Source organism: Camellia sinensis, chromosome 10 (assembly GCF_055761805.1).
Source record: "Camellia sinensis isolate YWXY chromosome 10, ASM5576180v1, whole genome shotgun sequence".
NCBI classification, from domain to species: domain Eukaryota; kingdom Viridiplantae; phylum Streptophyta; class Magnoliopsida; order Ericales; family Theaceae; genus Camellia; species Camellia sinensis.
The window spans coordinates 94,357,914-94,502,092 of record NC_138970.1 but is presented as its reverse complement, the minus strand read 5'-3'; the positions used below and the strand labels follow the sequence as shown (position 1 = coordinate 94,502,092).

General features: G+C 38.7%; 2 protein-coding genes and 1 long non-coding RNA gene across 15 annotated transcripts; all 3 read left to right on the top strand.

Annotated features, from left to right (window-relative positions):
* Window positions 1-59,946: 59,946 nt before the first annotated feature.
* Window positions 59,947-68,011, top strand: LOC114278506 (uncharacterized). Its single transcript, XM_082891861.1, has 4 exons — window positions 59,947-60,097; window positions 62,047-62,141; window positions 65,034-65,308; window positions 66,932-68,011. Exons 1-4 carry the CDS (start codon window positions 60,068-60,070, stop codon window positions 67,747-67,749), a joined length of 1,218 nt encoding a protein of 405 aa, XP_082747987.1. The 5' UTR covers window positions 59,947-60,067; the 3' UTR covers window positions 67,750-68,011.
* A 3,752-nt stretch (window positions 68,012-71,763) lies between these two features.
* On the top strand, window positions 71,764-78,452 carry LOC114278507 (uncharacterized). Of its 13 annotated transcripts, none has more exons than XR_014342350.1 (9): window positions 71,764-71,990; window positions 73,352-73,429; window positions 73,843-74,117; window positions 75,531-75,656; window positions 76,319-76,429; window positions 76,648-76,756; window positions 76,943-77,164; window positions 77,327-77,410; window positions 77,927-78,452. It is a non-coding gene; the product is annotated as an uncharacterized LOC114278507 (long non-coding RNA). The 13 variants fall into 13 exon arrangements; XR_014342342.1 differs by having other exon boundaries at window positions 76,912-77,164; XR_014342351.1 differs by lacking the exon at window positions 76,319-76,429 and having other exon boundaries at window positions 77,026-77,164.
* A 9,621-nt stretch (window positions 78,453-88,073) lies between these two features.
* LOC114278809 (uncharacterized) lies at window positions 88,074-98,315 on the top strand. Its single transcript, XM_082890254.1, has 2 exons — window positions 88,074-88,275; window positions 97,278-98,315. The coding sequence occupies exons 1-2, from the start codon at window positions 88,074-88,076 to the stop codon at window positions 98,057-98,059; spliced, it is 984 nt and encodes a 327-aa protein (XP_082746380.1). The 3' UTR covers window positions 98,060-98,315.
* Window positions 98,316-144,179: the final 45,864 nt, after the last annotated feature.

The window sequence follows — 144,179 nt, the reverse complement described above, 5'->3', positions numbered from 1 at the left end:
TCCCTCCTGTCATAGAGTGAACTCAAAGAGGGAGATATAGATGCTTCAAGGTTCATCAAAACGTCATGAATTGACATATGGCGATCCTTGACACAATGGACTCGGCATAACGTTCGGCCGAACCCAAGCAATATAACTCATTTTCTTTATATGTGTTGGTTCATTTTAAGCCAAATTCATTAGTCTTTGCTATCCTTTAATCCATTAAGTCCAAGATGATTATTACGTCCACTAAGTGAGAAACATGTCAAATGGGAGGTGATTCTCAACATGAAAAAAAAAGACTACGCCATTGACGATGAACCTCCGTAGAGATTAAGCCATTAAGCATAGATCTCTAGTTCATGTTTTGAATAACCGTCAACCGATTGAAACAACTCTCAAATGAAAGAAATGAATGGTAAGTTTATTATTAAAATGAGGTTCTTAAACATGGAAATTAGACAAAGAAAGGCTAAGAACAATATTCAACAAGCTATGTATGCAAACTTATGAGACAACAATCAAGCTAATCAAAGCATGAACTAATTAAACAACCTAGGACTGCCCTAAAATAGCCTTTAATAGATGAGAAATAATGGTTCAAAGTGCATGAAAATAGCCTAAAAAGCTAAACAACAAAGAAGGAAAACAAGGCTAGTAAGCAAGAACAAGGAGGGATGGCTAACCCCTCCACTTTTGAAACCTCCAAGCATGATTTTTAGCCTCTTTAAAACTCTGAAAAATAATTTAGAAAGCATAGGAAAAGAGTGTAAAAGCAAGGGTTTGAGCTATAGGTGAAGGTGTAAGAAAGAGTGTTAACTCTCTCTGCCCTTTTGGTAGCTCTCCAAAACCAAACTTAGACACTTGAAGGGAGATCATAACAATACAAAACTACAAGAACTAGATAATAAATAACTGAAATGAAAGCAAGAGAGGAAATAGCAAGCTTATACCTCTTGACAAAGGTAGCTCTTTGTTTGTGAACCAAACTAAGTCCAACACACTCATAAGCTTGAATTGTGATGCTCAAGCCTCAACCAAGGTTCCTAGGCTAAGGAGTGAAGGTGTATATGGTGTATGAATATAGGTTCAAGGTGGTAGGCTTGCTCAAAGGGTTGTTTACACAAGAAGAAGGAGCTCTCAAGAAGGTTTAGAGGCTTTTTAGAAATTCTTCAACCCTCAAACAGAGATACAACTTCGTTTTTATAGAATTTGAGCAAGAGGGGTCATAAATATCTTCAAAAATGGACAGCTGGTGGGCTCCCGCCCAGGACAGCGTTTCTCGCTACTAAGGCATGGCCGACCATCAATAGCTATGGCCGGCCCTCAATGAGGCACTGTGATAACCCTGTTTTGTATTATGCTAATTCATCTTAATTATGATTGTGATTATGCATTTGATATGATTTTGTGTGCCATTTGTGTGAATATATGTGGTTTTGAATTTCTATCTGTTCACCGTAGGAAAATCTGTTTGATTATCTACTTCGGAATTTAAATTGAAGGCCTTATCGGGCGCAGAAGCAAAAATTGAATATGCCATTGTGATTAGTGTAATTTTTAGAGCCTACGGTGAAATTTAATTGAAAATTGACTCGGATCAAAATAATTAGATTCAGAATGATTAATTAAGTGCCATTAATTGGTTATAATCAAATTTGATTAAGTAAGGCTATAAAAGGGCCATTATACACTCAATTCCTCACTTTTTATTCAACTTGGCTGAGATTACTCTAAGGAGAGAGAGAGAGAGAGAGAGAGAGAGAGTCGGCTAGAGAGGGAGAATGGAGAAACAATTGGAGATTTGAGCATGAAGCTTGGAAATCTTGAAGATTAACTCAAGAATTGGCTAGAATTTGGGTGTTTGGAGCTCCTACGTGAGTAAATTCATGGATTTTAGTTTGTAACTTTGTGAATTCAAAGTTGAATGATGATCAAGAACAAGAATTGTGTTATAAGTGATGAATTTGAAGCTAATATGTATATGCATGTATAGAATTACCATGATTTGGCATAATCAAGCATGTATTAAGTTGAACATGGGGATATGAGCATTAAAGCATACATACAAGTATAGTTTTGTTGATTTTCATGTTTTTGAGCATCATTGGTGCTATTAGAAAGGGAATTGAAGTCAAAAATTGGCATGCATGTTTGATTGTTGGAAATATGAAGCTTACATGAGGTTTGAAAGCATGAGTTTTGATTACACAGAGAAAATGTTGGATAATTTGAGAATTTGATGATGATTTTGAACAATTTGGTGTCATACTCTTTCATTCTCATGTAGTGGGATGTATTTGCATGTTTTGAACCAAAATCATGAGCTTTGGAACCTTTGAATGTCGAATTTGAGCTCAAGAACAATTTTGGAAAACCCAGAATTCTTGAAGTCTGCTCGAGCGGGGGAACCGCCGCTCAAGCGTAAAATACGAGCTCCCAGAATATTTTGCAGACATTGATGTCCGCTCGAGTGGAGATGTTCACGCTCGAGCAGGGAGCTATGTGGAGTGACTTTCAGCTCGAGCGTCCAACTTCACGCTCGAGCGTAAAAATGAGGCAACCAGTACTTTTGCAGACCTAATGGGTTCGCTCGAGTGGGGAAGTCTATGCTGGAGCGGGGACCTCTGTTTCAGAAAATTTGTAAAGGTGTTCTGTGTTTCATTTTCCGTTCTCTTTCACTTCTAAGCACTCTTAGGCATGCATTGAGCATTATGAATGAATTAAAAGAATAAGAAAGAAGCCTAAGAGGGATGTATGAATTAAGAACGGATTGGGTTGTTTGTGACTCATATGTCTTATGTAATGTGTAGGGTCGAGCTCAAGGGTGAATCCACCGGCAGAACACTGTGAATAATATCTTAATAAGGATATTTTGAAATTTGTTATTTGTCCAATTACTTGTTCCCCTATAAGTTTCATAAGTTTGTTAATTTGAATTGTGGACAAATGTTTACTATGCCATATGGTTAGGCCTAATGCCGTTCGCTATGAATGGTTGGGCCTAAGGCCGTTCGCTATGAATGAATGGGCCGAAGGCCGTCTGACATGAATGATAGTCTGACTCGAATGATAGTCTGACATGAATGATAGTCTGACTCGAATGATAGTCTGACATTAATGGATGGGCCAGAGGCCGTTGGATATGAATGAATGGGCCAATGAATGGGCCGCAGGTTGTATGACATGAATGAATGGGCCAGAGGCCATATGATGTGAATGAATGGGCCAGAGGTCGTATGATATAAATGATTGGGCCAAAGGCTGTCGGACAAGAATGAATTGGGCCAATGGCCGTCGGACATGAATGAATTGGGCCCGAGGCCGTTTGATGTGTTTGGAATCGCAGTCGCTTGACCTATATATATATGCTTGATAGAAATATGAATTGGGCCTAAGGTCGTTTGATGTATATTGTTCTAAGTACCGTTCGTGTAACTTCTTTATTTGATATTATTCATTGGGCTTTCGCTCACGCTCATTCATGTGTCTGTAGGTGAGCCAAGGGAGGTCCAAACCTAGTCTCAGTGAAGTTTGTGTGGAACAACTAAGGTTTTAAAGAGTCAGCCCTTATGTCTCACGCACGAGACTCGTCTTCGCCCTTTTGCTATTTTGTTATATTTGTCATGTTGGCGAGGACTTTGGATTACGGTTGTACATAGTTTTGATTGGCTGACCTAGACTTGAATGATCCTGTATGTACAAAACTTTGTGTTAGTACATATTTTGATGTGAGTTATTAACATGTATATGTATGGATTGTTATGACGTGCCATATAAGCACAGCTCTATGGACAAAAGTTTGAAATTGTTTCTGTTTGCCCTCCCTTAACTCTGTTAAAATATATCTGGTTTGGTTCAAGGCCGTAGGTAATCTCATGATTATTGGCTGGTTATGTCCTTAACCCATGGAGGCAGGTTCGGGTCATGACAAGCACAGCCGGGCCTCAACGTGTTCCCCTGTTTTTCTGCTCCAGACTCAACATAGGGTGGCACAATGTGTAAAAATGGATTTCTAGGGTATCATTAGTGGGAATATAGAAGATTTAGGATTGCTTTAGAGCTTAAACATAGCCCCCTTGTTGAGATCTCGAACTACGCACAACACCATTTTTATCATCGAGTGTACCGGGAAAAAGCTCGAGCCTTGCGGGCGGTCAAAATTAGGGTGTCTACAGTTGCCCCTCTTTGGCAGAGCTCGAAGTCATAAAGTGACATGAGTGAATGTCAAAGCCCAGAGATGACCCATTTTGATGAGGCCGCAAGGCTTGGGCAAGAAATCAAGACATAAATGCACAGATCGAACTTGAGGGCAAAGCGTAAACAAAATGCAGCAAATAACTTATGATCATGCAATGAAACAATGCGATGAAACATTCGAATGCAAATAAAGCAATGAAACAACGCTACAATCTAAACAAGAATACAACGTTTAAACAAACCATAAATCAAAGCAAAATAAACCCTTCGATGTCTCACATGGAAAGAAGTGAATAAACAGACATGTCTCGCATGGAAAGGACAAAGAAAGCACAAACCAAACTACGTCTCATGCAGAAAGGATATAAGAAAATGCAGACCTAACTACGCCTTGTGTAGGAAGTGTGAAGGGCGACGTAACCATCGAGCACACCCGAGGTTTTCAACCAAGATCCTATCGCGTCTCACACGAGACGAGGAAGGGTGGTGCGGACAAACAGGCGCACCTGCTGTTTTTAATCGAAGCAAACAATCCTAACGTGTCTCATGCAATAGGAGGAAAGGTGGTGTGAACACCGAGCGCACCCGCTGTTTTTAACCGAGGGTATAATCCTCACGTGTCGCACGCGAGAGAAGGAAATGTGGTATAAACAAAGAGGTGCACCTGTTGTTTTTAACCAAGGGTACAATCCCCACGCGTCGCACATGAGAAGAGGAAAGGTGATGTGAACAAACATGCACACCTGTTGTTTTTAACCAAGGGTACAATCCTCACGCGTTGTATGCGAGAGGAGGAAAGGTGGTGTGAACAAATAGGCGCGCCTATTGTTTTTAACCGAGAATACAATCCTCACACGTCACACGCGAGAGGAGGAAAGGTTGTGTGAGCACCGGGACACGCCCAATGTTTTTAATTGAGGTAAATAATCCTAACGTGTTGTACGCGATAGGAGGAAAGGTGGTGTGAACACCAAGACACGCCCAATGTTTTTAACCAAGGTAAACAATCCTAACACGTCGCACGCGAGAGAAGGAAAGGTGGATCGATAAAAGAACAAACAAATTTTCAAAATTTGGTAAAACGAAACTAACTCCCCCCAGGAAGGCCTCGGAAAACACAGTCCATGGAGATAATTCAAATCAAGACACAACGCATAAATGTGAATTAGAAGCAAACATAAATTCTACGCAGAGACACGTAAGACCAAAACAATCAACGCAAAGTAGTAAAGTGAAAGCCAATTTTGCCAATGCAATAGGCTTTACTTTGAACACAACGCACCATGTTTCAAATTGGTTGTAAAATAGATGATGATTTTACTGTGGCACGAATGATTTTATTTGGAACTCCTCTGAATGAACTGTACATACAACAAACGTGCACTCACAGAATAATAGAACGGATTACAATTCAGGCAGAACAATTTGTAAGCGAACAGAATTGTTTAAACTAATTAAAAGTCTTAAACAAAACAAATCACATTATAAGTTTAAACTATGAGTTAAATAAATAAGTTTAAACAAATTAAATCAAGAATCAAATAAATCAAATTATGCATTTACATAATAAAACAAAATAGAATAGAATGAACAAAATTCCTCTCTTTTCCTTTCCAAAATTCTTCTTTTTACATTTTACCCGCTCATTTGTTTTCTTCTTTTCTCATTTTCCTTTGTTCCTTTGTTTTTTTGTTTTCTTTTCTTTTCTCTCTTTTTCAACTCTTTTTCTTCACTTTTTTTATGTTTTCATTTTTTTTATAGATTAAAGCACCATAATACAAGAAATAAAGTAAAGTAAAAAAAACAAAACTGAGTTTACACTAAGAGCCGGCTGGGCCTCGATGAAGCACGGCCGGGCGTCAAGACAGCCGGCCGGGCTTCGATACGGCAGGGGCAAAATCGGGAAAGCTGCGCGATATGTTTGTTTAAAACAAACTCAAACCTTATTTTTGCACACAACCAAGGTCGAAACTCTTCTCCTTCTCTCTCTAGGCTTCTCCTCTCTCGAGATTCTCCCTCCCCTTGAGTTACCTAATAATCCTTGCAATTTTTCCATTGAAACCCTTTCCCTCCTTTACACTTTGAACTGAACAAATCTTAATTTGGTGAAGTTTTGAGGTTTCTCTTTGGTTTCCCTCACATTTGCCTGCAGTTTTGAGGTTTCTCTCTCTTATGGCTTGGATTTTGGGGCTTTTATGCATTTTCACTCGTCATTTCACATTTCTTCACTATTCTTTGCTTTCTCTCTGTGGCTAGTGATGAGGTTCCTATCCTAGACCCTACCATCGGTATTAGCGCCGTCTTAGGTGCAAATATGGAGGCCGAGGATGCTCCCACATTGCCTTCCCTCATTGATAAGCCATTTGATGCGGCCACCTACCGACCACGCACACATGCTTCGTCCCCAGGTGGTATTTTGAGATTTGAGGGCCTCATCCCTGGGATAGATGAGGGCATCCTAATGCGAGATCCCACGGAGCATTTGTCCGCCGATGCCTCCACGGTAAGCAACCTTCCTTTGTTTTGTACATATGTTGAAATCTCACAAGCAAACCACTAGTTAACGCTACATACGCTCCCTATTTACAGGTGATAGCTAGGAGGATTGGTAGCTACGGATCCATATTCAGCCCCCGGCGCTGGTATGAGAGGCGTCCCATAGAGGTCCATGCACTGGTTGATGCCGCCAATTTTGGGCCCTTCTATTCAATGCTCATACAGATGAAGGCTGAGTCATTGCTCTATGGGGCCCTAGTAGAGAAATGGTGGGACACTACAGACTGTAGACACCCCATTTTTGACCGACCTTAAGACTTAAACATCATCGTTTGAGCGCTCAATGATTGTGCATGTTTGTGCTCGTTTCGAGTTTCCAGAGTCTTTGGCTAAGTGCCTTGCCTCCAGGCCTCTGAACTCTTTGTGTTTTGGCTCGGTTTGTGGACCAAGTCTGGTGCCTTGTCTTGCCTCTTTTTTGGTTTGGTTTTGAACCTAACCTTGTTTTCCCTTGCCTAAAGGGAGAGAGAGGTCTTGGAGACCACTTTTTGTGGTCGTAGACCACTTTTCCCTCTTGGAGACTAGTTTTCGATTTCCGAAGTCTTCGACCGCGCGCCTTGTCTCGGGACCACTTAACGTTCTCCTCTTAGCTTGGTTTTCGAACCATGCCTTGTTGCCTTTTTCTAGAGGGACACTGAGGTCTGGGAGACCACTTTTCCCTCGTGGACCACTTTTGGTGCCCGTAAACTAGTTTTCGAGGCTTTCGGCTGCGCGCCTTGTCCTCCGGACTCTTGTCTTGCATGCTTTTTGGTTTGTTTTTGGCAAAAACCTTATTTTCCTTGCTTGGAGGGTGGAATAAGGGTTGGAGACCAGTTTCTCTCCCTGAAAATCAATTTTCTTCTCCGCTAGCCAGTTTTCTTCCCTGTAGACCACTTTTGGTGGTCTACAAGTGGTTTGCAGCTAGAAAAAGTGGTCTCCCACCATGCCACCACCTTGCTTTTTGTGTGTAGACCACCCCTCCCCATGGCCGACCACTTTTCTTTCTGGGAGACCACTTTCACTGGTCGGTCGACCAGTGTAAGTAAGTGGTCGGCAGTTTTCCTGCACCTTTCTGAAGATCTTTTCTTGCCAACTATGACAGCTGGAAGGCACAGAAACCATCCTTCATACACGTGTATGGGGGGATGGCTAGGAGCAATTAGCTTCCTTAACAAGCTTGTTGCTTGTTCTTCTGTATAAGGAACACCCTCTCTCCCTTCTCCAGGTTTAGAAAATTGCATTGAGATATAGATACACTCTTATCTCTATATTTCTCTCTTTGTCTCTTCTTTGTGCTTAAAAGTGTAGTTTCTTCATACTTTTTCACACAAACACATAGTGAAACACCATCCTTTTGTTGCTGAGGCACTTTGAGGCTAGTTTTGGAGTTTTTGGATTGGTTTTAGCTCAAAAAGGTTGCTGGAGTTGCAGCTTTGAAGTGGTTCTACAAGGGTGAGCTTCTAACCCTTTAAACCTTTGTTTTTTATTAAGCTTTTGGCCCTACTTGCATGCTGATTTAGGCCTAACTTTCTACTGCAAAAAGTTCTGATTTCACATGCTTGAAATGTTTGTTTAAGGCCTTGTTGGTGTTGGGGGTGGTCTACCCCCTCTTGTGCCTTGTTTGGCCTTGTTTTTGTGCCATCCTTTTAAGCTATTGGGACCACCTCCTTTGGCCTTCTCACCACTGAAACTCAGAGGAATTTCAGTGGTGGAAAGGGTGTTTTGAGGTCCCAAATAGGAGGGGGTCATCCCCTCTCCTTGTATCTTGAATGCTTGCCTTATTAGCCTCATGTTTGAGCATGGTTTTTTAGCTTGTGTTGGCTCCATATCATCATATTTTTGGTGTTATTTTGACATGGCATACCTCTATTTTAGCTTGGTTGAGTCACCCTTTGCATGCTTTGTACACTTGTAATGTAATCTTGCATGCTAGCCTAACATGCATCATGCTTTTGGACCATCATTCTAGCATATTTTGGCTCAACTCCAAGAAGATTTTGTTCATGTTTTACCATGCTTAAGCTTTGATTTATGTTGTTTTGGCCATGCATGCCTTGCTTTGTATAGCTATAATGCATTCTAGCTCACTAGCTTTGAGTTTCCAAGCCACTAGCATGCATTGCTTGGGCTATTTGCATGATTTGGCATCATTTAGTATGTGATTTCAGAGCATGTTTCATTGCCATGTCTTCACATCTTTCACTCATTCAATGCTTTGGAGGGTTGGTATTTTATGCCTTAAATATGAGCCATTGTGCATGCCATCTTGCCTAGGCTTTTGGGCCACCATTTCAGTGTGTTTTGGGTGTTGTTTCGTCATGATACAACTTTATTTTTGGTTGTTTAGAGCATCCCTCATTTGCTTATTACATTTGTAGTGTAAGTCCTCTTTGCTAGGCTTGCATGCCTCATGAGTGAGCTTGTTATTCTTGCATGTGTTGACTTGGTCTTAGCCCATTTTTGGTGTTATTTTGCCATGCCATAACTCTAATTTTTGTTGGTGGAGTCACCTCATGCTTGGTTTTGGTAGATGCAGTGTAATCCTCCATATTAGCCTTGCATATTCCATGCTTCATGCCCTCATGTTAGCTTGTTTTGGCTCTGATCCATGCATGTTTTAGCATCATTTTGACATGCTCTAGGACTGGTTTGGGTTGCATTGGCCATATGCTTCATGTATTGCATAGCTATAGTGCAAGTGTCTATGCTAGTTTCAAGCTTTGAGTCTCCTAGCATGCTTCATTTGTAACATGTGCATGATTTGGCATCATTTTACATGTTATTTCAGAGCATATAGCATCGCCATGTTCCCATTTCTTTCACCCTTTGAGTGCCTCTAAGGGTCATGCCATTGCCACCTTGTTTGTGGCCTGGCTTGTATGCATGCATGTCTAGACCTTTGAGCTCCCCTCTTGGCATGTTTTGGTCTTTGTTTTGACCTAATGGAGCTCTATTTGTGGTTGGTTCCTTCATTTATGCCATGTGTTGCATGCCCCTTGTGTAATCTCCTTTGGTGGCCTTGTGCCTTAGGCCTCCTAGCATGACATACTTGGGTTGTTTGAATGGTTTGGCATCATTTCATACATGTTTTTAGAGCTTGTAATGTTGTCACACTTCCATATTTGTCACTCCTTGCTCAAGTTTGAGAGTTGTGCTTTTATGCTTAGTTGATGGGCCCTCACATAAGTATGTGTTCTAGGCCCTTTTGTGCCTTAGTTTTGATGCATTTTGGCCACTGTTTTCGGCACGATTGAGGTTTGTCCATATTCGGTTTAAGTCCATTGAGCATGTTTGTTTGCATGTTATTCGCATGTTGTTACATTCCATGTTGTTTGCATGTGCATGCATTGCATAGTGTGTGCATGCCTTGCATTGTGTTTGGAATTTTGTGCATGCCATCCTAGCATTGGTAGAATAGCATGTTGTATGCTTGTGCATTCATTTGCATTGAATTGTGCAATCTTGGCATCTCGGCCATCGTGCATTGCGATGCTCGGTTGGTGGCCTGAGAGTCGAGAACCGCACTCCTTTGAGATCATGAAATAATAGGGAGGGTAATTGTGCACACATATTTTGCAAATACATTGCCATGCCCTTTCTTGTTCTCTGTTGCAGTAAACTGGAGAAGTGCAGCAAAAACTGGTCGATAGACCAGTAAAAGTGGTTGGCCCGACCACTTTTTCTGGTTTGCAGCAAAGGCAAGTGGTCGGCAAGTGGTTGGCAACACCACCAAGTGGTCGGCCATGCTCCTGGAGGTTCCCATGGTGGAGCAAAAGCTATCTGGAGCTTTGTACAGTGTTCTGAGAACAATTGAAAACAGAGGCAAGTTGGGGCATCGCGATTGATTTCCGAACGAGGCGACCGAACATGCATGCGCTTCTCGCTCCAAGGCCCCTTCTATTTTCTTTACTTAGTTGCTTTGCTTAAGCTAGCTAATGCTTTGGTTTTGTACTTATGTAGTAAATGCCCTTAGCTATTCAATTTGTGTTGTGATAACTAGTTAGTTAACTTGTTAGTTAATTAGCTTCGTTTTGTAATAATTAGTTAACTATAGGATTAGTTAATTAGCTTTGTTTTGTAATAATTAGTTTAATTAGCTTAGATTAGCTAGTTAGCTTATTATTTGGACCCTTCGTCGAGAGGGCGAATTTTGTAATAAGCGTGCGTGTGTGTGATGCATATCTTCCAACCCCATTTCTTTCTCCCTTTTATTTACCAGCTTTTGATGGTTAGTTTTAGGGCATGTTTCAATTAGCATACTTATGCTTCGCACATTTGCATCATTCATCTGCCTTGCATGCACTGGGCTCGGCGCATCATACAAACTGCATTGTATTTCAATTCCAATTCCAATTTGAATACATGTATCAAGTTGCATTCACATGACATCTTAGAATAAGTCGAGCCTATCTTAGTTGCATTTTGCATGTGTTGCATTAGGCATCTTAACATAGCTAGGATCATGCATTGATTACTAACTAGCTTCTTTTTTGGCTCAGAGTACTAGGTAAGCTTTTACGCTTTAGCATCCTTGCATGCGTGCAAGTGTTGCCATGTTTAACATGCTTGCCATGAGGCTATGTGCTTAACTGATATAACTGCATGAATGCCCATGGATGAAGGTTGGATTTCTTGAATTGGAACAATTCATCAAATGCGAGTTTTAAAGCCCACTTGAAGTGGCAAATCACCGTGTTTTCTAAGCCCACTTGAGGGTGGCAAAATCCGCGTCTTAGCCTACTTGCGAGTAGCAACTTCAAACAATTTCCAAACAAACAAAAATGAGATGTTTTGTTCCAATTTGAGTGATTTAGTCTATAATTGTATACTGTGCGCATCACATAGTAAATTAGGCTAATAAACCGGAATAAGAGCACATGTGTTTTTAAAAACAACATATCATGTTAGTAAAGGTCGATCCTTTGATCAGGTGAGGGGGGGTTCTCATTGCATGACCTTTCCCTCTCGTACCCAAGTTCCCAAGCCAAGGCAACTTTGGTGATAATAGACACGTGGCCTTAGGCACGAGTCAGGGTTTCCTAAATTTCCCAAAATAAAATATTTAGGTGGCGACTCTGAAATTTGGCAAAACAATCCATGTTTGGCACTTTTTGATTAAAATCGATTTTCCAAAACAATTTGCTGGATTTGAACTCTTTGGTGATTTATCAGTCCTGCATTGCACTTTGTGAGATTAGATTCAGAACCGTGACACGAGTCCGAACTATAGTAGCTAGAACAACGATTCGCGCCCTCACACGCGGAGCGGAGTTCGGGCTGGTCTACCCGTTCTACTTCTTGTCGATTGGAGAGCTGACCCTGACTCCATTCAATTTCTCGATGCTCACTGGCCTATGAGTCGAGATTGGCGGCCCGATCCCATGTGATCCTGATATAACGCAGTGGAGAGCTGGATATCGTCAGCTTCTTGGGGCAATCCCAACATCACCAGTTACGGGATGGTGAGGTGTAGTTGGTTTTATGATCATTTCTCTAATTCTTAGCTAGCTACTCTAGATGAGGACACCCAATACACCCGCGACTTCCTTATGTATCACCTCGATACTACCCTGTTTGCGAACAGGGAAAATACCGTGGGGTTATATCTTCTAGGGGCACTGGTACACCTACCCCAGGTGACAGAGTACGACTGGGGTGGCGCCGGCCTGGCCACCTTATACTGCTATTTGAGCTCTATATCCTGTGCGCAAGGCGGATTAACTTGGTAGCTACTTGAGAGTTTGGGAGGTACACCTCATATTTACTTTTTTTGTGCATCTTTACATTCTATCCAATTCTGCATTTCTTGCTCATCTTGGCTTTGCATTTCCTACTTATCTGCTCATTTACTTCATCCATCTTCTATTGCTTACAGTTCTGGGTTTACACATATTTCACCTCTCTAGCTCTGGTCCCGGTGAGACTGATTGAGTTATCAGTACCCCGCTCCCGGTATTACAACTCCCGATTTGAGTGGCGCTGTCGTCGCGTAGACTGAGAATTCCCTTACTTTCGTCGTTTCTTTGACATCATCATTGCGGATCAGGTAACAAAACACTAGTCTTTACATTTCCATACTACTGTTTCCATACTGCTATTATTCTCGTACTGTACTATGTCATCCTGTAATATTTCCATACTGCACTGTTTCCATACTACTTAGATCCTTGACATCTGACATCTTCTTCCACGGGTTGACTGGCATCCCTGGGCGAGTATTTCTTAGGCAGCGAGGGCAACCTATGTTGCTGCATAGTACGCCTCTACCATGAAGATTCTGTTTGAGGGCCCCTTCGGTCAAGCTTATTAGCTAGAGGAGAGGTTCATTCGCCAGACATGAGGGATTGCTGACCCTGACGTTCCATATCCTCCTTCTCCTCCTGGTGGGAGAGGATGGTAATCGATATCATGAGCTCGGTGACTTCACCACTTTCTTGCAGACTCGAGTGATGATGTCTCTTACCCCGGGCGTGGCCCGTGTTGTTCCAGAAGTTATTACTGTTGATGCTACCATCGGAAGAGTTCTTGCTATAGTTCCTATTCCTGGGTTTTTTGTGATTCCTACAGAGGTCATATTCATGCGGCCAGACGGGGTGATTGAGCAGATCCCTCTTGAGTACATTGAGGAGAAGGATCGCAGATTGGCGCTTGCTTCCGCCAATGAGCAGGTACACACTTCTTCCTATTTCTTCCCATTGTGTTACTTTATGTTTTCATTGCCCTCTATTATTTTTGTTCACTATTCTCAAATGCTTTTCCTTTTGCAGGTACCTAGGGCATATGCTGACGATCTCCTCCAGACGATTGACCGATTGCTTCTGATGGTGCAGAGGAGACAAACTGCTCTGGCCACTCATGGAATTGAGGTATGCTTTTGCCCCTAGTTTATAGTCATGACAGTCTTGCTTATAACTTTATTGGCCTCTTCTGATATCTATACTTTCTCTTTTCAGCTTGAGCCAGCACCAGTTGCACCTGCAAGACCTCCTCTAGCTAGTAGACGGAGACAGGGCCCAGTGAGGGGCAGAGGAGGAGTTGATCGGGGAAGAGGCAGAGTGAGGTAGTGCTCACCTCCCGAGGAGTCCTTTGAGGAGTATACAACTTCTGAAGAGGAGGAGGAGGTGGTTGACATGCAGTCCAGCAGCCCTAGTCATGACAGTGATGGACCTCCTCCGCAGCCGTGGAGGAAGAGAGTGAGGATGGGTTGCTGATGATGATGATGATTTTCTGTTTTTGTTTTTGTTTTTGTTTTTTGCTTTGTAGTTAAAGACTAGCTTTAAATAGACCCTTTTGTTGTTTTGTTTTTTGTTTGAAGGATTTTTTTTTGTTTTGCTGCTTTGTAAAACAATGATTGAGGTTGGACCCGTTAGTTTATAAAAGACAAGTTTTTGAATGATCTCCTTGCACAAGATATGATGAATGGCGTAGCCTTTGCATGGTAACTTCGCACAAGACTTAAAAACAATGAATATCTGCTCTTGTATTCATTTTTGAATCGGATAACAACCCACAACCGGACAAAATATAAAATACAACTCATAACAGGAAAACAAACTGAAAACAACTTGAAAATACTAAAAAACATTTGGTACAAACAAAACATGACTCAAAACACAGTCGCGGTACGCCAGGACAAATAGACACGGCTGGGCTTCACTGAGGCACGACTGGGCCTAAAAATAAGGTCGGTCAGTGCTATCTAGCTGTTATGTACTGCTCTTTCCCAATCTCTATAAATGGTGCTCCTATTCTGTTTTTCTAGCAGAATAGCAAGTCTTTGATATTTTGCTCTCAAGATAGAGACACTGTGCAACAATAGGCTCCGAGACTGAATAGCCACTTTGGATGGCTCGGAAAAGGTGAACTTTCGTGGTTTTGGCCTAAATGTCCTTTTTCCTCTGAGCCGCACTTCTCTTTGTTTTCCATTCCTCCATGCCACTGTTCGATGTTGGAACCCAATCACACATGTGTTTCACTTTGGATCGTAGGAGATGTGTCCAACACTCAAGGAATTTCGAGCTTTAATGGAGTCCTCGCACAACGAAAAAATCATGCTACAGCCCCGTTTTGGCCATGCCCGAGCTTTGGGACGAATGTGTGGGCTAACATTATATGAGGCTCGATCTTTGGCACATGATGGGGAGTTAGACATCCCTGGCTTAGTTCATCGATTTTCCGCTATTAGAGACAGGCATGACCCTCTTTGGTGAGGCCGCCGGCAACATGCTCTCTGTTTATGCCTTCTTGCACAATTCCTCCTTGCCACTAGTTTTGGTGGAGCTAGCATCCGGTTGATCGAAGTGGCCTAATGTTTCAAAGAGGGTAAGAGTTGCATGGATTTGGCACTGGCTGAAACCTTAATGGGTTTGGATGCCTTTCATCGGCGAGAGACTACCTGCTTTGCAGGGAGTCCGTTACTTTTCCATGTATTATTTTCCACACTTCTAATTTATGATTCTCACATCACTCAACACTCATTCTTTGTTTTTCTCTCATAACCTCTTCCTTACTTTTCTCTCATCGTACACCTCTCTATTCTTTAATCTCTCTTATTTTTCATCCCTTCCCAGGTATGGTTGATGGATAAACTGCAAGTAGTGGACCCTTGCCCTGAGTATTCAGCCCAAGCTTACTTCTTTCACCAACGGCTGATGGATTTCCCCTCGGAGGGTTTATAGTGTGATTGGATGTGCAGCAAATCTACAACTGACATAACTTGGCATTGCCCCCGCCTTAATTTGTCTGAGATGAGCTACAGCATGTCCTGACAGTCGGGTGTAGAGTTAATTAGCCTTACACATTGCATATTCTATTTTCCTTTCCAGTTCAGATGCCAGTTCGGGCATGATCAGATACATCCAGATGAGGGAGTGGAATTGTAGACACCCCAATTTTGACCGCTCGTAAGACTTAGGCGCTTTATTCTAAACACCCAATGATGAAAGTTACACTGTGCAATCTTTTGAATTCTCAGCGAAGAAATTTGGATTCAAGCTCTAATCCCAAACCTTGCACCCCATTTTGGCCAAACTATTTTAAATCAAAACCCTCTTTCAAAATATTTGTCCAAATGCTTCTACGATATTCCCAGGCTCGCATTTCATTTAAAACTGCACTTGTCGGTAAATCGAGTAAGGACGAAGTGGAAATAAATGAAAGGGAGGTGAACTCTTTGAAAACAAAAATATCTTTAAAACATCTTGGTTAAAGGTTTGGAGTTGAAGAAAATTGAAGGAAAGGGAAGAAAACTAGTTAGGGAGAAGTTGGGTATAAAACCGTTAAGAGAAAATTGAGTAGCCTTCACGAAAATAAGCATATCTTTTAGCACACTTTGAATTTAGATGTGTGGCCACTCCATTGGAAAGATGATTTACGGGGCTTCATTTTAGCCTCAAGAATCACCTAAAATCGAGTCCGGATGAGGGAGATATGGCTGTTTGAAGTTAGGCATAAATCCGATAAGGTCAAAACTAAGAAACCTTCACTAAAATAGGCATATCTATTATCACACTTCTAATTTAGATGTGAGGCCACCTCCATTGGAAAAAGGACTTCCGGGGCTTCATTTTAGACTCAAGAATCACGTGAAACGGAGTCCAGATGATGGAGATATGCCTGTTTGAAGTCGGGCCTGAATGCAGATTCTGAAGTCCGATCAGACCTCACTGAGGTCATGCCGCCCCTTTTGACTTTTCAAAGTTGTCCAAATGTGCTGATATTTTGAGCAGCAGTAGCTCAAGGCCTATAAATACAAGGCTCAAAGTGATGTTTTAGGAGAGACAAAAAAAACACTATCAAGAGTTAAGAAAACAATATCAAGTTAGAAATATCGTATATGAAAGAGAATTAGCAAGTTAGAAATATCAACAAAGAGAAATATCCAAGTGTTAGGCAATATCTAAGAGTTGAAACCATCTTTGTTCTTCCTTGTTCTTCCATCCATCCATACCATACAAGAGCTTGAACTTGGATCTTGATTTGAGAATTGAAAATCATACTCAAACTTGAGGGTGCTTTGGAATCAAGTTTGATTTACAACAAGAACACTTCTCTACAAGAGGTAAAGCTTCCTTACTTTCATTTTAATCTTTGTTCATCTCTTTCTTGTGTTTTCATATTATTTTGGTACTATTTTGGGACTATTTTGAGGGCTGAGACTTGTGATTAAAAGCTACCCAAAGGTGGAGGGGTTAATCACCCTTCTTTGAACCTTATTCCAAGCTTGAATCCTTGTGTTTCCCACTTGTTTTCGCTAATTTTTCCCACTGTTTTGGGGCTGTTTTTCAACATCTAAACTACGAGATTTGAAGTTGTAAAAGTAGAGGGGTTAGCCACCCTTCCTTCTACTTGTTTACTAACTTGATCCTATTTAATTTTGCTCGCTTCCTATAGCTTAATTTCAACACTATTGTATGCTATTTAAGAGGCTGTTTAATTTATTTCAATGATTTATGTTTTAAATATCAAGTTTGTTTGTACTAACCAATTAATCAACTTTGCATAATCATCTCTGCAACCTCCCTCTATTCTTTGCTTATTTCGATTAAAAAGTTGTGAAAAATTAAGATTGTGGTTCAAGTATTACAAAGGAACTCTTCCATGCTTAATGCTTTAATCTCTTTGGAGGTTCATTACCAAAGGTATAAAACGCTCTATGCTTAATGGTTTAATCTCTTTAGAGATTCACTACCAAAGGAATAAAATGTTTTATGCTTAGGAGGTTCATTACCAAAGGTATAAAACGTTCTATGCTTAATAGTTTAATCTCTTTGGAGATTCACTACCAAAGGCATAAAACGTTTCATGCTTAGGAGATTCATTACCAAAAGTATACAACGTTCTATGCTTACTGATTTAATCTCTTAGGGGATTTACTACCAAAGGCATGAAACGTTCTATACTTAACGGTTTAAATTCTTTGGAGGTTCACTACCCCAAATGTATACATGTTCTTATACTAAAGCACAATCTTTTCTTTTTCATTTCTCTTTATTCATCAGCGTGTTTACTTTTAAGGAACCAATTGACCCTTGGAAATCACTATGGAAAGTGTCATGATCACTTATTATCAAGTTTAGATTTCAAGTCATTATCACTCAAGTTTGGATTTTTCTAAGTCATTATCACTATTTTGAGTTTGACTAGTCCTTGTTGCACATTTTGAGTTTGACTTGGAATCCCTTATTGCTTATAAATAAGTTTGACTCTTCTTTTGTAATTTCCCCCGAAGAAAATAATATTTGTTTCTCATGTTAAGTTGAGGCTTGTTTCTCTTTATTTCATTTTGAACTTAGTAGACGTAAATATCACTTTTGCACAAACAGGAGAAAAGACAAAGAAATGGAATGGTAATAAAAAAGGCTAATAAAATTGGTTAAAATTGGATTACAACCGACATAAAGAACCAATATGATTAATTGAATTCGGTCGGGCGTTACACCGAGTTTATTGTGTCAAGGCTTGTCTTACATCAATTCATGATAATTTGATGAACCTTGAAGCGTCTCTACTTCCCTTCTTGAATTCACTTCATGATAGGAGGGTGGGGTGGTTGTTTATTCATTGCATTTATTGATCATTGCCCAAATTGTATCTGAGAACATCAAGCAATCAACTTGCTAATTGATGGTTTTGGAGATGATTCCAACCCTCTCTTGAGTATTTTTATGATAGAGAAGGGTAAAAAAAAAAAAAAAAAGACAAACATGGCTAGGAATACCTTGTCTGCACTATTTCACCTCAGGAACAAAAAAACAGATTTCCACAAGAAAACAAAGTATTGGATTTATTTAGGGCTCGACTGAGTTGCGTTTTGGGGTCGGCAAGGCTCCAATAAATTGCAAAACAATACACTTTTGGTCGAAAGCAGTAACTAGGGGTGAAACAAAACAAATCCCAACAAGGCAGACAGAATAATTCCTGAGGAGCATCGAGCAATCATTGCACATTATTATTGTAATAAATTAGATAGCCCCTTTCATTTATTAGTCATTCGGCTTTGTAATAATTATTTATTCGGACATTTGGACATTCGAACCCTCCTTCACGAGGACAAATATGTAATAAGTTGTATGTCTTCCAACCCCCATTCTTTCTCCCTTTTATTTCACTACTTATGATGGTTAGATTAGGGATATCATGTTTAATTAGCATTTTCCATGATTTGCATCTATTCGTTTACATGCATAAAAGTTTGACTCATCATATTATTCAAATGTCAAATTCAAACTCCTTACTTGCATACATGCGCTATCACAGGCCTTGAATTGACTCACATGCCATACTAGTAGCCAAACCTTAATTGCACGTTGCATGTGTTGCATTAGTCATTAAATTAGGATCATGCATTTTTTTTTTCTAACTATTTGCTTTCTTTTTGGACTCGCCTTCGGACATTAAGGTAAGCATTTTTGCTTTAGCATATTGCATAAGTGTGAATACTGTCATATCAAACATACTACCATGAGGCTAATTACTTATTTCATATACTTGTTTGAATGCCAGTGGATGAAGGCTAATCACTTGAATTGGGATACTTTGATTCATGTATATATGAGATCACCATTTGAAGTGATACATATTCAAAACACTTTTGTTCAAAACAAACATGAAATCAAACATTCTAACTTTTCGTGAAATTAGTCTATACTTGTATGTTACATATAGAACAAGAGCATATACTGTACATAAAAACCACATCATGATTAGTAGAGGTCGGTCTTTGATCGGATGAGTGGGGTGTTCAATTATTGACCTTCCCTCTCATACCTAAGTTCCCGAACTAAGACACTTTGGTAACGACGAACTAATGGCCTTTCGTATGAGTCATGGGTTTGCTAAATTTCCCAAAATAAATATTTAGGTGGTGACTCTAATATCTGGCAAAGCAATCCATTTTTGGCATTTGATTTAAACATCAATTTTCCAAAAGAAATTGCCGGATTTGGACTCTTTTTGTGTTTTCACTGTTTCACATTGCACTTGTGAAATCAGAATCAGAACCAACACAAGTGGAGTTCGAACTGTAAAGGCTATTCATTCTTCTGAAAGGGAGCGCGAAAAGCCGAGCTACAGTTTCTGGCGACTCTGCTAGGGTTTTAGAGAACTTGACTCAAACTTCATGATGTGAAATTTTATCTACATAAATATGTTCTTTGCATTGCATTTGTATTTGTGCGCCTAAGTCCCTGTGTTTGCCATCTGTTGTTCCTGGACGGTTTGTTGAAGGCTTGCCTACAAAGCTTCCCAAAAGGCTGACCGGTCATGGGCTCTGTCAAGTTGGGAACACAACCCTTGGATCTGGATTACCGCTGTACTGCTTGATCCTCCTTTCACTTCTCAGTGTTAGGTGTGAGAGGTATATTAGGTAGTCTTGCTGAGGTACCCTTTGTGACTATTTGACCTAATGCATATAGTACGCTCTAGTGCCTATTCAAATTAGGACAGGATGCTACCCGTACAGGATATTATGAAACCACTTACTTGAAATAGTGCAACCTAGATCATGTCAAAATCTAGGACAGGGTAACCCTATCCCTTCATAGGGGTGTTTTGGTTATTGTTATGTAGTATGTGCTTTTACAGTGAAATATACAGGGTGGTTCATAGCAGTGGTACAAATGAGCAATCAGCCTGAGAACAAAGTTTAGTAGGGATCACAGTTAAGCTGCGTGTTGTGATTAATTGAGAATTGGGGCCAAAGTGCTGTCCATTTTTTTAAAATCTGTTTCTTTCTTTCTTTTTGCTAGGTAGTTTTTCATCATAGCTTCAGAAAGACTCGATATCCCCCGAGTTTTTTGGACTCGTTCTCGTAGGCTTTGTAAAATGCAAAATCTTGTTGATGGTTAGCCAGTGTTAGTTTCTCTCCTGCCGGTTACTCGACGAAGAAGGAATAGACAGTCAGCATCAGTACCAATCACTCAGCAAACTCCTGTTCACTCACCAGCATCTAATTCATCCAGTCCAACAATGGCATAGAACCCAGCACAAAACACAGAAGAAGTTGCTGCCATGATGGCAGCAGTCCAAAGGACCATGGATACGGTCAACCAACGGATGGCCACACAGGATGAAGTCATCGCTGATCTGCGACGCCCATCTGGGGCATCTGCATCCACTGTACATCCGGTCCCGGTTGCCCAACCAAATCCTGATCTCCCTCCACCACTGGAAACTCCTCAGGTCCCAGATCCTCAGGAGATGTTTCCAACAGCTTTAGCTTACAGACCTCCGGTACAACCTCCTACGGGAACCATTCCCTTCGATATGAATGAAGTTGATCCAGCCATGATCAAAATTGCTAGGCTTGAGAAAGCCTTGAAGAAATCCCAGGGTTTCAATTCAATTCCCGACATTGAGGGCGGGTACACTGAGGCTTTAGTCAGGTTGCCAGAAAAATTCAAAATGCCTCATATTGATAGATGTGATGGGAGCGGGGATCCGATTGTGCATGTCCGCCTATTTTCAGATGTGTTAAGGCCCATGGGTTTATCTAGGGAAAAAAAAATCTCATTATTTGGGAGGACCCTGTCAGATGTAGTGACCATCTGGTACGCCAAACTGGAGGACTCAACGAAGCAGAATTAGGAAGAACTGTCTGAGGGGTTTGTTAACCAATACTCATACAATACTCAGATAGAAGTAACAATCAGTGAGCTGGAAGCAACCACTCAGAACCCCAAAGAACCCTTCATTGACTTTGTGGCAAGATGGAGGGCAAAGGCAGCCATAATGACGAGCAGACCTTTTGAAAGAGAACAAGTCAGGTTAGTGGTCCAAAACCTCGAGCCAAACATGTTGTAAAGAATGATAGTGGCACCATTGTCCACATTTGCTTCCTTCGGGGTTCAAATTGAGAGCGCCTTCAAAAAGGGCATCATCCACAGAACAAGTGAACCTACAAAAAAGTCATTTACTCAGAGTACCAATGCTAGTACTAGCACTATTCCGCAACCTGCAGATGTCAATACCATTGCTACATCATTGGCCAAGATGGTCGATCCCTTTGCTGCTGCCACAAACTCACAAACCGCACAAAATAGTCAACCTTGGAACCGAAGACCTTTTACCCCCCTCCATAGAGTCCAACCCGAGCCCTCAAGGTGTTGATGGACAAGGGGCATCTCAAGCCTCTTGATCCTCGCCCTCTCCCAGACCCACTTCCTGCTAGACACAACCCAACCCAATATTGTACTTTCCACCAACAACATGGCCATCATACAGATTCATGCTATCGTCTACGTCATGAGATTCAGAATCTCATTGACAACAAAGTCATCGCCCCTCCTAAACCAAATGTGACAACCAACCCACTTCCTACACATAACCAAGTTCCTCTCCCCAGAAACATTAACCACATCCAAGCACTACTACCTACCTTCAACCCAAGCATATATATTACCTCGTCCCACCTACCGAAATCGGAGGTGGTTATTCCAAAAGGCACAGATATGTGCATGTTGGATCTAGCCCTACAAATCCAATCCAAAAAGGTTATGGCAGGAACAGAGAAATAGGAGAGTGCATTAAAAACAAGGTTATCTGATACCTGTGTCATAGAAAAAGGGGCTTCGCTTACAGAGGAGTATGACCCTAGTTTATACATTGTGGCCATTGATCAACCAAAACAAGTGGTCCTATTGTCGGATGTTCTCAGTGTCAATGCTATCGGGAAAGGCCAATTAGGGCAAATCAGAACGATTGTCCTGAACAAGGCCTAAATGACTTGGCCGAACTGGAAGAGGATCTAGTTCAGATAGAAGAAGACCTAGCCAACCTTTACTTCTTTGAAGAAGAGGAAACAAGCAGTGTCCAGATAGGCTGGTTAGATTCAAATCAGCCGGAAACAAACAACGGTTGGTTTGGTGATGAAGAGCTAGATGAGGTGGAAGAGACAAAAGGGGTCAGGGAGGAAAAAGCCAAGACCACATCCATTACTAGTGCAGAACAAGTGCTGGAACAATTCCAGCAGGAGAGAATGGAAGAAATTCAAAAGAAGATGGCCTTGCCAGAAACCAAAACCATAGTTGGAAAGGAAAGGTATGTTGCTGAGAGGCGTGATGTGAACATGCTCCAAGTAGAGTCTGATAAAAGCCTGGCCATGACGGCAGGGGAGTGGTGGCAAGATAATGATCTGAGTCATGTATACACGGACGAAGGGTAGAAATCCAATACCCCCGACGATACGTGGTATACAGACGAAGTCAATCACATGACCCGGAGTGGTCGATACTTCAAACCTGTGGCTATTGATCAACCAGAATCCTCTAACAAAGAGGTTGATAACACCAGAGAGAAGGACTATGAAGACAACCTGGTTTTGAAACAGCTCAAGAAGATTCAGGCAGATATCTCAATCTGGGGATTGATAATGGCTTCCCGGGAGCATAGGCAAGCATTGCTAGAGGCAATGAATCGCACCAAACTGCCTATCGACACTACCGCTGATCAACTGGTGTCATTAGTCACATCCGGCGATGCTATGCCAGTGATATCTTTCATGGATAAAGAGCTGCCACCTGAGGGTGCCAACCACAACCGGCCCTTGTATGTAACTCTGGAGAGCCGAAAGAAGTGGATTCCGGTAGTGTTAGTAGATACTGGATCGACGATTAATGTGTGTTCGGCACGGACTGCTTATGCCATAGGTTTGAGGCCTGTTGACTTCACACTGTAGACGTCCCCGAACGCCCCGGGGGAAACGAGTCCCCCGTTCCGTTCGATATTGGGCTCACTACAGTTCGGACTCTCAATTTGTCACGGTTCTAAATCTGAACCAAATAGTCCAAATCCGGCAAATCGTTTTGAGAAAACTGATTTTGAAAGTAGTGCCAAACATGGACTGCTTTGCCAGATACAGAGTCGCCACCTAAATATTTTATTTTGGGGAAATTTAAGAAATCCGGCAAATCGTTTTGAGAAAACAGATTTTAAAAGAAGTGCCAAACATGGACTGCTTTGCCAGATACAGAGTCGCTGCCTAAATGTTTTATTTTGGGGAAATTTAGGAAACCCTGACTCGTTTGCCTAAGGCCACGTGTCCGTCATCACCAAAGTTGCCTCGGCTCGGGAACTTAGGTACGATTGGGGAAGGTCACTTCGTGAGCACCCCCGCTCGCCCGATCAAAGATCGGCCTCTACTAACCATGATATCTATTTTTGAAAACATTATGCGTTCTTATTCCGGTTATTAGCCTAGATTTACTATGTGATGCGCACAGCATTCAAGTATAGACTGGATCACCTAAATTGGAACAAAACATTTCATGTTTGCTTGTTTGAAAAATGGTTTGATGGTGCTACTCGCAAGTAGGCTAAGACGTGGATTTGCCACCCTCAGGTGGGCTTAGAAAACATGATTTTGCCACTATCTAGTGGGCTTAAAACACACAGTGAATGAATTGTTCCAATCCAAATAACCCAACCTTCACCCACAGGAATTCAGGCAGTTATATCACATAAGCAATTAGCCCCATGGTATGCATGCTATCATGGCAGTCACTCACACGCATGGAAGGATGCTAAAGGATAAAACTTACCGAGTACTCCAAGCCAAAACAGAAGCTGATTAGAAATCCATGCATGATCCTAACTATACAGAAGTGCCTAATGCAACACATGCAAAAATGCAACTATAACAGGCTCGGCTATTCTAAACATGGCATATGAAATGCTACAGCTAATATGTATTCAACTTGGAATTGAAAATACAATGCAGTTAGTATGATGCGCCGAGCCCGGTGCATGCAAAACAGATGAATGAATGCAAACATGCTATCATACTGTATGCTAATTGAAATATGCCCTAATCTAACCATCATAAGCTGGTAAATAAAAGGGAGAAAGACGTGGGGTTGGAAGACATACATCACACACACGCACACTTATTACAGTTGTGCCCTCGCTCGAAGGGTCCAAATAAATAATATACAGTCCCAAATAATTACAGTCCAAATATGTACAAAACCCTAATTAATTAACAAATTAAATTAGGAAAGCAATAAATTGGCATGCAAGCCAGGGACTGCCTCAAATCTACTCCGGATGATGAATGATGCATGCTCGGGTTGCCTTGTGCGGAGAATCCCTCGCGATGCCCCGGTTTGCCTCTGTTTGCAATTGTTCTTGGAATGCGTGCCAAGCTCCGGAAGGCTGCTGATTTCTGATTTGCCGCAACAGAGAGCAACAAAGGGGCATGGCAAAGTATTTTCACATATGTATGCATGACTACCCTTCAGGGAGTGTAGTCCTCGATCCTCGTGCCACCAATCACGCATCTCGATGCATGATGGCCGAGGAGTCGAATTGCATGACTCAATATGGAATGAATGCACATGAAAACACAACAAGGCCTAGACTCCATCATGGATAATCCGGAGTGTCGGCGACCAGGAATTGAGATACATTCCGTCACTCGGAGTACGAAACGTACCTCGTTTCCCGTGCTCGGGCTAACTCCTATCCCAAACACAATGCAATATGCATGACATGCATGAATGCAACTAATATACAACCTAGCATGCACAATGCTATGAAATAGCATACACGATGCACGAGGTAACATGGCATACACAATGCGCTAACATACAACCTAGCATACACAATGCTATGAAATGAAATGGCATACACAATGCACAATGGACTTACACCAACATGAGTGGACCTCAGCCACACTCACATCGGTAGCCATTAGATGAAAATGAGACACTCGAGATGCGTGCACGCATGCACGCAAACCGAGGACCGATCCTAAGGCACAAATGCCACTCTAACAAGGCATGGAACATGGTATGCAAACATGCAAGTTTCAGCACTGAAATGTGATGCAAAATGATCCCGAAACATGGAAACATGGCACCCGATGCATGGAATGGCCCCGAAACACAAAACTAGGCATACGCATTGGCCTATAGCTATACAAAACATGCATTATTTGATCATGAAGCATGAAGACAGATACAAGACAGTCCCAAAACATGCATATTTCCAGTTTATAACAAGTCCCAAAAACGAATGCAAATAGGGATAATCTACCATGCAAGAAAAGGCCTAAAATAGAGATTAAACACAAAGGGACAGCAGCTGGCCCCAAAAAAAGAAGATCCCTTCAACAAAGTTGAAGAGGAGCTCAAAATAATGTACTTTACAGTTTATGACCAAATCCAAAACAGTGCACAAGTAAGCTTAAAACACTATGCAAAAATAGGCCTAAAAGAAGGTTTAAACACAAAGAGTAAAAAGGGAGCCTCAAACAGCAAAATACCCTTGATCAAACATGAAGAGGGGGTCAAAATATGACTCTTTACAGTTCGGGTCGGAGCCCAAAAATACAAGCACAAGGAGCTAGAAAAATATGCAAAAATAAGGCCAAAAGAGGGATAAAGAGGCAAGTGACAAAAGGAACCCTCAAACAGTGAAGATCCCTTCAACAATGTTGAATAAGGGCTCAAAATAAGCCACTTTACAGTTTATAACCAAGCTCGAAACAATTTAAAAATGAGCCTAAAATACTATGCAAGAAAGAGGCATACAAGAGAGGTAAAGAAGCAAGTGTAAAAAGGAAGCCTCAAACAGGGAGAGGCCCTTAAAAAAACATGAAAAGGAGCTCAAAATAATGCTATTTTCAGTTAGGGTCGGAGCCCAAATATGCAAGCAAGAGGAGCTAATATATTGAGCAAAAATAGGGCCAAAGAGAGGGACAGAAAACGTACCCTTGAAGACCAATGCTTCAACAACTCTTGGCTTGAAAAAAGGTGCTCCTTGCCTCTGGAAAACCAGCTCCAAGTGTTGGAAAGGATGGTGGGGAGGTGGTGCTATGTGGTGGTGTAGAAAGGGGCCAAAAAAAACAAAAGGGTTTTGATGCTTGGAATATAGAGAGAGAGAAATTAAATGTAGGAGGCTTAAACAAAAAAATTTTCTAACCGAAAATGCAGCTGGAGCTTCTGGTTTTATAGAGGGAGGAATGGAGGAAAAGGGGGGGAAAATGGGGGGGAAAATCAATTCAAATTTCCCTCAAAAAATAGGCCTAAAAGAAAGATAAAGAGGCAAGTGGTAGCTTCTGGCCTCAAACCAAAGAGAGCCATTTAGCAAAGTTGAAGAGGGACTCAAAAAAAGACACTTTACAGTTTACATCAAGCCACGAAACAGCTCATAAATAAGCCTAAAATACCATGTAAAAATAGGCCTAAAAGAGAGTTAAAGAGGCAAGTGATAGTAGGAGACCTCAAACAGCAAAAGGTCCTTAATCAAACATGAAAAGGAGCTCAAAATATGACTATTTACAGTTTGGGTCGGAGCCCAAAAATTCTTGCAAGAAAGGCTTAGATATAGGGCAAGATAGGAACAAAAAAGAGGAAAAGAAGCTTACCCTTGAAGACCAATGGACCAACAGCTCTTGGTCTGAGAAATGGTGCTCCTAAGCTATGAAAAACAGCTCCAAGTCATTGGAATGGATGGTGGTGGGGTGTATACCAAAAACCAGAGCAAACGGAGGTGGTTAAGCGGTCTCGAACCGAGGCACACGGCCGACGGTTCCGAAAACCAGGAACCGGGCTCCGAAACAAGAAAAACTGCCTACGACCACGAAACGTAACCTACGGCCACTGAGAGATGATCTACGAAATCTCTCCCTCCCTTCGGGAAGAGAAGATGGAGAAAACGGGACCTGGTTCACAAACCGAGGCAAAGCACAAAAGAGTCCGGAAGTCCGGAGGCAAGGCTCACAGCCAAGACTCCGCGACCTCTGAACGAGCACAATATGCAACATCACCGAGCGCTCAATCGGTGATGTCTGAGTCTTAAGGTCGGTCAAAAATGGGGTGTCTACAGTTGCCCCTCTTTGACAAAACTCGAAAGTCGTAAGTGACGGGAGTGAATGTCAAAGCCCAGAGACGACCCATTTTTGACAAGGCCGAAGACTTATACAAACATACTAGATAACAAAGAAATGTGCCCGCAGGCGGGGGGCAAGATGCAAAATGATATGCAGGAAGATTTTGATAATTGGACTTATACGCTACGCGAAGCCGGTTTGAAAATTGGACTTATACGCTATGCGAAGCCGGTTTGATAATTGGACTTATACGCTACGCGAAGCCGGTTTTGAAAGTTGGACTTATACGCTACGCGAAGCCTGGTTTGATAATTGAGGATTCATGCAATGCACTGTAATGTAGTGGCTAAAATGCAATGTAATAGCTAAGAGGTAAAGGTACCTTACAGGGGCAATTGGCAATGACTTACCTCATGCTGCTGGGGATCTTTCGCTTCTCCTTGGTTGAACCGCAGGTACTACTTTTCTCCCTGACTATGGTCGCAGTTTTCCCTATTCTCCAACAGGGTGACAGACTAGGTTGGTTCAGTATCCAGAATTGAGGCGTATACACATACTATCTCAATCTATGGGGCTGCCGAGGATATACCCCTGGGTATTTAAACCAGACTTTAGTCTCGGAAATCCCGAACCTTTGTGTTCTAGGCATGAGCCATTCGAACTCTAGTTTCCACCGTTTCAGTTGGTCTCCTAGGAACTCACTACTAACACAGGCAGGTGGCTATACCAGACCATCGAAAGTTGTTCGGGCACGACAAACACCAAAGGAATTGCACCTTTAGAGGATTTAAGGTCTCCTAGACCGGGGAGTGCACAAGACAGTGCGAATAAAGATGCAGGATTTAAGGTCTCCTTAGACCGGAGGATTTAAGGTCTCCTAGACCAGACAGTAAAATAGATACGATGTAATAGATGTGGTGCAATAGATGCAAAAGGTGAACACACGCCAACCACGCTAGACTCGTGAGTGGAGGAAGAACAAAGAAAATCAAATCAGGAGCGCGTTCCACGCACCCTAAGATAAATTCCAAACACGCTGAAATCGTGTGAGGGAAAAGAACACTCTAACCACGCTGAAATCGTGAGAAGAGGTCCGAAAACAATTGCTCAAGTGCGCACACAACGCAACTAAAGATAAAATCCAAACACGCTGAAATCGTGTGAGGAACGGGACACTCAAACCACGCTGAAATCGTGAGAGGAGGTCCAAACACAAACCGCCCAGCGCGTCTACAACGCAACCTGGGATAAATTCTAAACACGCTGAAATCGTGTAAGGAAGGGGACACTCAAACCACGCTGAAATCGTGAGAAGAGGTCCGAAAAACCGCTCAAGTGCGCACACAACGCAACCTGAGATAAAATCCAAACACGCTGAAATCATGTGAGGAAGGGGACACTCAAACCATGCTGAAATCGTGAGAAGAGGTCCGAAAACAACCGCCCAGGTGCATACACAACGCAACTTGAGATGAATTCCAAACACGCTGAAAACGCGTAAGGAATGGAACACTCAAACCACGCTAAAATCGTGAGAGAAGGTCCAAACAACAACCACCCAGGTGCGCACACAACGCAACCTGTGATAAATTCCAAACACGCTAAAATCGCGTAAGGAACGGGACACTCAAACCACGCTGAAATCGTGAGAGGAGGCCCAAACAACAACCGCCCAGGTGCGCGTACAACGCAACCTGAGATAAATTCCAAACACGCTGAAATCGGGTTAGGAACGGGACACTCAAACCACGCTGAAATCATGAGAGGAGGCCCAAACAAGAACCGCCCAGGTGCGCGCACAACGCAACCTGAGATAAAATCCAAACACGCTGAAATCGTGTGAGGAAGGGGACACTCAAACCACACTGAAATCGTGAGAAGAGGCCCAAACAACAACCACCCAGGTGCGCGCACAACGCAACCTGAGATAAAATCCAAACACGCTGAAATCGTGTGAGGAAGGGGACACTCAAACCACGCTGAAATCATGAGAAGAGGTCCGAAAACAACCGCCCAGGTGCATACACAACGCAACCTGACATGGATTCCAAACACGCTGAAAACGCGTAAGGAATGGAACACTCAAACCACGCTGAAATCGTGAGAGGAGGTCCAAACAACAACCGCCCAGTTGTGCACACAACGCAACCTGAGAAAGTCCCGGAGGACAACGATTCTAAACGTAGCACGGCGCAAAAGGATATAAGATAACACAAGATGCAAATAAACGCAACAAGTGCGATGATACAATACATGTTACAAGCAATGTAGAGCATGATGTTTAGGGAATGCAATGAATAGACAAAGCGGCACTCTAGAAAGCACCTTATGGAGTGAGTGGCGGTAAACCGCTTTACTCTGACGGGGAACGGTACTCAGGGAGAGCACTTCTGATCGCCATTCTGGCTTGAAACAGTGAAACAGTCAACACAGTATTCTGTTCAACTTGAACACACAGCTCGTATCGGCATACTTCTCATTCTGAACACGCAGCTCATAACACAGTATTCGGTTTACTCGGCACACAGCTCAGTCTGAACAGACAGTCCGATCTGAAAAGACGGGATGTAAAAACGGAACCTGTAGAAGTTGAAACAAACTCGGATGCTCCAAATTTTCCCTCTTTTCTTTTGCTTTGCAGTCTGGAACCCATATAGCTTCAGATAGGTCCTGGTTTTACTGTTCTCACATGACCTGGGTAGAACCCTGTGCTTTTTTTTTTTTTTTTTTTTTTGAAAGAACAAAATCTTGTTTTGCACAAATGTAGAGAACAACACGGCACTCCTAAGCACAAAACGATTCATTTTGAAATTGAGAAATAATTCTTAACCGGGTATTGAGCTTACAACTAACCACAGCCAAAAAGACTGAACAACGAAAAACAAAAGGTAAACAACCTAAACACATCGAGACACACTCGGAATGACTCAAAGCAAGAATTGAGACAAACAAAACAAAAGACACGACACACAGACGTGTTACCAAGACGAGAGACCTCTCAGTTCGCGAGGAGCCAGTTTCTCTGGGTATTGTTTCCCACCTTTTCTTATTTGTGATTCTCACATCACTCGGCCCTCAGGCTCGGCTTTTCTCACAAAACCCTTTTCCTCACTTTTTCTCTCAGCGCACATCTCTCTATTCTTTAATCTCTCATTTTTTATCCCTCCCCTAGGTGGTTGATGGATGAAAAGAAGTTGCGGGCTCTTGCCCCTAGCATTCTGCTAGATTCTCTTTCTTCTACGCACAGCTAGTGAATTCCTCCCACAGAGGAATTGTGCTACAACTGGGTGTGTAGCAAATCTGCAGCTGACATCGGCTATCGATGCTCTGCCGGGGAGTTTGGATGTGGTTAGATCTGCCCAGATGAGGGAGTGGGATATCTTGATCCATGCCAGTTCGTGCTTCGCACTCGGCTTGATACCTCATTGCTTGGAGGATGAGAGAGCTTTCAGCTCCTTTGTTGACAGTTTCAACTGTGCCCTTTTCTGGCAGGGAGAGTGCCCTTCTTGGCCAGTATGGTGCCCTTTCTGGCAAATGCACTGACAACGGGGGGGGAAAGACAGGAAGCCTGACTCAACTGTGCCCCTAGTTCATTATTTTGACCATTTTTTATTTTTTGACGTTCTGCTAAAACAATTTTGACCAACATGAGAGTTAGATTAACACACTTGTTCGATTTTTGATTTGAAATCATGCAAGTCAGGTTATGAGCACTGAAAATTTACCTTTTTTGGGTCCAAGAAATGGTCTAGTTTGGGAAAATGAAATAATTTTTGAGAAATTAGTCAACCTCAGTAAAAATTTTCAAAAACTATTTTTGCAAACGGCCACTGCTCAACGAGCACGGAACCTACTCTTGAGATACACGACCTCATATCCGAAGGAAAATTGCCCCTTGCCTGAAGGACACTGCATGGCAACGGAAAGTTGCCCCTTGTTTGAATGACGCCGCAGCATACTGAATGGCAACAGAAAGTTACCCCCTGTTTGGATGATGTCGCAGCGCATTGTAATCAGTCCTCAGAGTGACGATCATAACCGAACCCTCGGATACAAAGAAGGCAAAGATGATCAAAACCATTACATGGACACGGTTGATTTGGATTGTTTTACGGCTGGACTTCAGAATGAAGTTGCCTACGTATCCCAAAGATGGGAATCAAGCCTTACGTAGTTCGGGGGTTAAGGTACACTCGGGTATTAACCTCTCCTTTTGCGCTCTAACTTTTGCCAAGGCCGTCCTTCCGGGTTTTCAACCTTGCGAGCTTTGTTTTTCTTTTCATTTTTTTTCTTTTTCTCTTTTTTTTTTTGTTCTTTGCATTTTTTTTTTTTTTTGTTCTTTTTGTTCTTTTTCTTGCTCTAACTTTTGCCTGGGTCGCCCTTCCGAGTTTCCGGCCCAGCGAGCCTCTCAAGGGTAAAAGTGTAGCTTGGTCCATGTCAAATGGTTCTGAGATCTCGAATCCGTCTGAATCCAAGAGAGTGGCTGTTGTTCGCTGACGATGTAGGAGTCCATCCAACGGGGGCTGAATTTGCCCCTAGTGTTGTGGATAGGAACTTGGTTGTCCTTCAGCAATGTCTTCTTCTTTCCTCCCTTCTAGGGTTTGGCATTCTTGTCGATCTTCGTTGATTTGTGGAACGATCCGTCTTCGGCTCTTCGAGCACAATCTGGCATTTTTCGCCCCTAGTTTGAGTGGTGCTTCTGATCTAGCTTTGCAAGCTTCTTTTGACGACATCTGATCTTCTTGATCTGACTTCCCTGCCGCTAATTCATGGGCTGCTTCGACTCTGGCCACTCAGGCCTCACATTGTAGTTGACCGTTGAACGTTCTGAATTCAAGTTCAAGGTTTTGAAAGCAGAGGGGTCGAGTCTCGAGGCTGAGAGCGATCCTAAGCTGCACAATCTCAAGAGCGATTCCACACAGGTCTTCGCAGGATCGCGCAAAATATTTTTTGAAATCTTTTAAGAAAGCGACCAGTCGCTCGCGCTGAAGACAGTGTAGAACCAATCTGGATCAAGCTAGGATCCTTCCCAGTACTCACACTAACAAGCATAATCTCAATCATTAAGGGCTTAGCATGCCTCTCTTTCTCTCAATTTGATCAAAGTTTTGCAAATCCCGAGGAATTCCTTCCTCTTTGTTTTCATCACAATGTTCAAAAGGTTTTGAAAAACTTAGGTCAATGCAATGATCTTCAAAGCACAGAAAAGCAGGTGAAAAGCACTGTCGTTTCATTCAAAACTTCTGGCACAACTGGCACAAGGCAGAAGCGAACACAAGAATGTGAAAATCACTGCTGTTCATTCAAATCTGTTGGCATTACTGGCTCCAAGACAGAAACAGACTCAAAAGAAAGCAAAACGACAAACACAAAATGAAACAGTGATGCCCGAGGTAACACCCCTGGAATCACCTGACTCTAACAAAACAAGACTGACTCGGTACAACAAGACAGACCCAACTAACTTAGTAAGAAAAGACTGACTCTGTACAAAACAACAAGACTGACCCAATACCCAAGTCAGACAGTACAAATTAACAACATTCGCAAATGTGCTCAAAACAGTGCATGCCATTCCTACGTCTGGAGTTAATCGAGCGCCACCCGCAGCTGGTTCATCCCCCGATCACATCACATTATCCCCCAAGTTCACCGATCTAGTGCCGATAGACTTTGCAGGACCTGACGCGAAGATGACCTTTTTGTCAATCAGATCTTGTATTTCATGGTGAAGACGAAGATACATGTCAGTGTCATGGCCGGCTTATTGATGAAAGACACAGTACTTCACCGAGTTGTGGGAGAGAGGAAGTTTATTCAGTAATGGCCACGGCTCCAGGGGCTTCAGATGCCCCTTTTCGATCAGGACCCTCAGGGCCGTTAACAGAGACATGTCCAATGGGGTGAACACACTCTAGCCCCGAGGTGGGTATTTGGCAGGTTGTGAGCTGGTTGTGTTGGATGTACCGGCGAAAGGGTCGGTAGGTGCTGACTTTTGATGATCTCTTCCGAGTGTAGGATTGGAGCTGAAAGGGGTGTTTCTGGTACAACATCTCTTGTCTCGGCTTGCCCCTTGATTCAAACTGCCTCCAACTTGAGTGGCAAAAGTATCATCCACAGTTTTTGTAACCACTGTAAGCACTTGCTGTTTGTTTAGTCCTTCGGCCTTCAAAGCCTCAACAGCCCATTGAAGGTGTTCATGGGGATCCATGTCCGCCCCTATCTTGTTCTTTCCATTCGCCTCCACTTTGCCAAGGGATTGGCATTCCTCAAATACAGCCCGTTCCAAGACTGGGGAGCCTTTTGACATGAACTCCCTGGTATGTGATGTGGTTGATGACGGAGCCGATGTCCCGGAGGCCAAATCTGTCACAGTTCTCTGAAGATCTTCGATCATTCTCTGCAGCTCAGAAGTAGTGGGTTCACGGGTTTGAGATGATTGGGGTCCAGGTGCATCCATCATGCATAAGTCTATGCTTTCTGGAATGAACACCTCATGCTTGGGTAGATGGGCTGGGGTGATGTATATGCTGGGGTCGAAGGTGGATGGTAGTGTATGGATGAGGTTGAGGTGGGAAGGTGACGAGTCAGTACTATCTTGAGGTCCTTTGGATGGAGCTAGGGTCTCTTCATCAATAAGATCCTGAATCTTATGACAGAGGCGGATGCAACGGTTCGTATCATGACCATGTTGTTGATGATAGGCACAGTATTTAGCTGGGTCATATCTTGGTGGAAGAGGATTTGGAAGGGGTTGGGGTTCTAGGAGTTCTAGGTGCCCTTCTTCTTGCAGCTTTTTCAAAGCTTGGGAGAGACTCATGTAAAGAGGATGGAATTTTCGGGCTTGGGGCCAAGTTGAAGTGGTTGGTTTTTGGTCATTGAGGAAAGTGGTGATAGCGTCTACTTTTGAGCATTTCGCAGCTGCGCTACCATCAGTAGTAGCATTGGAACCGCGAGCAACATTCCTCTTCGAAGGCTCATTATCTTCTGCAAAGATCCCTTGTCTGATGGCATCCTCGATTTGAACCCCCATTTCATGAAGGGCTGGAAAGGTAAACAGAGGTAAAACGACCATCTTTTGCAGCAACTTGCCATGCAGATTCCGAACAATCATCCTGATCTGATCTTTGTCGGAAGGCCTTGTAGTCATCATTGAGGCCTTTGCTCTCCATCTTGTCACGAACTCTGAGAAACCCTCCTTTGGCTCTTGGCGGGTGACTTCGAGATCACGAGTCGTGACCTCGATCTGTGTGTTGTAGGAGTATTGAGCAATAAAGGCCTCAGCCAACCCTTCCCAGTTCTGTTTCACAGAGTTCTCCAATTTTGCATACCAGATTGCGGCTATCCCAGACAAGGTTCGGCCGAATAGTGACAATTTCTGGGCTGTGGTCAAACCCATTGGCCTCAAGATATCAGAAAACAGTTGGAGGTGCACCATTGGGTCTTCAGAGCCATCAAATCGATCGATATGCGGCATTTTGAACCGCTCTGGCAAGGTCACCACTGAGTCGGTATAACCATCCTCTATATCAGGAATAGAGCGGGCCCCCTGAGACTTTTTGAACAATTTCTCAAGCTTGCTCACTTTCAATGCTGTGGGGTCCGTCTCAAACTCAAAGGGGGAGTCTGGCAGGTTGGTGGGTGTTTTAGACAGCTGGGGTAGCACCGGGGGCGGAGCTAGCCCACCTGGAATGTCCGTATCATCCTAGACGTGGGTTGCCTCCCCGAGTATGGGAACTCTTGGTGGAGGAGGAGCCTGGTGTGAAGTAAATACTCCAGTTTGTTGCTCTAACCTGGCAATTGTCTCTGCCCGTTGGGCTATGACCACGGCCTGTTGCTTGGTGAATTCCGCTTGACGGACAGCATCTTGCTGCATGGCTTTCATACTATCCTGGAGTTAGCGCACCATCTCTTCCAGATCTGACATATTGTCCTGATCTAACTGAGCAACTGGTATACCTGTGTCTATAGTAGGCTCCGAAATCTCAACTTAGCTGCTCAAAGACCACTGAGCTGGTAGTTGCTGTACTGGTGGTCTGTGCCTGACCGACCTTTTCACCCTGCCTCTGGTAAAGGAACACTGATTGCCTTTGAACTGAATCTCTGACCCGACAAAGTCTATCAACACAAGTTCGGTGTACCCAGGGGATATTGGAGCCCTCTGAAGCTATGGTTCCCAAACTACCTAGTAAAAGAGAAAACATGCAGCATCTCAGCCTGATTTCACGATAACCCATATGAGCAGAGTTGAATGATTGTGCCTCCTACAGAATTCTGCCCAAAATTCTGCCCGTAAACTGATACCCTCAGGTGAACTGAATCCCAAAGTACTGAACTGGTGCCCGCAAGCCTGATGCCCAAACTTGTAGACTGATACATGCATTCCTATAGAGACGGACTCTAAAAGCACATAGCAGACAAGTGAGAGCCAAAACACCCCTATGTTGGGGTAGGGTTTCCCTATCCTATTTTGTCAGGAGCTAGGGTTTCACTACGCACGCAGCGGTTTCAAACAACCTACGATCGGGTAAGCAACCTGTCCTAGCTTAGAATGGTCACTACGGATTCCGAATATGCACTAGGTCGAATGGTCAAAAGGGTGCCCCGGTAAAACCGGAGTTTCTGTTCCCATACTGGCAGAGCCCACAACCGGTCAGCCTTATGGTCATGCCTTGACAAGACAAGCCTCCGGCAAACCGTTCAGGAATAGCAGATGGCAAACACAGTGTCCTAGGTGCACCAATGCAAATGCAATGCAAAGAAACACATAAGTGTAATCAAAACAAGATATCATGAGTTCGAGTCAAGTTCTCTAAATCCCCAGTGGAGTCGCCAGAAACTGTAGACGTCCCCGAACGCCCCGGGGGGAACGAGTCCCCCGTTCCGTTCGATATTAGGCTCACTACAGTTCGGACTCTCAATTTGTCACGGTTCTAAATCTGAACCAAAGAGTCCAAATCCGGCAAATCATTTTGAGAAAACTGATTTTGAAAGTAGTGCCAAACATAGACTGTTTTGCCAGATACAGAGTCGCCACCTAAATATTTTATTTTGGGGAAATTTAGAAAATCCGGCAAATCGTTTTGAGAAAACAGATTTTAAAAGAAGTGCCAAACATGGACTGCTTTGCCAGATACAGAGTCGCCACCTAAATGTTTTATTTTGGGAAAATTTAGGAAACCCTAACTCGTTTGCCTAAGGCCATGTGTCCGTCATCACCAAAGTTGCCTCGGCTCGGGAACTTAGGTATGATTGGGGAAGGTCACTTCGTGAGCACCCCCGCTTGCCCGATCAGAGATCGGCCTCTACTAACCATGATATCTATTTTTGAAAACATTATGCGTTCTTATTCCGGTTATTAGCCTAGATTTACTATGTGATGCGCACAGCATTCAAGTATAGACTGGATCACCTGAATTGGAACAAAACATTTCATGTTTGTTTGTTTGAAAAATGGTTTGATGGTGCTACTGGCAAGTAGGCTAAGACGTGGATTTGCCACCCTTAGGTGGGCTTAGAAAACATGATTTTGCCACTATCTAGTGGGCTTAAAACACACAGTGAATGAATTGTTCCAATCCAAATAACCCAACCTTCACCCACAGGCATTCAGGCAGTTATATCACATAAGCAATTAGCCTCATGGTAAACATGCTATCATGGCAGTCACTCACACGCATGGAAGGATGCTAAAGCATAAAACTTACCGAGTACTCCAAGCCAAAACAAAAGCTGATTAGAAATCCATGCATGATCCTAACTATACAGAAGTGCCTAATGCAACACATGCAAAAATGCAACTATAACAGGCTCGGCTATTCTAAACATGGCATATGAAATGCTACAGCTAACATGTATTCAACTTGGAATTGAAAATACAATGCAGTTAGTATGATGCGCCGAGCCCGGTGCATGCAAAACAGATGAATGAATGCAAACATGCTATCATACTGTATGCTAATTGAAATATGCCCTAATCTAACCATCATAAGCTGGTAAATAAAAGGGAGAAAGACGTGGGGTTGGAAGACATACATCACACACACGCACACTTATTACAGTTGTGCCCTCGCTCGGAGGGTCCGAATAAATAATATACAGTCCCAAATAATTACAGTCCAAATATGTACAAAACCCTAATTAATTACCAAATTAAATTATAAAAGCAATAAATTGGAATGCAAGACAGGGACTGCCTCAAATCTGCTCCGGATGATGAATGATGCATGCTCGAGTTGCCTTGTGCGGAGAATCCCTCGCGATGCCCCGGTTTGCCTCTGTTTGCAATTTTTCTTGGAATGCGTGCCAAGCTCCGGAAGGCTGCTGATTTCTGATTTGCTGCAACAGAGAGCAACAAAGGGGCATGGCAAAGTATTTTCACATATGTATGCATGACTACTCTTTAGGGAGTGTAGTCCTCGATCCTCGTGCCACCAATCACGCATCTCGATACATGATGGCCGGGGAGTCGAATTGCATGACTCAATATGGAATGAATGCACATGAAAACACAACAGGGCCTAGACTCCATCATGGATAACCCGGAGTGTCGGCGATCAGGAATTGAGATACGTTCCGTCACTCGGAGTACGAAACGTACCTCGTTTCCCGTGCTCGGGCTAACTCCTATCCCAAACACAATGCAATATGCATGACATGCATGAATGCAACTAATATAAAACCTAGCATGCACAATGCTATGAAATGGCATACACGATGCACGAGGTAACATGGCATACACAATGCGCTAACATACAACCTAGCATACATAATGCTATGAAATGAAATGGCATACACAATGCACAATGGACTTACACCAACATGAGTGGACCTCAGCCACACTCACATCGGTAGCCATTAGATGAAAATGAGACACTCGAGATGCGTGCACGCATGCACGCAAATCGAGAACCGATCCTAAGGCACAAATGCCACTCTAACAAGGCATGGAATATGGTATGCAAACATGCAAGTTTCAGCACTGAAATGTGATGGAAAATGATCCCGAAACATGGAAACATGGCACCCGATGCATGGAATGGCCCCAAAATACAAAACTAGGCATACGCATTGGCCTATAGCTATACAAAACATGCATTATTTGATCATGAAGCATGTATATAGATGCAAGAAAGTCCCAAAACATGCATATTTCCAGTTTATAACAAGTCCCAAAAACGAATGCAAATAGGGCTAATCTATCATGCAAGAAAAGGCCTAAAATAGAGATTAAACACAAAGGGACAGCAGCTGGCCCCAAAAAAAGAAGATCCCTTCAACAAAGTTGAATAGAGGCTCAAAATAATGCACTTTACAGTTTATGACCAAGTCCAAAACAGTGCACAAGTAAGCTTAAAACAGTATGCAAAAATAGGCCTAAAAGAAGGTTTAAACACAAAGAGTAAAAAGGGAGCCTCAAACAGCAAAGGATCCTTGATCAAACATGAAGAGGGGGTCAAAATATGACTCTTTACAGTTCGGGTCGGAGCCCAAAAATACAAGCACAAGGAGCTAAAAAAACATGCAAAAATAAAGCCAAAAGAGGGATAAAGAGGCAAGTGACAAAAAGAAGCCTCAAACAGTGAAGAGCCCTTCAACAATATTTAATAAGGGCTCAAAATAAGCCATTTTACAGTTTATAACTAAGCTCGAAACAATTTAAAAATGAGCCTAAAATACTATGCAAGAAAGAGGCATACAAGAGAGGTAAAGAAGCAAGTGTAAAAAGGAAGCCTCAAACAGGGAGAGGCCCTTAAACAAACATGAAAAGGAGCTCAAAATAATGCTATTTTCAGTTAGGGTCGGAGCCCAAATATGCAAGCAAGAGGAGCTAATATATTGAGCAAAAATAGGGCTAAAGAGAGGGATAGAAGACTTACCCTTGAAGACCAATGCTTCAACAACTCTTGGCTTGAGAAAATGTGCTCCTTGCCTCTGGAAAACCAGCTCCAAGTGTTGGAAATGATGGTGGGGAGGTGGTGCTATGTGGTGGTGTAGAAAGGGGCCAAAAAAAACAAAAGGGTTTTGATGCTTGGAATATAGAGAGAGAGAAATTAAATGTAGGAGGCTTAAACAAAATTCTTTTCTAACCCAAAATGCAACTGGAGCTTCTGGTTTTATAGAGGGAGGAATGGAGGAAAAGGGGGGGGAAATGGGGGGGAAAATCAATTCAAATTTCCCCCAAAAAATAGGCCTAAAAGAGAGATAAAGAGGCAAGTAGTAGCTGCTGGCCTCAAACCAAAGAGAGCCCTTCAACAAAGTTGAAGAGGGGCTCAAAAAAAGACACTTTACAGTTTACATCAAGCCACGAAACAGCTCACAAATAAGCCTAAAATACCATGCAAAAATAGGCCTAAAAGAGAGTTAAAGAGGCAAGTGATAGTAGGAGACCTCAAACAGCAAAAGGTCCTTAATCAAACATGAAAAGAAGCTCAAAATATGACTATTTACAGTTTGGGTTGGAGCCCAAAAATGCTTTCAAGCAAGGCTTAGATATAGAGCAAGATAGGAACAAAAAAGAGGAAAAGAAGCTTACCCTTGAAGACCAATGGACCAGCCGCTCTTGGTCTGAGAAATGGTGCTCCTAAGCTCTGAAAAACAGCTCCAAGTCATTGGAATGGATGGTGGTGGGGTGTATACCAAAAACCAGAGCAAACGGAGGTGGTTAAACGGTCCCGAACCGAGGCACACGGCCGACGGTTCCGAAAACCGGGAACCGGGCTTCGAAACGGGAAAAACGGCCTACGACCACGAAACGTAGCCTACAGCCACTGAGAGATGATCTACGAGACCTCTCCCTCCCTTCGGGAAGAGAAGATGGAGAAAATGGGACCTGGTTCGCAAACCGAGGCAAAGCACAAAAGAGTCCAGAAGTCCGGAGGCAAGGCTTACGGCCGAGACTCCGCGACCTCTGAACGAGCACAATATGCAACATCACCGAGCGCTCAATCGGTGACGTCTGAGTCTTAAGGTCGGTCAAAAATGGGGTGTCTACACACACCCACAACTCAAGCCGTCCGAGCTTATGACAATACAAGCTGGGATGTCATGGGAACATTCAAGAGCCATATCCTGATCGGCTTGTCCGAACATGAGGTAGAATTCCATGTAATGGACGTTCCGGCTACCTTCAGTCCTAAAAATGGTCCAAGTTGTAAAAGGGTAAAATTTTGACAAAAATCAACTTTTATTAGAACTTTTCAAAACAATTTTCAGAAATGATCACCACTTGACACGCATAGAATCGATTATCAAGATGTACAATCCCGAATCAAAAGATCATAACTGCCCCTAACTGCATATCATTGTTGCTCTGTATTGTAACTAGCTTTTCTTCCCGAAATGAAGACCACAACCAAATTAATAGATGATGAATAAAGATGAACTGATCAGGAAAACGGATAGGACAGTCGAGTTGGAGATAGTTACAGCCGAACTTCAGGATGAAGTTGCCTACGTATCCCAAAATTGGGAATCAGGCCTTACATAGTTCGTCTAAGGTTCACTCGAGTATTAACTCTCTCCTTTTGCACTCTAACTTTTGCTAAAGTCGCCTTTTAGGGTTTTCAACCTTGCGAGCTCAGTTTTTCTTTGTTTCTAATTTTTCATACTCTAACTTTTGCCTAGGTCGCCCTTTCAGGTTTTCAGCCTAATGAGCTTCTCAAGGGTAGTATTTCTTCAACTTGTCCATATTAATTGGTTGTGAAAATTCCAGGCCATCCAGGTCCATGAGAATAACTGCCCCTTCTCACTAGATTGACTTGATGATGTAAGGACCAGTCCAGTTGGGTCTGAACTTGCCCCTAGGGTCGTGGATGGGGGCTCGGTTTTCCTTTAGTACCATGTCTCCTTCCTTGAGATTCCGAGACTTAACTTTCTTGTTAAAATCCCTAGCAATTCGGCGTTGGTAGCCTTGGATGTGATACAGAGCCTTCAGCCTTCTCTCATCAAACAACATTAACTCCTCGAACCTATTTCGTTGCCAGTCTGCCTTCGCTATCTGATACTCAGCCATAACTCGTAGTGACGGTACTATAATTTCAATTGGAAAAATAGCCTCCATCCCATAGATGAGAGAATAGGGGGTCGCCCATGTAGATGTTCGGATTGAGGTTTTGTAGCCCCATAGTACAAATGGTAGTTTATCTAGCCAGTCCCAGTAACTTTCCACTATCTTCTGCAGAATTTTCTTGATATTTTTTCTCGCAGCCTCGATGGCTCCATTGGTTTACAGCCTGTAGGTTGATGACTTATGGAGAGCCACACTATATTTCTAAAGTAAGTCTATCACCTCTTTCTTGAAGTGCAACCCATTATCGGAGATAATCTCATTCGGAACCCCATACCGGCAGATGATATTGTTCTTGATGAACTTAGCTACATGCGACGCTTTTAGCACGGCATAGGATTGAGCTTCCACCCACTTCGTGAAGTAGTCGATCGCTACCAAGATGAATTCATGTTCGTTTGACCCCTTTGGCGTAACTGTGCCGATAACATCTATCCCCTAAATAGAGAATGGCCATGGTGAAGTCATGTTGTAGAGCTTCGGCAGTGAAATGTTCATGCAATTGGCATGAATCTGGCACTTGTGGCATTGCCACACAAAACCAATACAATCCTCTTCCATGGTTGACCAGTAGTAGTCTTGCCTAAGGATTTTTCGGGTGAGCATCACACCGTTCATGTGTGCCCTGCACTCTCCTCCGTGAATGGCCTCCATAAGGCCCTTTGATTCCTCTTCCCTAACACACAGTTTATGCATTCCCAAATGGCCTCTTTTGTACAACTTGCCCCCGCAGATGGTAAATTGAATAGCCAAATGCCGTATTCCCCTTTTGTCCTTGGCATTTGCTCCTGGTGGATACGCCTCCTTTTCTAGGAAATTCCAAATATCATAGTACGAGGGGTTCTTATCTGAAGCCTCATCTATCATGGCAATGGTTTCATAGGTCGGCGTGTACTTTTGTTCAATAATGATCGGACGCATCCTGACTCCCAATGGAATGTCTATCATAGAAGATAGAGTTGCCAGTGCATCAGTGAGTCAGTTATTCTCTCCTAGCAGATGGGTAAACGTTAGCTTTTCAAACCTTGGAATTAGCATATCCAAGACCTGATGGTAAACCTTCATTTTCTCCTCTTTCACGCGCCAATCTCCGTTGGCTTGAGACACAACCAAGTTCAAATCCCCGATGACGTCCAACCTTTTTGCTCTTAGTTCTAGGGGGGCTTTTAAACCAGCAATACACGCCCCATACTCTGCTTCATTGTTCGATACTTTGAATCGGAGTTTGAAGGCTAAAGGTATATGGGAGTCATCGGGTGCTATCAGCAACACACCTATCCCATAACCGTACTGATTGGACGCTCCATCAAAGTACATCGTTCAAGTTTTCTCCTCTATTTGTAGAATATCTTCAATTGGAAAAAAGTACTCCACTGCTTCATCCCCCTCTATTGGGTGATCTGCCAGGAATTTCGCTACAGCTCTTCCTTTAACCGATTTGCGTGTAACATATTTAAGATCAAATTCAGAGAGAAAAAGCAACCAACGGGCTAGCCTATCCGTAAGCACTGCTTTCTCAAAGAGATATTTAATGGGATCTAATCTGGAAACCAGGATTACAAAGTGAGCTAACAAGTAGTGCCTCAACTTTCGAGTAGCCCATATCAAGGCTAGACAAGCTTTCTCGATGAGAGTGTAACGGGTTTCGTAATCTAGCATTTTCTTGCTCAAGTAGTAAACAACTTTCTCCACCTTGACCTCCGACTCCTGAGCTAACATACACCCCATGGTTGAATTCGTGATTGACAGGTACAAAATCAACAATTTTGCTGATTCTGGCGGTGATGACACATGCAGATTCTGCAGGTACTACTTAACCTGTTCAAAAACGAACTGACAGCAATCATCCCATTGAAATTTCTTTCCTTTCTTCAGGAGACCAAATAGCAGTTCACAAGTCAAGGTTAGTTTTGAAATAAACTGCCTTATGAATTGCACTTTACCCAGAAAGCCGTGCACTTCCTTTTCAGTTCTTGGTGGTGGCATTTCTAAGATGGCCTTGATTTTGGAAGGATCTACCTCAATTCCTCTCTGTGTGATCAGAAATCCTAGCATTTTTCCTGTTGTTACGCTAAAGGTACATTTTTACGGGTTCAACCTCAATCTATACTCTCTGATACATTGAAAGAATTCCTCCAAGGTAGTATAGTGACCTTCTTAATCTTTGGACTTGACAATCATATCGTCTACATACACCTCAACCTCTTTGTGGATCATGTCGTGCAGAATAGTGGTTGCAGCCCTTTGATAAGTAGCTCTAGCATTCTTCAACCCAAATGGCATGACTCGAAAGCAGTAGGTGCCCCATGGAGTAGTGAAAGCGGTCTTCTCCCTATCCTCGAGTGCCATCAAAATCTGGTTATACCCGAAAAACCCATCCATGAACGAGAGCAATGCATGGCCCGCGGTGAAGTTTACTATCTCGTCAATATGCGGCAGTGGAAAATCATCCTTCGGACTAGCCTTATTCAAATCCCTAAAGTCGACACAGACCCTTATTCTGCCATCTTTCTTTGGAACTGGAACAATATTGGCCAACCACGTCGGATACTCAAATACAAGTAAGAACCCTGCCTTGATCTGTTTGGTAACTTCTTCCTTGATTGTCAAAGCCCAATCTAGGCGAACACTACGTAACTTTTGCTTAACTGGTTGGGCCTCAGGGTTAAGAAGGATCCGGGGCTGTACAATCTCAGGATCGATTCCAAGCATGTCTTTGTAGGACCACGCGAAAACATCTTTAAAATTTTTTAATAAAGCAATTAAATGCTCGCATTCCTTCGAAAACAACGTGGACCCGATATGGACCAAGCGAGGATCTTCCTCAGTACCCACGTTAATTGATACGATTTCATCTGTACAGGGCTTAACACGCCTCTCCTCCTCATGATCAATCATATTTTTCAAAACCCGAGGAATTTCTTCTTCTTCGTTTATGTCAAAATTTTGAAAATTAAGATCAGTACAGCAAACCAAAGGCACAGAGAAGTAGGAAAAGTCCACAGCATTCCCATTCAAAAAGTCTGGATCTTCGGCTACAGTAGACTCAAAAGAAAAGCTAAAAGGCAACCTGGACAGGACTTTGGTATCTGGGTTATCACTCCCAGAAGTACCAGACTCAAAGGAACTCGAATTTGACTCCGACTCCATACTTAGTGGAATCAGATCCAGACTCACTATCCGATCCAGAACTGTTGATGACACCTTGCTCAAACTTCCAGATCAGGTGTGGAGCCTCAAATGCATCGAAGATAAAATTGGAGAAATCCGTTGTTGGGTTATCCCCGATCATTGAAATAGTAAAACTATCCCCCAAGTTGGTGGTCTCAGCTCTAGCAGTAGAACTTATCAGTAGGTTAGCCAGTGTTTTTCCCAACAGTTCTTCCTCTTCAATGTCCAGGCTTCCAGACTTGTCGTGATCCATACTAGGGCTCAGGTTTGCTTGTTCATCCTCCTCTTCCAGCAACTGGCGTTCGAAGAAGATCTCGAACCCCGAATACCTTGTTTTTGTTTCCTCATCATACCAGGGCTCTGGAAATCCACAAAAGGGGAAGTCTTTCCCTTGGCGGGCAAAACGTCCGTTCAAGGTGCCTTGTATTGGTTTGTGGACTAATTCATACTGCTTCCTAGTCCTCTTTGCTTTCAATCTTTCTCTCAACTTCTGCCCTTTTCCTTGCCAATCTGCAGTGGTAGGTTTGTATCCCAGCTCGAAAGCGTAGGGGTTGTGACCGATCTCCTTGGCGACAGTGCCCCCTTGCCAACCACTTCGGCCTAGTCCTGATCCGGCTATATGCCCCCAGTTTGTTCATCATGTAGATGGATTGCGCACTTACGTAGTTCCCATCACCCTCCGCCATGATGGATTGGACCAACCGGGCTTTTTCTAGAGAGAAGCTAGAAAAGAACACGTCCTCCTCCCCATATATGATTTCCAATAATGGTGCAATGGTTCCCTGGAGAGGATGGATCGTAGAATTACTGTACACAGTGGCAATCCCGCCTTTAAAGGGATACTTCACTAACTGATGGATTGTTGATGATACAACCCTCATCTGATATAGCCAAAGCCTTCCCAATAGTAGATTAAAAGTGGCCGGAATGTCCATGACATGGAATTCCACCTCATGTTCGGACGGGCCGATTAGGATCTGACTCTTGAACGTTCCCATAACATCCTGGCTTGTGTTCTCATAAACCCGAATGGCCTGAGTCATAGGTGTAAAGTCAACCGGCCTCAAACCAATGGCATAGGCAGTCCTCACTGGGCATACATTGATCGCCGATCCAGTATCTACTAACACCATCGGAATCCACTTTTTCTGACTTTCCAAGGTTACGTATAAGGGTTGGTTGTGGTTGGCACCCTCAGGTGGTAACTTCTTATTTGTAAAAGATATCACCGGCGTAACATCCCCGAGTGTAACCAACGATACCAATTGATCAGCAGTGGTGTCGATAGGTAGTTTGGTCCAATTCATTGCCTCTAACAGTGCTTGCCTATGCTCCCGAGAAACCATTATCAGCCCCCAGATTGATATGTCCGCCTAAATCTTCTTGAGCTATTTCAAGTCCAGGTTTTCTTCAATATCCTTCCAGAGGTCTCTAGCTGATCTAATGCTGCAAGTTTGAAGTACCGACCACTCTGGGTCATATGATTGATCTCGTCAGTATACTAGGTGTCATTTGGGGTATCAGCTTTCTAACCTTCGTCAGTGTACACATGACTTAGGTCGCTGTCTTCCCACCACTCTCATGTAGCCATGGTCGGGCTAGTATCAGGTTCTATCTAGAGCATGTTAACATCACGCACCCCATTATCATACCATTCTTCCTCTACCACAGTCTTAGGTTCTAAATACCGATATTTTCTGAGCTTCCTCAACATTCTTTTCCGGTCAATAGGCTCCCATTCAACCTTTTTGGTAGTTTGGGCATCACCTACCATTGTCTCGGGTTCTTCTTTATCTTTTCCTTTTCCTTACTCTAGAGCTATCTTCGTTTGGATCTCTTCTATCCTTTTCCTTTGAAATTGTTCCAGTGCATGTTCTTTCTCAGTCAGAGGCGCAGCCTACGCCTTGCCACTAGCAACAATTTCCTCTTCCTCCCCAGTCTCCCCTATCTGTTCCTCCACATCTGACTCTTCCTCACTCAACCATCCATTGCTTGTTTCTGGCTGGCTCAGGTCCCACCATCCCACCTAAACACTACTTGTGTCCTCCTCTTTGAAGGAGTACAAATCCTCCAAATTCTCCTCCAAATTAGCCAAATCATCTTCTAAGTCAGCCAAGTCATTCAGGCCTTGTTCAGGCCGATCATTCTAATGTTGCCCTAACTAGCCTTCCCTGATAGCATTAATGCTGAGAAAGTCCGGCAGTATAACTGTTGGCTTCGGCTAATCGATGGCCATAATGTATAAACTGGGATCGTACTTCTCTGCGAGCGAGACCCCATTCTCTATGACACGGGTATCAGACAACCCTGTCTTCAGTGCACTCTCTTCTTTCTCCATTTCTACTACCACGAGCCTGGATTGGGTTTGTGGTGTTAGATACATCATACACATGTCTATGCCTTCTAGAATAATTACCTCTGGTTTTGGTAGATAGGGTGAAGTAATGTATGTGTTAGGGTTGAAGGTGGACGGTAGTGTATGGATGTGGTTAATGTTTCTAGGTGGGGGAATTTGGTTATGTACAGGAAGTGGGTTGGTTGTTACGTTTGGTTTGGAAGATGGGGCGATGACTTTTTTGTCAATGAGATCCTAGATCTCATGACACTGATTGTAATACTTTTTTAAGTCATTGATTGTAATATTTTCTTTTTCTTTTTTTTCTTTTTTTTTTTTTTAAGGAAGTGTACAAGTTGAATTATGTTGAAAATTTATAAAATTTTAAACTGCCAAACCGATTCGCATCCATCCGCCAAACTGCCACTTCGCTTAATCCACATCCGCCGGATTGGCGGACGGATGCGGATTGATTTTCTTCAATCCGCCAATTTGGCGGACGAATGGCAGATTGGAGGTTTCGTGGCCGCAACCGACCCCCGCCCACCCCTAGTGTGCATGGTAAATTCAGCATACATGAAAAAGAAGAGGATCAATTACTCCTCTTTTTTTCTTTTAACTCCAATGGTTAAAGATAAATTATGCTGTCCACCCCAAAGGTTTGGCTTCAATGCAATTTCTACCCTATGGTATTAATAATTACACTGACTTCCTCTATTTGGGAAATCATGTAATAGAGTTCCTCATGTTACTAACTGAACATTGATGATAAAAATGAAATATGACGACATCATATTTTGAAATTTCAAAATGCCTACTTTACCCTTGATATAAGTTATAACTAGCCCAAATGGTGACATGTGTCACTCTAAGCCAGATCATCTATTACCACCACTTCTCTCTCTATATATACATTAATTGGACACAGCAACCCCATTACCATTGTCAAAGGTGGAGGGCTTGGGATTCATTATGGCTCATATTATGGTAGATCTATAAAAAATCAAAGCAAGAGATAAAACATGGAGGGAAAGAGGCTGTTAGAGAAATATGGGTCTTGGACCTGTTGGTGAAAATGAATCATCAAAGATGATTTCGTTCAGGTTTCATTTGGATGATTATGTTGAGGGTTGTGATGATTATGTTGAAATTGTTACCCATCTTACCCAAACCTGGTCAAATTGTTACCCATCTTACCCAAACCTATATCAGTTTAATAGAGAGAATGAGTGAGACAAAAAGAAGGGTTTGGAAAAGAAAAAAAAAATACTGGAGTCCCCATCCAATAATGAACTTAGTCATGATTATGCAAATATTAAATTCAAGAGAATATTGCATGATATTGATCAAACGCTAATTATCAAAAAAGACTCCTAACTAAATAATGATTTCTTTTCATATTGCTTTTTCAGTGCATCAATCTATGAAATTCCACTCCAGCATTACAACGTAATGCAAGCCTAGTCAATCGTTCCCAACAAAAGTTCATTCCTTCTACCTTATTCTCCACAAATTAACTTCAAAATTCAAGATAATTATAATCTGTTACGGTCACAAACACTAGAACCATCCAACCTTATTGAACTATAAACCCACAATCTTTCTTGGCCCTAAAACTACTAAAAATTCAAGTGTAGACAGCATCATCCAAGTTTCCTAAACATAACAACATTGCAATTGTACTTTTTACTTTTCAATGGGTTCACATATGCAGTATATTTCCTCAAACCATACTTTATATTAAAATAAAAATAAATTTTTTCCTTCTGTCCAGTGGGTTCACGTGACACCCAGGGGTCACTATAAAGCATCGCCATGTCTGAAGTCTTCCCCATGAACATGAACACCCATGTTTTTCCCAATTCATAATTCTACTCAGCATGAAAGAATTCTCTAAAAAAGACAAAGCTTTTAGCAAAGAATTCCCAACACAAGCAATCATATTGAGTTTGTTCATCTACACTTGGCTCCAAAAACAATAAACAAACTACAATTTCAAAATTAATTGAATCCAATGATATCAAAATTTCAAACACTCAAGCTAACCTGAAATTGAGACTGAACCAAATAAGCCCGGAGCTTTTTTGCTGATGGATCACCCGGTTTACTACCCGCGGAGAGCGACAGAGACTTAATGATCGGCAAAAACACACCACCAGCTCTTGCGGTGGTGCTTGGCATTGCCTGATCAATAAGAGCTTCACTGACAGTCAACCCATATGACAAACCCAACATACTCTTCCCCAACCACTTCACAAAATACGCAGCAATCCTATCCCCCAACCCAGTCTTCACAAACCCACAAGCGAAGAAAAATGAAATCACAATCAACCAAATCACCTCATTCGTGAAAGCACTAAACGCAGAAAAGTAGAAACAAAAATTAAATCAAACGTATTTACCACTTAAATCAAAAATTCACAGAACAAAAATTAACAAACACATTGAGTAGGATTAGAGGGGAAAAGCTATCAAACCACTTAAATCAAACATATTTACCACATCAAACCCATAAAACCCTAGAAATTAAACCACTTAAACCAAACCCATTTTAGAAATCAACATGAAATTAGACATGGTAAATCATGTAAAACCCTAGAGAAAGAGTGAGAAAGGGGAAAACAGAGGAAGGGAGAGAGAGAGACAAAGAGAGAGAGAGACAGAGACAGACAGAGACGAAGACATAGAGACAGAGAGCGAGCGAGCGAGAAAGACGGAGACAGAGAGCGAGCGAAAGTGAGAGAGAGAAAGAGAGAGCAAGAGAGAGAAGGGAGAAGGATAAAGAACCTGCTCGTATTGCGGCGGTGGCGGTGGTGATTTGCGGCGGTAGTGATGTGCGACGAACGTCAGTAACAGTGGTTCTCCGTCTGAGAGAGAGAGACAGAGGAAAGGGTATGGGCCCCTAAATCTAGGCGCGTATCTCTTCAAAAAAAAAAAATAAACAAATAAATAAATTCTGGTCGCGTAAAATATTTTTCCACATTTTAGCGACTAAAACATTTTTTAGACCTCGTATGGGAATATGCTTTTTTAGTAATTTTTTGGCTAAAATGTGATGTAAAAAAAATTAATATGTTTGGGATGACTTTTTGGCTTTTTACGAAAAGATGTACAAAAAGTAGAGAAAAAATGGAATCTTAGACTTTTTGGTATGTGTTGTTGGCTTTTGATTTTTTTAGTAACTTTTTAAATTTTTGGCTAAAAGAGGCACTTGCCAAACAAGGCCAAGCCATAAGTTCATTATTTAGCGACTAATTATTATTTTGTCGGAAAAAATTGAGTATACCGCGACTAAATATTTTTTAGTCGCCAAAACTGCATATTTGCCAACCAAATTCTTAGTCGCCAAAGAGTAACAGTGCAAATATGGCTATTATTTGGCCACAAAATTTATTTTAGTCCGTAAAAATTAGTATATTATGACTAAAATAAAATTTAGTAGCTAAAAAACTAGAGTAATAGCGACGAATAATTTTTTTAGTCGCCTATTGTGGAAAATTTACCGTCTAATGTTTTTTTTAGTTGCCAATATATAATATACGCCGACTAAAATAATTTAGTAGCAAAAACCTGAACCAACGGCGACCAAAATAATTTTTAATCGCCAAAAATTGAACTTTTGGCGACTAAATCTCTTTTAGTCGCCAAATTTGGTCGCCAAAAGGGTAAATTGTTGTAGTGGAGATTGTTAGTGAGGGGATTAAAAAAATTGTGTTTGCTTGTGATATATTTTAGTAAGGGAATTAACTATATGAAATACCATAAATACCTTTCGGTGTTTGTGATATATTTTAATATTAAAAATTATATTTTATAAATTATATTATGTTCATATATATAACATGACGTAAACCCTCCCCCTTCCCCCTCTCCCACACACACAAACACACACCATGGGAAAATAGTTTTTTTCTAAGTTAATTCCCTTCCTAATTTTCAAACCCAACCCTTAAAGGCCTTTGCTAATCCCTTCTTCTAAGGCGCATGCTAGTCCCAATAGACTACCACTCCCAAGCTCCACTTTTCAAACAAATATGATTTTAGCACTCCTAATTCACTAATAATCCAATCCCAAACTGCTACCTCTTAAAACAAACAGAGCCTTAGAAGCTTGTTGGGAATGTGTTATTTTTTCCTTTTTGCCCTTATTGAAATTGGTAGATTACACTGACCCCTCTTATAACGGTTCCGGTTTAGACCCAACCCTTTACATGTTCTTAGATCCGGGAATCTGTACCTTTAATTTTTGTTTATACCCCTATCCTCTTGTTGTTAGTTGAGTTTGGTTGTTAGACTTGTTGGTTGTGTTTGAAACGGGTTGAGAGTTAGTTTTTCAATAGAGTTGTTGTCTATTTCACTTCTTGTTTGCTCGGGCGATATTTTGGTCGCTCAAGCAGTCTTTGAGATCTCTCAGTATTTTTGCAGGTCTGAAAAACTTTTGAAAATAGGGTGATCTTCGCTCAAGCGGTCTTTTGCAGGTCTGAACTTCTAGGAGGAGGTCATTGGACGTTGGAGCGGTGTTTTGGTCACTCAAGCGGTGTCACCTATTGTGTCTGACGCTTGAGCGGTCTGTGCATATATCGGATCGGAAAAAAGGGATTTTTGTCACTATTTCACTTCTTCTCTCTCTATAAAACAATCCTAACCCTAATTCTCTCTCTCTCTCTCTCTCTCTCTCTAGTTTTTTTCAAAATACCTCAAATACTCCTTAATCCATTGATTTCTCCACCATAGTTCCTTGGAGAAAAAGGTAGAGCTCGTTGAAAGTTTCGTTTTAATCGAAGAAGATCTTGTTTTTGGCTCTGTCAAACTTCTATCCTTGCTCTTTTCCTCTTCTACTCTTAAGGTTGAGATTTCTTCAACTTTTGGTATGATTCTTAACTTAATTAATTTCTCTTTGAAAATGTTTAGGGTTTGATTTTGAAATGTAAAAAAGGGGGTTTTTCAAATAAATTCTTAAGAAATGTTGTGGGAATATATATATTGTTGGGTTGTGTTGAAATATTAGAATTTCCTTCATTAAATGTGATTTTGAAAGTAAATGAGGTTTTGTTTGAAAAACCATTGATGTTTGATTTATGAAAGAAAGGGAAAAGATGTTGGGTTTGAAAAGATAAGAAGTATGTAAATGTTGATGATGAGAGTGGAGTTTGATATATATTGTCGCTCCCATTTTGAAATTTATCAGATTATATTTATTGCGAAAAATTATATGTTGAGTAGAAATATCTATTTTAGGCTATCAGTAGAAGATAGCTTTGATTGTCGTATAAATTGCATGAAGATTAGGTTAATTGAAACTAATTACTCATATATCTTACATTGAGCATTGTTTCATACTTAAATATTGAAATTGTATTATTTTGAGAAAAATATGTGTATACCTTGGTGAATCTGGTTAAGGAGTGTGGTTGTGGCTTATTATGTTAGCATGTGTGTCCTCGGCGAGTTTGACTTGTATCTTACCGAGTCCATTGAGTTGGCCATTTTATTTACGCAATTGCACAACCTACTTTGGTTAGTAGGGTTATGGAGGCACAATAGCATGATCACGAGGTAGAGACTATCTGGAGAAAGATCTCTAATGGGAAAGTAGAGAAAGGTTTGAGTGTTCATTCGAACTTGAGTGTGAGATATTTAGATTGCCTTTCTGTGCCAAAGTTTTATAGAAATGAGGTACTCTGAGAGTTCCATCATTCACGTCCTGCAGTAAACCTGGGAGGCACGAAGATGTACCACGATCATTGTCGCTAGTTTTGGTGGAAGGGGATGAATAGAGATATGGCTTTGTTTATTTTGAGGTGCCTTGCTTGTCAACAAATGAACGTCAAGCACTAACGACCAGCGGACTTGTTACAATCCTTACCTGTAGCTGAATGGAAATGGGAGCATGTCCCGATAGATTTTGTTGTAAGTCTTTCGAGGACTCAATGGGGGTAATAATGTCGTATGGATAGTTGTCGACCGATTAACCAAGCCTGTGCACTTCATAGTGTGACTTAGTGTGACTCCATAGTGTTTCGATCGATATATTAGAGACATAGTGTGACTTCACGGGGTCCCCATGACTATTATTTTAGATAGGGACCCGTGTTTCACGGCTCAGTTGTGGTAGAGCCTATAGAGTGCTTTGGGCACTACGTTGACTTTTAGTACAATCTATCATCCTCAGACTGACGGGCATTCTGAGCGCACTGTTGAAACTCTTCGAGCTTGCGTTCTCGATTTTAAGAGATCGTGGGAGAGGCATTTGCCTGTAGTAAAGTTTGCCTATAATAATAGCTTTTAGGCGAGTATTAGAATGGCAATTTTTTAGGCCCTGTATGACTGATCGTGTAGATCATCGATGTGTTGGGCCAATGTGCGTGACATACTTGTGTTATGTTCGGAATTAGTCCGAAAACAACGAAGAAGGTTGCACTCATCCGTAAGAGGTTGGTTTCGGCTTAGAGTCATCAGAAGAGCTACACTTACCAGAGAAGGAGACCCTTGTGTTTTGAGGTAGAGGATCATGTGTTTCTTAAAATCTTGCCAATGTGGGGTTTGATGAGATTTGAAAAGAGTGGAAAGTTATCTCCAAGATTCATTGGGCCTTTTGAGATTCTAAAGCGAATCGGGGAGGTAGCTTATCGTTTAGCCTTACCGTTCCAACTTTTTAGGGTTCATGACATGTTTCATATCTGTATGCTTCGAAAGTACGAGTCTAATCCTTCGCATGTGTTAGATTGGACCAATTTAGAGATAGACGAGGATATCTCGTATAAGGAAAGACCAGTTCAGGTGTTAGATACTCGAGATCAAGTCTTGAAAGGCAAGACTAGTCCATCGATTAAGGTGTTGTGGCGACACTATAGGGTCGAGGAAACGACTTAAGAGCGTTAGGCTGACGTCCAAGAGAAATATCTAGCCTTGTTTGTTAATGTTTGACCCTTTTGTACTTGTTGTAATATGGGAGTATTTTGGAGATCAATATGTGTTGAGTTAAAATGTTATGTCTTTTATACTGCGGAGCATGAACTATTGTTGTTATCGACGGATTGTTTTTGTTATCGTTATCCTGGTATTCAACCTTCTCCTCATTCATTCTGTCCACTGGTTTTACAGATAACCACCATTATTTTTCGTTGTTTATTCATCGTATCACACTATTGCTAGTCTATATGGATGAGATTTTTTTTTTTTTTGGCAATGATTTAGCTCAAATTTCAACTCTTATTAAGCATATGCGCTCTGTTTTCTCTATGAAAGAGTTATGAAATATTTCTTACTTCTGTCTTAACATAAGTATGCTTTATAAATTTTTGGTAAAAACTGTGAATCTTACTCTTCTCCCATGGCTACCAATTCTTCACCTCCTTTTGAGATACTCATTCCCTTTTCTCAACCATCTCTCTATTACAGCCTAGTTGGAGCTTTGTAATACCTTATCATAACTAGGATTGATTATTAATATTTTTTTTAGGCAATTGTGAGTTTTAACAGTGTGAAAGTTGTAATCTTAATGCAAAAATCATATGCACACATAAAGATATGAGATTTATTCCAAAAGTAAAATTTATGTCCACAGTCATTGATGTTATATTATGATAAAAAAGATTTATAAACGAGATAAAAAGATAGTTGTCCACCATATATAAGTAATATTAGGATCGACACTATCCAACATGTATTAAAACAAAGATAAATGAGGAGCACAGTCTCATAATATTATAACTATATATATTTTTGGTTAATTAATAATGTTCAGTAGTTATCAGGTTCACATTATCTGACATGTATTAACACAATGATAAATGAGTAGCACAAATCATTTGTCATCTTTTGTCTCATATCTATTGTATATTGGTTATATCATCGAAATCAATTATTAAAAAGTATAGGTTAAATATTGAAATATAAAGTGAGTCATAAATGAGAAACTAAAATTGAAACACAAAGATTAAGAAATTTTGGTAGTAAAAAATTAAGCCACTTATTAATAATTGAAAATTGTGTGGAAACTAGGCAAACTTTCAGCAACAAATTGTTGGGCACTTTACAGGGCCAAGTTGGGTCATGCGAAATGGTGCCCAAACTCATCTGTGAGCTAAGTTCAATGGATTTCTTTTAACATGCCGAATCTAGCCAACTTAGTACTAAAAACATATAAAACCTCATCCAACGGGTTTACCCAAACAGGCTAATGAGCCGGCTCGCATCCTAAGCGCAATGAGCCGATATTCAGGCTTTTGAACTTTTATTTTTTTTTCTTTATTTTTTATATTTTTGTTGGGCTTGCAGGCCAAGCTTCAACACCTTAGCCTAGGTTTAACCAAAATCTTATTAGGAAGGGCAAAAGTTCAATAGGATTGAGGTCAAGTCGTAAGCCTTTAGAATAAATAATGACCTTTTTGCAGCAATGAGGTTTACTTAAATTACAAATTATCCCCTGTGATTTTAGAAATTACATTATGCTCCCTAAGGTTTCTAATTTATAACAAATAGGTCATTTTATTAATAAATCATTAAGTTAATTAACAGCTTTTAATAATGTTAAAATTTTATTTCAATTAATAATTCAGATAATTTTATTATTGTATAGGTGAACAGTTAGAAATTTCTTTTCAATTAATTCTGTTAAATAAAAAATTATGACAGGGAGGTATTTGTAATTTTTCAAACCACAAGGAGCAATTCGTATTTTAAGTAAAATTCAGGGGGTGTATTTGTAATTTAAATCTGTAATTATTTTTATAGTGGATTTCCTTTAGGATTAGGATTAACTATTTTGTGGGACTTATTGCTTCAAAGGGTCTTGAAATGAAGCAACCATACATATTTTGTTGAGATTTTTATATCATATCCTATCAGTACACATGGAGACACCAAAAACACGAGAAAATATCATTTCGCCCCTCATATGTTTATGTATTTTTTAATTTGATCCCCAAATTTCGATTAATATCAATTTTATACCCAAACTTCTGAAATTTTGATCAAATTGGCCATTGCCGTCATATTCCGTCTACAATTGGATAGAATGTGCTGACGTAGAGGGCAAATTGATTTTTAAGGTATAGTCTGGAGGGCAAATTGATTTTTAATTTGAGCGACAAATTGATTTTTAATTTATAGTTTGGGGTAAAATAAAATTTCAAATGAATTTTGGTGCCACGTCAGCACATTTTGTCCAACAGTCCCGCTAGGTAACTCGAATAACTTGTGGCTCGAATGGCTCGAGGTGCCAAAACAACGTCATTTCTTTTTTTTTTTTCTTCTTCTTTCCCTACTTATTTTCTTCTTCTTTCCCTACTTTTCTATCTGTTTTCTCTCTGAAATAAAAAGAACAATGAGAAAAGAAGGAGATGAGGAAGAAGAGAAAAAGATAAAAGATGGAGGAAGAGAGAAGAAGGATGGGGATTAGAGAGAGAGAGAGAGAAGATGACGGAACAAAGAGAGAGAGAGAACGCCAGAATTCCCACCCACCGGCGTCGCCATCACCGTCACAAACTGTAACACCCCAAACTTTCACATGTCATCGATATTGTCCGCTTTGGGCCATGCCCGCACAGATTTGTTCTTCCCAAGGGGCCACGCCCGTACGGATTTGTTTTTTCCAGTGGGTCACCCATCCCAGAACTACTCCAGCCTAAGTATGCTTAATCGAGAGTTATACTAGGGATTTCACCACCCGAGAAAAGGCCTCGATATTATATAAGGGTTCAAATTTTTACTTTTATAGCCTAGGAATTCTCTCTCCATTCCCGATGTGGGACACCAGGACCTTGTGCAGTAGCCTGCCAGCTCACAAGCCCGCTCACATGCACCAAAAGACATTAGGGGCCCACACTCGGTACTCCGGAGAGTCGGCTCTAATACCATTTGTAACACCCCAACCCTTCACATGTCATTGATATTGTCTGCTTTGGGCCACGCCTGCACGGATTTGTTCTTCCTAGTGGGTCACCAATCTTAGAACTACTCTAGCCTAAACACGCTTAACTGGGAAGTTGTACTAGGGATTTCACCACCTGGGAAAAGGCCTCGATACTATATAAGGGTTCAGATTTTTATTTTCATAACCTAAGAACTCCCCCTCCATTCCCGATATAAGACACCGGGACCTTACACAAACCCTCCACCCACTAGCGCAGCCATCACTGTCCCTCATCACCATCACTATTGCAAACATCTCCACCCACCGACACTGCCATCACCGTCGTCCATTGCGACCCTTCTCTGTGTGTATACACAGATCTGTGTATACACACATAGACTTGTATATATCTCTCTCTCTGTTCCCCCTCTCTTCTTTTCTTTTTCTTTCTTCCTCCATCTTTTCTCTGTTCCTCATCTCTTTCTTTTCTTGCCTCTCTATTTTAAAGAGAAAATAGAGGGAAAAAATGCCGAAAACGCAAAACGACGTCGTTTTGGCATTCGGGCCACTCGAGCCTCTGAAATTTTGAGCTATGAAGCAATTTTCTTTCGTCTAATTATAGACAAAATGTGACAGCAGGGGCCAAATTGATCAAAATTTTGAAAATTTTATGTGAAAATTGATATTAAACGAAATTTGAGGGTCAAATTGAAAAATAAATGAAAATTTAGGGAGCAAAATGATATTACCTCTAAAAAACACACTAAAAAACACATTTTTGCATTTTCTCTTTCTTTTAACAATTTTTAATATTTAGTTAAAATATCATTGGGTGCAGAAAGCCAAATTTCATTAACTCGCACAGTGAAAATTCACTGAGACACAATGCAATTTCATCGTGCAATGAAAAATTTCACTGTGTATTTTATTATGTTTGTATTTCACTGTGTGACTTTGAATTTACATATTTTTTAACAAAGAAATGAATGAGAGAGAATAGATAAAGACAAAAACAAGAATAAGAGAATAAAGAAAGAAAAAGATAAAGAGAACCAATACAAATCTGGACCATAGAAACAGACGAAGAAGCAATAAGGTGGCGTTGGTGGTTGAATGTTTGAAATGAAGGTGGTAGAGATTATACGTGAACAATGTCGTAAGGCAGTAGTAGTTGTAAGAGGTCATTGAAGTCAAGTGAAGGTGACGGTGCATAAACAATCTGATGAAGAAATCGGTGATAATGACAACGGTGGTTGTGATTTGCCAATGGTAGTGTTGTTCAAAATCTAAGATGACATGTGAGAGTGAGAGTGTGTGTGTGAGAGAGAGAGAGAGAGACGGGTAAGCGAACTTTTTGTGTACTAGAACTCTAACAATAACTTATAGAGTGGTTATTCATAATTTTCAGTAATAATATCATCATCTCCATGCATATGTATAGAAAATTTAACTTCATTAATATGTTAATAAAATTTTGGAAAGATTATTTCTACTTTACTCTTTGTTCAAAATAATTTATTATTTTACCTTTTTTGTAGGGAAATATAGATAAATGAAAATGGAAAAATTTATTTTAAATTAGTAGAAAATTTGCAGTTAGTTGCACTAGAAACACAACTCACTTAATCTCCACTAATTTACAAGTATTTATATGATATTTTCTCATTTATTTATTTTTATATATTTATTTTTATTGGACTTTTGTCCCACAAATAAGGGTGAGCACAAGTTGATTTGGGTTGGTTTTGTGAAAAATTCATAAACAAATTTAATTTTGACATATTGAGAATTTTTCAATCCGACACCAACTTATTCTTAAAATTGACAAGTTAGTTGAATATTTTGACTATTTTAAACCAATAGTTTGAGTAAGTTGGACAAGTAGAAATACAAAATAAATAAATAAAAAGTCACTTAATATACAACCTTGTTTTTTTCATTTTTGTTTTTGTGTTTTCTTTTAAAAATTATGATTTATTCTAAATATTGACCCAAAAAAAAACTCACAAATTAATCGAATATATGATATTATTCAAAATTATATTTTACAAAGTAATAAGCAAAATAATCAAATTAAGAAAAATTATACAATGAAAATGATAGGTGCCACCCGACTATTGGTATTAGAATTTTAAAAAGCTCAGTATAAAATAATTTTGCATTTATGTAAGTGGGTTACAGGTAAATTGATAAATTTTAAGTTTTGTTTGGTAAGATGGTTGAAACTAAAAAGATAAAAATAAATTAAAAAGTTAATAAGATAAAATGTCACATTCAGATTATAATTATTTCATTTTTTTTTTACAAAACTATAAAAAAAAATTCAAAAGTTCATTTCAAACGAAACTTTTTTAACTATGCTAAAATAGTAAAAAAAAACTAACAAATCAGGTTAAAAAAATTCTTCCCAAGTGCAAGCTTAATCAATTTGCCAACGTTTATTCACACCAGTCTCAACAAATTTTGAGTCAAATTATAACTAAAAAGCTACTTTTCTATTTTAGCTAGTATTTTTGGTATATACACAGTATATTAGACTCTTTATTTTAAAATTAAATTTTGAAAAATATTTATTTTGTATTGTTAAAAAGTAGACAAAGTAGTATACGAGAAGTTAATTTTATATTGTTATATATGTGCAATTTTATATTTAAAAAAAATAAATTTGTGCCCAACAATAGTTGTCTGGCCAGACATCCAAAGTACATAGGATATATCTATGTAATTTTATATTCCTAAAAAAAAATAGAAAAAAAATGTGCAACAACCGGTCGTCTGACAGGATGTAACGTCACCCTTAAGAATAAATAATAAAACATTGTATAATCTGTAAACAGTATTTCGCTATATGCAACGATGTCCTGTAGCAAAATTAATCAAAAATTAGTTTAAAATAATTTGTTAAGACTAATGCAATAATAATTTTATAATTTATTAACTATATTTAACCCAAATACAGTGGAACAGTGGAACCTCGGATCAACCTGAATCCGATGCGTGGCATTGGTTTGGGGCTCCGATCCGAACAAGGTTTGGTTTGGTGCCTCTAAACCCCAAACCCCCAGCTTCAGTTCCGAGAGATACACACATCTCATGGCTTTTCTTTTCCAGAAATTTCAAGAGGTACTCTCTCTTTCTCTCTCTCTCTCTCTATATATATGAATGCTTTACAAATTTATTGTTAATTTGATTTGATTATTGGTTGCAATTGATTGAAATTGATTGAAATTGCTTCCAATTCATTTTTCTTTCTCTTTCTGTTTGGTTGAACTGCTCATTTTACATTCAAAACTAGTTTAAGTGGCGAACCCACACATAACTATGAACATCCAAATTAAGGGTTTATGATATTTACCGACCCCCCAATTTGTTTGCGACAAGAATTGGACTTTGGGCCTGGCAAATGAACGAATGTACTTACGAATTTGCTACTTTTATTTGCGTACAAAAATATTTCTGCGGAGCTTTTTAAGCTAATTCTCAATTTTTTTAAACCCAAGTACAATAGAAAGAGTGACTAGTTATTGAAGCATTACATCAAAGTTTCAAACAACTTGTAAGTATTTGTGAGTAAGATTTGCGACAAGGGGTTGCCACTGTCGTCCCCTCCAACCCTTAACTGCTGACTCCCACCTTTCCATACCACCCCTCATCCTTCATTCACCCTCCCCTGCCACCCCCAATCCTCTTCCACTCTCCCTGCAACCCCTATCCTCTACCATCACTCATCCATCCTCCCTTGCGATCCCCACCCCCATTCCATCCTCAACCAACACTGAATCGATCATCAAACCACTACATTCACCATTGTAGCCATCCTACAAACAACCACAAGTTTTAACAGATAAAAAATTGATCAACAAACCATTCCAGAGAGACACAACCCCTAGCACAACAACGCAGCAATCCCTCAATCGTAGCAACCAATACACCTCCACCTAACAACATTGCAAACCATCGCTGGCCTCACCCCTCTTTTCGTTCTTTGTTTTCTTCCATCATAACACATCTCATTATTTTTAGGGTTGGGGATTAGGTTTAGGTTTGGGTTTGGGTTTGGGTTTGAGTTATTAAGGTTAAAATTGGTATTTTTGAAATTTTTGATGATGATGCCATCAAAATTCGTTAGTTGATTGTGGGTTAATAGGGGCTATTGTAATGAGATTTGGAACCTTAAAGAGCAGAATGTAATTTTCAAAATGTGAGGGAATCAATTCTATATTTCATAAACCTGGGTGGATATATTTACCGAAAATTTTCTAAGTTTATGGTAAAAAATGAAGATTTTTACTTGCTTTTGAAAAATAAAATTGGTTTAACCTTTGGCTAGGTTTTTAACGTGATATGTTTTGCACCAAAAGATTCTAAAGAGAAGGAGTTTATATATTTTAATCGCACATGCACCTTTTTATTAAAGGTTCTTTTGTGGAAGCAGACCACACTATCCACTTGGTTTGTTAACTTGAATCAATTGTCTTCATTACATTCAAGGGGGTTTTACTCATTGGTGGTTTTTTCGAAGAATCCATATTTAAGATGATACATAAATAGTGGAGCAGCTTGAGCTTCCATACTTTAATTTGTCACTACCTCTTATTCACTTCCTGCCACTGTCAACTAACCTTACTCATTGTTGCACCTTTATCTCCAATGTTATTTATTTATTTATTTATTTTTTAATATAAATTTATGGTTACATGTGGGACAAAGAGTTATATAGAGTATGCTCAATACAACTGCTTTAGATGTCTTCGTGTCAAGATTTTGAATACTTGTGTTATATTTAGGCATGTTTTGGGAGTTTTCCTACCAACTAACAGATTTCACCTCCTTATTCCAAATATGTATTTACAATATCAATGATCCCATTGGGTTGGCCACAAAATTACAACATTGCATCTGCATCCAATTTGGGATAATTTATCTTGTTACAGTACTGCAGAATTTGTTAGTTGATAGATTCCCCCATATATTAAATATAGCCCCCCTACTTTAGTCCTAAACATTGCTGCTCTTCAATCTTTCCATCATCTTCTTAATAAGGTTTTTCTGTTTCTTCATTTTGCTATCAGGCTGTGAGAATTCTTGCAAAAAGTCCCATATTTGCTAGAAATCCAAGGCACATTCAATTTGAGGCTGATATAAATTGCCTCTTTCTTTACACCAGGTTCATATCATTTGGTTATTAAGTTAACCATTGTTCATGTTACTCTTGTCCCGAGCCTGCTTTTGCCTTTCACAACACCTGTTTTGTGCTTTAAAGTTATGAATGGATTAATGCTTGATTGATCTGAGTTTTGTGGCCTTGAAAAAGAAGAAATTTTAACAATTGTTAATGTATTGTAAATGGTGTCATGTACTCTGGAAAGGTCATAATAAGAGGCAAATTCATCTTGAATTCCTGAAGTATCTATTATCGACAATAATCTTATGGTATTTCAATTTGAGCAATATATAATTTTTGTTTCTACCTAGAAATCTAGTAGTAAGGCTTTGAATTTGTAATTAGGGTATGCATTCTATTTTGTAAATTCTTAACATAATGCCTTTCAAGATAAAAATCTACCCAATGGGACAATATTAACTTATTAAATGCTTAATAAACTTGGCTTAAATGACAAAAAGATCTTGACTAGTAGGAGTTAAGAGATCTAGTTGACCTTGAACAACTTTTGGTTTACATCATTATTATTTTTTCCCTTATTCAACTTGGAGGAAGTAGTTTGACTTCTAGTGATGATTTGAAACTTTCGGGATTCAAATTGTGAATCAAAGTGGCATTGTATCGAATCGCAAATAAAATCGAATTGTGAATTGTAAAGGTTCGGTCACTTTTTTTTTTTTTGATTATATAGAAAAATATATCTATACACTTACTTAGGGATTAAATATATCTCATAATATGAAATATTTAGACTCAAACTCCTTAAAATGTTGTTTTGAATAATGATCAAGTAGTCTAATAGATAAGAAGTTGACACATGTTCCAATATAAGATCTCCACCTTACCTTTTTCCTTTTAAATATTTGTTATCAACCATTCTCACTAGATGCCTTTAAAAGATTCCTTTTATAACTGTAAACACTTGGATAAAGTTGATTATCAAAACCTAGAATATTATATAGAGAGAAGATTCTATTTTTTTTTCCTTTTTCGTTCAAGGTTTGAGTCTTTGAGAGTAAATAGGGAGGGAGAAAGTCAAAGGATAGCATATAGTAATCGTAGAGACCTTAGAAAAATTGTGTGAACTCTTTTTCAAAAATAAAAAAGCAAAAAAGAAGTCAAAAATTGATTTCAGCGAATCAAAAGTGAATCGATCGATTCACCGATTCACTCACGGTTCATAACTATTTGTGATTTATGCAACATGTTCGTATCAATTACTAACTGAATTGAATTGAATCGAATTGTACGATTCGAATTGCGAACCGTATGATTCCAATAATAGAATAGCAATACTTGGCATAAGTAGTGTTATTAAAGGCAATAGGTGCACCAAGGTGCCAAAGTCTCGTGGGGCCTAGGCTCAAGGCGCAAGCCGAGAAGCAGGCTCCATTGAAGTGAGGCGCACCTTGTATGGAAAAATAAAAATAAAAAATTAATATAAGTAAATAATAATATAAACATAATGAAATGTTAAACATTTAGTGTTCTTCGGAGATTAGGAATTAGTGTAATTTTTCTTTTATCATTGATTTGGGATTGAATGCCCAATGTATTGGCATCTATAATAAGAGTAAGGATCTTCTGTAGCTGCACCATATTAAATCAATGGCCATATTTTAAAAAAAAATTAATTAAAGCAATACTAAAAAAAATCCCTAAGACAAAAGCCTTGGACCTTATTGTGCCTTGGACCAGTTAGGCGCCTTATCGAAGTCGACTAGCCTGGAACACTACAAGGCTCAAACCTTGGACCTGGATGAGACTTAGGTCTAGGTGCGCCTTTAATAACACTAGGCATATGCGTACAAGTATTTATGATTGTCTACGTTACACGGACTCTTTGAAATTTGAGAGGCACCTGTGTCGACACGACACTATACAACGCGAGTACGGGTGCGGGATATGGCCGGGATATGGCTCTTTACAAGTAGATACGACTCTATTTTGCCCTAAATGCAGAAAGAACGAAAGAGAGAGCAAGGAGAGAACCTATCGCTGGCTTCGATCCTCTGTTCGACGACTTCAACAAGTGTGGCCCCTCCAATCCTGTCTCGTTGGCTTTAACTTCTCCTTCGACTTCGACAAGCATGGCCCCTTCGACTTCGACAAGCACCACTATAGACGATCTTTGTCTCCGTCTCTCTCTCTCTCTCTATATATATATATGTATGTTGATCTTTGTTTTCTCTCTCTTCTCTTTGTCGATCGCTGTTCTCTTCTCTGTTCTCTCGTCTCCTCTCTATGTCGGTGAATATCAATCTCTTTTCTGTCTCTCTCAAAGAAATTCAATTAAATCATATATAATAGAAAAAATCTAATAAAATCTATAAAACAAATCATCCATTTTTTATTTTTTATTTATCTTAACATAATTTGTTATTCTTTATTTGTTATATATATATTTTTATTTATAATATATATATATATATATCAATTAAAAATGAAACAAATTAAAAATATTATTAATAAAAATAATACATAAGATAAAAAAATAATAAATATATTTAAAAATTAACTATTTAACTCATCTTCATATAAGAAATATATTTAAAAAATAACTATTTAACGTATCCCCGTACCTGTATTCAAATTTGGATCCATATCCACGTATCATTAATTTTTAGTTTTGAAGTATCCGACCCTTAGATACACACCCTCACCCGAGTCCATGTAACATAGATGATTGTTGAGCTTTGATGAGGTAATTCACTTTCATAGTGTTGGAAGATTGAGACAAACATCATGATTAATATTCTGCATGTCATGTATTGATGCTCTAATCTACCATGTGCTTTCACGTGAACACGATGCAGCCTTTGTTGCCATATAGTTGCCTTCTTTTCTTTTTGTCATGCTAGACTTAATTCCTTATGAAAAACCTTGCATATCCAGCTATAATCGTTTAGGAAGGAATGCTGATGAATCAGATGCAGAGGCAATCATTGATATGGCTGGTAAGGCCTCCCTTGCTGATCAACAGAAACAGGTTCAAGAAAACATTCATTCTCAAATTAAAACCTTCTGTGCATCAACGGATGAAATTCTTCTTCCTGATTCAAAGAGCATAAATGAATCATCTGAATCAACTTCACAAAGGAATACTGCTGTGACCCGTAGTGGCCTTGGCCTTGCTGTTGGAAGGATGAGCCCACAAAATAAAAGTCCTGGTGAGTATTTATCTGCATCTTTATTTCAAACTGTCAGAAATTTGTTTTTATCAACTCCGGGACATTTTAAATTTCACTTTATTAGTGTTTGGAATTACTACAGCTTTTTACTGTATTTGAGCTAACACTGAGTTTGCTTAAATTTACCCACTTCCTGATTTGTAAAATTTATCTTAGAATATTTATTGTTATCTTATAGAACGAATAGATAGTTTACTGAAACCATCTAAGACATTGTTTTTTTTTTTTTTATTTCTTATTTTTCTTTCGTAGTTTTGTGTTATTGATTTAAATTGAATTTATTTGGCATCTGGAAAAAAAAAAAGTGAGTGAACTGCGAATAAATTGGTTCCTTTAAGTGCTCCTTGCCGAAACTATATGGCGGCAGGTCTTGAAAAATCATCTTATTATGGGCAATTTAGGTAGTACACAATGCATAATAACATAGTTATTATGAACAATAACTATGGTCTTGTTGCATAAGCAACTTGACATGGAAGAGCTTGACAGGTCTAGGTATGTGAATCCTAGTAGTCAACTATGGCAAAACTATGAGATCATTCTTAGAAATCTAAGCTTGTTGACAAAAGATCTTGACTTGTGCTTGATGCCTTATCCCATCTCACTTCCCCATTACCATTGACATTTGGCACTATCAAAAGCAAGGCCTCCAATCTGGCTTTCACCTCTGCTGTTCCCAGCAATACTATAACAATCACATCTCTCAGATAACATCTCTTTCCTTGTGTTTTCACTATATCAATCATGACTATATTCAGGGGAAAAAAGAAGAAAAAAGAAAAGAAAAAGAAAAAGAGAACAAGTTAGTGACTGTGAAAAATGATTAGAGGTATGTGGGAACTAGGAAAGAAGGATAGTGGTATCAAAGAGCCTCATAAGGCGACTCAGAACTCATTTTTTCATTTGATGTGACCCCTTATGTGTTTGTGTGTGTATGTGTGCGTGTGCATCTGAAATAAATAGTTGGGATGTTAGCATTGTACGATCTTACAAACTTTATTTTTTAATGAGCATTTAGTCATCTTTTATGCATATCTTGGTTGTTTTATTATATGCGAATTTCTTTATATTGTGGTTTAGTCATTTCGATATGATATACAGAACCACAGATTCTTTACCAAATAATGATACTGACGTTGTTCTGTCCTTTTATGTGACATGTTATTGATGATTAACCATCCAAATGAAATTATTGTTATATTGTTTTTTCCTTTAATGAGGTTTCCAGGACCTCTTGGAGCATTGAAGTTATTAAGATCTATTGATGATCAACCAATGCTTTGTCCACCCACCCCCCCTCAACACACACACACACACACACACACTAAAACTGTCTGACAAAATTTTATCTGTGGTTTAAACGTTCTAGTACTAAAATAACTATATTGCCTCTCTGAATTTATCTTGATTGCATTCAATGGAAATAGTAGAAGATTACATAATTATATCTGTTTTTGTGCCTGTATCAAATTTTAATCACTGTAGTCTGTACCTAGCTTGGTCATCTGGTGAATTTATACCTATATTATTTGGTGTGGAACTCCCAATAATTTTGAGTAACTTTTAATGCTGGAATCTGATTATCATGAATTTTCAGCACAGCTGTTCCTGATACAAAACCGTTAAAACCTGCTGAGTTGTCTCAGAGTCTGAAGAATCTCATAGGCTACGCTCTTGAGCTCAAACCATCTCAAATTCCGCATAAGGACACTGGCCAAGGTTTATTCATAGATGGTCAAGACGATGTTGGTACTGTAATAGCATTCTACCCTGGAATAATTTACTCTCCAGCTTACTACCGTTATATTCCTGGATATCCAAGAGTCGATACACACAACCCGTACTTGATCACAAGGTACGACGGAACTGTTATCAATGCACAGCCTTGGGGTGTTGGGGGTGAAATCCGTGAAGTGTGGGACCTCTCGAGTGTTATTAAATCTAGGCCAAATGTGAAAGATGATGCTAATAATAAAGGTTCTGACCAAATTTGGAAGATGCTCAATAAACCTTTGCAAGCCGCACGAGTGGCCAGTAGTGGCGATGTGTTGGAGCGGAGAAACCCACTAGCTTTTGCCCATTTTGCGAACCACTCTGCAAAAGAGATGGTCCCAAATGTAATGGTTTGCCCTTATGATTTTCCGTTAACTGAGAAGGATATGAGAACCTATATACCAAACATAAAGTTTGGAAGTGGAGAGGAAGCGAAGATGAAGAGGTTTGGAAGTTTTTGGTTTAAATCTTGGGGATCTAGCAACGGTGAATCAGATATTCTGGTTCTTAAGGCTCTTGTCCTTGTGGCCACCAGGCCACTTTGTGATGAAGAGGTGCTCTTGAACTGCCGGTTAAGCAACTCAAAGCGGCGACAATCCTGGTATACTCCAGTAGATGAGGAAGAGGATTGGAGAAGGTGGAGCTGAATTAGAGAATTGGATATTGAAGCAACTTCTTCTTGTTCTTCTTTTATTTTTATTTTGAATTCAGGTTTACAACCATATGCCATTGTGGCATTACATGATCATTTCTTTAGTAGCTGTCTCACTTGAGTTTCTTTGTTCCTTGGACATTTTCCTCTCTTTTTGGATGTCATTATAAAGCTTTTTCAAAGCTGCAATTTTACCTTTTTGATTGTAACCTAACAATGAAGTGAACTATGCTGAAATCATGTTGACGTTCTTCCTCTTTCTCTCTCTCTCTCTCTCTCTCTCTCTCACACACACACACACACACACACACACACACACACACACACACACACACGGCATGGTGAAAATATTATCAGGCCAAATTTATAAGTGGAAGCATGTTCTGAATCATGGTTGCTTGTAATTTGAAGCATATTTCTTAGAAGTAAACTCTAAGTAATATATTTATCGCATATATTGGTTGATTTTAAAAGGCTGAGTGTTATGATCCTACATCCCTTAACAGTTGGTTTGATCATGTGAATATAAGCTCTTAGGTATTCTCTCCTTGCAAGCTAGTTTTCAAGGATTAATTCTACTTATGGATTTTTATTATTTGGTACAAAATTTGGCTACCATGTCGAGTATAGGATCATATGAGTTACTGTTTAATGATTCAAGCCTCAGAGGGGGCAACTTATATGCTAACAGAGAGGGTGAACTATAGGCTAGATGATGACACTAGTATTGTAACAGTACCAACACACTTTTTACAAGTACATAAGCTAAATCTAAGCGTAAACTTCTGTGTATGGTGAGGTATGGGGAGCTTGAGTTCCAACACATCTTGGTGAGACTTTGAAGATGACTTTTTGTCTTGAAACACCATACAAAGTGAGTACTAAACTTTTTCAGTGGTTAGATTTATGATTTTGATTACAATATTCTTTTTTCTAGTTATATTAGTGAAAAAAATATTTAATAAAATATTTAAATGTAAAAAGTAAAAAAGGTAAAATTAAAAATTTAACCACTTCAGTTGCTTATATCAATCAATCAATTATATAAATCAGTCAACTTGATTGAATTTAGTACATTATCAAATAACCTTTAATTTTTAATATTCAGTTTTATCAAATATCACCTAAGCCAAGTTTGATATGTAGAAAATATTCAGTATTCGAAGAGTGTCACTTGGGATGGTTTAAGGAAAAGCAAATCAAGCAAGATTTCCTAGGGGGGTTTAACCACGTTAAAATGGGCTAATATCCATTTTTTTTTTATTAGTCCATCATAATAACAATGTAAAAGTGTTTAAAATTGAATGGAACAAGAGAATCATTAGGATTTGATAGAGCTTTTATCCGTATTTAGGCCCGTTTGAAGAGGCTTCAAATAGTTACAAAAATTATTATAAGTTGTTAAAATATTTTTTTACACATTTATTTATTTATAAAATGTCAAAAAATCAACTCCAAAAAAACCCCCTAGATTTAAACACCATAATAAAATGCTGCCCATAAATGATTTTTTAACTAAACTTTCTTATCAATAGAGACAAGGACAATGAATTTCACATATATTTATTAACATATATTTATGATTTTTGTGTTAGTAATAAGAAAATTTGATTAAAAAAAAAAAAAAAACTTGGGTAAATTATACCGCTAGTCTTGGTATTTTAACCCTTATGTCATGTTAGTCACTGTAATTTGAATTGGTTCAATTTTAATCATGAATTTTTGATTGTCTCAAATTGGTCTAATTAATTTCAATTGTATGTATTTTTATTTATTATTATTATTTTTTAATGAAAAAAGCACACATGAGTAGGTGTCATGCTTTTAGAAATAAAATTATAAATTTAATTAATTTAGTGACTCAATTTGAATTATCAATTGAACTAAATTGATATAAAATCTAAAATTAAAAACTAAAATGATACAAACATCAAAATATAAAAACTACGGGTATAATTTGTCTAAAAATCTTTTATGTATAAATATTACCCAAGTTCACAATACTTGAATAAAAAGGATATACTACCTATGAAGAACACCGCAAACCAAAATTCAAAAATCTCCACATCTAAAACTATTATAAACCCTTCTTCCAAAAAAAAAAAAACAAAAAAAAAGCAAAAAAATTATGAACCCTACAATATCAATGCTTACTAAATCCAAATCATTAACAAAGCTAAGAAACACCCTCTCTCTCTCTCTCTCTCTCTCGCTCTCTCTAATATCTTCCAACTTTAGAGTAAGGATCGACTCCACCAAAAATTTGATCCGTTGCATCCATTGCAAAACTTTCACCCCATGAGACTCCCTGATTTTGGCCATGACTTTGAGGTTCATAGTTCAAAGGGTCATCAAGAGCACGAACCATTGAACTTTGATGATTCATATTATGATCATAACAATAACTTCCATAGTTATTATCATGATAGCCAGTCCATGCCCAATTTTGAGGAGGCTCATAATAGTTTCCACCATAATTTTGAGGAGGCTCATTTTGAGGAGGCTCATAATAGTTTCCACCATAATTTTGAGGAGGCTCATTTTGAGGAGGCTCATAATAGTTTCCACCATAATTTTGAGGAGGCTCATAATAGTTTACACGATAATTTTGAGGAGGCTCATAATAGTTTACACAAGGCATTTCACGATCATACCCTCCACAATGTGGAACCTCCTCTTCCATTCTTTGCCAATTTTGGTACACACTTTCAGGCTCTTGACCATGGTAAAACGGACGATGACACGACGGTCCAGACCTATCGGAGTCATAAATTGGAGGATACTGAGAAGAAGACTCTGAAAATCCATCATCAATGGCTGTTCCTTTTTCTTTCTCATCGCTTGTGTATCTTTGAGGGAAGCTCGGTTCGTGATCATCTTCATCATCATCATCAGATGAGTTGGCTTGGATGCCAAAGCTATGTGTTCTTTCAGTATTGGTATTGGGGTTTGCATGAACACCATTGTTTCTATGGTTTGTACGAACACCATGGTTGTGGTTGTTTCTTGGATTTGCATGATCAATGCCATCGTAGTGGTTGATATCATCGGCTCGGAAATCTGTTTGGTCCCCAATGCTATGCCTTATCGAGTCGTTTTGACCACTAGCATTTCGGTGTTTTGGTTTTCTTGATGATCTCCCTGAAAGAGGTTTTGACAAATCAAAAAGTGATTGTTACATTGCAAAGTTTCAGCATAATAAAGAGAAAAGAAAAGAAAAGAAAAGAGAAGAAAGAATTATATTGTTAACAGCTCTGCTTGGTTGGATTTTCATATATATTTTTTTTTTCGTTTTTGGTTTTGTTGTGTTTTTAGAAACAAAAACCAAGAAAAGTTTGCAAACATTCATCAAAGTTCGTAAACATCGAGTGTTTTCATTCCGTGCAAAAATAATTTTGGAAATTACAGAAAAAAACTTTTTTAGTGTTTCTTAAAAAGTGGATTGTTTGCAGAAATTATTTTTGAAAACAATTCTTGGAAATAATTCATGAAACATATTTCTTGTGCTTTCTGAAAAATGAAAATAAAAAATACAAAGAAACAAAAATACAACCAAACAAAACAATACAATAAAATGAGGAGATTGAAAATAAGAACAAAACAAAAGCTAGTGATTAAAAAAACTATGTAGTCCAAGTGTATAATCTTGTACATAGTTGCAAATAAACACTGCAAATTAAATAAGGAGAGAGCAAATATATATAAAGAACCTTTTGATCTCAAACCATAGTGCATTGGCTTAGAAAAATCAGACCCCATTTATCTCTCACGAGTTGGATTTAAACAACTCTCATTGACAGACAATATTAGGGCAATTAAGGCCTATTTATAGATGTCCTGTTTGATAAAGAATGTGAGAATTCTAAATAGAAAGATATTATGTTGACAGAAAATCATTGTATTTTTGGAAATTAATTCCATTAAAAATAAAATAAAATCAGAAGGTTGATTTGAATTTTGACTTTTTGTTTCAATGACTATTGAGAATTTGAGAAAGGCAACAAAAAATGAAGAAACTTGCCTAAAAACTGTTTTATACTGTTTTAAAAAAGAGGCAATAAAATCATATGAGGCGGTGGAAATTTCCCTCCCAAAATTCCCTCTTTTTTTTTTATTTTTTATTTTTTATTTCCAGGATAGGTAAATGCCCTCATCAATTTGCACGATTTTCACTCTTGCACAGGATTCTCTCACAATTCGTAGTTCTCTCCCCCTCACAATCGCACACCCGCATAGGTTTGTTCCCTTTTTGCTTTGCATCTCATTTCCCCTACTTCTGTCTCTCAATTTCTGTTTCGAATCTATGTTTGTCTATTTTCACTTCTTCTACTACTGTCTCTATCTACTCGTTCTGTAACTGCTGTTTGTGTCAAGAAAATTGAAAAGTGTTCTGGGTTATTGTTATTTATTGTAAAGATTGAGACCCTCTTGGTTCTTTTCTCTCATACGGCTCTCATCGTCTGAAGAACATTTTAAAGAGGCCCGATTGGGCATGTAAGTACAATACCCTTTCCATATCAGTTTTATTTGGGTATAGTTTTGTCTTACTTGATTACTGTTGTTGGCTACAATATGCTGAAAGTTACAGAGATGTTGAATATAAGACTGACGTTTTTTTTTTTTCTAGAACTAGAAATTTTATACACTGAGTAAAACAGAATCGTAGTGCTATTTGAGTTTGTAGATGTCAGAGAGGGGTATACCCTTTTGTATATCCTCGTGGTTTTTTCATGAATAGAATCATAGTGCTGTTGGTGTCAGATAGGGGGTAGAACAGTTTTAATTTTTTTGGTACACTTTTGTGGATAAAATCAGTGTTGTTGCATTGGATGGGAGGAGTTCTAGGAGTTCTAGAATCATAGTGCTATATGATTTCTCACCTTAAAAAGTCCTTCACTATGTAGAATTTGATGAATAACATGTTACAAGATTTGAGAATGATAATAGTCTTATTCATTGCTATATCCAATCTCGGTTTTGAACTATATAAATAATGTAAATATTCATGAAGTGCTTATGAATTTTAAGTTTGAAGGTGAAAATCCAAAAACTTGGCCATGTGAGATTACGAGTCCCTCTAGTTAGTAACGTATAAGGCCAGAATTTTACTCAAATTGTGCTGAAGTAAGGTCCAAGGAAGACACAAATCCTGGTTGTGTGAATGTTATTGTGTTGGGTGATTTTGATGATGAAACTCGATTTGGGATATAAATTTCAAGGAATGGTGTAGGGCGTTATAAATTGGGAATAAGATTTGGAAATGCGAGAGGTTTGTTTAATCCTTGTCTACGTAGTTAAACGAGGTTTATAATTAAATAAATCATCTAGAAAACTTTCCCCCTTTCTCTTTCTCTATCTTCCCATGTTTAAGTAGGCAAAGCATATAGAGTAGTAAAATTGAAACAAAGGTATGGGAAGATTGTAACTGTCTTGGCATCTTATTATTAAAAATATTATTTTTGTTATCTCTGCACATGATTTAATTTTGTCTCACATCATCACTTGTTGGGTTAAGGGTTGTTAATGTTCTAGTTCTCAACCTTTGCTTTTCACTTATATCTTCTAGTTATTATTATTTTTTCCTTTGTTAACTGTAGTCTCCTACTTGATTGGAGAGCCAACTATGCTAAAATCCACTGAAGATGCTGACCAAGGTTTTTCTCATTTAAGGAGAGGTAATCTAGCTTAACATGGATACTAGTTATCATTTATTACTTTTTTGTTTTTACTCCTTAAGCTTCTATGTTTCAAAGTCTAGATGCCATTACTCATGGAGGGATGTAGAGGTTTCGAATGCATTATTTTGTGTACTTTCCAGAGATTGTCTCATCTGTGTAATTCCCATATAGTCTATATGTTTTTATTCCTTTGTACTTATTCTTGGTGGTTGGCAGCTGAGGCTTAGTAGCTTGACAACGCTTTGAACATGTTAAATGTTTTCAAGAGCATGAATTTGTGATTGTGATCTCTACAGTGAATCCTTTTTTATATTGTTGACATAGCATTTTGTCTTTATGATTAGTTTCTCTTAATCCAGTATAGTGTTATGTTACAAGCTTTGACCTCCATTATAAGTTTTCTCTAATAGGTTTTCTTGGCTACTGATGGTGGTCATTTAGTGTACCTAGAAATTGGTGATGGGATATCGACAGAAGTGAAACATGCACAATTGGAGTATGACATATCATGCCTTGATATAAATCCCATTGGTGAAAATCCCAACTGCTGTCAGCTAGCTGCGGTGGGAATGTGGACTGATATAAGTGTTAGATATTTTCTCTACCTGACTTGAATCTCATTACGAAGGAAAATTTGGGGGGAGAGATTATACCACGCTCTGTTCTTTTATGTTCGTTTGAAGGGGTACGTTTTATTCGTAAGCTTTATGGGCCTCTGTGTTCTATATTTATCTTGATTTGCATGCATGCAGATTGTTTGTGATAGGGAATGTAGGATTTTCTATTATAGATTCAGAATGCTCTACAACTGCAATATATGCAAATGGCACACGTTCTAGACTCGGTCTTCCATTACAAACCACTTAAATTCTTGGATCTTTGATCCCTTTTGTTTTAGCATTGTTTTGAACCATAATAATGTGGACCAATTTGGCATTTAGATTCCTGAAAAATGAAGCTGGGATGGCTTTGGAATTGAGCGTGTGCCACTTTCGTTAACATGTTAATTGCAAAATATATCTACGCAGTTTATCCTTACTTCATGCCCCCAATGCTTGATTTCTTTTCAGATATCTTATTTGCTATGTGCCCTTGGAGATGGTCATCACTTTTTATTGAACATGAGCACTGGGGAGTTGACAGATAGGAAAAAGGTGTCCCTTGGGACCCTGCGTATAACACTCCGCACTTTCTCATCAAAGATGAAATGTCCTGCATTATGATCATTCTCGTGGCTTTCTTCAACTAAGATGTTTTGCCTTTGTTTCAACTGCATTAATCTGTTTTTTATGCTGACTTGGATTTATTTTTCCTTGAAAATTTATTTTGGTGTCAAGAAAGTAAACACTTCGCATTGATTGCAAACAATTAGTATTCTGTCAAGTTGCTTTTTTTCTTTTGTTGCTATATTTTATATACCTTGTTCAGTAATACTCTCATTAATGTATTGGTAATACTCATGTATATATCCTAACATATACACTTGCAAATAGCTTTGAAGAGGTGTTTTCTGTCGTCTATAATTTATATTAATAATAACCCACTATAGTGTGCTCTCATTTCTATATGCTATGAAACACTCCATTTTTGTTGCCATAGTAGTGTGCAACACATGTCGAACAAGACACCACTCAGATATGTGTCGGACATGCCATGTGGCATTTATATTAATTTTTTTAGTGGACATGTTGGAGGACACGTCGAGGACACATGTCCTATTTCTGGACACACCACAGGACATGTTTTGGGATTTATTATAATTCTGGAAAGGTGGTTTGGTAGAGTGATGTACTAATTTGAAAACAAGTGGGTGGGATATGAAAAAAGGAAAAGAAAAGAAGAGAATGATCATAAGGCTGGGCATTTCATCCTGTTCACTTCTTGTGTCTTTAATCTGACCCCTGTTTAGTTCATACTTATTTTTTCCCCTCATATATGCTTGTTCATACTTAGTTCTTGGGACGTAAAATCTGGGTGTTTTTTCCATGTTAAAGTAGTGTTATTAATGTTTGTGTTCGTGCCCGTCCTTTTTAGTCAATGTGGTTATCTCATAAACAAATGCTTATCATTTCATTTTCATGCATTTGAATTGTTCCAGTCGAGAGAGTACACAACAACAACATGTAGACCAGAACAATGCTTCCATGGAATTGATCAATAGTGTGACTGGCACCGATGAGGAGGGTTGGTCTCGGCAACGGATTCTTACATTTGCTGTTAGGAGGTAGTCATTGATTTTGAATTATGAATTATCAGCTTGTTTGGCATTACTTGTACCTTTGTTTCTTTTCAAATTTTATAATAAGGTGTTGAGTTGTATGCTTCTAGAGTATCACACAAAAATTATGGCAAAGAAGTAAATTATGACAAAAATACATGTTTATAAGCAAAGCCTATTGAACTCTCTGTACCGTGATAAAATATTTGTTCTACTTTTCAAGTGGTTGAAGGTTCATAAAATTCTGAACTCATCAAAAATAGTGGATCTACTGTTATTGAAGGTGGTAAGCTTTTTACTTTTAACTTTTAAAATGTAGCTGTTCAGTGTTGATCTTTGCTTCCAAACATAATCTCAAACCTTAACCCGATTGTTTTTGTTGTACTGGATGTGTTTCACAGAGCCTCGTCTTCTGTTGAATTTTTTAATACGCCTTCAGTCATTGTCGTTTTCAAGATTAACGAGTGCGGGATTGTAGCCCAACTATCTTTTTGGAAAGATACATCGACATACCGTTTTCTTTCTTTTCGGCTTTTCTCTGTCGCTTCTTCTTCTTCTTCCTCTTTATAATATGAAACCTTAATTTGGTATATTACTTGGGCTTAAGCTTTTCTGCCATGTTGGTAACTTGGTATACCCACTCTCTGTTCAATTTGTTTGGCCAGTAGGTTACTTGGGATGTGACATTAAAATTCTTCAAACTGGACTTGACATGTACAGTGGCAGCACTCTTTTCATTTTGGAGACAAAAAGTTGAATCTCTTCAATGGCAATATTGAGTAATAAATTACTTTTATTTCAAGCTCTATGTTCTTAGTGTTTATACTTACAGCTTCATGGGCACATTTACCATTGAACTCGCTTTGTGTGTATTAGAAACTAGCATATAGTTCGTTTTGAGACGGGATCTAGCTTTACATATAACTCACTCTTGATTCCAGATCTGCCATTTGACTTTACTTTCTTTGTAATACAACACATGTGTTTGCTGCATCAGATAGGCCAACTGTCATTTATAGTAGTAACAAGAAATTACTCTACAGCAATTTAAATTTGAAAGAGGTCAGTCATATGTGCCTTTTCAACTCTGCTGCTTTTCCAGACAGGTAAATTTGGCTCTCTCTTAATTTTAAGTTTTTTTCCCGTCATCATCGTCAATTGAAATGTTGGAACTTGATTCTTTTGTATTTTTTCTTAAACACACTTCTTGAATGGGAAAAGGAGAAATCTTTAATTGTTATTATAGTCCATGCTTCTATAGGTAATTCTATGCCACTTCTTGGTAATTTTAGCTCATCAGTTTGTTTTGGTCAAAGTCATCACTCCTACCGTTGAACTCTCTCTCTCCATTGTTGTGGTTTTCTGTCATTAAAAGACCTGCACAAGACCATCTTGGGGTCAGTTTCTCAGCAACAGCAACAATTGAGATGCATGGAGGAACATGTCTCTTCATTTCTTGCTAGTAAATATGACTTATGAACTGAAAGCTGATGTCTCTTTCATGTGTTAAACTTGTAAGTTAATTTTCTTAATCTTACATCATTTTCTCATACTGATGTGGATCTTATTTGGTTGATTCATAAACTAAATTTAGGGATGATGTTTTAGGGGTCTAAAGCATTTTCTGGGATTGAAGTATATTGAGTTTGTCTGTTTTTTTCTGTGCTGTTAAACAGGAAGAGGCTGCTAGAGAAGAGAAGCAGGCAATGGAAAAAATTGCGGCAATATTAGCATCTCTTACAGCTAAGAAAACAGCTATGGTGAGTCTTTTTTAACTACATGTCTTGCCAAAATTATTAGGTAGAATTGTTTGCTTGACATGTAAGAACCATGTGAGCTATAGAGGAAACTGTTAACATGGCAGCAGTGATTAGTGTCAAATTTCACCTCATGTATTCTAACCAGTCTGTAGTGAATGAAGATTATTAGTAAATGCAACATGGGTTTCTAAATCAAAATGGGTTTTATGTGATTTGGGTGAGGCATTCAAGATTACGTTCTTTTTTTTTTAGGCTTCTTTAGCTTTCAAGGAGTTTTTTTTCCTGAGAAAAGTTCTGTATGGAATGTATAATGGTTTATGGTAACATTGCAAAAGCTATTTCAAATTACATTACAGATGGATAGGGTTTTTATTTATTTATTTATATAAAAAAAAGTATTTCTAGCACCCTGAGTATTGCATGACCTAAGGCTTTGGACTAAAGTTGCAAGTCATTCATTACATTTGAGTGCATTTAGTAATTCTGTCACGTAATTGTCTTCGTTTGAATTTGCAGCACAAATATGGTCAATTACTCTGGGCAGCAGTGGGAAAAGGCAGCCTTATTAAATAGTGTAATTCTGCACAGGTTAATCAGCATACTAGTACAATTCCGAAGTTGAAGATAATAGCAGCGCCTAGATTGGCATCCATCGAGGAGATGAGAACACCTGCAGTTGGAGATCTTATGGCGAATTTTACCAGACCAAATTTGGGCTGTACTAAAAGCAAGATTCAACATCAACAAGGGCCGTGTCTCGGAGCATCACCTAATAATAGAACTCCTTTTGCGGATGTCAATTTCTCTTAATGAGCTCCTTGATAAGAATATTTTGACAAATGGAAAACTTGAGCAGCTTCATCTGTTGTATGTTATTGGATGAGTCTTAAATTCAAAAGTGTATTAGTATAAAGTTTGCCAATTCGGAAAGCTGAGGTTGGCTTTATGTTTAGTCCAAAATGTATGTTATAAATTACTGTGCATGAGGGATGTCTCTTGTAAATCTGTAAATCTTATAAAAATTCTAAATGATTTTCAATTATTTTTGTGCAAATTTATCGTTGCCAAAAAGTAAAGCTTTCTCGACAAACAATTTATCGGTAAATGTGTTGGCAATAGTTTACTTTTGTCGACTCATATTGTGTTGCTAGAAGTGTATTTTTTGGCAATGCAAATTTGTCAATGCCAAAAGTTTTCTCGACAAACAAATCGTCGGCAAATGTCAACATTTACTTGCATAAATGTGTCGCCAGAAGTTTTTTTTTGCCGACACAAATGTGTCGGGAAAAGTGCCACACAATCATCATGTTTGAATTACTTTTATCGACGCAAGGTAAATTGCCGACGATGGATGAAGACTTTTATCGACGACTATCTTTGTTGCTAAAGACTTTTACTTTTACCAACACAATGATAATTTCGTGCAAAAAGTTTTGCCGACTCACTTTTACTCACAGGCTGCCGACGTAGCTTTGTGTGTCGGCAAACATTTTAACGATGATTTTTCCCTTTTAGCAACATATTTTGTTGCGTTGCGAAAAATGTAATTTCTTGTATTATTGCATTTTAGCCACGAAAGTAAATAATTAGGATCTGTTTGGCAACTATTTCGTTTTTAGTTTTTAGTGTATATTTACAAAAATTTTAAAAACGGTTATAGAAACTTGTTTGATAATTTTTTTAGTTTATAAATGGTTGTCCTAATTTGTAAATTTAAGGAAAAAACGTAAACTCATACTCAAAAAATGAGTTTACGTTGGTTTTTAAATAAAAATTTAAAAATTTGACTAACAAATTTTTTTTTTTCAATTTTTTTTTTCAAATATTTTTATTTCAATTAATTTTTTTTTTCAATTAATTTTTTTTTCAATTATAATGTGTATGATCACATTGTCATAAACAATAAAAAATAAATATACATATTTTAGGATTGAACAAACATATTTTTTAGTTTATATTTTTAAAATTTTTCTAACATTTTGTTCAAACCAAACTCATTTGTAGTTTATGTTTTTTTAAAAATAAACAAAAACCAATTTATAGAATTTTTGTAAACATAAAAAAAAAATGTAAACATTACAAAACGCTACCTTAATGTTCAAAAAAAAAAAAAAAAAAAAAAAAAATGGACCATGGCTCACATATTCAAATGCATGATACTAGAATGTCACAACTTTAGGTAACTTTAACATTGTAACTCTTTTGTTTAACTTAGATGAGTGTTGTCCGTTTGTTTTTAGAATTAGGTTGGATGGTAATATTAGTAAGGAGATTGTTAGTGAGGGGACTAAAAAAATTGTGTTTGCTTGTGATATATTTTAGTGAGGAAATTAACTATATGAAATACCATAAATACCTTTTGGTGTTTTGATATATTTTAATATTAAAAATTATATTTTATAAACATTTTTTGTACTATATTATTTTAATATATGTACATATATATAACATGACGTAAACCCTCCCCCCACCTCCCCCACACACAAACACACACCATGGGAAAATAGTCTTTTTCTAAGTTAATTCCCTCCCTAATTTTCAAACCCAACCCTTAGAGGCCTGTGCTAATCCCCTCTTCCAAGGCTCATGCTAGTCCCAATAGACTACCACTCCCAAGCTCCACTTTTCAAACAAATATGATTTTAGCACTCCTAACTCACTAATAATCTAATCCCAAACTGCTACCTCTTAAAACAAACAGAGCCTTAGAAGCTTGTTGGGAATGTGTTATTTTTTCCTTTTTGTCCTTATTGAAATTGGTAGATTAAACTGACCCCTCTTATAACGGTTCCGGTTTAGACCCGACCCTTTGCATGCTCTTAGATCCGAGATTATGTACCTTTAATTGTTGTTTATACCCTTATCCTCTTGTTGTTAGTTGAGTTTGGTTGTTAGACTTGTTGGTTGTGTTTGAAACGGGCTGAGAGTTAGTTTTTCAATAGAGTTGTTGTCTATTTCACTTCTAGTTCGCTCGGGTGATGTTTTAGTCGCTCGAGCAATCTTTGAGATTTCTTAGTATTTTTGCAATTCTGAAAAACTTTTGGAAATAGGGTGATCTTTGCTCAAGCGGTCTTTTGTAGGTTTGAACTTCTGGGAGGAGGTCATTGGACGTTGGAGCGGTGTTTTGGTCACTCAAGAGGTGTCACCTATTGTGTTTGACGCTTGAGCGGTCTGTGCATATGTCAGATCGGAAAAAAGGGGTTTTTGTCACTATTTCACTTCTTCTCTCTTTATAAAACAATTCGAACCCTAATTATCTCTCTCTCTCTAGTTCTTTTCAAAATACCTCAAATACTCCCTAATCCATTGATTTCTCCACCATAGTTCCTTGGAGAAAAAGGTAGAGCTCGTCGAAAGTTTTATTTTAATCGAAGAAGATCTTGTTTTTGGCTCTGTCAAACTTCTACCCTTGCTCTTTTCCTCTTCTACTCTTAATGTAGAGATTTCTTCAACCTTTGGTATGATTCTTAACTTAATTAATTTCTCTTTGAAAAGGTTTAGAGTTTGATTTTGAAATGTAAAAAAGGGGGGTTTTTCAAAAAATTCTTAAGAAAGGTTGTGGGAGTGTGTATATTGCTGGGTTGTATTGAAATATTAGAATTTCCTTCCTTAAATGTGATTTTGAAAGTAAATGAGGTTTTGTTTGAAAAATCATTGATGTTTGATTTATGAAAGAAAGGGAAAAGATGTTGGGTTTGAAAAGATAAGAAGTATGTAAATGTTAATGATGAGAGTGGAGTTGGATATATATTATCGCTCCCATTTTGAAATTTATCAGATTATATCTATTGCGAAAAATTATATGCTGAGTAGAAAAATCTATTTTGGGCTATTAGTAGAAGATAGCTTTGATTGTCGTATAAATTGCATGAGGATTAGGTTAATTGAAACTAATTACTCATACATCTTACATTGAGCATTGTTTCATACTTAAATATTGAAATTGTATTATTTTGAGAAAAATAGGTGTATACCTTGGTGAATCTAGTTAGGGAGTGTGGTTGTAGTTTATTATGTTAACAAGTGTGTCCTTGGCGAGTTTAACTTACATCTTAGCGAGTCCATTGAGTTGGCCATTTTATTTACGCGATTGCACAACCAACCTTGGTTAGTAGGGTTATGGAGACACAATAGCATGATCATGAGGTAGAGACTATCTGGGGAAAGATCTCCAACGGGGAAGTAGAGAAAGGTTTGAATGTTCATTCAGACTTGAGTGTGAGATATTTAGATTGCCTTTCTGTGCCAAAGTCTTGTAGAAATGAGGTACTCGGAGAGTTCCATCATTCACGTCTTGCAGTAAACCTAGGAGGCACGAAGATGTACCACGATCATTGTCGCCAGTTTTGGTGGAAGGGGATGAATAGAGATACGGCTTTGTTTGTTTCGAGGTGCCTTGGTTGTCAACAAATGAACGCCGAGCACTAACGGCCAGCGGATTTGTTACAATCCTTACCTGTAGCCGAATGCAAATGGGAGCATGTCACGATGGATTTTGTTGTAGGTCTTCTGAGGACTCAATGGGGGTAATAATGTCGTGTGGGTAATTGTCAACCGATTAACCAAGCCTGTACACTTCATACCTTTGCACACGAGTGACTCAATGGACTTTCTTGTCGAGCTATATATTAGAGACATAGTGCGACTTCACGGGGTCCCCATGACTATTGTTTTAGATGGGGATCCGCGTTTCATGGATCGGTTGTAGTAGAGCCTATAGAGTGCTTTGGGCACCAAGTTGACTTTTAGTACAATCTATCATCCTCAGACTGACGAGCAGTCTGAGCGCACTGTTGAAACCCTAAAGGACATGCTTCGAGCTTGTGTTCTCGATTTTAAGAGATCGTGGGAGAGGCATTTGCCTGTAGTAAAGTTTGCCTATAATAATAGCTTTTAGGTGAGTATTAGAATGGTAATTTTTTAGGCCCTGTATGGCTGATCGTGTAGATCACCTATGTGTTAGGCCAATGTGCGTGACGTACTTGTGTTATGTCCGGAATTAGTCCGAAAACGACAAAGAAGGTTGCACTTATCCGTAAGAGGTTGGTTTCGGCTTAGAGTCATCAAAAGAGCTACGCTTACTAGAGGAGGAGACCCTTGTGTTTTGAGGTGGGGGATCACGGGTTTCTTAAAATCTTGCCAAGGTGGGGTTTGATGGGATTTGAAAAGAGTGGGAACTTGTGTCCAAGATTCATTGGGCCTTTTGAGATTATAAAGCGAATCGGGGAGGTAGCTTATCGTTTAGCCTTACCGTTCCAACTTTTTAGGGTTCATGACGTGTTTCATATCTATATGTTTCGAAAGTACAAGCCTAATCCTTTGCATGTGTTAGATTGGACCGATTTAGAGGTAGACGAGGATATCTCGTATGAGAAAAGACCAGTTCAGGTGTTAGATACTCGAGATCAAGTCTTGAAAGGAAACACTAGTCCATTGGTTAAGGTGTTTTGGCGATACTATAGGGTCGAGGAAACGACTTATGAGCATCAGGCTGACGTCCAAGAGAAATATCTAGCCTTGTTTGTTAATGTTTGACCCTTTTGTATTTGTTGTAATATGGGAGTATTTTGGAGATCAATATGTGTTGAGTTGAAATGTTATGTCTTTCATACTGCGGAGCATGAACTATTGTTGTTGTTGACGGATTGTTTTGTTATTGTTATCTTGGTTCAATTTTGGGGAGGAAATTTCCTAAGGAGATGAGATTATAGCGGCCTAGTTTAAGACCCAGCCCTTTTGTACTATTCGATTCGGGATCCGGTGCTCATTGTTGTTGTTTATACTCCTTGTTGTCTTGTTGTTAATTGAAATTCGTTGTTTGGAGTTGTTGGATTTTGTATTGAACATGTTGGGAGTTAGTGTTTCAAAGCAAATTCTGTCTATTTGTTGTTGAGTTCGCTTGAGCGGTCTTTCGTTTATCTCAGATTATGTGTTTGTAGTCTGAACTTCTAGGAATAGGGTGTTCTTCACTTGAGCAGTCTTTCCTTCACTCAAACGGTCTGTTTGCAGGTCTGAAATTCTAAGAGGGGGTCATCCTTCGCTTAAGAAATCTGCTCTGCAGGGTTAAGGTTCTGCGAATTTGGTTTCTTCACTCAAGCCATGGTTTGGTTACTCGAGCTGTCATGACCCAAACCCGTCCCTATAGGTTTAGTGCCGCAACCAGCCAGTAATCCTTAGATTACCAAAGGCCTCTGAACGAATTAAACAAAATACAAGGGCTAACGAAAGCAAATACAAACATATAACGTCCATAGAGCTGTGTAGACATACAAGAGACAAAAAAATTAAAACTTTATATACATATCAGTGACGTCATATTTACATTAGTCTTATGCCTCCAAAACCCACATAAATACAACTTACAAAAACTTGTTCAATCAAACAGAAGAAAACAAAAACTTAAAACTTGATAATAGAATACGACCACATCAAAATGGGAATCTCCTCGGGAGGCATAGTGGCTGGCCAACACAAAAGAATCCAGGGAAGCAGCTTAGGCCTGATCATGCGCCTAATCACCTACACACATAAATAATACGGTGAGCTGGAGCCTAGTGAATAATAACAGAGTAAAGATTTTAATGAATGATGTCCATAACAAATTCAAAAATCAAAATTCAGATCAGAAACAAATCCATATTCATATTCGTATTCAAAGTTCACATATTCCATATGATCATCCGTGATACATCTATTAGCGCTAACAAATCCGATGACCCATAAAGGGATGGTCATAAAGGCATTCCGATGACCCATAAAAGGGACGGCCATAAAGGCATTTTGATGACTCATGTACACAGAGACATTTCTGATGACCCAGAAAGGGACACATATCATATGATGCTAAGGATGCCACGAACACATTTTAGAAACTTGGATAATCATTCATTCATACAAAACACACCATTTCTGAAAACCAATCATTACATATCATTAGAAAATATTTAAAGTTAAACATAACTATTGTAGCTCGACTTTTCCCCGTCCTCTTCCGAAAGAACGAGAAGCCTTACAGTTCGGACTCCTGCGGTTTTGAATCTAATCTCACAAGTGCAATGTGAAATTGATAAACACCAAAGAGTCCAAATGCGGCAAATCTTTTTGAAAAATCGATTTTGAATCAAAAATGCAAAAATGGACTGCTTTGCCAGATACAGAGTCGTCACCTAAATATTTTATTTTGGAAAAATTAAGAAAACCCATGACTCATGCCAAAGGCCACGTGTCCGTCATCACCAAGGTTGTCTTGGCTCGGGAACTTAGGTACGAAAGGGGAAGGTCATGAATTGAGCACCTCCGCTCGCCCGATCAAAGATAGGCCTCTACTAATCATGATATGATTCTTATGTACATTATATGCTCTTGTTCCGGTTTATTAGGCTAGCATTTACTATGTGATACGCACACACAAGTATAGACTAGTTTGCTCAAATTGGAATAATTCAATTTCATGTTTGTTTTTCAAAAAGGGTTTGAATTTGTCACTTGACAAAGTGGGCTTAAAGCTTTAGAATTTTCCACTTGACAGAGTGGGCTTAAAGTTTGTGAAATTGTCACTTAACAAAGTGGGCTTAAACGTACATTCATTAAATCGTTCCAATTGAAGCAACGGGCCTTCATCCATAAGCATTCAAGCAATTTAACAGGTAAGCACTTAGCCTCATGGCAAGCATGCTAGTCATGGCAGTCACTCACACTCATGCAAGTATGCTAAAGCACTAAAAACTCACATAGTACTCCAAGCTAAGATAAAACAAAAGAGTTAGAAAAATATGCATGATACCTAACTATACAAGATAGCTAATGCAACGCATACAATAATGCAACTAAAATAGACTCGACTACTTAACATATTATTTGCAACAATTTCATAGCATGCGTTTAAACACATATTCAACGAGGTAATAAACGACAATGCAAGTTTGAATGATGAACCAAGCCTCAATGCATGCAATACAAATGAATGGATGCAAACATCTGATATGCTAATTGAAACGTGATGCCCCTAATCTAACCATCAAAAGCGGATAAATAAAAGGGAGAAATACGTAGAGTTGGGAGACATACACATTATTACAACATTGATGCCCCCGTGCAGAAGGGTCCGAACGAATAAACTAGCTAAGCTAAACTACTTATACAAAACTTGAATAATTAACTACCCTAAGCTAATTATTTAAGTACAACAATTAAATAATTTAACTAGGCTAAGCTAATTAAATATTTACAACATAAACTAATTTAATTAAACAATCTAAACTAATTAAATAAGAACAAAACAAACTAATTAGCTACAACTAATTAATTACAACATGGATACTAAGTACAACACTTTACTAATTAGCTATAACTAATTAAGTACAACAAATAAATGACTAATTGCTAATTAAACTAATTAACTAGTCCCAAGAAGCAAGGGAGGCCCATCGGTTTCCACCCGAAGAATGTCCACTGTTTGCTCCTGAAAGCCTTTGTTGCACAATCCTTGGACTGGTTTTTCCTTTTCCAGATCAACTCTACTCTGCTTTACAAACATTCTGCTCAAAGTTCACTGGTGGCCGGTAGGCCAGAAGTGGTGGCCAGCCGGCCACCAATAGGGGGTTACCGGCCAACATTGATGGCCTGCAGCCAGAAATAGTGCCCGATCGGCCACTGATCATTCCTTGCTGCAACAGAGAGAAAACAAGGCAAAGAAATGGTATTCTCACAGGTTGTTGTACTGTGTATCCCTCCTTATCATCAAAACATCTCAAAGGAGTGATACACTTGGTCCTCAAACCATCAATTCAAGCAACTTCATTGCATGATGGCTAAGGTACTAAGATGTACAAGTTTAATAAATGCACAGACAAGACCAAAAACCATCACCCTATCATGCATGATCAAGGGCAATGGAGACTTAGGAAACTTGGCACATTTCATCACTTTGAGTATGAAATGCCCCAATTTTCCTTGTGTTCAATTAACGTCCGATGGAACACACCAAAACACAACCAAATTCTTATCTTTGCACAATTTTAGTTTCAGCTTTAGTTACTCATTTTAATTACCCTTCCATTCTTTAACCAATTAAGTCCATTGGTGAGTTAAGTCCTCTAAAAGAGAAAGAAGTGTCAATTGTTGGTAATGGTAGTTCAATTCCTATTCAACACACATGCCAAGGTATTCTTCTTACTCCTTTTCCTTTCAAGCTTAACAACATTCTTCATGTGCCCTCTATTTCTTCCAATCTACTTTCTATTCATTAACTAGCCTTTGATAATAATTGTACTATCACATTTGATGATAAGTGTTTTGTTATTTAGGACAAGAGTATCAAGACACCTCTTTATAAAGGTGTTCATACTCAACGTCTCTACCAATTACCTTCAACCCTATGTTCTAATAAACCGACTCAGCAGTCTTTTTTGACTTCTCTAACTGCATAACTTGCTGCTCCCATTTCTACTAACATATGGCACCACATGCTAGGTCATCCCTTAATACATAAGTTTTAATTTTTCCTGGAGAATTTTCATTTACCTACTTCTACTACTAGTAATATGCATCTGTGCACTCATTATGCTATGGCCAAAAGCCACAGACTTCCTTTCAATTTGTTTAATTCTACAGTAAATAAATCGTTGTCCCTCATTTGTAGTGATGTTTGGGGACCTTTGTCTTCATTTAGTTTTGGCTTTAAATACTATGTTCTCTTTATGGATGACTAAAGTTCATTTGGATTTGTAAGAGTGAAGTTTTCTCTCAGTTTCAAAATTCGTAGTGTTTGTTGAAAATCAACTGGAAACAAGGCTTAAGATTTTTTGTACTGATGGTAATAGTGAGTTCACAATAAATTAGTTTGAGTTGTATCTTAAGAAGCATGGCATTTGGCATCAGTTTTCATGTTCTCATACACCTTCTTAAAATGGAGTTTGCTAAAAGAAAGCATAGGCATCTTTTCACTACTACCATTGCTCTTCTCCACCAATTAGTTCTTGTTTTCTCTTACTAGTTTGATGCATTAGTTACCTTTGTATTTTTGATAATTAGATTGCCTAGTTCCAAGTTGCAAAATAAAACTCCCTTTGAAATATTGTTTCACCTATCCCCTGATTTTCATTTTCTTAAAAGTTTTGGTTATAGTTGTTTTCCTTGGATTAAGCCCTATAATTCTCATAAGCTTCAACCTAGTTCCTTACCTTGTGTTTTCATTAGCTATCATCCATCTGTTAAAGGCTACAAATGTCTTGATCCTTTGACAAGTAAACTATGTTGTTTTTTATGAAACTTTGTTTCCCTTAGTTCCTCAACCTTCTATTTCGCCCTTGCCTACTCCTACTCTTCCTTAGCTTCATTCATTCTTTTGGTCAAATCCTTCTTTTTTCATCTGAGCCCTCATATGTCAATCTTCTTGTCCTAGTCCCATAGCTTCTCCTCCTAATTCACTTGTTTCACCTGTTCCAATCATTTCCACTCCTCTAGGCCTATTACTGTAGCTCCTACTATAGCCCTTTCTACTATTTTATCTCCTATTTCATCTCTAGTCCCATTGCCATATATTTTACTAGTCAATTCTTCTCAAGTTTTGGAATTCCCTTTTAATCTCTAGTTATTGATCTCAATTCTTTTTATTTTCCCTATGCTTTAACTGCAATAATCATCCTATGATCACTAGATTTAAATGCAGTCTCTTATGGTTGCTCATACTCCTTCTCATTCTTCTTCTTCTTCTCTTGATCTTGCTCTGGTGGAATCCAATTCCTTCTATGAGGATATTAAAACTCCAGCTTGGTCTGCAGCCATTAATGAGGAATATCAAGCTTTACAAAAGCAAAAGACTTGGATTTTAGTTCCTTTTCTATCCGATAAGCAAGCCATTGGTTGTAAGTGGGTGTTTTGTCTTAAGAAGAATTTTGATGGTTCAAGTACTCATCATAAGGCTTGTCTTGTTGCTAAGGGTTATTTGCAAAAGGAAGGCATATCATGAAATATTCAACCCAATGGCTAAGCATCCCACCATTAGAGTGTTTCTTAGTCTTTCTCCTCATTAAAATTGGCAAATCAAATAATTGGACATTTCCAATGCCTTTTTTCATGGTGTTTTTGAAGAAGAGATGGTTCACCCTGAAGGTTTTAAAGACTTTGTTCATCTTTCTCATAGGTGCAAGTTGTTAAAAGCCCTGTATGGTCTTAAATTGGCTACAAGGGCCTGGTATTCAACCTTCTCCTCATTCATCTGTCCACTGGTTTTACAAATAACCATCGTGATTTTTCCTTGTTTATTCATCGTATCACACTATTGCTAGTCTATATGGATGAAATTTTTATTTTTGGCAATGATTTAGCTCAAATTGCAACTCTTATTAAGCATATGCGCTCTATTTTCTCCGTGAAAGAGTTATGAAATATTTCTTATTTCTATCTCAACATAAGTATGCTTTAGAAATTTTTGCTAAAGCAAGAATGTCCAACTGTGAATCTTACTCTTCTCTCATGGCTTCCAATTCTTCACCTCCTTTTGAGATACTCATCTCCTTTTCTCAACCATCTCTCTATCACAGCCTAGTTGGAGCTTTGCAATACCTTACCATAACTAGGATTGATTATTAAATATTTTTTTTAGACAATTGTGAGTTTTAACAGTGTGAAAGTTGTAATCTTAATGCAAAAATCAAATGCACACATAAAGATATGAGATTTATTCCAAAAGTAAAATTTATGTCCACAGACATTGATGTTATATTATAATAAAAAAGATTTATAAACGAGATAAAAAAGATAGTTGTCCCAACCATATATAAGTAATATTAAGATCAACACTATCCAACATGTATTAAAACAAAGATAAATGAGGAGCACAGTCTCATAATATTAGAACTATATATATTATTGGTTAATTAATAATGTTCAGTAGTTATCAGGTTCACATTAGCTAACATGTATTAACACAATGATAAATGAGTAGCACAAATCATTTGTCATCTTTTGTCTCATATCTATTGTATATTGGTTATATCATCGAAATCAGTTATTAAAAAGTATGGGTTAAATATTGAAATATAAAGTGAGTCATAAATGAGAAACTAAAATTGGAACACAAAGATTAAGAAATTTTGGTAGTAAAAAATTTAGCCACTTATTAATAATTGAAAATTGTGTGGAAACTAGGCAAACTTTCAGCAACAAATTGTTGGGCACTTTACAGGGCCAAGTTGGGTCATGCGAAATGGTGCCCAAACTCATCTGTGAGCTAGCTTCAGTGGATTTCTTTTAACATGCTGAATCGAGCCAACTTAGTACTAAAAACAAATAAAATCTCATCCAACGGGTCTACCCAAACAGGCTAATGAGCCGGCTCGCATCCTAAGCGCAATGAGCCGATATTCAGGCTTTTGAACTTTTATTTTTTTTCTTTATTTTTTTATATTTTTTGTTGGGCTTGCAGGCCAAGCTTCAACACCTTAGCCCAGGTTTAACCCAAATCTTATTAGGAAGGGCAAAAGTTCAATAGGATTGAGGTCAAGTCGTAAGCCTTTAGAATAAATAATGACCTTTTTGCAGCAATGAGGTTTACTTAAATTACAAATTATCCCTTGTAATTTTAGAAATTACATTATGCTCCCTAAGGTTTCTAATTTATAACAAATAGGTCCTTTTATTAATAAATCATTAAGTTAAGTTAATTAACAGCTTTTAATAATGTTAAAATTTTATTTCAATTAATAATTTAGATAATTTTATTATTGTATAGGTGAACAGTTAGAAATTTCACTTTTTCAATTAATTCTGTTAAATAAAAAATTATGATAGGGAGGTATTTGTAATTTTTCAAACCACAAGGAGCAATTCGTATTTTAAGTAAAATTAAGGGGTGTATTTGTAATTTACCCTAAATTTTTTAAATCTGTAATTATTTTTATAGTTGATTTCCTTTAGGATTAGGATTAACTATTTTGTTGGACTTATTGCTTCAAAAGGATCTTGAAATGAAGCATCCATACATATTTTGTTGAGATTTTTATATCATATCCTATCACTGCACATGGAGACACCAAAAAAATGAGAAAATATCATTTCACCCCTCATACGTTTATGTATTTTTTAATTTGATCCGCAGATTTCGATTAATATCAATTTATACCTAGACTTCTGAAATTTTGATCAAATTGGCCATTGCCGCCACATTTCATCTACAATTGGACGAAATGTGCTGACGTGGAGGGCGAATTGATTTTTAAGGTATAGTTTGGAAGGCAAATTGATTTTTAATTTGAGGGAAAATTTGATTTTTAATTTATAGTTTGGGGGTAAAATAATTTCAAATGAATTTTGGTGTCACGTCAGCACATTTCATTCAATAGTCTGGCTAAGTAACTCGAATAACTTGTGGCTTGAATGGCTCGAGGTGCCAAAACGACGTCATTTTGGCACATTTTTTTTTATTTACTTCTTATTTCGTTACTTTTCTATTTGTTTTCTCTCTGAAATAGAAAGAAGAAGGAGAAAATAAGGAGAGGAGGAAGAACAAAGAAAGACAAAAGAGAGAGGAAGAGAGAAGATGGAGGGGGATCAGAAAGAGAGAGAAGAGAGAGGGGGAATAGATAAAGAGAGAGAGAGAGAGAGAAGAGGAAGGAACAAAGAGAGATAGAGAGAATCGGAATTTCCTCCCACTGGTGCCGCCATCACCTTTGCAAACTGTAACGCCCCAACCTTTCACATGTCATCGATATTGTCCGCTTTGGGCCACGCCCGCACAGATTTGTTTTTCCCAGTGGGCCACGCTCGCACAGATTTGTTTTTTCCAATGGGTCACCCATCCTAGAACTACTCCAGCCTAAGCATGCTTAATTGGGAGTTCTATTAGGGATTTCACCACCCGAGAAAAGGCCTAGATATTATATAAGGGTTCAGATTTTACTTTTATAGCCTAGGAACTCCCCTTTCATTCCCGATGTGGGACACTGGGACCATACAATCCACAACCCTTAGAGGTACAGGTCCTTGTGTAGTAGCCTGCCAGCTCACAAGCCCGCCCACATGTACCAAGAGACATTAGGTGTCCACACTCGGTACTCCGGAGAGTCGGCTCTGATACCATTTGTAACGTCCCAACCTTTCACATGTCATCGATATTGTCCGCTTTGGGCCACGCTCGCACGGATTTGTTCTTCCTAGTGGGTCACCAATCCCAGAACTACTCTAGCCTAAACACGCTTAATTGAGGAGTTCTACTAGGAATTTCACCACCTAGGAAAAGGACTCGATACTATATAAGGGTTCAGATTTTTACTTTTATAACCTAGGAACTCCCTCTCCATTCTCGATGTGGGACATCGAGACCTTACACAAACCTTCCACCCACCAGCGTAGCCATCACTGTCGCTCATTGCCATCACTGTTGCAAATATCTCAACCCACTGACGCTGCCATCACCGTCGTCCATTGCGACCCTTCTCTATGTGTATACATAGATCTGTGTATACACACATAGATTTGTATATATATCTCTCTCTCTGTTTCCCCTCTCTTCTTTTCTTTTTCTCTCTTCCTCCCTCTTCTCTTTGTTCCTCCTCTCTTTCTTTTCTCGCGTCTCTATTTTAAAAAGAAAAAAGAGGGGAAAAAATGCCTAAACCGCAAAACGATGTCGTTTTGGCATTCGGGGCACTCGAGCCTCTGAAATTTCGAGTTATGAAACAATTTTATTTCGTCTAATTATAGACAGAATGTGACAGCAAGGGCCAAATTGATCAAAATTTTGAAAAGTTTATGTGAAAATTGATATTAATCGAAATTTGAGGGTCAAATTGAAAAATACATGAAAATTTTGGGAGCAAAATGATATTACCTCTAAAACACACACTAAAAAACACATTTTTGCATTTCTTTTCCTTTTAACAAATTTTGATATTTAGTTAAAATATCATTGGGTGCAGAAAGCCAAATTTCATTAACTCGCACAATGAAAATTCACTGAGACACAGTGCAATTTCATTGTGCAATGGAAAATTTCATTGTGTATTTTATTATGTTTGTATTTCACTATGTGACTTTGAATTTACATATTTTTTAACAAAGAAATGAATGAGAGAGAAATAAAGAAAGAAAAAGATAAAGAGAAACCAATACAAATCTGGACCATAGAAGCAGACGAAGAAGAAATGAGGTGGCGTTGGTGGTAGAATGTTTGAAATGAAGGTGATAGAGATTATACGTGAACAATGTCGTAAGGCAGTAGTCGTTGTATGAGGTCATTGAAGTCAAGTGAAGGTGATGGTGCATAAACAATCTGATGAAGAAATCGGTGATAATGACAATGGTGGTTGTGATTTGCCAATGGTAGTGTCGTTCAAAATCTAAGATGACATGTGGGGGAGAGAGAGAGAGAGAGAGAGGGGCTAAGCGAACTTTTTGTGTACTAGAACTCTAACAAAAACTTATAGAGTGGTTATTCATAATTTTCAGTAATAATATCATCATCTCCATGCATATGTATAGAAAATTTAACTTCATATGTTGTTAAAATTTTGGAAAGATTATTTCTACTTTACTCTTTGTTCAAAATAATTTATTATTTTACCTTTTTGTAGGGAAATATAGATAAATGAAAATTGAAAAATTAATTTCAAATTAGTAGAAATTTTGCAGTTAGTTGCACTAGAAACACAACTCACTTAAACTCCACTAATTTACAAGTATTTATATGATATTTTCTCATTTTCTTATATATTTATTTTTATTGGACTTTTGTTCCACAAATAAAGGTGCGCACAAGTTGATTTCGGTTGGTTTTGTGAAAAATTCATAAACAAATTTAATTTTGACATATTGAGAATTTTTCAATCCGGCACCAACTTATTCTTAAAATTGACAAGTTAGTTTAATATTTTGACTATTTTAAGCCAATAGTTTGAGTAAGTTGCACAAGTAGAAATACAAAATAAATAAATAAAAGTCACTTAATATACAACCTTGGTTTTTTCATTTTTGTTTTTGTGTTTTCTTTTAAAAATTATGATTTATTCTAAATATTGACCAAAAAAAAAAAAAACTCACAAATTAATCGAATATACGATATTATTCAAAATTACATTTTACAAAGTAATAAGCAAAATAATCAAATTAAGAAAAATTATACAATGAAAATGATAGGTGCCACCCGACTACTAGCATTAGAATTTTAAAAAGCTCAGTATAAAATAATTTTGCATTTATGTAAGCGGGTTATAGGTAAATTGATAAATTTTATGTTTTGTTTGGTAAGATGGTTGAAACTAAAAAGATAAAATAAGTTAAAAAATTAATAAGATAAAATGTCACATTCAGCCTATAATTATTTTATTTTTTCTTTTACAAAACTATAAAAAAAAAAGTCAAAAGTTCATTTCAAACGAAACTTTTTTGACTATGCTAAAATAGTAAAAAAACTAACAAATCAAGTTAAAAAAATTCTTCCCAAGCGAAGGCTTAATCAATTTGCCAATGTTTATCCACACCAATCTCAACAAATTTTGAGTTAAATTATAACTTAAAAGCTACTTTTCTATTTTAGCTAGTATTTTTGGTATATACATAGTATATTAGACTCTCTATTTTAAAATTAAATTTTGTAAAATATTTATTTTGTATTGTTAAAATGTAGACAAAGTAGTATAGGAGAAGTTAATTTTGTATTGTTATATATGTGCAGTTTTATATTTAAAAATAAATAAATTTGTGCCCAATAGCGGTTGTGTGGCCGGACATCCAAAGTACATAGGATATATCTATGCAATTTTATATTCCTAAAAGAAAATAGAAAAAAAAAATGTGCAACAACCGGTCGTCTGACAGGATGTGACATCACCCTTATGAATAAATAATAAAACATTGTATAACCTCTAAATAATATATCGCTATGTGTAACGATGTCATGTAGCAAAATTAATCAAAAATTAGTTTAAAATAATTTGTTAAGACTAACACAATAAGAATTTTATAATTTATTACTTATATTTAACCAAAATCCAGTGGAACAGTGGAACCTCGGATCAACCCGAATCCGATGCGTGGCGTTGGTTTGGGGCTCCGATCCGAACAAGGTTTGGTTTGGTGTGCCTCTAAAACCCAAACCCCCAGCTTCAGTTCCGAGAGATACAGAGAGAACAAAAACACACGTCTCATGGCTTTTCTTTTCCAGAAATTTCAAGAGGTACTCTCTCTCTCTCTCTCTCTCTCTCTCTATATATATATATATATATATGAATGCTTTACAAATTTGCTGTTAATTTTATTTGATTATTGATATATATCTATGATTCTTTCTGGACAATGCTTGCAATTGATTGAAATTGCTTCTAATTCATTTCTCTTTCTCTTTCTGTTTGGTTGAACTACTCATTTTACATTCAAAACTAGTTTAATTGGCATACCCACACATAACTATGAACATCCAAATTAAGGGTTTATTATTATATTTGTTCGTAATGTAAATCGGATATTTACCGACCCCCCAATTTGTTTGCGACAAGGATTGGACTTAGGGCCTGGCAAATGAACGATGTACTTACAAATTTACTACTTTTATTTTCGTACAAAAATATTTCCGCGGAGCTTTTCAAGCTAATTTCTCAATTTTTTTTTAACCCAAGTACAATAGAAAGAGTGACTAGTTATTATGCTGTATTTCATGGTTTTAATCTCTTTGGATTGAGGTCCCTTCCTTTTTATGTGCCTATGGTGGTGTGCATTGAGTGGAAAAGTAATGTTAGTATTTTCTTTGCTTCAATTTGTTAAAATTTATTTGGGGTAAGTAGATTAAAATGGTTTTGTTTTGAGGAAAACTAGAGGCAACTATAAGTTGGTTGAACTGCTGTTACTTCAAAATTATATAACATTACAATTAACAGTGCCACCAAACCACCTCCAACCATTTTTCATTACTTCCCCGTCCACTGCACCCAACCACCTCCAACTGCTTCTGCTATTCATTATCCATGGCTAACAGTGCCATTGCCAACACCCATTGTCACAACACTGCCATCATCCACCAACAAATTCCACGACAACAACCACAACAATGCAACACCGTTGTTAGTGGAAATTGTGTAAAACCTATGGCTACCTCCAATTCCTATCATTACCAAAGGAATCCCCAAATTGATTGAGGTAGAAGAGGAATTTGAGGATGTGAGCATGCTGTATCGTGTGAGGGAAAGTGGTGGCCCAATAATTCAACTTTAAACATAGCAAATCTTACATCACTGAAGCATTACATCAAAGTTTCAAACAACTTGTAAGTATTTGTGAGTAAGATTTGCGACAAGGGGTTGCCACTGTCCTCCCCTCCAACCCTTAACTGCTAACTCCCACCTTTCCATACCACCCCTCATCCTTCATTCACCCTCCCCTGCCACCCCCAATCCTCTTCCACTCTCCATGCAACCCCTATCCTCTACCATCACTCATCCATCCTCCCTTGCGATCCCCACCCCCATTCCACCCTCAACCAACACTGAATCGATCATCAAACCACTACATTCACCATTGTAGCCATCCTACAAACAACCACAAGTTTTAACAGATAAAAAATTGATCAACAAACCATTTTAGAGAGACACAACCCCTAGCACAACAACGCAACAATCCCTCAATCGTAGCAACCAATACACCTCCACCTAACAACATTGCAAGCCATCGCTGGCCTCACCCCTCTTTTCATTCTTTGTTTTCTTCCATCATAACACATCTCATTATTTTTAGGGTTGGGAATTAGGTTTAGGTTTGGGTTATTAAGGTTAAAATTGGTATTTTTGAAATTTTTGATGATAATGTCATCAAAATTCGTTAGTTGATTGTGGGTTAATAGGGGGTATTGTAATGAGATTTGGAACCTTAAAGAGCGGAATGTAATTTTCAAAATGTGAGGGAATCAATTGTATATTTCATAAACCTGGTGGATATATTTACCGAAAATTTTATAAGTTTATGGTAAAAAATGAAGATTTTTACTTGCTTTTGAAAAATAAAATTGGTTTAACCTTTGGCTAGGTTTTTAACGTGATATGTTTTGCACCAAAAGATTCTAAAGAGAAGGAGTTTATATATTTTAATCGCACATGCACCTTTTTATTAAAGGTTCTTTTGTGGAAGTAGACCACACTATCCACTTGGTTTGTTAATCAATTGTCTTCATTACATTCAAGGGGGTTTTACTCATTAGAAGTGGGTGGTTTTTTCGAAGAATCCATATTTGAGATGATACATAAATAGTGGAGCAGCTTGAGCTTCCATACTTTAATTTGACATTACCTCTTATTCACTTCCCGCCACTGTCAATTAACCTTACTCATTGTTGCACCTTTATCTCCAATGTTATTTATTTATTTATTTTTTAATATAAATTTATGGTTACATGTGGGACAAAGAGTTATATAGAGTATGCTCAATACAACTGCTTTAGATGTCTTTAAGTCAAGATTTTGAATACTTGTGTTATATTTAGGCATGTTTTGGGAGTTTTCCTCTTGGAGTATTGAAGTTATTAAGATCTATTGATGATCAACCAATGCTTTGTTTTTTTCCCCCCACTAAAACTGTCTGACAAAATTTTATATGTGGTTTAAATGTTCTAGTACTAAAATAACTATATTGCCACTTGGTTCTCTGAATTTATCTTGATTGCATTCAATGGAAATAGCAGAAGATTACATAATTATATCTGTTTGTGTGTCTGTATCAAATTTTAATCACTGTAGTCTGTACCTAGCTTGGTCATCTGGTGAATTTATACCTATATTATTTGCTGTGGAACTCCCAATGATTTTGAGTAACTTTTAATGCTGGAATCTGATTATCATGAATTTTCAGCACAGCTGTACCTGATACAAAACCGTTAAAACCTGCTGAGTTGTCTTAGAGTCTGAAGAATCTCATAGGTGCACTCTTGAGCTCAAACCGTCTCAAATTCCGCATAAGGACGCTGACCAAGGTTTTTTCATAGATGATCAAGCCGATGTTGGTACTGTAATAGCATTCTACCCTGGAATAATTTACTCTCCAGCTTACTACCGTTATATTCCTGGATATCCAAGAGTCGATACGCACAACCCGTACTTGATCACAAGGTACGACGGAACTGTTATCAATGCACAGCCTTGGGGTGTTGAGGGTGAAATCCGTGAAGTGTGGGACCTCTCGAGTGTTATTAAATCTAGGCCAAATGTGAAAGATGATGCTAATAATAAAGGTTCTGACCAAATTTGGAAGATGCTCAATAAACCTTTGCAAGCCACACGAGTGGCCAGTAGTGGCGATGTGTTGGAGCGGAGAAAGCCACTAGTTTTTGCCCATTTTGCGAACCACCCTGCAAAAGAGATGGTCCCAAATGTAATGGTTTGCCCTTATGATTTTTCGTTAACTGAGAAGGATATGAGAACCTATATACCAAACATAAAGTTTGGAAGTGGAGAGGAAGCGAAGATGAAGAGGTTTGGAAGTTTTTGGTTTAAATCTTGGGGATCTAGCAACGGTGAATCAGATGTTCTGGTTCTTAAGGCTCTTGTCCTTGTGGCCACCAGGCCACTTTGTGATGAAGAGCTGCTCTTGAACTACAGGTTAAGCAACTCAAAGCGGCGACAATCCTGGTGTACTCCAGTAGATGAGGAAGAGGATTGGAGAAGGTGGAGCTGAATTAGAGAATTGGATATTGAAACAACTTCTTCTTGTTCTTCTTTTATTTTTATTTTGAATTCAGGTTTACAACCATATGCCATTGTGGCATTACATGATCATTTCTTTAGTAGCTGTCTCACTTGAGTTTCTTTGTTCCTTGGACCTTTTCCTCTCTTTTTGGATGTCATTATAAAGCTTTTTCAAAGCTGCAATTTTACCTTTTTGATTGTAACCTAACAGTGAAGTGGACTATGCTAAAATCATCATGTTGACATTCTTCTCTCTCTGTCTCTCTCTCACACACACACACGGCATGGTGAAAATATTATCAGGCCAAATTTATAAGTGGAAGCATGCTCTGAATTATGGTTGCTTGTAATTTGAAGCATATTTCCTAGAAGTGAACTCAAAGTAATATATTTATCGCATATATTGGTTGATTTTAAAAGGCTGAGTGTTATGATCCTACGTCCCTTAAGAGTTGGTTTGATCATGTGAATATAAGCTCTTAGGTATCCTCTCCTTGCAAGCTAGTTTTCAAGGATTAATTCTACTTATGGATTTTTATTATTTGGTATAAAATTTGGCTACAATGTCGAGTATAGGATCATGAGTTACTGTTTAATGATTCAAGCCTCAGAGGGGGTAACCTATATGCTAATAGAGAGGGTGAACCATAGGCTAGATGAAGACACTAGTATTGTAACAGTACCAACACACTTTTTACAAGTACACAAGCTAAATCTAAGCATAAACTTCTGTGTATGGTGAGGTATGGGGAGCTTGAGTTTCAACACATCTTGGAGAGACTTTGGAGATGACTTTTTTTTTTTTCTTGAAACACCATACAAAGTGAGTACTAAACTTTTTCAGTGGTTAGATTTATGATTGTGATTACAATATTTTTTTTTAGTTATATTAGTGAGTAAAATATTTAAATGTAAAAAGTAAAAAAGGTAAAATTAAAAATTTAACCATTTCAACTGCTTATATAAATCAATCAGTTATATAAATCAGTCAACTCTATTGAATTTAGTACATTATCAAATAACCTTTAATTCTTAATATTCAGTTTTATCAAATATCACCTAAGACAAGTTTGATATGTAAAAAATATTCAGTATTGGAAGAGTGTCACTTGGGGTGATTCAAGGAAAAGCAAATCAAGCAAGATTTCTTAGGGGGTTTTAACCACGTTAAAATGGGCTAATATATTGTTTGATCTCATATCCATTTTTTTTTATTAGTCCATCACAATAACAATGTAAAAGGGTTTAAAATTGAATGGAACAAGAGAATCATTAGGATTTGATTGAGCTTTTATCTGTATTTAGGCCCGTTTGAAGAGGGGTTCAAATAGTTACAAAAATTATTATAAGATGTCAAATTATTGTTTTACACATATATTAATTTATAAAATGTCAAAAAATCAACTCCAAAACAACCCCCTAGATTTAAACACCATTAGAAAATGCTGCCCTTAAATTATTTTTTAACTAAACTTTCTTATCAATAGAGACAAGGACAATGAATTTCACATATATTTATTAACATAAATTTATAATTTGTGTTAGTAATAAGAAAATTTGATTAAAAAAAAGCCTTGGGTAAATTATATTGCTAGTCTTGGTATTTTAACCCTTATGTCATGGTGGTCACTGTAATTTGAATTAATCATGAATTTTTGACTTTATCTCAAATTGGTCTAATTAATTTCAATTGTATGTATTTATTTTTTTTAAATGAAAAAAGCACACATGAGTAGGTGTTATGCTTTTAGAAATAAAATTATAAATTTAATTAATTCAATGACTCAATCTGAACCAACTCAATGATCATTTCTCATAAAAAATCCTAATCAGCTTGCTTGGTTAGGTTTTTCAAAAAACACTTTTCAGAAAATTCTACTTTCTTGTTTTTCGTATTTTTTTTATTTTTACTTAATTTTTTTAATATTTTAAGTAATTTTTTTTTTACTTTTTAGACATAGCTAACATAAATATACCTAAAAAGTAAAAAAATTATGAAAAACACCTTTTAAAAATTCACTAAATACCAAAAATACAAAAAAAAAAAAAACGAGAATTCAATACATTTTTTATATTTTTATGTATTTTTTACTTTTTTTATAAAAAAAATCGCAAAATTTTTTACATTTTAGATCCATCTAAGTAAGATGCATCTAAAAAGGTAAAAAAAAATGTTTAAAATTTAAAAAATATTCACCAAAAACAAAAAAAAATACGAAAATAAAAAAACTCAGTTTTCAAAAAACTTAATCCAAAAAACTCAAACCAAACACATTATCAATTGAACTAAATTATATAAAATCTAAAATTAAAAACTAAAACGATAGAAACCAAATGATACAAACATCAAAATATAAAAACTACGGTATAATTTGTCTAAAAATCTTTTATGTATAATTATTACCCAACTTCACAATACTTGAATAAAAACGATATACTACCTATGAAGAACACCGCAAACCAAAATTCAAAGATCTCCACATCTAAAACTATTATGAACAATCCCAAAAAAAAAAAAAAAAAAAAAAAACAAAAAAATTATGAACCCTACAATTAATTTTTAATTTAATTGTGAACCCTACAAAAAAATTATGATAACTATTTTTTATTTTTTATTTCTTAACCAAATTAATTTTTAATTTTTTAAAAGAATTTCTAAAAATCAAACCATACATAGCGTAAGAATCTTTTAATACGTCATTTCTTACGTTTGTAACTTATTTAATTATTTGTTAATTTTACGATATTTTTACCATCTGAAATCTGTTTGGTAATCATTTCGTTTTCAGTTTTTAATTTATATTTATAAAAATTTAAAAAATTATCATAAAAACTTGTTTGCTAATTTTTTTGGTTTATAAATGGTTGTTTTGGTTTGTAAATTTGAGGAAAAAGCGTAAATTCAAAAAATAAGTTTACGTTGGTTTTAAAACAGAAATTTAAAAATTTTACTAACAAATTTTTTTTTCAATTAATTTTTTTTTCAAATTATTTTTTTTCCAACTAATACTAACCGAGGGGGCAATTGGTAATGCTACTTTAAACCTTAGGGAGGGGATTGTAATTTCTAAAATATGAGGGGTGCCAATGTAATTTACCAACTGAGGGAAAAATTGGTATTTAAAAAAATTAAATTTCTGATGGAGGGAATTTGTAATGAAACTTTAAATCTCAGGAGGGGGATGTAATTTCCAAAAGATGAGTGGGGAAACTGTAATAAATATAAACCTCAGGAGGTGTCGGTGTAATTAACCCTAAAAAACACTGCAAATTAACACTGCAGTGTTTTTAGGAATTCTAAATAGAAAGATATTACGCTAACAGAGAATCATTGTATTTTTGGGAGTTAATTCCATTAAAAATAAAATAAAATCGGAAGGTTGATTTGAATTTTGACTTTTGTTTCGATGAGCCATGGTCCAAACGTTACCTTAATATTCAAAAAAAAAAAAAAAATGGACCATGACTCACATATTCAAGTGTACGGCCGGCCCTGAGGACAGGCAAGAGAGGCCTGCGCCTTGGGCCCCCAAATTTGGGTTTAAAATGGGGCCCCCAAATATAATTTTGTGTTTTAGCTATATATATATATAAAAAAAAAGTGGCACAAATACTATAGGCCCAATTGAATATGAGGCCCAAAAAAAATAAAAGAAACACAGTCCACAGATTGAATGGGTTAGCTTTATTATCCATTAAAAAGGATATGGTAGATAAATTTGATTATGTAAGCTTCATTAGTGATTTTGCAACTAAAAATGTGAGAGGGGTAATGTTTATGTGATAGTTGGTTCAATTGTAAACTGGATATTGCTAAACTATAAAGCAATAAGACCAGATTTTTATTTTTATTTTGAGTATTTGTAATGATTGCTTTCTATCTTAATATATGAAAGCAAATTTTTGTTTATAATTTTAATGATTATATGTGCAAGTAAATTTTTCTGTGGCTACAAACAAATAAAAAAGTTGTAACTTATTATTTTATCTATAAACATTTTTTTTTTCAATGTGAGAGGGGCCCCATTTCAGAAATTGGCCTTGGGCCCCCTAAATCTCAGGCCGACCCAATCAAATGCATGATACTAGAATGTCACAACTTTAGGTAACTTTAACATTGTAACTCTTTTGTTTAACTTAGATGAGTGTTGTTCGTTTGTTTTCATAGTTAGGTTGGATGGTAATGTTAGTAAGGAGATTGGTAGTGAGGGGACTAAAAAAATTATGTTTGCTTGTGATATATTTTAGTGAGGGAATTACCTATATGAAATACAATAAATATTTTTGGTGTTTTTGATATATTTTAATATTAAAAATTATATTTTATAAATATTTTTTGTACTATATTATTTTAATATATGTACATATCTATAACATGACGTAAACCAAACCCTCCCCTTCCTTCCCCTACACACACAAACACACGCCATGGGAAAATAGTCTTTTTCTAAGTTAATTTCCTCCCCAATTTTGAAACCCAACCCTTAGAGACCTTTGCTAATCCCCTCTTCCAAGGCCCATGCTAGTCCTAATAGACTACCACTCCCAAGCTCCACTTTTCAAACAAATATGATTTTAACACTCCTAACTCACTAATAATCCAATCCCAAACTGCTACCTCTTAAAACAAACAGAGCCTTAGAAGCTTGTTGGGAGTGTGTTATTTTTTTCTTTTTGCCCTTATTGAAATTAGTAGATTACACTGACCCCTCTTATAACGATTTTGGTTTAGACCCGACCCTTTACATGCTCTTAGATCCAAGATTCTGTACCTTTAATTGTTGTTTATACCCTTATCCTCTTGTTGTTTGTTGAGTTTGCTTGTTAGACTTGTTGGTTGTGTTTGAAACGGGTTGAGAGTTAGTTTTTCAATTGAGCTGTTGTCTATTTCACTTCTAGTTCACTCGGGCGATGTTTTGGTCGCTCGAGCAGTCTTTGAGATCTCTCAGTATTTTTGCAGGTCTGAAAAACTTTTGAAAATAGGGTGATCTTCGCTCAAGCAGTCTTTTGCAAGTCTAAACTTCTGGGAGGAGGTCATTGGACGTTGGAGCAGTGTTTTGGTCACTCAAGTGATGTCACCTATTGTGTCTGACGCTTGAGCGGTCTGTGCATATATTAGATCGGAAAAAAAGGATTTTTGTCACTATTTCACTTCTTCTCTCTCTATAAAACAATCCTAACCCTAATTCTCTCTCTCTCTCTCTCTCTCTCTCTCTCTCTCTTTCTCTCTCTAGTTCTTTTCAAAATACCTCAAATACTCCCTAATCCATTGATTTCTCCACCATAGTTCCTTGGAGAAAAAGGTAGAGCTCGTCGAAAGTTTCGTTTTAATTGAAGAAGATCTTGTTTTGGCTCTATCAAACTTCTACCCTTGCTCTTTTCCTTTTCTACTCTTAAGGTAGAGATTTTTTCAACCTTTGGTATGATTCTTAACTTAATTAATTTCTCTTTGAAAAGGTTTAGGATTTGATTTTGAAATGTAAAAAAAGGGGGGGTTTTCAAATAAATTCTTAAGAAAGGTTGTGGGAGTGTGTATATTGCTGGGTTGTGTTGAAATATTAGAATTTCCTTTCTTAAATGTGATTTTGAAAGTAAAGGAGGTTTTGTTTGAAAAATCATTGATGTTTGATTTATGAAAGAAAGGAAAAAGATGTTGGGTTTGAAAAGATAAGAAGTATGTAAATGTTGATGATGAGAGTGGAGTTAGATATATATTATCGCTCACATTTTGAAATTTATCAGATTATATCTATTGCGAATAATTATCTGTTGAGTAGAAATATCTATTTTGGGCTATTAGTAGAAGATAGCTTTGATTGTCGTATAAATTGCATGAGGATTAGGTAAATTGAAACTAATTACTCATACATCTTACATTGAGCATTGTTTCATACTTAAATATTGAAATTGTATTATTTTGAGAAAAATAGGTGTATACCTTGGTGAATCTGGTTAGGGAGTGCGGTTGTGGTTTACTATGTTAGCATGTGTGTCCTCGACGAGTTTGACTTGCATCTTAGCGAGTCCATTGAGTTGGCCATTTTATCTACTCGATTGCACAACCTACCTTGGTTAGTAGGGTTATGGAGGCACAATAGCATGATCACGAGGTAGAGACTATCTGGGGAAAGATCTCCAATGAGATAGTAGAGAAAGGTTTGAATGTTCATTCGGACTTGAGTGTGAGATATTTAGATTGCCTTTCTGTGCCAAAGTCTCGTAGAAAGGAGGTACTCTGAGAGTTTCATCATTCACGTCTTGCAGTAAACCTGGGAGGCACGAAGATGTACCACGATCATTGTCGCTAGTTTTGGTGGAAGGGGATGAATAAAGATATGGCTTTGTTTGTTTCGAGGTGCCTTGTTTGTCAACAAATGAACTCCGAGCACTAACAACCAGTGAATTTGTTACAATCCTTACCTGTAGCCGAATGGAAATAGGAGCATGTCACGATGGATTTTGTTGTAGGTCTTCCGAGGACTCAATTGGGGTAATAATGTCATGTGGGTAATTGTCGACCGATTAACCAAGCTTGCGCACTTCATACCTATGTACACGAGTGACTCAATGGACTTTCTTGTCGGGTTATTTATTAGAGACATAGTGCGACTTCACGGGGTCCCCATGACTATTGTTTTAGATAGAGATCCACATTTCACGGATCGATTGTGGTAGAGCCTATAGAGTGCTTTGGGCGCTAAGTTGACTTTTAGTACAATCTATAATCCTCAGACTGACGGGCAGTCTGAGCGCACTGTTGAAACTCTAGAGGACATGCTTTGTGCTTGTGTTCTCGATTTTAAGAGAATGTGGGAGAGGCATTTGCCTGTATTAAAGTTTGTCTATAATAATAGCTTTTAGGCGAGTATTAGAATGGCAATTTTTTAGGCCCTATATGGCTGATCATGTAGATCACCTATGTGTTGGGCCAATGTGCATGGCGTACTTGTGTTATGTCCGGAATTAGTCTGAAAACGACGAAGAAGGTTGCACTTATCCGTAAGAGGTTGGTTTCGGCTTAGAGTCATCAGAAGAGCTACGCTTACCAGAGGAGGAGACCCTTGTGTTTGAGGTGGGGGATCATGTGTTTCTTGAAATCTTGCCAAGGTGGGGTTTGATGAGATTTAAAAAGAGTGGGAAGTTGTCTCCAAGATTCATTGGGCCTTTTGAGATTCTAAAGCGAATCGGGGAGGTAGCTTATCGTTTAGCCTTACCGTTCCAACTTTTTAGGGTTCATGACATGTTTCATATCTGTATGCTTCGAAAGTACGAGCCTAATCCTTTGCATGTGTTAGATTGGCCCGATTTAGGGGTAGACGAGGATATCTCGTATGAGGAAAGACTAGTTCAGGTGTTAGATACTGGAGATCAAGTCTTGAAAGGCAAGACTAGTTCATTGGTTAAGGTGTTGTGGCGACACTATAGCATCGAGGAAACAACTTAAGAGCGTTAGGCCGACGTCCAAGAGAAATATCTGGCCTTGTTTGTTAATGTTTGACCTTTTTGTACTTGTTGTAATATGGGAGTATTTTGGAGATCAATATGTGTTGAGTTGAAATGTTATGTCTTTTATACTGTGGAGCATGAACTATTGTTGTCGTTGACGGATTATTTTGTTATCGTTATCTTGATTCAATTTTGGGGACGAAATTTCCTAAGGAGAGGAGATTATAGCGACCCAGTTTAAGACCCAGCCCTTTTGTACTATTCGATTTGGGATCTGGTGTTCATTGTTGTTGTTTATACTCCTTGTTGTCTTGTTGTTAATTGAAATTGGTTGTTTGGAGTTGTTGGATTTTGTATTGAATAGGTTGGGAGTTAGTGTTTCAAAGAAAATTCTGTCTATTTGTTGTTGAGTTCGCTTGAGCGGTCTTTCGTTTATCTCAGATTATGTGTTTGTAGTTTGAACTTCAGGAATGGGGTGTTCTTCACTTGAGCAGTCTTTCCTTCGCTCAAGCAGTCTCTTTGCAGGTCTGAAATTCTAAGAGGGAGTCATTCTTCGCTTAAGGTTCTGGGAATTTGGTTTCTTCACTGGAGCCATGGTTTGGTTACTCGAGCTGTCACGACCCAAACTCGCCCCTATAGGTTTAGTGCCGCAACTAGCCTGTAATCCTTAGATTACTAAAAGGCTCTGAACGAATTAAACAAAATACAAGGGCTAGTGGAAGCAAATACAAACATATAACGTCCATAGAGCTGTGTAGACATACATGAGACAGAAAAATTAAAACTTTATATACATATCAGTGACGTCATATTTACATTAGTCTTACGCCACCAAAACCCACATAAATACAACTTACAAAAACTTGTTCAATCAAACAGAAGAAAACAAAAACTTAAAACTTGATAATAGAATACGACCACATCAAAATGGGAATTTCCTCGGGAGGCATAGTGGCTGGCCGACACAAAAGAATTCAGGCAGCAGCTTAGGCCTGATCATGGGCCTAATCACCTACACACATAAATAATACGGTGAGCTGGAGCCCAGTGAATAATAACAGAGTAAAGGTTTTAATGAATGATGTCCATAACAAATTCAAAAATCAAAATTCAGATCATAAACAAATCCATATTCATATTCATATTCGTATTCAAAGTTCACATATTCCATATGATCATACGTGATACATCTATGAGCGCTAACAAATCCAATGACCCATAAAGGGATGGTCATAAAGGCATTCTGATGACCCATAAAAGGGACGGCCATAAAGGCATTTCGATGACTCATGTACACAGAGACGTTTCCGATGACCCATAAAGAGACGGCCATAAAGGCATTATGATGACCCAGAAAGGGACACATATCATATGATGTTAAGGATGCCACGAACACATTTTAGAAACTTGGATAATTATTCATTCATACAAAACACAGCATTTCCGAAAACCGAACATTACATATCATTAGAAAATATTTAAAGTTAAACATAACTATTGTAGCTCGACTTTTCCGCGTCCCCTTCTGGAAGAATGAGAAGCCCTACAGTTCAGACTCCTACGGTTCTGAATCCAATCTCACAAGTGCAATATGAAATTGATAAACACCAAAGAGTCTAAATCCGACAAATCTTTTTAAAAAATCAATTTTGAATAAAAAATGCAAAAATGGATTGCTTTGCCGGATATAGAGTCGCCACCTGAATATTTTATTTTGGGGAAATTTAGGAAACCCATGACTCGTGCCAAAGGACACGTGTCCGTCATCACCAAGGTTGTCTCGATTCTAGAACTTAGGTACGAGAGGGGAAGGTCATGAATTGGGCACCCCCTCTCGCCTGATCAAAGATCGGCCTCTACTAATCATGATATGATTCTTATATACATTATATGCTCTTGTTCCGGTTTATTAGGCTAGCATTTACTATGTGATATGCACACACAAGTATAGACTAGTTTGCTTAAATTGGAACAATTCAATTTTATGTTTGTTTTTCGAAAATGGTTTGAATTTGTCACTTGACAAAGTGGGCTTAAAGCTTGAGAATTTGCCACTTGACAAAGTGGGTTTAAAGTTTGTGAATTTGCTACTTAACAAAGTGGGCTTAAATGTACATTCATTGAATCGTTCCAATTCAAGCAACAAGTCTTCATTCACAGGCATTCAAGCAGTTTAACAAGTAAGCACTTAGTCTCATGGCAAGCATGCTAGTCATGGCAGTCACTCACACTCATGCAAGTATGCTAAAGCATTAAAAACTCACCTAGTACTCCAAGCTAAGATAAAACAAAAGAGTTAGAAAAATATGCATGATACCTAACTATACAAGATGGCTAATGCAACGCATACAATAATGCAACTAAAATAGACTCGGTTACTTAACATGTTATTTGCAACAATTTCATAACATGCGTTTAAACACATATTAAACGAGGTAATAAACGACAATGCAAGTTTGAACGATGAACCGAGCCTCAATGTATGCAATACAAATGAATGGATGCAAACATCCAATATGTAAATAAAAACGTGATGTCCCTAAACTAACCATCAAAAGCGGATAAATAAAAAGGAGAAAGACGTGGAGTTTGGAGACATACACATTATTACAACATTGATGCCCCCGCGTAGGAGGGTTCGAATGAATACACTAGCTAAGCTAGACTACTTAACTAATTATTACAAAACTTGAATAATTAACTACCCTAAGCTAATTATTTAAGTACAACAATTAAATAATTTAACTATGCTAAGCTAATTAAATATTTACAACATAAACTTATTTAATTAATCAATCTAAACTAATTAAATAAGCACAAAACAAACTAATTAGCTACAACTAATTAATTACAACAAGGATACTAAGTACAACACTTTACTAATTAGCTATAACTAATTAAGTACAACAAATAAATGACTAATTGCTAATTAAACTAATTAACTAGTCCTGGGAAGCGAGGGAGGCCCATGCGTGCTTGGTTTCCACCCGAAGAATGTCCACTGTTTGCTCCTGAAAGCCTTTGTTGCACAATCCTTGGACTGGTTTTTCTTTTTCCAGATCAACGCTGCTCTGCTTCACAAACATTCTGCTCAAAATTCACTGGTGGTCGGTAGGCCAGAAGTGGTGGCCAGTTGGCCACCAATAGGAGGTTGCCGTCCAACACTGATGGCCTGCAGGCCAGATATAGTGCCCGGCTGGCCACTGATGATGCACTATTCCTTGCTGCAACAGAGAGCAAACAGGGCAAAGAAATGGTATTCTCATAGGTTGTTGTACTATGTATCCCTCTTTATCATCAAAACATCTCAAATGAGTGGTACACTTGGTCCTCAAACCATTAATTCAAGCAACTTCATTGCATGATGGCTAAGGTACTAAAATGTACAAGTTTAATAAATTCACAAACAAGACCAAAAACCATCACCTTATCATGCATGATCAAGGGCAATGGAGACTTAGGAAACTTGGCACATTTCATCACTTTGAGTATAAAATGCCCCAATTTTCCTTGTGTTCAATTAACGTCCGATTGAACACACTAAAACACAACCAAATTCTTATCTTTGCACAATTTTAGTTTCAACTTTTATTTTAATTATCCTTCCATTGTTTAACCAATTAATTCCATTGGTGAGTTAATTCCTCTAAAAGAGAATTAAGTGTCAAACAAGGGGTAGTTTAAGGTAAGAGAGAGATGTCATGCCGTTGATAATAAACCCCCAGAAGAGGATTAAACCATTAAGCATGGACCTCAATCTCAAGCTTAAACAATCTTAAGGTTAAAACAACCCTCAAAGCAAATAAAGAGTCAAGAAGTGAGGGAGGTTGCGGAGATTATGAGTGCTGAAAGTAAGTGAGAAAAACACTAAAACAATGCAATCAACTCAAACAAGTGGTGTCTAAAGACCTAAAATACCAAACTTGTGAGGACACTTACACTAGAAGCATACAAAACAAGACTCAAATGCAACTACCAGCCAAAAACAAAGGCAAAACAGTCTAAAATATAGCCTAAAACATGCTGGAATTAAGCTACAAAAGGCTAGAAAATTAGCTAATACATAGAGCTAACTAGGCTAGCAAGCAAGGCAAAAGGAGGGGAGGCTAACCCCTCCAAATTTGGACTTCAAAACATGATTTTCACCACTGAAATTACTCTGAAATTTAGTTTTCAAAAGCCCAAAAAAAGTTTGTTTGAAAGTGGGAAACAAAGGTTGAAAGGCTTTACAAACAAGGAAGAAAGAAGGTTGAACCACCCCCTACCTTTAAATGGCCTAAAACAATGAATTTCAGTCCACAAAAATAGAGTTTTTATAGCCCAAAAATAGTCCAAAATCAGTGGAAAAAGATAATAAAAACAAGTATGCAAAGCAAGTTTAAAAGGCAAGTATTATACCTCTTGAAGCAAAGATCAATTTTAGGCAACAATTCAAGCCAAAAACAACTTCAAGAGCTCCAAGAAGACCTCAAGGAACCTCTGTAGGCAAAAGTGTAGTGTATGCAGGCTAATGTGCACAAACTTGCAAGAGAGAGAGAATTATAGAGAGAGAAAATTGTAGAGAGAGAGGATATTTTTGCTCCCAAAGTATTTCTAACCTTGAAACATGAGAGATGGGTCATGTATATATAGAAAACATGAGCCTTAGGTCGAAAATAACTATTCAGAAACAGCTGGAGCAGTGTGAAAATAGCTGGAGGAAAATATCTACAAAAAATCTGCTTTTTGACACCAGTTGTCGGCCGGCCATCACTGGTGGCCGGCAAAACACTCAAAATGGCCAAAAGTTGCACCAATGGCAGGCCACAAAAATTTGTTTTTAGGCCCGGCTTCAAATGGGCATAACTCCTTTATCTGGACTCGGTTTTAGGTCATTCTTGAGTCTATATTGAAGCCTCGGAAGTCTACTTTCCAATGGTGGCAGCCTCATATCTAAATTATAAGTGTGCAAAGAGATATGCCTATTTTAGTGAAGGTTTCTTAGTTTTGTCTTAATCGGATTGATGCCTAACTTCTTTCCAACTAGTTTTCCTCTCTCTCCTCTAATTTTCTTCAACTCCAAACCTTTAAATAAGATGTTTTTAAATATTTTTCAAAGAGTTCACATCTCTTCCATTTATTTCCACTTTATTCTTGCTCGGTTTATCGAAAAGTGCAATTTTAACGAAATGCAAGCCTCAGAACATCGTAAAAATATTTTTAAAAATATTTTGAAAGGGAGGGTTTTAAGGTCTAAAATAATTTTGGTCAAAAATAGTTTTGGTCCAAAATGGGGTAAGGTTGGGATTTAGAAGCTTTTCTTGCTGAAGAAATTGAAGGTTTGCACAGCACAACTTTCATCATCGAGTGATCAATCAATGACGTCCAAGTCTTAAGGGCAGTCAAAAATGGGGTGTCTACAACTATACACAGTTATTACTCATAGATGGCTCCAATAGAAAATCAGACGAATCAAACAACCAAGTAGCTAAGACGTGTGACCTACACAAACATAATGCGGATACACATTGAAACGCATATTCTAAAAACACTTAAATTGTTTCTTTTCTATCTTTGTGTGTTTCTAATCCTTATCCTTATTATTATGTCTTAATTAAGGCTTAGGAATGCCTAAGATGCAATGAGGATGCCAAAATACGTGTTGTAACACTTAGTCAGATTTCTGAAAATAAGGTCTTCGCTCAAGTGGACTACAAAATTCTGTAAAACTTCTGGATGCTCTCATTTTACGCTCGAGCGCAACTTCTGGTTGCTCGAGCCAAGGTTCAAAAATAGGCGCGGTTACTCGAGCGCAGGTTCTCTCGCTTGAGTAGAGGCTCGTGTCTGCAAAAGTACTGGAAGCATGAATTTTACACTCGAGCCAACTTTTAGTCACTCGAGCGAAAGTGCAAAACAAAGAGTGGTCGCTCGAGCGCAGGTTCTGTCACTCAAGCGATGATACAGAATTCTAGAATTTCTAGATTGATGTTCAAGATGCAAAACTCAATTTCAAAGCTTTAAAACACATCATTTGGGCCCAAAACTTGAGAAAACATGGCTAAACTTGTAAAACATCAAGAATTAAGGATCATTTTGCAAAATCAAGTCCCAAAAGTAAGTCAATTGTCCAAAATTCAACTTGAAACTTCCAAAACATAACATGCATATAATGTTATGAGCTTCATCCAAACCATGATCAGTGGAGATGTTTGGTACAAAAACATGTTGAATTCTCAAAACATAGCCAATGTAAGGTCATGCATGTGAAAATTTTTGGGTAAACAACTTCAAAATACCATGATATGTGCATGCATACTTGATATGGTCTCAATTCTACTTCTATAGCTTAATTCTTGCATCTCTTAGCTCAATTCTCTTGAATTCATGCATTAACAAACTCAAGTACAACCTAAAGGTTTGAATTCTTACCTTAAGTGTTCAATTAGGCTCTAATTGACCAATTCTCAAAGTCTCCAAGCTAGTTCCTCCAAGATTCCTAGTTAATCTCCCTTCTCTAGCTTTGATCTCAATTTCTTCCCTTTCACTCTCTCTCTTACATTTTTCTCCTCAAAAGATGATGAACCAAGAGAGTTCTAACATGTATATAAGCCTTATGTAGGCTTGGTTGGTGGGTTTAATTAAACTAGGCTTACAACTAATCAAATGGGCATTATTTTATTCTAATTATTTGATTCTAAATCGAATTCCAATTAATCCTACCATAATGTTCTAAAAATTCCAAATAACGCACAAACCAAGTAAATTTCATGATTGGATGCCAATAAGGCCTTCAATTCGCATATCAAATCTGAAATACAAACTAATCTTTCTACAATAGAAACATATAAATACAAATACCATTTAACACATGCAATTAACGTAGCATTTCATCTTAATTACTTATTATACATTCTCAATCATGGATTATAGACTAATCACAGGTTGGGGTTGTTACAGCCTTCCCCTTTAAAGAGTTTGGTCCTCCAAATTCGAATTACCTTTGTTTTAGAAGAATATCGGGTCTAAAGGGAACAAATCAGGGTATCTCTTCATCATATCCTCTTCCGTTTTCCATGTTGCATATGTCCCTCCATGATTTTGCCAATCTACTTTCACCAACAGAATTTCTTTGTTCCTCAGTCTTTTGATTCGGTGATTCACAATTTGAATTGGCCTCTCTTCATATGTATAGTCATCCTTCAGAAGCACTTGTGTTGGCTCAATAACATGGTGTGGATCCCGTAAATATTCGCGAAGCATCGAAACATGAAAAACATTATGCATGTTCTCCATAATCGGAGGTAAAGCCACTCGGTACGTCACAAAATTGATTTTCTCAATAATTTCAAACGGCCCAATGTATCGTGGTGCTAACTTTCCTTAAACCCCAAATCGAGTTTGCCTTTTTATTGGAGTCACTTTGATAAACACATGGTCACCGATTTCATATTCCCTCTCTCTTCTCCAAACATCCAAATAACTCTTTTGGCTACTTTGGGCAATTTTCAAATGTTATTGAATCATTTTCACTTTATTAGTTGTTTCTTACACAAACTCCAGTCCCAATAATGGTCTATCGCCTACTTTGGCCCAGTAAATGGGAGATCGGCATTTTCTACCATACAACACTTCATAAGGAGCCATTCCAATACTTGAGTGATAGTTGTTGTTGTACACAAACTCGGCCAAAGGCAAATAGGTTTTCCAATATCCTTGGAAATCCAATACACACATTCTGAGCATATCTTCCAAGGTCTGTATTGGTCTTTCTAATTGGCCATCTGTTTGCTGGTGATAAACACTACTTAATCTCAATTCAGTCCCCAAAGCTTGCTGCAAACTTTGCCAGAATCTTGAAGTGAACTTAGGATCTCTGTCAGATACAATAGATACTGGCACACCGTGTAATCTTACAATCTTATTCACATAAATGTTAGCTAATTTGTCTACATTATAAAAAGTCTTCATAGGCAAAAAGTGAGCAGACTTAGCTAAACGATTAGCAATTACCCAAATATAATCCATACCTCGGGAGGAGTGAGACAATCTAATAATAAAGTCCATCGTAATGTGCTCCCATTTCCATTCCGATATTGGAAATGACTGAAGTAATCCAGCGGGTCATTGATGTTCGACTTTCACTTGTTGGCAATGCAAACATCTAGCTATAAAGTCAGCAATACATTTCATGCCAGGCCACCAGAAGTTTTGTTTCAAATCTTTGTACATTTTTGTGTTCCCTAGATGCATAGCAAATTTGGAGTTATGAGCTTCGGTCATGATACGCTTTTTCAATTCAGAACAATCCGGTACACAAAGTCTTCCTTGAAATTTCAGGACATTGTCTTCGAACACAAATTTGGGCCTCGGTTTTAAACCAATCTCATCAACAGTCTTTTTTCAGAAATTCATCTTATAATTGTTTTTCTTTAACTTCTTCAACTATGGCCGGTTGTGCAGAAATGGTGGCTAGAACTCCACCCTGTTCACACAAAACCACTTCAATTTCATTTTTTTCCAGATCACACAACAATTCTTTATGGCTAGTGAGCAAACATGACAAATTCCTAATAGACTTTCAGCTCAAAGCATCTGCAACTGTATTTGCCTTTCCCGGATGCTACAAAATCTGCTAGTCATAATCTTTAATCAACTCTAACCATTTTCTCTGTCTCATGTTCAGTTCTTTTTTAGTGAAAAAAATGTTTCAAACTTTTGTGGTCTCTGTACACCTCATAATTCACTCTATATAAAGGTCATGGGTTGGATAATTCTTCTCATGTGGTTAGAGTTGACAAGAAACATAAGCAATCACTTTACCATTTTGCATTAACATATATCCCAAGCCTTTGTATGATGCATTATTGTAAATCTGAAATCCGTCTGTACCATTAGACAAGGTTAGAATCGGTGCGGTTACCAATCCAGTCTTCAATTCTTGGAAGGCTGACTCTCGTTGATCATTCCAATCAAATGATACATTTTTCTATGTCAACTATGTCAATGGCATAGCAAGTTTGGAGAAGTCTTTTACAAATCTTTTGTAATAGCCAGCAATTCCCAAAAAACTTCTAACTTCAGATACATTTGTCAGTCTTGGCCAGTCTACAATAGCTTCAATCTTCTGTGGGTCAATTGATATGCCATCTTTATTGATTACATGCCCCAGAAAAGTCACACAATCAAGCCAGAATTTGCATTTGGAGAATTTTACATGAAGTTTCTTTTCTCTCAGGATCTGTAGCACAATTCTCAGATGATTTTCATGTTCTTATGGGCCTTAATACATCTGAAAATAACCGAACATGCATAATTGGATCCTCACTCCCATCGAATCTGTTGATGTGGGGCATCTTAAATTTCTCTGGTAATCTGACCAAAGCCTTAGTGTACCCATCTTCGATATCTGGAATGGAGTTGAAGCCCTAGGATTTCTTCAATGCTTTCTCCAATCTAGCAATCTTGACTAAGGCCGGATTAATTGAGGGAGGTTGAACCGGAGGCCTATAAGCCGGAGCCAGGGGAAACATTTGCTGAAGATTTGGGATTTGGGGATTTTCAACCGGTGGGGTGGATTAGGATTTGGCTGGGCAGCTGGGACTGGATGCACGGTTGATGCAGATGCCCCAGATGTACATCGTAGATCGGCGATAATCTCATTCTGTGCAGCCATCCTTTGGTTTACAGTATCCATAGTTCTCTGGAAAGCCGCCATCATGGCAGCATATTCCCCCGAGTTTTGTGTTGTATTATGTGCCATTGCTGGTCTGGGTGAACTAGGTGCTGGTGAACTGATTGAGTGAGAACGGATAGGTGTTTGCAGAGTGCTTTGTACTTGTGCTGCTGACCGTCTGTTCCTTCTTCGCCGAGTGACTGGTAGAAGGAGACCAACACAGGCTGGCTACCAACAAGGTCTTGAGCTTTGCAAAGCCTACCAAAGCGAGTCCACATAACTTGGGGAATATCGTGTCTTTTTGAAGCTATAATGGTAAACTACCTAGCAAAAAGAAAGAAAGAAAAACATAATCAAAATCGGATAGCACATCGGCCCTAATTCACAGCAATCATAACACACAACTGAACTGTAATCCCCACTGAACTCTGTTCTCAAACTCATACTGATATGAACTACCCTGTACAGTCTCACTATAAAAGCACATACCAAGTAAAAGAACCATAACACCCCTATGAGGGGGTAGGGTTACCCTGTCCTAGATTTTTGGCATGATCTAGGCTGCACTATTTCAAACAATGAGTTTCATAGCATCCTGCAAATGAGTGGCATCCTGTCTTAGATTGGAATAGTCACTATAGTTTCACTATATGCAACTAGGTCAAATGGTCAAAAGGGTACCTCAGCAAGATTACCTAATATACCTCTCACACCTAACATCGAGAAGTGAAAGGAGGATCAAGCGGTACGGTGGTAATCCAGATCCAAGGGTTGTGTTTCCAACATGGCAGAGCCTATGACCGGTCAGCCTTTTGGCAATCCTTTAGAGCAAGCCTCTGACAAACCGTCCAGGAATAGCAGATGGAAAACACAGTAACTTAAAGTAACCATGCAAATGCAATGCAAAGAACATATAAGTGTAGATAAAATTTCACATCATGAGTTTCAAGTCAAAATTTTCTAAATCCCCAACAGAGTCATCAAAAACTGTAGCTTGCTTTTTGTGCTCCTTTCAAAACACGACTAGCCCTATAGTTCGGACTCCCGTGGTTCTGAATCTGATTTCACAAAGTGTAATGTAAAACAGTGAAAACACAAAAGAGTTCAAATCTGGCAATTCTTTTGAAAAATCGATGTTTGAATCAAATGTAAAAAATGGACTGCATTGCCAGATTTTAGAGTCCCCACCTAAACATTTTTGGGAAATTGAGAAAACCCATGACTCGTGCCAAAGGCCACTTATCCATCATCACCAAAGTGTCTCGACACATGAACTTAGGTATGAGAGGGAGGTCGTGAATTGAGCACCCTACTCGCCCGATCAAAGATCGGCCTCTACTAATCATGATATAATTTTTATTTATGTTATATGCTCTTGTTCCGATTTTATTAGCTATTTTTACTATATGACGCACACAAGTATAGACTAATTTGCAAGAATTGGAACATTTGATTTCTTGTTTGTTTTTTGAAAAGAGCTTTGTGAATATGCCACTTGAAAAAGTGAGCTTAAAATGGACATTAATCAAACTATCTCAATTCATGAAACTAGCCTTCATCCACAGGTATTCAAACAGTTATATCATTTAATCAATTAGCCTCATGGAAGTATGCTTTGAGATGGTAACAACCACACTCATGTGATATGCTAAAGCTCAAAATTGTTCACCTAGTACTCCGAGCCAAAACAAAGAAAAATAATTAGAAAAATATGCACGTTCCTAATTAATGAAATATGACTAAATGCAACGCACACATTATGTAATTTATAGGCTCGGCTATGAGCATGGCATATGATTCCATTCAAGACATGCGATAAAGCACATATTCAAGCAATGAATTTGAACATTGATATTGGGTTAGTATGATGAGCTGAACCTTGGATGCATGCAAGACAATGGATGCAACGCATAAGAATGCTAATTTGAAAAATGATGTTTCTATACTAACCATTGTAAGCAAGTAAGTAAAAAGGAGAAAGACATGGGGTTGGAAGACATATAACTTGTTACATGTTGGCACTCGTGCAAGAGGGTGCGAATCAAAGTCCAAGAGTCTAAATTAACTAATTATTACAAAACCAAATGAATAAATTAAAGAATTAACTAACTAGCTACTCTATTACAACAAGTATAATAATGAGAAATAAACTAGCTATCTAAGTTAATTAGTTATAAGAATTACAACTAAACAATAATAATAATAACAATCATAACAATAATTACAACAAGACTAATTGTAACAATAATAATAAATTACTTACAACAATACTCAGAGAATTAATTTACAACAATAATACAAGCAAGGATGTGCAAGGGTTGCATGCACAGTGTCCAAGAACAACTCTGTTTGCCTAGGCCTGCTTTGTTTCACCTTAAGCCTTTGCCCTCTGTTTTCTACAAAATATACTACTGACCAAACATTGATGGCCAGCCGTGCCACAATGAGGCCTAGCCGTGCCTCAATTTTATACAGAATCCTGTTTTGTGCTCTGAAGTGAAAACAATGCAGACAGAGTTGTTATGAACTCTGTTTATCCCTCTTACACTTCTTTGTCATGGGAAAGCCTCAAGAGAAGGTTGGAATCGTTTCCAAAACCATCAATGAACAAGTTGATTGCTTGATGATTTCAGATACAATTTGGACAAAATTCAATAAATGCAACGAACAACAACCACCCCTCCCTCCTATCATAGAGTGAACTTAAAGAGGGAGGTAGAGACACTTCAAGGTTCATCAAAACATCATGAATTGATGTATGACGAACTTGGACACAATGGACTCGACGTAACGTCCGGCCGAACCCAAGCAATATAACTCATTTTCTTTATATGGATTGGTTCATTTTAAGCCAAATTCATTAGTCTTTGCCATCCTTTAATCCATTAAGTCCAAGATGATTCTTACGTCCACTAAGTGAGAAACATGTCAAATGGGAGGTGATTCTCAACATGAAAAAAAGGACTACACCATTGACAATGAACCTCCGTTGAGATTAAGCCATTAAGCATAGATCTCTAGTTGATGTTTTGAATAACCGTTAACTGATTGAAACAACTCTCAAATGAAAGAAATGAATGGTAAGTTGATTATTAAAATGAGGTTCTTAAACATGGAAATTAGACAAAGAAAGGCTACGAACACTACTCAACAAGCTATGTATGCAAACTTATGAGACAACAATCAAGCTAATCAAAGCATGAACTAATTAAACAACCTAGGACAACACTAAAAAGCCCTTAATAAATGAGAAACAGTGGCTCAAAGTGCATGAAAAGTGCCTAAAAAGCTAAACAACAAAGAAGGAAAACAAGGCTAGTAAGCAAGAAGAAGGGGGGTTGGCTAATCCCTCCACTTTTGAAATCTCAAAGCATGATTTTTTGCCTCTTTTAAACTCTGAAAAACAATTTAGAAAGCAAAGAAAAAGAGTGTAAGAGCAAGGGTTTGAGCTATAGGTGAAGGTGTAAGAAAGTGTGTTAACTCTCTCTACCCTTTTGGTAGCTCTCCAAACCCAAACTTAGACACTTGAAGGGAGATCATAACAACACAAAACTATAAGAACTAGATAATAAATAATTGAAATGAAAGCAAGGGAGGAAATAACAAGCTTATACCTCTTGACAAAGGTAGCTCTTTGTTTGTGAATCAAACTAAGTCCAAACACACTCTCAAGCTTGAATTGTGATGCTCAAGCCTCAACAAAGGTTCCTAGGCTAAGGTATGAAGGTGTATATGGTGTATGGATATAGGTTCAAGGTGGTAGGCTTGCTCAAAGGGTTGTTTGCACAAGAAGAAAGAACTCTCAAGAAGGTGTAAATGCTTTTTAGAAATTCTTCAACCCTCAAAACAGCGATACAACTTCGTTTTTATAGAATTTAAGCAAGAGGGATCATAAATATCTTCAAAAATGGACAGCTAGCGGGTTCCCACCTAGAACAGTGTTTCTTGCTACTGAGGCACGACCGGCCATCAATAGCCACGGCCGGGCCTCAATGAGGCACGGCCGGGCCTTAATGTGTTCCCTTGTTTTTTTACTCCAAACTCAACATAGGGTGGCACAATGTGTAAAAATGGATTTTTGGGGTATCATCAGTGGGAATATGGAAGATTTGGGATTGTTTCGGAGCTTAAACATAGCCTTTTCGTTGAGACCTTGAACTACGCACAACACCATTTTCATCATCGAGTGTACCGGGTAAAGCACTCGAGCCTTGTGAATCACCAGTGTCATGTAACCAGCCAGTAATCATGAGATTACTTACGGCCTCAGACAGAAATCAGTAACATTTAATATCAATAAGGGGGCAGATGCGGAAGCAGAATTATAAATTTTTTCCAATGAACTATGCATATATGGCATTACAAAGACTTTTCACATTATATTAGTAACTCACACCATACAGTCAATATAGATATACATATATCTAAGATCATTCAAAAACAAGCTTAACAGGAACTAAGTCATATGCTTAGATACAGACTTGGTCCTACGGGACCACAAAAGTAAACAAAAGGAAAGTCATAACCAAAGCCTCGCACGTGAGGTGTCCAAAGTAGATTCCACGGTATATGATATCCTTAACAGGTTCACTAGGGCTGAGGCTTGACATTCAGCTGCTCATCTACATACATATAAATAAAGAGTGAGCTAACCCTCAGTGAATAATACCAAAGTAAAGGGGCTAAGTGAATGAGCCACTTTTTAACAAATAAGCATATCTAATTAATAAGCATATACAATCAGTAAGCATTTGACATCGAACGACCTCGGGTCCGACATGTGACGGAACAACCTTAGGTCCAAGAGATAGCAGAATATACAGTGCGAGTTCAATCATTACTCAACAAAATGACCTTGGGCAGAACAGTGTACAAAATGACCTCAAGTCATTACTCAATAGAACGGCCTTGGGCCCAACTATGTATAGAATGATCTCAGGTCTAATAGTTAACAGACTCACCGATCGAATTCAGTCATTTCTTATCAGAATGACCTTGGGTCCAATAATTTACAGTAGTATAATGGCCATTCAATTATTGCAATTGCATATCAGTCATTCTAACTAGTTAGAGATTTAATCATATCATATCAATCAATTAGTCTTATCAGAGATCCAGAACAACCTTGGGTCCACTTTATTAGATACACAAAGTGGCCTTAGGCCCAATTCAGATATATTGAGCAATCTCATTGCATGATTCAGTTATACAGAATGACCTTAAGTCCTCTATTCGAATTGTACATAACAATCTTGGGTCCATTTATTATAGTCATTTCATACAAATAGCATATCATTCAATCAGTTCATAACTCATTCACATATATCAATCATTGATTCAGAACGATTGACCATATAAGGACAATCAGAAAATAAAGTATATGTAAAATATCTTTACTAAGATAGTACTTACAGTGTTCAATTGGTTGATTTGTTCGCAGGGTTGACCCTACACAATTCATAACACATATAGAAATTGGGTCACAATACTATTCAATCTGTTCTTTAATTCATTTATCTTTCTTAGACTTATTATTAACTCTTTAGTTCATTTAGAATGCTCAATGTATACCTAATAATGCTTAAAAATGAAAGAGAACGGAATTTGGAATGTCAAACAACTTTTCAAAGTTTCTTGAAACAGAGCACTTCGCTTGAGCGCAGCATTGGTCGTCCGAACGAACCCTTCAGTCTGTAAAAGTACTGGATGCACTCATTTTATGCTTGAGCCAAGACTGAAAATAAAGGGTCGTCGCTCGAGCAGTCTTTTGGTCACTCGAGCCAACCTCCAATGTCTGTAAAACTACTAGGAGCTCGAAATGTTCACTCGAGCAACAATTTCATCGCTTGAGCGAACTGCTCAAATTTTGGAATTTCCAAAATTCTATTTTGAGCTTCAAACACACATTCAAGGTTCCAAATTCATGCATGACTCACTCAAACATGCAAGAACCCTTCCAAATACATATATTTGAAGCTAGTTTCAACCCATAGTTCAAAATTCCATGAATTCATCAAAATTCAAACCTTAAACTTCATGTTTGTGAACCATTTTTCAAATCTTGCATCCATAGACTTTTAAAATTAGAATTGGACTCTAAAACATGATAATCCATGCATGCATGTAAGACATAATTTCAAATTCATCATAATTTGCAAGGTTTATGCTCAAATTTGAAGAATCAAAATAAATTCATGCATGCATGCCCAAAATGATCACAATTCCTACAATCTTGCTCAATTCACATACTTAGCTACACATTCTTCTTGAATTCACCTAATTATTGACTTAAGCTCATACATTAAGGTTCAAAAGCTTACCTGGAGCCTTGATTAACACTTGTGTTAAGCAATTTTTGAATTAATCTTCCCTATCCTTCAATCTACTAAGCAATCCTCCAAGTTGAGTTCCTTTCTCTTTCTAAATTGACTCAATCTCTCTCTAGAATGAATCTTAGTAGATTTTTGAGCTTCCAAAGATGAGTTAAGCTCATCACTCTTCATATTTATATAAGGTAATTAACTTAGACTAAGCAACCATGTTTAATGTTAATTAATTACACTTAGTTTAATCAATTTTAATCTAATTAATTTGGTGTGAATCAGTTTTTAATTAAAGTTCACCGTAGACTCTAAAAATTATGCTAATCATAGTGGTACAGTCAATTTCAGTTTTTGAGGCCTCTACGACCATCAATTTCAAATTACAGCAGAATATAGAATAGATATCTCTACGATGGACAGATATAAATTCAAAAACGCATATAATTTATAGCGATTCTGGTTTAAACCCGACTTGTGCATTGTTTTGGATCTAAGATTTCTTATATTGATGGTTGTTCATGTCTTCTTTCATCTTATGCCTTGTTGAGATTAGTTATTAGAGTGTCCTGGTCGCATTTGAAACAGATTGGGGAGTTAGTTTTTCAAAGCTGTTGCTGCCCAGTTTTTGGCTTGTTCGCTATATCAAACTTTCTTGCACTTGAGCAAACTTTAAAAACTTCCAATACTTTGGTTGGTCTACAAAACTACTAGGAGTATAGCATTCTTCACTCAAGCGGTGTTTCTTGCACTCAAGCGGTCTTTTAGAACTCTTAGTACTTTTGCAGGCTTGCAAAAGTACTAGGAGGGTGGTGTTCTTCGCTTGAGTGGTATGTTGTTCGCTCGAGCAGCCTCTTTTTTGTGTCTGGTTGCTTGAGCAGTGTTTTGATCACTCGAGCGGTCTGCGTGTATATCAGCCCATAAAAGTTCCTTTTTGAGTCACTTTTTCGTATCTCTCTCTCTCTCTCTCTAAACATTTCAAAACTCTAAATCTAGATACTCTTTCTCTCTAAAACTCATCTTCAACCCTCAAATACACTATCATCCTTTCATCTCTACACCCTAGTCCCTTTGTTAAAAAGGTAAAGCTCACCTAGAGCTTCCATTTGATTGGTGCAAAATCCATTTTCGACTCCATTGATGCTCTTCTCTCTCTCCATTGTCTTCAAGCTTTGAGGTAGGGATTATCCACACTTTAGTATGATTTTTAACTTGGTTATTTGCTTTCCTAAACAATATTGTGATTTGGAATTTTTGGGTAAAAATCTAGGATTTTGGTTTTGAAATCAAAAAGGGAGTTTTCAAATAGGTTTTTGAAAATGGTTGTGGAATTGAAAATGTGGTTGAGTTATGATAAAATTGTGGGTTCATTAGAATTGATTATGAACAAAAAGAAAATTTTTCCCTAAATATTTGATTTTGTAAAGAGGAAATGGAAATGATGTTGGGTTTTATGAAATTGGAATGATGATGGTGGTGGTGGTGGAGGAGTTGGATATGCATTATCGCTCCTATCTTGAGAATTGGAAAGTATATCTTTAATGGAAATTATTTATCTATTTAGAGAAATCTGTTTTGGGCTATTAGTGGAGGATAGCTATGATTGTTGTAGAAATTGCATAAGAATTAGGCGAATTGAAACTAATTTCTCATCCATTTGCATTGAGCAATGTTATATGTTTAACACATTGAAAATGTATATCGTTTTGAGAGAAAGGAGTGAATACTGTGGTGAATTTGGATAGGGGTGTGGTTGTGGTATATTGTTGGTCTGTGTGTCCTTAGTGAAAGTCTAGAAACCCTCGCAGATCGGTGCCGAGCCTTCTGGTTAGTACCGGTAAAAATGGCAATTGATAGTGCTTGTATAGCCTACTTGCAGACACGTACCTAGAGATTCTCAGTGTCGTATCCACTGCCCTGTTTTCTATTGTAAAAGAAACGATTTCATGAACTGTGATATAAACTTATCATTTCATGGTTTTGGAAAGAGATATAAAATGTTTTGGCATAAGCATTGCATATGCAATCACCATATAACTCTTTTAAGATTCATACACAGTGTTAGAGTATCTTTACTGCTCTTTGGCTCACCCTATGTGGAAAACCATTTTTAGATGCTGATGATATGCCTTTGCCAAAGCCATAGCTTGGGAGGACTTGGAACCAAGAGCTTCTTTTTGCTATGATTGTCATTATTTTGTACAAGCCTAAGGCTTAAATTGTATTGAGTTGAAACTCACTTTCGATGTAACCAAGCTTTGCCTTGGAAAGTTATAGCCATAAAGACATTAAATTTATCTATTTAGACTTTTGTTGCATAACTTTACTTACGACACCTACTATAGATTCATGATTAGGGCTTATGAATGTATAGTTGCATGTGTCATATTTCGTAAAATTGAATCATATGAATCCAAATAGATCATATTTAGAAATGTATTATGAATTAATACTTATCGTGAGATGGTATTATTGTTAATTATTGTTGGGGCATTACAACTTGACATCAGAGCTATAGGGTTTGAATACTTTGGGATTGTGGGAAGTGGTTATTACCACAATGGGTTCTCTTACTAGATGATATTAGGAATAAACTTGGTATGTTATATGATAACATGCTTATGTGACTAGATAGGTATGGAATTTAATTTCTAAGATATAGATTGGGTCTACGAGTCTCTAGAAGTCCTGTTAGAAGAGCACTTGATCACTGCTATTTGTAACTGGAACTCTGGCAAAGTTGCGGGACAATCATTATCTAGAAGGAAAATTCGTATGTGTTTATGTGACTATGTGCTTATGTGGAGTGAATTAATTGTTGTCCACAACATTATGACACGAGTGAGTTAGCTTCAACACATTTGTAAATGTGTTAATGTTTTGTGTTACCTTCATTAGGATTCCAGAACGTGGACGTAGTGGTGGTAGGCATGGCAGGCCTAGACGGCAGGAAGTGCCGTTACCGAATGATATTTTGGCACAGGATGAAAGGGTTAGTCAGGCCAATATGGCCAAACCAGTTGGTCAATAGGCCATGGACGCCTTGGCCTATGAAATGGCCGAAGCTTTGTGGGAATCCATGGACATCTCAAAGTAGAGAATCAAGTCCAAGCCCACGTAGCTGAGACAGGGCCATCTTTTTTGAAGAAGGAGTTCTTCTGGTTAAATCTGAATGAGTTTTTGGGGGATCCGAAAGAGCCACTGAAGGCAAATAAGTGGTTTGAATAGATAGTGAAGACGTTTAAGATGCTTGGCATCGAGGACGATGGGTTGGGAATGACCTTGACATCCTTCCAGGTAAAGAGAGATACAGGTCAGTGGTGGAAGTACGTGCGTGGACGTATTGGGATGACTTGGGAGGCCTTTGTCAACTCCTTCCAGAATAAGTTCTTACCTCCCATTGCTAGGGAGAAGTTGAGAGACCAATTTCTGAAGCTCAAATAGCTTAACACACTGGTGGCCAAGTTTGAGGTCGCCTTCACCAATTTATCGAGGTTTGCACCAGAACTTGTGGCGACAGAGGAACGCTGTTACTTTGAGTTCGAGAAGTGATTGAGGGCGGGGATTTTTTTCAAAGTGGTTGGGTCCATGATTAGGGACTACGTACACCTTGTGGAGGTGATGGCTCATCTTGAGATCATGGTTCAGTCAAAGGAGGAATGGATGAAGGGCTCGAGATAAAGGAATCAGAAGATTCAAGGAGAGACTCAGGACAGTAAAAGGCAGAGGGGTTCCACTCCACAACAATCTCAAGGAACACAGTCTAGATCCACTTTTCTTGTACCGAGTTCTGGGTTAAGGAGAGGTGGTCAGGGTCGGATCACTTGCTTTAAGTGTGGTCAGCCAGGCCACAAGTCTGTAGTTTGCCTGAAGAGGGGTAGAGGGCAACAGTCTACACCGTCTGCGACTCATTTTTAGAACCAGAGTCAGGGAAGAGGGCAACCGCCTACCTATTATCAGTGTGTGCAGTCAGGGCACGTGAGGAAATTTTGGCTTCAGTCGGATGGCATATCTGGTGCATTTGGTTCGAGGCAGACACTGAGTCATCAGCTTGCATCGTCAGCTCAAGCCTCGAGGGCCAACCAAGGAGCCTCTTCGGCTCAGTTAGTATATTAGACTTATGCTCTGAAGGGTGAGCAAGCAGAGCAGAGACCTACGGAGCGTGTGTATACTGTTACCACGCCAGATTTGTTGCCAGCACCTTCGGTGGTGAAAGGTAACTTCTTATTGTGTAATTATAGTGCCAATGTGTTGATTGATACTGGTGCATCGCATTCTTTTATTTTATCTACATTTGCATCAGAATTGGGATTATAAGTGGCTCAGTTAGCATCTCCTCACCTGTTGATAGTGAGGTTATGTTGGACTAGAAGTGTCAGGGTTGTGAGATAGAGGTTGCAGGTCGCCGACTTCTTTTTGCTTTTGTGTTGATTAATATGGTGAGTTTTGATGTCATTCTGGGCATGGATTGGCCGTCGTCCTATCGATCGTCAGAGAGTTACGGTGTTCACCTTGAGTGGTGATTATTTTTATTTCTTGTTGGGCCAAGTTGATAGAACCTTGTTACCAGTGTATGATCCACGTGGTCGGGGCGAGCTTAGTCTCCATCTTGCTACATTCTTGGGAGTTGAGAGTAATGTGGTCCGAGATGAGTTGCCAAGGGTAGTTTGTGAATACTCGAATGTATTTCCCGAGGATCACACTAGTTTACCAACTCACCGTGAGATTGAGTTCTCCATTGACTTAGTGTCTGGCACAATACCGATTTCCATGGCACCGTATAGATTTACACCTACTGAGTTGAGTGAGTTGAAAATTCAACTCCGAGAATTGCTAGATAAGGGCTTTATCTGCCCTTGCACTTCGCTTTGGGGAGCACCGGTTCTCTTTGCCAAGAAGAAGGATGGCACATTGCAACTTTGTATTGATTACCAGAAGTTGAACCGGGTAACTGTTAAGAACAAGTACCAATTGCCTCATCTAGATGACTTGTTTGACCAGTTGAAGGGGTCATGCTGCTTTTCTAAGATAGACTTGAGATCGGGTTGTCACTAGTTGAGAGTGAAGGAGGAGGATATCCAAAAGATGACATTTCATATGCGGATGTAATTCCAATGCAAGAGGATGGAGTTGGTCAGGCCAATGTGGCCGAGCCAATAGGTTAGCAAGCCATCTGCTCCTTGGCCCACAAAATGGCATGAGCATTGTAGGAATCCATGGACATTCTCAAGGCTGAGAATCAAGTCCAAGCCTATGTTGCAGAAACAAGACCATCATTTCTGAAGAGGGAGTTCTTCCGGTCAAATCCAGAAGAGTTTTTAGGGGATCTGAAGGAGCCACTAAAGGCTAACAAGTGGCTTAAACAGATGGTGAAGACGTTTGAGATGCTTGGCATCGAGGACGATAGCTTGAGGGTGACCTTGGCATCTTTTCAACTGAAGGGAGATGCGGGTCAATGGTAGAAGTATGAATGAGGGCATATTGGGTAACTCGAAGGGCTTTTGTCAATGCCTTTTAAGATAAGTTTTGCCACCCACTGCTAAGAAAAAGTTGAGAGACCAGTTTTTGAAGCTCAAATAGCTAAATATGGAAGTAGCCGAGTTTGAGGCGGCTTTCAATAGTTCATCGAGGTTTGCATTGGAACTTGTAGCGATGGAAGAATGTCGTTGCATCAAGTTTGAGAAGAGGTTGAGGACTGGGCTCCTTTTCAAGGTGGCCAGGTCAATGATTCAAGATTATGGCTGTTTTGTGGAGTCGGCGGCCCACTTAGAGACCATGATCCAAGCAGAGAAGGAGCAGATGAGGGGCTCCAGATAGATGTCCCGGGATGTTCAGGGGGACACTAGGGACAACAAACGACAAAGAGGTTATAACCCACAACAGTCCCATGCTATACAATTTAGATCCACCTTTTCTATATCGAGTTTAAGTTTAGGGAGAGGTAACTAGGATGGGTTCACTTGCTTCAAATATGGTCAATTGGACCACAAATCTTTAGTTTGCCCACAGAGAGGAGGAGGGCAACAGACGGCACTGTCTTTGGCTCGTCCTCAGAGCCAGAGTCAGGGGAGGGGTCAGTCGCCTAATTGTTATTAGTGTGGGCAAACGGGACACTTGAGGAGGTTTTGCCCTCAGTCTGGTGGCACATCTGGTGTGTCTAGTTCTAGGCAAACATAGAGCCATAAGCCAACATAGTCAGCACAGTCCTCGAAGGCTAATCAGGGAGCCACTTTAGCTTAATCCGTGTATCAGTCCTATGCTTCGAGGGGTGAGTAGGTATATCAGAGTCCTTCAGGGTATGTGTATGATGTTACCATACTGGATCAGTTACCAGCACCTTCCGTAGTGAGAGGTAACTTTTTGTTGTTCAACTTTATTGCCAATGTGTTGATTGATACTAGTGTATCTCATTCATTCATATCATCTTCTTTCACATCCGCTTTGGGTTTGGAATTTGAAATGTTGGAGTCTCCTCTATTGGTTGAGACACCTATTGGGGGTAGAGTGGCATTGGGTCGAGTATATTGCTTTTGTGAGATTGAGGTTACAGATCATCGACTCTCTTTCGATTTTATTGTTCTTGACATGTATGTTTTTGACGCAATCCTGGTATAGATTGGTAGATTGCCATCGTAGGAGGGTATCGATGTGTACGCCATCAGAAGAGTGCTTCTATTTTATGTATGACCGAGGTGTTAGTCCTAACCCTCTGTTGTATGACCTTAAGGGTCGAGGAGAGTTGAGTTTTCTTTTTGCCATCACTATAGCTGATAAGGGTAATATGATCCAGAGTGAATTTCTGAGAGTAGTTCGAGAGTATCTAGATATTTTTCCAAAGGATCTGACAGAGTTGCTATCAAATAGAGAAATTGAGTTCTCAATTGACTTAGCCTCAGGCATGGCTTTAATTTCTATGGCACCATATAGGTTTACACCAGCCGAGTTGTGTGAGTTGAAGGCGCAGCTTCAGGATTTGTTAGATAAGGGCTTCATTCACCCTAGTACTTGGCCTTGAGGAGCACCAGCTCTCTTTGCTAAGGAGAAAGATGGCACATTTCTACTGTGCATCGATTACCAGAGGTTGAACTGGGTAACTGTTAAGAACAAGTACCCACTACCACAAATAGTTGATCTGTTTGACCAGTTGAAGGGGTCTCGTTGTTTTTCTAAGATTGATTTGAGATCAGGGTATCAAATAGCTGTGGGTGCAGGAGGAGGATATTTAAAAAACAACCTTCCATATACAGTATGGCCACTACGAGTTCTTACTGATGCCTTTTGGGTTGACCAACGCACTGACTTCATTTATGGACTTGATGAATCGAGTCTTTCTTGAGTTCTTAGATCGATTTGTGGTTGTGTTTGTCAATGACTTCTTAGTATGCTCACCCTCCGAGGAGGAACATGAGGAACACTTGCAGGTTGTACTTGCATTTCTTAGAGCACATCGATTATATGCTAAGTTTAGAAAGTGTGAGTTTTGGCTCAATGAAGTTAAGTTCCTAGGCCACGTGGTGTCCGAGGAAGGGGTGACCATGGATTCATCCAAGATAGATGCAGTGCAAGATTGGGAACAACCTAAGAATGCCTTAGAAATCTAGAGTTTATTGGGCTTAACCGGGTACTATCAACATTTTGTGAAAGAATTCTCTAGACTAGCCTCACCATTGACTAGATTGACGAGCAAAGGGTTAAATTTGTATGGAGTGAGACTTACAAAAAGTCATTTTAGGAACTCAAGGTTAGACTCACTACTACTCTAGTTTTAATTATTCTAGAGAGGGGTTTTGATTATTCAGTTTATTGTTATGCGTCTCGGGATGGTTTGGGTTATATATTGATACAAGAAGGGAAGGTAGTAGCGTATGGTTCACGGCAGTTGAAAACAGATGAGAGAAATTACCTTACTCATGACCTAGAGCTAGCGGCGATAATCATTGCCTTAAAAATCTTTAGCCATTACCTACATGGGGAGAGATTTGAAGTATTTTCCGATCATAAGAGTTTGAAATACCTATTCTCACATAAGGACTTGAATTTGAGGTAGAGGAGATGGATGGAGTTTATGGAAGATTATGATTTTGAGTTACACTATCATCCGAGGAAGGCCAACGTAGTGGCTGATACTTTGAGTAGGAAGTCCATAAGTAGTGTAGCTGGCATTGCCATCTGGAAATGGAAGATGTTCGGTGATATTGGCAAGTTTGGCTTACACCTAGGCGAATTTGTTAGTTGGCCACCTTATTTATTGTAATTGCAAAACCTACCTTAATTAGTCGGGTCATAGAGGCACAATTTAAAGTAGAGGCTATCCAAGAGAAGATATCCAGTGGGAAGGTAGAGAAAGGCTTGAATGTTTAACTCTGATTCGAGTGTAAGATATCTAGACCAACTTTATATACAAGAATTTGGTAGAGAGGAGATACTTTGAGAGTTCCACCATTCACGCCTTGCGATACACCCGGGAGGCACAAAGATGTATCATGATCTTAGTCACCTGTTTTGGTGGAGGGAAATGAACAGAGATGTAGCCTTGTTTGTTTCGAGGTGCCTTACTTGTCAACAAGTGAAGATCGAGCATCAACGACCAGCGGGTTTATTGCAACTTTTACCTATAACCAAGTGGAAGTGGGAGCATGTCACGATGGAATTTGTTGTGGGTCTTCCGAGGACTCAACAGGGTAATGACATTGTATGGGTAATAATCGATCGATTAACCAAATCTGCACATTTTATACCTACGTGCACGAGTGACTAGGTAGACTACCTTGTCGATCTATATGTTAGAGATATAGTGCTACTTCACGAGGTCCCAGTGATTATGGTTTCATATAGGGATCCACGTTTTACGGCTTGGTTGTAATAGAGTCTACAGGGTATCTTTGGCACCAAGTTGACCTTTAGTACCACCCAACATCCTCAGATTGACGGTAGCCCGAGTGCACCATTCAGATTTTAGAGGACATACTAAGGGCTTGAGTTATTAATTTTAAGGGGTCATAGGAGAGGCACTTGCCCTTGGTGGAATTTTCCTAAAATAATAGTTTTCAGGCGAGTACTGGTATGGAATCTTTTGAGGCCTTGTATGGCCGACCGTGTAGATCTCCTATGTGTTAGGCCAAGGTGGGTGATGGACCTATGTTAGGTTCGAAGTTAGTTCGGAAAACAACGGAAAAGATTGCGCTTATTCGTAAGAGGTTGGTTTTGGCTCAAAGTCGCCAGGAAAAGGCCTTTGTCTTTTGAGGTGGAGGATCATATGTTTCTGAAAATATCACCGAGATAGGGTTTGATGAGATTCGGGATAAGCGAGAAGTTGTCCACTAGATTTATTGGGTCTTTTGAGATTTTAGGGCGAATCAAGGAGGTAGCTTATCGTTTGGCTTTGTTGCCCTAACTTTCTGGGGTTTATGACATATTTCATATTTGTATGCTCCGGAAGTATGAGTCTGATCCTTCGCATATACTGGATTGGACTCAGTTAGAGGTAGATGAGGATGCCTCGTACGAAGAGAGGCTATTTCATATGTTAGATACTTGGGATCAAGTCTTGAGGGGCAAGACTATTCCATTGGTTAAGGTGTTGTGGCGACATCATGGAGTCGAGGAAGCAACTTGGGAGCAAGAGACAAAAGTCCGTGAAAAGTATCCGGACCTATTTGTTGATATTTAAGACTTGCATTGTAAACTTTATTCATGTTGTAATATATAAACATTGTGAATGTTTTGAGAACTTAATTTGTAATATTGGGTGTTGGAGGACTTTATTTTATCATTGTTGCTAATGTGGTTGGTTAAAATCCGGTGGTTATTGGTTTGATTTAAATTTCGAGGATGGAATTTCTTAAGGGGGGAAGATTATAACGGTTTCAGTTTAAACCCGACCCATTTTATGCTCTTGGATCTGGGATTATGTACCTTTAATTGTTGTTTATGTCCTTTATCATCTTTGAGTCGAGTTGAGTTATTGGTCATGTTTGAAACAAGTTGAAAGTTAGTTTTTTTCAAAGGAGTTGCTGTTTTGTTTTCTGCTTGTTCGTTCAAGTGGTGTTTTGGTTGCTCCAGCGGTCTTTGAGATCTCCCAGTATTTTGCAGTCTGCAAAAGTTCTGGGAGTAGGGTATCTTCATTCAAGTGGTATTTCTTGTGCTCGAGAGGTCTTCTTCAATCTGCAAACTGCTAGGAATGGGTCATTGTGTGCTCGAGCAGTGTTTTGGTCACTCTAGCGGTTTTACTTATTAGGTCTTACGCTCGAGTGGTGTTTTGGTTGCTTGAGCAGTCTATGCGCATATCAGTTCAAAAAAAGTGGTTTTTCAATCACTTTTCTATCATGACCCGAACCCATCCCTAGAGGTTTAGGTCATGACCGGCCAGTAATGTCGGATTACTTTTGGCCTCAATGACAAAATCAATCATAACATATTAACAGGGCTTAGCGAAAGCAATACTGAAATATAACTAAGTCCATTGAGCAGTGTATATACACCAAATTCATGAATATTAAAAACTTTAAACTTCATATACACTTAACTACATTACACCAAGGATAGACTTCTTATACCACATTCATCCATAACAAATTCTAAATAACAAAAGTAAACAAAACAAAAAAAAAGATTGACGAAGCTTGACTCCTCTCGAGTCCAAGCACGCCCTGTCATGGAGGCACTTCAAAAATGGCTTTAGAGGGGTAGACTTTGAGGCTATCTTAAACTTGACGTTCCACTTGCTTGCCTATATATATATATATATATATATATATGGGAGAGGGTTGAGATGGAGCCCAATGAGTAATATCAATATAAAGGTTTGTATGAATGAAGTCCAACATGACACAAAGCATAACTTTCATTTTCCGAAACAATCCATTTCAATAAGCAAAACAATTTGATTAACAATTGTATGAATCCTTTGCGATAGCAATAATCATTCGAATCATTATATGTGGTACATCTAATAAAGTAACAATGAAACAATGTGCCAAAGCCAATATAATCACAAGGGTTAATCCAATAGGACCATAATGGGTCAATCAATAGTCCATAATTCAACGTGGACCATTAAGGTCTAATATCGGAGATCTTGTGTTTCAATTAATCCAATGGGCCATGGTCTTGTTTCCCCCATGCAAGGGCCTATTAATCAATGGGCCTTGTTTTCCCAGGCAAGGGCATCACTAAAGGATGCCAAGATTATAATTTCAAAAAGGACATTCATTCATAGATAAAATAAGATTCAAAATATCATTCTTAACCAATTCAAAATACTTTTTTAAAGACATTACTCACAATGGGTCGTATCGATATTAAGCCTCAGGCATCCACCTACACAATTCACATAACAAAACACACATTGAAACACAAGTCTCAATCAAGCGTTCTATCTTAATTCAATTCCATTTTATGTGTTTCTAATTCATTTCCTTATTAATGTTGTCTGAACAATGTCTAAGAATGCTTAAGAGAGCATGAGTATGAAAGCATGCACATGAGAGTGTATTTCAAAAATGTTAAAAACTGGGCAGTTCACACAAGCACACCTTTGGTCACTCGAGCGGTGTGGCCTGTCGGCAAAAGTATTGGATGGTCAAAATCTAGGCTCAATGGTTGTTTGAGCCAATTATAAAAATGAACTAAGTTCGCTCGAGTGAACCCTTTGTCGCTCGAGCGGTCTGTAAAACTCTACAAAACTTCTGGATGCATTCAAAGTGCGCTCAAGCAACACATTCATCGCTCGAGCGAAGTGAACAAATTCTGGGTTTTCCAAAATTGAATTTGAAGCTCAAAAGCATGAGTTTCCAGTCCAAAGCTTGCATGGCTAAAGAAAACACAAAGGAACACTTTTTAAAACATGAATACTTGATAATTATCAAACCATAGTACCAAAATCTCCCTTAATTTCCTAAAACAAAACCCAAAACTCATAATTTTCACCATGCATGTAACAAATTCAATTCTTTTCCTTCAAATCATGAATATATATGGTGACGAGTAGAGAATTATGTAAAATCCGTGAAGATATCAAGTATAAACTCCATGCATGTATGATGTTGGAAAATCAAGCTTGAAGATGATGAAATGTACATGCATGTCCAATTTTAACTTATTGCTACAAAATTCAAGGTGATTCTAGCATTTCTTTAACAATTTCATGCAAATAATCCTACAAACTTTATGAATTTAACTTCTATATGACTTATCCACAAGGATTATGATTAAAGGCCATACCTAGTGCTTGAATTTGGGAGTTGGTTAACTTAATCCTTCAATTCTCCGTCAAATTCTCATAATTCTTAACCCTCTCTCTTTAGGAGTTGTTTCTTTCTTGTTCTCTCTCTCTCTAAATCTCAACCAAGTTGATGATTTTATGAGTTTAGTTAGGCTTAGTGTGTATATATATATATAGGCTTGATTAAGTTAGGTTAATTACGTAAGATTAAGTTTAATTAATTAAGCTTAAGCCTAATTAATCCTAATCAATTCTAATTGATTTATTCTAATTATTTTGATTCAAATCAAACTCTAATTAAACTTGTCATATGATTCTAAATATTCCAATTAACCTATTAAACTAGTCAATTTTGATTTCTAAATCCGTTTGGGCTTTCAATTTCAAATTCAAAGTTGATATTCTAATAGATATTCCATAAACAAACAGATAAGCATCAATTAAACACATAATTATGCAAATATGCCAATATGTAAAAATAATATGCATGTTGGGGTCGTCATATTTTCATTTCCTCTTTCTCTCTAAAACCTTTTGTGGTGAAGTGGTTTGGAAATACTCTTGTATCCAATTGGATGCCCTTGATCCTCTTATTGCTACCTAGAAAATGGATGAACACTCTGGTCGGGGGTGCCAGAATTAGCATTCCGACGGACAAGTCAGTATCCTCTCCAATTTACTTATGTCTCAAGTTATCTTTTTGTTTTCACATACCTCTCTTTGGCCGACATTCCTCCCTTTTTATATTACATCTGGACCCAAGGGTCAGGCCCACTCCTGATCTCGCACATAGTTACTTAGTCGGCCTTCCAGTTGAGTGTTGGCTCCCATTCAGCTCCTTATATGGCCGATTCGTATATTCGGCTTCATGAGCCCCTGGTCAGGGCCGAATTTCCTTCGGCCTGATGTCTCATGCCTTGGCCTTTTCCTCATTGATTATATTCGGCCTCCACAATTGCCCCCCGAACATCCAACTAATACCAGTTAGTCGGCATGTTTTGTTTGCATATGGAAAGTCAAAAATACGACGCTCACACATCTTCCAATACCGAAGCATCAGAATGAACACGGTTTAGAAATCATTATAACTTCACGCCCCTTTCGTACACGTTGCTCATTTAATGCGAAATGAAACCGCACTGTCCCTTTGAATATTTTTTGAATATGCAAGGCTTTTTGGTTGTCTTACAATATCACTCCCCCTTCATGACCTCTACGATTTCTGCCTATTTCCCATTGTCCTTCTCTCTTTGACCTGTAAGTTCTTCTCTTCTTTGTATTTCTTCCTCATTCCAGCACCCATTTTCTTGTTCTTTTTTAGTTAGCGTATTTTCTATTCTGATTTGAATGGTGAAGTATTTGAAAGCTCTCCTTTCTACTGACCATGTTTTTACCTTTCGACGTCATTTCTCAATTCTAGATGACGTCCATCTGTCACTCGTGGCGGACAACATAGTTGATATGGAGAGGAATGATGCAAGCACGATCATCTTTCCTCTCCTGTCAATCACTGAGGGCGGAGTGTGTTTCCTCCTTCATCCATTTTTTAGGGCCGTTCTTCGCTATTGGGGTCTATTCTCTTCACAGCCAAATGTAAATTTTTACCGAATCATAATGGGCATAGTAAAATTAAATCACCGACTTAGGATTAATCTAGGAATCCCTACTATTCAGCATTGTTATGCATTGGTGAAATCTTCTGGTCGGCAGGGACGCTACTTTCTTAAGGCCAAGGACACTGACCACCATTTGGTGACAATGCTTTCCAGCTCTAGTAAGCGTGTTGACGATGTCATGGTCGTTGTCCGAGGCAACTGGGAATTCGGCAAAGGCAAAGATCGCCTGGACCCTGTGCCTAGACAAAAAGGAGAACCAGGTGGCCGTACAGACCCATTTCTTTTTCCTTTGCGCATTTCTTATATGTTTATTCGGCTTCGGTTCCATGTACTTATCTTTTCGTTTGTGCAGGTAACGATTTGAAGAAAGCACTCACTTCAGCCGATGACACTGTGCTTGAGCAAGTCAAAACCGCGCTCAATTCTTTGGCCGTCCAAACCTTCAAAAGCAAGGGCCCGCACACGTGTTACTGCGATACGACCCAACATATTCAACTTTTTCTGCTGCAGATGATATCCCAATTCTAAGGGGTGAACAGCATCTTACGGCACTCATCTTCCCAAATTTCAAGAGCCTCAGGGACATGGGCCTTGAAGGTTCAGATTCAAACCCAGGCGGTGATGTCGGCGATCAGGTCGCTGAGCAGTCGAACCAGTCCAACTCGGACGGGTCTGAGGGCCGTTTGGGGGAGGAAGTTGACGCAGCTCTGAATTTAGCTTTTGATGAAGTCGGCTTCAACCGCCCATCCACCTCAGGCCAAATTGACATATCTTTAGAAGAAGACATTTTCATCGATCTAGGAGACCTACCTAGCATAGACCCTGAAAACATGGCTGGGGAATCGCTCGCACAGATGGTGAGAAGAAAAAATGCCAAGAAGATGGCAGCCCGAAGGAGGACCGAAACTGCTAGATCTGAACCCCCACCGCCTGTTCCTGTTGAGGAAATGGAGCAAGAAACTGTTGTGGCTAACTCGGTCATTGAACAACAACCGGGCGATTTAGTTGCCGAACAAAGGGGGGAGAAATGCCCCGCCGAGGTTGAGGCTGACTCTTCTGAAGAATTAACCAATAAACGACCTCAAATAGAAGATTCCCAAGACTTGGCGGCGCTGTTTATCATCCACCCCAAAATGAAGAATGCGTCGGTGTCTACCAATGCGTTGGCTATAAAAGATCCCGTCATGGCCCTAAGCGTGGCTTAGTCAATTTCTTTGTCGATGGACAAGGCTACGCTCCGTGCAGAATCAGACATGGTTTCAATAGAATTAGCTGCTCAGTCGGTGATATTAGTATGTAATTGGCAAACTTCATACTTCGTTTCTTTTGTATGCTGACTAACTTGCCCATGTTTTGTTTCAGGCGGTGGGCATAATCGCAGAAATCAGCCGCCGTCACTATGATGTCATTGAGCAAATCGACTTACTTAAAGTCGAGATCGAAACTGAAAATAGGAAAGCTGAAGAGGCGTTGGCCGAATTGGCGGTGGTGTCTCTTAAAGCCAAGTATGAGGCTAGGAAAGCAGAAGGGAGCAAGCGAGGGCCAACACTAAAGAAGAAAAGGCCAGACGCGCCGATCTACTCAAGGTGGCCACTGAGAAGAGGCCAAATATGAGTGATAATGCACTCAAGTTGGCCAAGGAGGCGATCGCGAAGCTAGAGGCCGATTTGAAAGAATCGAAGAAGGTGAAAGAATCGCCGACTCAAAGATTTCTAAGGCATTCAATGTCGAAGAGAATGCGGCCATGGAGAAGTATGTGGAGGAGGTATTGAAGTTTGAGAACCGAGGCTTCAAACACGGCTGGCTTAAAGCTCTAGCGGCCGCTAATGTGACATTGGAGCAGCCGATTCCATATGAGCAGCTGGAGGTTAAGTCGTTAGAGTCTGACCCCAAAGAATAAATAGTGCTAGTGAAATTTTGCTTTATGTTACGTATCGTCTGTATGTAGTTTTTTGTAGGTTTTTGCTCATTTTGTTTAGAAGTCGTTCATAGGGCAGTTTTCATGTGTAACGTGACGGTTGTTTGTATTCGGTTTATTAATGAAAATCGCTTTTTTGTCTCTCTTCTGTATTCGCTAATTTAAATTAATGGCTAAGAAGGACAATGTAGCATAATTCGACATTAAATCTACCCTTGCAACATTTGGCTATAACATAATTTGTCGAATAAAACATACGGCCCAATTGTTAAGCTTGTCTGGCCAAGTGAGGCAGTATATCGAGATTCGGGCTATAGCATAAGATGCCGAGTAGATTCATATATTAGCCTTTGCCCTATTTGAATGTCGTTCCAGAGCCAAATAAAACATATGGCCCAATGCTAATCTCGTCTGGCCAAGTGGGGCAGTGTATCGTGATTCAGTTATAACATAAGATGCCGAGTAGATTCACATATTTGCCCTTACCCCATTTGGACATGTCGTTCAAGAGCCGAATAAAACATACGGCCCAATGCTAAGCTCGTCTGGCCAAGTGGGGCAGTGTATCGTGATTCGACTATAACATAAGATGCCGAGTAGATTCACATATTTGCTCTTGCCCCATTTGGACATGTCGTTCAAGAGCCGAATAAAACATAAGGCCTAATGCTAAGCTCGTCTGGCCAAGTGGGGCGGTGTATCGTGATTTGGCTATAACATAAGATGCCGAGTAGATTTACAGATTTGCCCTTGCCCCATTTGGACACGTCGTTCAAGAGCCGAATAAAGCATACGGCCTAATGCTAAGCTTGTCTGGCTAAGTGGGGCAGTATATCGTGATTCGGCTATAACATAAGATGCCGAGTAGATTCACATATTTGCCCTTGCCCCATTTGGGCCTCGTTGAAGAGCCGAATAAAACATATGGCTCGATGACTTGCCCCATTTGGACATGTCGTTCCAAACCCGACTATAGACGCGGGGTTAGATGTGGAGTGCATCGAAAATGCTGCATTCATAATTAATGAACGTAGTATCTAGTATTTAAGAGGTCCCACGAAAAGGGTAGTCGATAATTTGAGAACGAGCAAAAACTTGAGTGTTGACGGTGGTCGTGAGTGGGGGCGATAGATGTCTCAGAGATTATTCTTCAACAAGAAACGAGAAGGAAGGAGCTTGGCGAAGCTGGACCCTGAAATGCATAGTGCTGCTGGAGGCGAAGCTCAAAGAACAAGAAATGTGACAGCAGAGCGGAGAGAGAGACGTCGGTCGCTCAAACATCAGAGTAGGTCCCCCAGAAAAGATGAAGTAGCAAAGTCCCCCAGAGATGGGGTGCAGCAATGAGTGGGCTCAAAGACCGCGAGTGGGCATGCCGCTACGCGAAGTAAGCTGGGCAAACCGCCACGCCTGCTGAGCTTTTTGTTCTTTATTGGAAACAAACCAATGACCGAAACAGACTCAATAGACCGTGATCCTAACGTGGAGGTGGAATTCACGCGGAAAATATTCTTGCCAAAGGTGCAACAATCGCTTGTCGGCTGGGCTGATTACAAGGTTTTTAGGGAAGGTATACATGGGGCAATTCGAGGACTTTACAACGCGTATGAAGTCGACATGCGCCTGCGTGGGGCAAAAAAAAGAGCTCGAGTAGCAGGAGGGGCACATTCGGGATTTGGAGCGTCGCGCGGAGAAAGCCGAGAGCAAGCTAAAAAGGCCAAGGTGGTTGAGACACAGTCGGCATGTGCCACAAACCCAGTTGTCATGGACAGAGTCAACCAGCGCCTGCTAGATCATGCTATGGCTGATAGAGAACCGTAAACATGTTTTCCAAAGAGGCTATAAGAACTCGGGCCTATGAAGAAGGTTTTTTTTGGGGCCGAAAAATCGGCATTGAACAGACTAAGGAAAAATTGGCAGAAGACGTTTGTCGATACGAGAACTATGGCTTCAAGCACGGTTGGATTAGGGCTTTACAAGCCATGGGCGTCGACTTGACGTCTCCGTTATATAAAGAGTACAAGTTTCCCTTCGAGGTTTTTGATGCGGAGAAGATGGACGACGAAGAGGAAAACACCGAAATAGAGAAAGCCTAAATATTGTAATTTAAATTCTAGGACTCATGTGCTTGTAGGAAGAAGTTATTTTAGTTGAAATAAATATTCATTGTTCTTATGTCTTATCAAACAGTGCGTTTTTGTGTTCCAATTTTATTCTATTGCCCTTAGCTTGAATCTTTTGAACCATGTGTTTATTAGTTCTCGTAAATTGACTGCTCTATTTAGGCAATGTACTTATTTGAAAAACCCTTTCAGCTGATGCTCCGAATTCGGAGGCTTATTCGGCTCAAATGTGAACTTGCACAAAGGGCTCGCCGAATTCGGAGTCTTACTTGGCCAATCGTGATATCCACGAAGGGTGCTCTGAATCCAGAGTATTATGTGGCCAATCGTGATATCCACGAAGGGCACTCAGAATTCGGTGCCTTATTCGGCCCAAACGTGAACAAGCACGAAGGGGGCTTCAAATCTTGAGTCTTATATCATTTAACCATTTTTGACGAGACGGTGATAAAAAAGGCATATTGCATTTGCAGAATACGTAGATGTGTACATGTTAGCATAGCAGCACAAATAAAAAACGAACTGGCATGTCATACAAATTGGCTTAATGATAAAATTTACGCAAGTGGGTTGAGTTCTAGGGTCGTGGTAAACTTCTGCCAGCCATGTCTGAAAGCCGATACGCCCTCGTTCCGACAATTGAATCAATCTGGTAAGGGCCATCCTAGTTGGGGCCCAATTTACCGTCCACTAGATTCTTAGTAGCAGGAAGCACTTTCTTGAGCACTAGTTCTCCAGGTGTATAACGACGCAACTACACGCGCTGATTATACGACTTGGCAAGATGCTACATATATCGCGCTATGCACACAAGAGCACGATCTCGGCGTTCTTCAATCAAAGTCAGATCTAAGGCCAACATCATGTCATTATGGCCTATGTCAAAAACCTTGGATTTCAGTGTGGGCAGGCCGATTTCAAGAGGGATAATAGCCTGTGTCCCAAAGCACAAAGCGAATGGTGTTTCTCCAGTAGATCGCCTTGGAGTGGTGTGATGAGCCCACAACACACTGGGCAATTCTTCAACCCACCTGCCTTTGGCCTTTTCCAATCGTTTCTTGATGTCGTCCAGGATCACTTTATTGGAGGCCTCAGCCTGACCGTTGCTTTGTGGGTATGCCGGCGAGGAAAAAGTAGGGTTGGATACCATATGTGTTGCATAACTCCCAATAGACACCACCATCGAATTGGGTGCCGTTGTCAGAGACAAGTGCTCTCGGTATGCCAAATCGTGTTATGATTTTCTTCCATACAAAACGTTTAACATCAACATCTTGAATATGTGTTAATGCATCTACTTCGACCCACTTTGTAAAATAATCTGTTACGATGATCAGGAATCGCTTGTTCCCTGGAGCCCGCGGTAATGGTCCGATGACATCAAGTCCCCATTGAGCGAATGGCCAACGACTTGTAATGGAATTTAATTCTTCGGTAGATATATGAGTTAAAGAGGAAAAATTTTGGAATTGTTCACACTTCTTTACGTAGTTCTCGGCATCTATTCACATGGTCGGCCAATAATATCCCCACGTTACGGCTCGGTGGGCCAATGAGCGTCCTCCAAAATGGGCACCACAACTACCTTCATGTATTTCGGCCAATTGTTCCTCGACTTTGTCTGGGTGAACACAATCCAGGTACAGCCCAGAGAGTGATTTTTTGTAAAGCTTTTCCTGCAAATTTAGATGATATCGCAGGGCTTTATTTCGCAGCTCGTGGGTTTCTTTCTTATCCATTGGGAGCTGTTCTAAGGAAAGAAATGCAGCGATGGGATCCATCCAACTTGGTCTTGCTTCAATGATGTTAATCTAAACTGGTTCAAAAGAGGTGATGCTCGGCTCTAGGATGTACCCTACTTTGATTGTTCGTTTGACTTCTGAGTTAATGGCGGAGGCTAGGCAAGCAAGGGTATCTGCATGTGTGTTCTGATCCTGAGTTATCTGATTCAACTCATGGTGGTCAAATTTTGTGAGCAAGGAATTTGTCGTTTTCCTGTGGGCTGCCATGCGGTCATTTTTAGCTGCATATTCCCCTTTCAATTGGTTGATGAATAACTTCGAGTCACAGAAAACAAGTAATCGCCGTGTACCAAGGTGAAGCGCGTTACGAAGGCCAGTAAGCAATGGTTCGTATTCGGCCTCATTATTTGATGCATCAAAACACAGTTTGACTGCCTGCTCGATTATTGCCCCTTCGGGGGTCATGATTACTACGCCTGCCCTGCTGCCATGTTGGTTGGATGATCCGTCATAGTACATTTGCCAAATATCTCCAACACATATTTGCCAGTCGGGTTTATGTTGGACTTGATCAGACTTGAAGTCAGAATGGCATCCCGTGAACTAGGCTACAAAGTCGGCGAGCACCTGCCCCATGATGGCAGTTCTAGGCAAAAACTAGATATCATACTGGCTGAGTTTCAAAGCCCATTTCGAGACTCGCCCTGATTCTTCCACGCTACGGAGCACTGACCGGAGAGGATAGTCCGTTAATATCCCTATGGTGTGAGCCTGAAAATAGTGCATCAACTTTCTTGCAGCCACTACGAGAGCAAGGATGAGCTTTTCCAATGGTCGGTATCATGTTTCAATGTCGACCATTCCCTTGCTTACATAGTAAATTGGTCGCTGCTCCCCGAGTTCTTCTTTTAGTAGCACGGCGTTGACCACCCGGTCGGATATCGCCAGATACAAGATGAGCGAATCGCCTACCGATGGGGTTGCCAAGAATGGTACTGATCAGAGATAAGTTTTCAAGCCGTCCAGCGTGACGTGGCACTCGGGGGTCCATTCAAATGATTTTCCTTGTCGAAATGTGTGAAAGAATTGTCGGTAACGATTTAAGGAATGACTGATAAACCTATTGAGGGCAACGACCATCCCCATCAACTTTTGAACTTCATTGACCGACCGGGGGGAGTCGTGTACTATAATTGCTGTGATCTGCCTCAGGTTGGCCTCCATTTCACGATAGTTGACAATATTGCGGAAAAATTTTCCAAATCCGATGCCAAATGCACATTTCAAGGCGTTCAGTTTTATCTTTTATTTTTGGAGAATGCTAAAGGTTTTTGCTAAATCGGCTAGATAGGCATGTTTTTCCTTGGATTTCACCACCATGTCATCGATGTATACTTCCAAGATACGGCCGAGTTGTTCCTTGAACATAGTGGTAACCATTCTCTGGTAAGCTGTCCCCGCATTCTTCAGTCCGAAGGGCATGACCTTGTAGTAATAGGTCCCCCTTGGGGTGAGAAATGCAGTTTTTTCTTGATCCTCCGGATGCATGGCAATTTGGTGATAACCCCTGTAGGCATCCAAGAAGCTCATGCGCTGATGATGTGCTGTTGTGTCCACAAGTTGGTCAATTCTAGGAAGAGGGAAACAATCCTTTGGACAGGCCCTGTTCATGTCCGTCAAATCGACACAAATGCACCAAGATCCATTTTTCTTCGTTACAACCACAGTATTGGATAGCCACATGGGATAAGTGACTTCACAAATTGCCCCGGCATCAACCAATCTGTCAACTTCATCAACAATGGCCGATGCATGCTCCGCAGCTGACCGCCGACTTTTTTGAATGATTGGTTTGACTTTTGGATTGACCTTTAAACGATGTTGGGCCACGACTGGATCCACCCCGGCATCTCGTATGGTATCCACGCAAACACGTCGAGGTTGCCAAGTAGGGGCACTAGCTCGCGTCTATCAACGTCGCTCAGGGAAGTGCTGATCATAAAGAATTTGTCAAGACTCCCATTGATTTCGATTCAATCAAGGTCTTTAGTTGCTTTTTTGCTAGGGATTTTTCTAATGTCCTCGAGGCTCTCTCGATCTGGTATTTCAGTTGAGTTCACTTCCAGTTCCTTTGGCCTCTTTGCAGCAACAATAAGATAGCATGCTTGCGTCGATTTCTAAGAGCCCTGAATTTGCTCAATGCCATACTCAGTTGGAAAGTGAAGTAGTTGATGGTAGGTGCTCGGCATAGCCTACATAGTGTGCAACCAAGTCCTTCCCATGATAAAATAGTATGGTGACGGGAGTTTAACGACAAGAAATTCCATGTCTACTGATCTGGTACCTACCCATACTAGTAGTGTAATCTTGCCCAAGGGATACTTGGGGTTGGCATTGAAGCCGAACAATGGGTAATCAACCAGTAACAGATTCGAATCAATGACGCCGAGTTTAACAAACGTCTTGTAAAACATTATTTCTAAGGTGCTTCCCTGATCGATGAGAACACGCTCAATTGTGAATCTGTTTACACGTAGCTCAATGATGAGGGGATCATCGTGGGGGAGAGTTACTCCATCTAGGTCGGTGTCATCAAAGCTAATCCTGCTAGTTTCATGGGGCCGTTTGGCTGGTGTGATTGGCTTGGGCAGACTACGTTGCAACTGAATCGTATGTACCTCGGCTGACGACGGTAAGCTGTATATCATGTGAATTACACCAAGTGGAGGTGAATCCGGCCGTAGGGCTACCGTGTTTGATGAGTTGTTCTTTCAGACATGTTGCACCAGCCGACCGTATTGTACCAACTCTTCCAGGTGGTCCTTCAGTACATAACAGCTGTCAGTATCGTGGCCATGGTCCTTATGATACTCGCACCGCTTATCCCTTCTCCTTGTATCAGATGGTCCCATCATCTTGGACGGCCACTTAAAGAATGGAAGATGTTGGACTTTGGGCAGGATCTTACTGATCGGCTCCGTCAATTCCGTATACTTCTTATTCGAACGTCTTGTGAGACTACTATCCACTTGATATTGTTCGTTTGAACGGTGTGAACACTAGCCACTTGAT

Bases quoted from the DNA above. Each gene is read 5' to 3' on its own strand.
- LOC114278506 (XM_082891861.1), top strand. From the start codon at position 60,068: ATGGCTTTTCTTTTCCAGAAATTTCAAGAG. The intron at 60,098-62,046 runs GTACTCTCTCTT...TTTTGCTATCAG, and splicing joins TTTTCCAGAAATTTCAAGAG to GCTGTGAGAATTCTTGCAAA. The intron at 65,309-66,931 runs GTGAGTATTTAT...TTTTCAGCACAG, and splicing joins CCCACAAAATAAAAGTCCTG to CTGTTCCTGATACAAAACCG.
- LOC114278809 (XM_082890254.1), top strand. From the start codon at position 88,074: ATGCAGTCTCTTATGGTTGCTCATACTCCTTCTCATTCTTCTTCTTCT. The intron at 88,276-97,277 runs GTAAGTGGGTGT...AAACCTGCTGAG, and splicing joins CGATAAGCAAGCCATTGGTT to TTGTCTTAGAGTCTGAAGAA.